The 144179-nt window shown below is 38.4% G+C and overlaps 1 protein-coding gene across 1 annotated transcript; it reads right to left on the bottom strand.

Annotated features, from left to right (window-relative positions):
- Positions 1-28199: 28199 nt before the first annotated feature.
- LOC150079807 (uncharacterized) lies at positions 28200-112592 on the bottom strand. Its single transcript, XM_090383735.1, has 3 exons — positions 112222-112592; positions 46782-46982; positions 28200-29794 (listed from the first exon to the last, which is right to left on the bottom strand). The coding sequence occupies exons 1-3, from the start codon at positions 112271-112273 to the stop codon at positions 28668-28670; spliced, it is 1380 nt and encodes a 459-aa protein (XP_090239861.1). The 5' UTR covers positions 112274-112592; the 3' UTR covers positions 28200-28667.
- Positions 112593-144179: the final 31587 nt, after the last annotated feature.

The raw sequence follows: 144179 nt of genomic DNA, 5'->3' as shown, positions 1-144179 counted from the left end.
CCAGTGCCTCCATTAATTTTCCTGGAACAGAAGTCAAGCTCACAGGTCTATAATTACTTGTGTCAGCCTTTGATCCTCCTTTGTGAATTGGAGTCACATTTGCACATTTCCAGTCTATGGGTACCTCCCCTGAGTCCAAGGAAGCTCTCATAATTATGGCTAAGGGTTTGCTTACTTCCTTTGCTGCCTCCTTTAATATAACTGGATAGATCCCATCCACCCCGGGTGCCTTTCTTGTGTTTATCTTCAACAGTTTCTCCTCCACTTTACTCCCAGTTATTTCAAGATTCTGTAACTTACTGCTAGAGTTGAATACGCCTCTGGCATTCCCCTCGCTGAATAACTCCTCATGTGTGAATGTCGATGCAAAATATTCATTTAGTTTGTTAGCCACCTGAGCAGGATCATCAACACTTGACCCATCAATATCAAGTGGACCAATCTGATTCATCCCTTTCCTTCTAGAGTTTACATAAGTAAAGAACTCTTTGCTGTTTTTCTTTGCATCCCTTGCCAAGGATTTCTCGTAATCTGCCTTCGCCTGCCTAACCTCCTTTGTAACTTGGTTGCATATCAACTTGTATCTATCATAGGCTTCTGTGTCATGTGTTAATTTGTAAGTATCCCATGCATTTTTCTTCTCTGCCATATGCCTCATTAGTTCATCTGACATCCATTTTGGCCTAAACCTTGAACAATATTTCTTAGTTGGTATGTAAAGCCTAGTAGCTTCCAAGATAAGTTCTTTGAATGCTTCCCATTTTGAATTTGCTGTTGGTAACATCATCAGTTGGTCCCACTGTATAGAATTTAAATACTGTCTCAGTCCATCGTAGTCGCCTTTACGGAAGCAATAACCCTTCCCTTTACCCCTAATGGTAGTTACCTCTTTGAGTAAATCCCACTTCAGCACACTGTGATCACTGCCACATAGTGGTTCATTTATCTGCAGATTCTTAATGCATGAAGAATCACTGCTGATAATCAAATCAAGAGTATTACTCCCTCTAGTTGCCTCCCGAACATGCTGATGTAGAAAACAATCATCCAATAAATCCACAAAAGCCCTGCTAGTGTGTGAGTATCCAGCCCCCAAATTCCAGTCAATATCTGGGAAATTAAAATCTCCCATTATAAGACACTCTGATTTACTGGCCCACTCTATTTCCCTGTACAGTTCCTTATTATACTCATCAGAGTCATTAGGCCTATAGCACACTCCTACTCTCAATTTTGATCTCCCAATGTTTATGTCACACCAAACTGACTCCACACTGCACTGTCCAGCGATGTCGACTGGCTTCACTTCCTTGGTTTTTATGTGTTTCTTAACTAATAGCATAACACCTCCCCCCTTCCTATCCTGTCTATCCTTTCTGTAGACGTTGTACTCCCCAAATTGCAGTTCCGCATCCCTTATATCTGTGTGACACCACGTCTCTGATATCCCAACAATATCTGCCTTCGATGTTTTGAGCAATACCTCAAATTCATCAAATTTATTTACTAAACTCCTAGCATTGGTGTACACGCAAGTATACCTGCACCTGTTTCTATTCTTAGCTACCCTAACACAACCCAAGTGTTTTCTTGTACCACAATGGCTCCCAGCAGTCTCTGAAATACCATGCATCTTGTTTTTCAGGCTTCTGTTCATTCTAATAGAAGCAGTGCAAGAATCTCTTTCACCTCTGCCAGTGGCTACTGTCAATCTATTGGTCTTTGTCTCCCCCCAAGCTAGCAGTTTTCCGACCCACCTAACACTGCCTCGATAGCATCAGCAAATATTCTTGCGCCCTTTCTATTTAAGTGTATCCCATCCCTGTAGAAGCAATCTCTCCTGTTAACAAGTACAGTCCAGGCTGAAAAAAATTCTACCCCTTGAGCCTTGCACAATCTTTCCAGGGCCGAATTGATTGACAAGGCTCTCATCATATACTCCCTCCTATCGTGTCTGGGCAGAATTGCAGACACTTTCAAATTCAACCCTAATTCTCGGCTTTTGTTCAACAGTGACCTGTACTTGTTAAGTAATTCTGCCGGTCTCCTATCCAGCTGACCATTGAATTTTTTCAAGTTGTCAGCCTTAACCATCCATTGAGACAACTTATTCCAGTAATTAACAATTCACTGGCTAAAAGAAAACTTCCTTCAATCCTAAACCTCTCCCACATAATTGAATTATGATTGATCCCCAGTTCTTTATAACAGTGAAAATTTCACCCTCATTCATTTTACTTTCCCCTCTCAGACCTTTTACATCTCAATTAGGTCTCTTTTAAAGTGCCTAGTTACCATGCTCCATAGCCCACATATTTGAAGTCTTCCTGATATGGGTGCTCTTTTGCTGATCTCACCAGACATGTTGCCAATCTTTGGACCCTAAAAAACTTGATGTCTTATTTTAGGTGTGGTCTCCGTACCTGACACAGTGTTCCAAGTGTGGTCTCACAGTTGCCTCTATTGCCTTATATAATGGGATTGTGACCTCCATATCTGCACAAACAAATGCTTGATAAATCATTGATGTGACACAATGGGCCTTCATTATCACCTGTCTATACTGATCAGAGAACTTGTTTGGCTGTATCATAATACCCAAATCCCTTTCTTCCTCTACTGTTTTTAAATCAACCCCACCAAGTGTATAAGTTATTCTGGTGTTGCTGTTTTCCATTTGCTGTTCCCCTTGCATTTTGCTGCTTTATGAGGGGACACTACTAAACTGAGAGTTTATCCATTGATTAATAAAATAAATACTTTGAAATAAATACTAAAATTTAAATTTAAAAAATAAAATACAATTTAAAGAAAATAACTAGCTTATGACTTCTGTTGAAAGATAAGAATCCCCGTTGTTTGAAAGTATGTGATCTATGGGTTATAGTGGGATTACAAGAGATTCTTACAATATTGCTGGAATATTGTAAGGATCTCTTGTGGAAGGTTTCTTGACCAGTTGAGTCTTCTTGCTGCAAAGATTATAATTTTGGAAAAAGGATCTCTGCTGGTTGAGACTTGCTGAGTACTGTTGAAGCTACAGGAGTGGCTTGGAGTTGGGGAGGGGGGGATCTTAATTTTGTCTGAATTTTTTGGGGTCTTGACTTTTGTTAATATTGAGGTTTCTGAGGATCTGGTCCTGAAACTTGCTGTAGTATTTTTGGTCAAAATACCGGGGGTTCCTTGTTGTTGATTGTTGGAAATTTGTTTAAGTGATCTGATGTTTGCATAGTATGTTGCCTCATTATTCTCTCTGGCTGCTTTTGTAGTAGTGCTGCTGATTGCTGGGTTGAATGATCTGATCATGTCATTAGTGGATTTCTTTCTTGTGGATGTCCAAAGAATGGACACTCATTCTTTTTTGTCAGGTTTCAGATAAAGTTCAGTTCTTCCTGCTTAACAGAATCCTTATTGCATACTTAAGTATATTGATTCCCCTTTGTGAATTGGGGATATATTTTCAAACTTCCACAGGGACCTCCCCTGAATCCAAAGATGTTCTCATAAGTATGGCTAAGGGTTTGCTTATTACCTCCTTTGCTGTCTTCCTTAATATAATTAGATAGATCCCACCCACCCTAGGCACCTTTTTTATGTATAAGTTCAACAATTTCTCCTCCACTTTCCTTTCAATTATCACAAAATCATTTAGCTCCTTATTATATTATTATTATTATTATTATTATTATTATTATTATTAGCCGTATGGTGCAAGGAAGCCTAAGGCTTATGCTGCACCAGGCAAAAAAAAAAAAATTCTGAATTACCCTGAGAGAGAGAGAGAGAGGGAGAGAAAAGTAGAAGAGATTCACCAAGAAAGAGAAGAATGGTGATATCCAGCTCAGGACCGTGGGTGTGCCAAGCCCCTGGGGGTAATTTAAGTTTTATAAACTTCTAGCATCCCCTTCTTTAAAGAATTTGATATGTGTGAGTGTAGATGCAAAATACATATTCATCCTGTCAGCAACCTGAGCATGATCATCAACAGTTAAATCATGGACATCAAGTGCACTAATGTGATTAAACCCCTCTTTCTACTGTTAATATAAGTAAAGAAGTCTTTTCTGCTTTGGCTTGCCTAACCTCCTTTATGACTTGATTGCAGCCTAGTTTATATCTACCATAGGTTTCTGTATCATCTGATAACTTATATGCATCCATGCATTTTTCTTCTCTGCTACATGTTTCAGTAGTTCATCTGACATTTACAGCTTAGTTCATCCATTTAGGTCTAAGCCTCGAACAGTATTTCTTAGTTGGTACTTAAGTATTTCTTAGTTTTTTCCTTGACTAATCTTGTTGCTCTTCTGTGCATCCATTCCAATAGATTGACATCCTTAAAATTATGCTTCTGGACTATTCAGTATTTAAGACATGTCCTAAACATTGCTTCACGCAATGAGATAATCACTTCCTTGTCTGTGATGGAAAAATTCCTGTATATCACTGACAGAACCCCATGAACTGTCCTTGCTGCCTGTCTGCATTGCTCAGAAAAATTCATGTCTTAAAATTACCCCTGGGTCCCTTTCATTCTTCACCACTTTTAGTATAATATCACCCAATTACTGTGTTATTCTGGGATTACTTTGCCCATATGCCATACCTTGCATTTATCAAGATTAAATCTCAACTGCTACTTCTCTATTGTTATAAGTCTTGTTACAATAATATGCCTTTGTTAAATACCCTGCCCACCTTTGTATTATCTGCAAACTTAGACAATGAGCTCGATATGCTCTTATCAATATCGTTCATAAATATTAAACATAGTAAGGGGGGCTCAGTACTGAACTGTGAGGGATGCTACTAATAACATTAGTCCACAGAGAGCAGTGCCCATTTATAATCATTCCCTGTCTTCTTCTGCTCGACCATCCCCATATCCATAGTAGCAATTTGCACCTAATTCCACACTGCTGCAATTTGTACAGCAGTCTTTCATATGAATCAGTGTCAAAAGTATTAATGAAATTATGTATATGATGTCAAAATTATTTTTTGCATCCAGGTTTGCTTACCTATTTTGCTGCTAATTTTAATATATTTGGATAGATTCTATCAGCCCCAGGTGCCTGGTTTACTTTTAGCTTCAACAATTACTCTTCCACTTTATTCTAATTTACCACAAAGTCATTTAGCTTCCAGTTAGAATTTGATATATGTTTAGCATTCCCATTCCTAAAAACTTCTTCACACTTAAATGTAAATTAAATTATTTATTTCATTTGTCAGCAACCTGAACTGGATTGCCAATAGTTATGCCAATCATAGAATGCAAAGAAAAGCAGCAAAGAATTCTTTGCATTTCTTAGCCAAAGACCTGTAGATAAGCATAGAATATATGTGGTGCAAGATGATTAGTGATAAAGGAAAGTTTAGAGTGGGAGTGTACTACAGACCATATGATAGCAACAAGTATGAGCAGAGTAAATTCAGCTCAACTGGGCATATAAATTTTGTGTGCCTTGTTATAGTACATTTCAACATGTAACTCTCATTGGGAATTGTAAACAGGTAAATCAACCTGTGAGATAAGTTTTTGAATCAACTTGACTTATTTGCGTCCACATGTCTGGGAGAGTATTAGAGGTATGCAAATATCCTTGATCTAGGTAAATACCACAAGTATGATGGTGCAAGTGAGTGACTATAAGTGGACAATGATAAATGAGTTTTTGGAAGCCAGGGTAAGGGTAATCATTTTAATTTTAAAAAAAGGTGATTATTGTAAATCAAGGAGCTTTTTGATGTCTAACAACAGAAGGAAGGAAAGCACAGGTAAAGCACAAGTTATGGGAAATGTTCATGGTATCCATTGCAGAAGCCACAAGATTATTTCCATTGGAAAGTACCACACAATATGGATGCCAAAATAGATATAAAAGATTTAATGGACTTGGTATAGCACAGAAGGAGACAGTAATAGAAAGAGAGATTAATGGGAGATATTTGTATAAGTTGATTCATAACAAATCCCAAATAGGGTTAAGTAGGCATTATGAGAAGCCACTAGCTGAGGTAGCTGAGAATGAAGATGAAGAGTGTAATTGTTATTCAAATACAAATAGTTACTTTCAATATTCCCAGAGTCGAAGCTCAGTTTGGTTTGTCTATTTTGCTCAATGAAAATCTCAAGCTTCTTGAAGAAAAAACAAACAAACATGCAGTACTTTCCTGAGATTGATTAATCTGGCTCTTTTCTGCACAGTTTGAGAGGAGAGTGACTTACTCATTGTGCCACCTGCAAGGGCCACTAATTTTCAAAGTTGAAAGTTCCTTTTGGGTTAGGAAATGAAGCTGAGCATGGGCTTAGTTTAGTATAGGATAAAACTGTTGCATGGGAAAGAGGGTAAAGTTCCAGGCACCGATGATATTTACCTGGTCAGACTGAAGAAGGTAATATTTGATTGGACAGGTGCTCTTGTCTTGCATTGTGTCTTGCTCATCCACAAAAAGAGAAGCCAAGGATCAGATATAACAGGATTGTCAGTTTGTCCTCAAAGAAGAGAAACATCGTGGAGTCCATGGTCAAGGGTACATCAGTATTATTTTGAAAGGACCAATATACTAAATGAATTATAGCACAGCTCTGTAAAGGAGAAATTTTGTTTGACCAGTTGGATAAATTACTGTAGTATTTATCAAACTGGTCAAAATTACTATGGTATTTGATAAATTGCATACTCGTATAAAGAAATTCTAGTATTATACATGCACTTAGACTAATAAAGCAGTCAAGTCAGGCTTGAGCACGAAAATGATTTGAATAGGCTATATGGATGGTTCGAAAAACAGCAGTTAAATTTTAATGCTCTAAATGTAAGTTTCTATATTTCGGAAATAACAAAACTAGAAGAACTCACACAGTGGAGAACTGAAAGGTGTAAACGAGGACAAAGATTTCAGTATTATGACTGTTAGTATTATACACTGCTTGACAAAATTAACAGAAAAAATTGTTTTTCATGAATATTTTATTGTGAACAGTGTCTCTAAAGGCAAATATTTGATATATTAGGCATCCTGGCATGCAGATTCTGAGTATCCAATAGAAATCAATCTGTCATCTTACAGAGCCGCTCATTATTTATGCCTATAAAAACACAGGTTGCAACTATATCACTTCATTCCCATTTTTTGGCTTGCTCAGTGGGACAGCCACATCTCCAATACACAGGATGACAAGTCATCGTCGTTTAGATGATTCTTTGAGATGGAGGTTTGTTGGATGACTTGAAGCTGGGCAGTCGCAGGTGGAGGTGGCATGTTGGCTTAATGTGTCACGCAGTGTCGTCTCAGCACTATGGAAGCAGTTTCAGGAGACAGGAACCGTTACAAGAAGAGCTGACCAAGGTTGCATGAGGGCTATATCAACCAGAACAGTTCCTTCTGGTTGACGTAGCCCATACTTGACATAGAACAGTGTCAACCAGAACGGTGCTATCTAGCTCTAACAACAAGATGCAACCCTATGACGTCCTGTCATCAACTGTCTCTTGAGGTTGCTGCGGTCACAGGCAAAAACATTTCCAACCAGACATTGTTAAAAAGACTCAATTAAATCACCAAGTGAGCTAACTCGTAAAACTCACTTGGTGACCTAAGGTCAATTGCATGCTAATAGCCAAGGAGTTGGCTGTTGCCATGCAATGCCTAAGGGTGTCCCACACGTTTGATTGTGATTTAATTTTGGTGATTGTGCTGGCCACGACAGTCACTGAATATCTTCAGTTTCAAAATATTCCTCTACTACTTGAGTTCTACGTGTAGTTGTGTTGTCTTTCATGAAAATAAAATATGGGTCAACCACACTCCTAAAAAGTCGCACATGGGGTTCGAGGATCTGTTCTCAGTACCTCTATGCAGTTATGGTACTCCTATCAAAAACGAGAAGAGGGATGCGGCCATTGATCATTATTCTGCCCAACAGGAAAACACCGCCTTCACTGTGTTGTTTTCTCTGATGTTGGAGGGTTGCTATTACATTCCTCATAGTCTCCAGATGAAATGATGTCTAGACTGTTTGTAAGCTAAAATGGGAGTTATCAAAAAAATCAGAACTGTACTCCCATTTGTCAGGGTTCCAAGTCACATGTCCATGGCATGTTTCGACATACTCTGCGGTGGTGGGGTTACCGGGATATAAATCACTGTTATATCGCAGGTGGAGGTAGCATGTTGGCTTAATGTGTCATGCAGTGTTGTCTCAGCACTATGGAAGCAGCTTCAGGAGACAGGAACCAATACAAGAAGAGCTGACCAAGGTTGCATGAGGGCTATGTCAACCAGAACAGACTGCTATCTGGCTCTAACAGCAAGACGCAACCCTATGACATCCTGTCATCAACTGTCTCTTGAGGTTGCTGCAGTCACAGATGAAAACATTTCCAGCCAGACACTGTTAAATAGACTCAATTAAATTACCAAGTGAGCTAACTCATTCTAAAACTCACTTGGTGACTTAAGGTCAATTGCACGCTAACATCCAAGGAGTTGGCTGTTGCCATGCAATGCTCTAGACTTCATTTCATCTGGAGACTATGAGGAATGTAATAGCAGCCCTCCAACATCAGAGAAAAGGACACAGCAAAGGCAGTGTTCTCCTGTTGGGCGGAATAATGATCAACGGCCACATCCCTCTTCTCGTTTTTGATAGGAGTACCACAACTGCATAGAGGTACTGAGAACAGATCCTCGAACCCCATGTGCGAAGTGCTAGGCAAATTCTACCAAAAAAGGTCACAATACGGAAGTCGATACATGCTCAAAAATATGGTCATATGATATCAGTACAGTGCATGAACTCCTGCAATGACTAAACAGGCCTGACAGCAGTGAACCATGCTTGATATAAGGATGTCTATAAAATTCTGTAGCAACAAAACCCATTCTTCCACCAGCGGAGACCTTAGTTCACCAAGTGAGCTAACTGCGTGGACTCTACACAAGGAAACCAAAAGGCAGCTATGGATCAGATATAACAGTGACTTATATCCAGTTAACCCTACTACCACAGAGCTTGTCGAAACATGCCATGAACATGTGACTTAGAACTCTGACAAATGGGAGTACAGTTCTGTTTTTCTGATAAGGCCCATTTTAGCCTACAAACATTCTAGACATCATTTCATCTGGAGACTATGAGGAATGTAATAGCAACCCTCAACATTAGAGAAAAGGACACAGTGAAGGCAGTGTACTCCTGTTGGGCGGAATAATGATCAACAGCCGCATCCCTCTTCTCGTTTTTGATATGAGTACCATAACTGCATAGAGGTACTGGGAACAGATCCTCGAACCCCATGTGGGACTTTTTAGGGGTGTGGTTGACCCAGATTTTATTTTCATGAAAGACAACAACTACATGTGGAACTCAAATAGTAGAGGAATATTTTGAAAGTGAAGATATTCAGTGACTGTCGTGGCCAGCACAGTCACCAAACTTAAATCACAATCAAACATGTGGGACACCCTTGGGCATTACATGGCAACAGCCAACTCCTTGTCTGTTAGCATGCACTTGACCTTGGGTCACCAAGTGAGTTTCAGAATGAGTTAGCTCACTTGGTGAGCTAAGGTCTGTGCTGGTGGAAAAATGGGATTTGTTGCTACAGAATTTTATTTTATATCAAGCATGGTTCACTGCTGTCAGGCCTGTTTAGTCATTGGAGGGGATCAAGCACTGTACTGTTATCATATGACCATATTTTTGAGCATGTATCGACTTCCGTATTGTGACCTTTTTGGTAATTTTTATACAACCCTTATAAAAGTTTCTTATACCTTTCCTAAGTTTCTTGCTGTCTCCTCATTTCATTGTTATTCTGTGGTACACCACCATACCAAATTTTGTTCTTCATCATTGCAAGCTGCACCAGTTACACCCCGTTTTCTACGTGTTCTGTTAATCTTGTCGAGCAGTGTATTTCAATCAAACATGGAAAATTTTCATGTAGTGTGAACAGGTGACTAAAGGGAGAATGGGTATAGTTATCTGTGATTTACCATATATTTCTACCTAGGGAGAGAGGATTCCATTACATTAGGCATAAACACCTTACACTTGCTTAAGTTTTTCCAGATCGGTTTTAGAATGTTGAAAATCTCTGAAATCCATCTTATCCTGCCAAATCCTATCTGTTGAAATTTGCTAAACTTCTTCAAGGAAGAAGAGGTGAGAGGGACAGTGAAATGAATGGTAATATGCCCCATTCAATGGTAATAACATTCAGTGGCTGACTGGGTTTAAAAATATTGGTTGTGAGGAGACAAAGGGCCCTCCCCCAAAACTATTATATTTTCAAGCTACTAAAAGATCATTAACATATTGTCTAATGTTATTGCAAGGGTCCCCACTTGCCATCGGGCAAGCTGATACCCTGTCCAGTTCGCCATTGATAACATTAAATGGGACTGAAACTAGCAGGTATAAATTCAGAATAAGGAAGTTTGTCTTATAGGAAGTTTCTGCTTTTGCCAGCAAGTTGTTAATTATTGGAATAAGTTTCTTCCATACCAGGCTTAATTATTGGAATAAGTTTCTTCCATGCATTTGAGTCCAATGGCTTGTACCAGACATAGAAAACATAAACACGATTTATGTTTTCTGTGTCTGGATAATTAGTTATTCATTGCTCTCGCGGTAGCACAATGAATGTAATCGTCCTCCCCACATTGGGCAGAAAAGGCCTGAATTTGAACTCATCAATGGTGCTAGGAATTTTTATGTTCTGTTTCATAACGTGGCTGAGTGAATCGGTCTCAGGAAAGGGTGGCATTGTTTTTTATTTTTATTTTTCCCCCTGAAATTTGGGTTTTTCGTCCAGCAAGCTAACAAATCGGTTACAAAATACACTCAATACAGACTATATATCGATGCTTTATAGCAAGGGTGGCCAACTTAATTTGTGATGCGATCTACTTTTTTTTCTTCAAAATGTGCCGCGATCTACCATCTCAAGAATTTCATTGCACAAGGTTAAAAAAATTAATCGACACATATTGAAAAATGTTTATAAATTTTAAAATTAAATACAATTCAGAATTCTTATTTTAAATTCACACGTATTTAAAATTTTAATTTATGCGAAGTTTGTGTCTTCATGTTATCCGCCAAGCTTTCAAAATCGGGGATATACCGTGACTAGGTCAACCGTAAAAAATCTTCTGTATGCAAGTCCGTAAGAGTGGAGCGATTCTTCGTCTTTGTTTGTTTCAAAAACCAAAAAGGCCAATTCACATAGATATGTGGACCAAAACAGGAATTTAAAAGTTCACTGCATTTTTTTACATTTGGGTACTTTTCTCGGCAAACATATTTCCAAAAGTCTTCTTATGATCCGGCTTTTAGGAAGATATCGTTTAGCAATGTAATATAATTTCATTTTCAAGTAATATTTTCTCCATTTGAAAAATCTCAGCGATTTTTTTGCAATTTGTTTCGTATCTAAGTCGACATTAAATGGATAAGAAATATATTGACAATGTCTTCAATTGTTTTAAAATCACTGAATCTGGTTTCAAAATCATCCACAACTTTCTCAATTTCGGAAACATATTTCTCACTATTAAATTCAAAAACAGGATATTTTTGCAAATGATCTTGCATATTTGCAAGATCATTTGGCATTAGGCCAGGAAGCACACTCGTACCTTAGTTTTGTTCTTCCACTCTTTATATCACATTATACTGTCTTATGCAGAGTCGGGGGGGGGGGAACCCCTGTGCTGTCAGACAAAAAATTACTATATTGCCTTAATATTAAACTGAAGGTGGATCCAACTTCCTGCTTGGAGCCGGGCGGGGGGGGGGGACGGCACAGAAAATTATTCTGTCTACAGGTAATGCAGAAGCATAACGCAGAAATATGCTTTTTGAATAGTCTTGGGGAGGGAGGTAATTATCCCAATTACTACCTACCTCTGGACTGCCCTCGCGACCTGTTATACAAAATGCTTCCTTCATAATAATAACTTATAATTCCATTACGCGGAAGGAAAAATATATACGCCGTTTATCAGATAAGACATTAAGAAGAAACAGAAATATTCAGAAAGGTGTAAAAGCAGTAGTCATCTGTAAATTTATATGGTGCCACGTCAAATTTTCTTTTATGCTTTATTATTTATGGAAGGCAAGGCTCAGTAAGCTTACTTCCCTATTTTCATGCCGTCTTGAATGCGAGGATATGCAGAATATAAATCAGTCTACAAAAAAATAAAAATAAATTGTCTTGTTTACGACATAGGAAATTAGCAAATTTGGTCTCCCATTCCATTTTTAGTTTTATTTTGTATTTAGAATGGACATTGCAATCCTGAGATCAGATTCTTTTGACTGAATTACTAACCTATTTTGGCGCCCTCTTGTTCTTTTTATTACTATTGTAAAGCTGTGGTGTACCTTAGCAGATTGAAAGAAGAGACCGATATTATAACGTTCCCTGTCTTACAAAATTATAAATGAAGGTGAGTTTCAAGCTGTTTTTTATTTGTTTAATAAATAAATAAATAAATACATTTATTTATATATTGCTTATGCTGCTATGCATATCATTTTAACATTCTTTTTCAACGCGTCTGCTTTTTATGAAAATATGAAGTACGTATTTAAATAAACAAGCAACAATCTAATACAGTATTTAGAAAAAAAATAATAATTTTCTAGAAAAAAAAATCTGTAACGTTTATTTTATTATTCTTTGTTCTTTCTAATAACTTATTACAAATTTCATGGTAGTTATACTTTCAAATATCAACTACTATAAAACTAGAAATTTCTAATTGTAGCAATTGAACTTTGAATTACCAGACTTCCATAGTTTACGGTGCCTGTTTTCCGACCAGTTTCTCTTAAATATTTCGTGGCCCATGTAAATTAATAAGGGGCGTACTTTTTCCTATATATTTTTTTATTTTTTAATAAAATCAGGCGCTTATGTGAGCATACTGAAAGGCGATTCTTGCGATCTTAGTTTAAATTAAATCATTTTACGAGGTTTTAGAATGTAATCTTAAATTGGCTTTTTTATTGGGTTATTTAATACTTAGAAGACTGATAAAGTAGATATCATTTTTATTATATTAAATAAAAATACAATACCTAAACTAAAATTTTTGTTTTTATTTTTTAAATGCCAACTATATACACTGCCCTACCAAAAGTCTTCTGATACCCCTCCGATCGCAAGGGTATCATATACAAATATACACATATTTTAGTCTATTAAGGTGATCACTCCTGAACTCGGAATTCATTACAAACGTGCATGTCAAACATTGAGCTCAAAGAAGCGGTTAACAGTTTTAGATGGCTAATACGTGGAGAAAATTCCCATGCTTGCTATGTTCAACACGTCGTGGGAGACTACCAGAATTTATTAGAAAGGCATCCAATAGTCATTGAAGTAGCCATTATGGCCAGAAGCCAACCAACGCACCATTTCTCTGAACAGATGTTTCCTTCTTAACTCCAAATGTCCTATGATTTCGTTTAGAATAGAGTATTTTGTATGCGCAGAGAGAGAAACTGTTTTTTTTTTTTTTTTTTTTCTATTTTATTTTATTTTATTTTATTAAAGAATGTGAAGTGAAGGTTAAAATCCGTGAAAATTCGAGCATTCCTGTAAAATCATAACTTACGTAGTCATTCAAATCATACTAGTCAGTGCCGAATTTATGTAGTCAGGGGTTCTGGTGGCGACATTTTTAAAGGCTCAAAAAGAAGGTCGAGGGAGCTTTAGAATAATAATAATTGCCTCGTTCCTACGTTACCGAATCCTTGCGGCCCTGGAGCAATTGTGGCGCCCCACTTCGGTATATGTGGTCTTAATACTAGTCTGCGTTTATGCGAAGAGTTTATTAACTTCGAGTATAAAGATATAATGGTTTTTGGTAACTTTTGGACACAAAGAAACGTAAATTAATTTTGAACTGTACATGTACATAATTTTGAACTGTACATAACAAAGCAACTAACGTTTTGGGTTATGTAGCATGTTGAGACAATGCCCAAACGATATTTGAAACTAGGAATTTTCGTCGTACAAATCGAACTCGATTTGTACGACGAATTTCATATATCGAGAGACAAGTACTTCATTAGTACTATTATTAGTAATATTAGTACTTCATTAGTACTAATATTCCATTAGTGGTAGATATGGGTAGATTTTCTTTTTGTTCAAAGAAAGAGGCTTGTATTTTGGTTTTCGCATTATTGGCAATAAAGCACCGTTTCTCAACTGAGGTCAAGGCCTGTGAGATTAGTGTGAAGATTTTTCCTTAATTTTGATTTTAAATGAGCGGTCTTTGTGGGTTACACTATAATGAATTTACATTAATCTCCTATATCAGTTATATTAATAATTAATGTAAGTTCAACTAGTAAACTTGAACGCGTATTTTAAGAATCGGTTGAAAATATTTTTTATATTTTATCGATGCTTTGTTTTCTAAGAATACATATGCATTTCCCTGTCAAAAGTATATTCTCTCCCAACGGTGCGAACGAATATGTGAGTAGTAGCAGAGAGGACGCGGGGGATGGGAAAAGTGTGTAGATACTAGTAAAAAAATCGAAGAACAGGGAACGCGGAGCCCTGGGGAAAAATGTGAAAGGAAATCGAAACGTTGGAGCCCAAGGCCAGATGCTCACAGGAGTATCCATAAGGAGCATCATGACTTGGGTTTTCAAGGCAAATCTGCTGCTCATAAGCTCCATCTAACACCATACTCCAAACGTTTGCAATGAAGCCTGACCTAACTGTCTCTCAGACCATGGAACAGGAGAAATAGATCTTATGGAGCGACGAATGGTCGCGCTGCACCGTCTTAATGTCATACGGTTGAATGTGGGTGTGGAGAATGCCCGTAGAGCGTCATCTACTGCAGTGTTATTGTGTCCAAAATGAAGTTTTGAGGGGGTGAAGGCATCTTCTGGTAGCCTGGACGAGGACCACTGGTTGTATAGCTAAAAACCATTAATGCTGACACGTACACTAATTCCTTCGACAATTCCGTGTTTTCTACACTCCGGCAATTCTGTAAACATGTAGTGTGTCTTAGATAGAGAAGTTTTTGAACGCTAGTTTCACTCTGCCAGTTCTATGGAAATGAAGTGGTAAAGCGTCATATTAGGTCCAACCGAAAACTAACTGAACTGCTCATGTATAATGCTTTGTCCATAAATTTCGTGTGTTCTCTAGTTGATCTGCCTGCTTTACTGGACAAAAAACCCGAGATTCTGGGGGAGGGAAGACGACCTTACCCTCGTGCCTGAGACGGACCAACTCAGCCACTGAGTAAAAAAAAAAATAAATAAATAAATAATAAAGTTCCTCCCTTAATTGATGGGATTAGAACCCTTTTCTGCTTGGTTTGTGAGGACGGGAATTATAAACACTGCTACCCACGCGGACTAGTTCTGTGGAAATGGGCCCTGCATGTGTTCCAGCACACTGTGAGATCCATCCCATATAGCGAGCAATGCGAAACCTCTTTTAAAGAAAATGCAGTTCGCCGCCGACTCAGAGTCAAGCTCAGAATCCGATCCGACACCTTTGGGATGACTGGAACGCCAGATTAGCAGCCAATTGGCGATTGCACTTAAGGACGAACTGAAACAAATTTTTGCTGCCTGCCACAAGGGAGTGTTAAAAAGTGCTTCACGACGGATTGATGCTGCCATTAAGTCCAAAGATGGATCTAAACCTTATTAATTTGTTCATTAAAACTCGTGTTTTTCCAAACGTGAGGTGTCCGAATACTTTTGTAGAGCAGTATATACACTTTCCAGTCAAAACATAATCATCTACCTAATCGTGGGTATATCCTCCTTTCGTCGCCACACAGCGAGGCATAGACTCTATAAGGCAAGGCTTCTGAAGGTATGTTGTACCATGTCTCCAGGATTGCGTCCTGGAGACATGGTCAGTGGTGTAGGATCCAAATGCTGGATCTATTGATCCAATCCGCGTAATCCTAGAGATGTTCTGTGGATTCATATTCGGCAGCCAAGGTAGCACTTGGAAGTCACTTTCATATTCGGCGAACGATACTGGCAATGAGGCAGGCGCATTATCCTGCTGGAACACACCTGTGCCATCCGGGAAGACAGTCACCACGAAGGGCTCGATCTGATTAATCATAATGGATAGGTAGTTTTTAGCATTAAGAAAGCTTTTAGCATTAAGGAGTATGAGGGCGCTAAGAGATTCCTAGGAAACCATTCCCCATACGAAAACTGCCGCCACCTGCCCGTTTATGTTGGACTACCATATAGAGTGATTCCTCTCCGCAGTTCGTCGCCGTACGTACCCTCCATCTACTGCCCACACGGCATCGCAGGAAACGTGATTAATCGGAAAAGGCAACTTTTTTTTCAGTTGTTAATGGTCCGGTGATGCCGTTCAGATGCAAATTTTACGCGTTGTAGGCGATGGGTGGCTGTAAGCAAGTGATCTGGCGCCTACTTTTCAGATCTGTACGGTGGAGGATCTGTATGGTCTTGGAAACACCACTGGTCGTCCTCTGGTTAAAATCTATGGTCAGCCATTCCATTGTATTCTGTCTGTCGGTTCGCATAAAGCAGGACAGTCTATGTTCACCAAGACCATCAATGAGGTGTGGGCACCTGCCATTGTCCTGACAACTGCTGCTTTGTCCTCCACTATCCTTCCACTCTTGGAACACCTTAACTACAGCTCGAATAACCCACAAGATTCACAGTTTCCGTAATACTGCCACGACAATAACCCCTTTTTCGAAGTCCATCAGATCACGTCCCTTGCCAGTATCGATCAAGTACTTCGTATGTACCTCATGACACAAACCTGTAGTATCATATCTACCTGTTCTCTCCACGACACGTGTGCCACCAGGCGGGGAGCAACGGTCGATTGCTAAAACATGGGGGTTGACATAACATTTTGACTTTTATGTCATCATTATTAAACTCTTGTACTACTCTCTCTCTGGCTTAATTATACCCATACAAAAGGCTTATTGCCAATGTTGGATTAAGATTGACGGGGAGATTATTGGAGATTAAGCCTTTCGAGTCCCAGACTAGCAGAAGTATTACTACGAATTAATATCCTTATTTCCTCTTTAAATAAAATTCCCTCTTTTCAGTTTTAGTCGTACAATCATATTGCACCACCAGTTAAAGCTAATTGGATTTTTGAAGTCAGAAAATTGTATTTTCATCCAAAACTAGGCAGCGTGATTTTCTTTTATTCCCCGCAAATATTTGGAGAATCAAAATGTGTAGATAGTAATAGATGGAGATGGAATGTTTTATTATTCATTAAACTGTGGTAATTATATCAGCACTGATAAAAGTGCCCAAATCCGAGCGCTGATTAGTGGAAGGTGGGCTAGCTAATCAGGACTGTAGATTTGACACAAAATGGTGCGTTTAGTGGGTTATGTTAGTACGTTAAGGTTCCTAAACTTCCCCCTGTCGCTAAGTTTTAAGTTCCCACGTGCGCTACAAACAAGCCCAATTACGAGCCTAATAATTTCTTCCGTCCAGTGTCTCTAATAAAATTAATAACGAAGAAAGCTGCGTGTTAAAGATAATACCAGGGAAGGATGTGAATAATCTCAGTGGGTTTCCTTTTCCTCTTGAACTGCAGTTACTGGTGGTTTCAGCACTTCCCTCACAAAACACGCACTCCCTGTAAAAAGCATTTCCCCCTTACTGCCATCCTTCGCTGATGAAGCAGTTCCGTTGTGTAGATAACTGAACTGTTTCCCATCATGGAAGCTACTGTGTTAATAGTATATCAAGTAGTAATTTGTCGCGGTTAAAGCATCACTAAAATTAACTACTTTTGGATAATTACTCACTTCCATCTCATCTCTGTTCAGTACTTTTTGTGTATAAAATTAAAGTTATGCTCATTTTCTTTACTGCATATTTATTGTACGTTTTCAGGCGCACTATATATGCGTAAAACGCCTATTATCTTCGCCTATTTTCCGTCCTTCTGCATGTAATAACTCAATTCCTAGTCAATGGATTTTCATAAAATTTTATATTTGGCTTTTAGAAAAATTTGGCGAGCTTTCCCATTTCGTTAAAATAATGCAATAGAAATCGAGCAATTTTTATTTATTTATTTTGTTTTCATGCTTATCATACATAGGCTATTTATTTACACTGACCTCCATTAATATCCGGACATCCCTCTGATATTTGGTCACATCCTACCCAAACACCATGTGTTGGACACAACTATAAACATGCTCGTAGGGCTTCTAGGGGTTAGTAGTACGATTGTGAATGCAAGGTACCTCGATCGACGGAGTTACCAGACTTCCAGAGGGCGTGAAATGTTAATACAGTGCAACATAAGCAATCCGGTTGTAAGTGACATTTCAATGACTTTGAGGATCTCTAATTCGACAATTGGTGAATTTTTCTATAAATGGAAGTGGACTGGTGCTGAAACCATCACGAACAGACACGTCAGCAATATTTCTTTACCATAGTCATGCAACAATCCACAAGTTAGTGACAAATGGGCCTGGAGTACTGGGGTCCACGTTACTCATGCGTCATGAGTAACGTGCCACACTTTGCTTGTAATGTATTCAAATTTGTCAGTTGATAAAGGGACACGTGTTCCGAAAGCTACTGAATTTGTACTTATATTTTATTTTATACTGGGTATACTGTAAATATCTATTTGAAAATTATTAATCCACAAGTTCTAATTACCCCGACTAATGCTAGATGTCGTCTAGCTTGTCGTAAGATCCGTCATTCTTGGACCATAGACCAATGAAAAACTGTGCTTTGGAGTAACGAGTCATAGTACAAGGTCTACCAATCTGACGGTCGTACTTGAGTGTGGCAGATCCCCGGAGACAGCTACCTGCCGGACTGTATCGTCCCAACAATGAAGTCTGGCAGAGGCAGCGTGATGGTTTGGCATGGAACCATTGGTTGTTTTTGACAAAATTATGAATGCTGAGGTCTAGCTGACATCCTAGACAATATAATGCATTACTTACGTTGTGGCAGCATGTCTGGGAAGGCCTATATCTATATATCGGCAAGACAACGCTACATATGCTGCTCGCGTTGTGATGGACTGTTTGAGGACACGAGCGTCGAAAATTGGACTGGCCAGCCCAGAGCCCTAACCTTGATCCTATAGAGAACCTCTGAGATATGATTGGATCGTCGGGTGCTTGTGAGGAGAGGTAATTCCAGTGCTAAACTGGTCGTTGCTTTGAAGGTCAAATGGTGGAAAATATTGGAGAACATTTGCAAAAATTGATGGAGAATTTTTCACGGAGACTATAGGCTGTCATAAAGGATAAAGTTTTGGCACACGTTATTAGTTTTCCTGTAAATAAAGGTTATTTATAGCTATGCAGGTGTGTGGATATTAATCGTAGCTGAAGTACTGGATATTATGTTTGACGCTGTGCGCTAATTGGAGGAATGAAGATGCTTTTTTAATAAAAGTTATGAATTATTACTCTTTGGTAACGCACCTGAAATGTAATGTACTATGTATATTAACTAACTTGTGTTTTTTTCTTCGATGACCCTTACCTTTTGCAGCTTTTATCATATTGATAAGATTCACGAAACACTTGAGTCTGCTGACCTTCAAAGTTTCGATGTTCACTTTTATTGTCAAGACTTATTTGCTGAGAGGTAATCATAGCCATAACATGTCTGTAAACTACGTGCCTCCTATGGTTGATTTTCTTATTTGTTGGATATAAAATCTAAGTTTCCAGAGACTGGAAACATTGCAATCCTCACCCAAGACTGACTAACTCAGCTACGCTGTGAAAAATTACAATAAAAATTCCTCTTGTTTCGCGAGGATTGAATTCATGTATCGGGCCAACTAAGCTGACACGATGGACTCTTAATCCGCGATACATTCACGATGATCGCTGAATATTTTAATATTTAAAAAAGTAAAATGTAATGCGCTGGTATTCTGTCGCTGTGTGTCACTCTACTCTACTTACAAGTACCAAATATATATTCACACAGTGGCAACTGACCATCAGTCTTCAACTCAAAAAAAAAAAAAAATCTATATTTGTATTTTTTTTTTTTTTTTTAGATTAGATTTTACATTAGTTATAATTTCAAAAATATCAGAATACTATGTAAAGCTTGCCTTGTGAATAAATTTCTTGCATATTGATAAATAATCGCGATTATGATATTTGGTCTTCTAATCATGAATATTATGATTAGAAAAACAAAATGAAAATTCTGTTATATACACTGTGGGGCAAAAAGTAATGCGGTTGAATGTGGATAAGGAAAATATTTTCTTACTCCTCACTCACAAATGGAAAGACTTTGAAATCCCGCCTGCTGTGATGCCATGTAGTTCTGCTGTCACATTCTTCTGAATGTCGAACGCTATCAAACCGGCGGTCTTGCAATCTCCATTCCAACTTAGGAAACAGAAAAAAGTTTGGAGCTTAATTCCGTTTAAGAAACCGAGTTCACCATCAGCTGTTTGAACAAAATCTTTGCAAGCATCCAATCGTCTGAGTTTTTCCTCATCAAGTAGTACGGAACAAACTGCGCAAATTTTTCTTTTTCGGAAGTCTTGTAATTATGGACTTTATAGATTCCTTATTCACATTTAACTTACTTTCTAGCACTCTGAGTGTTAATCGGCGTAGTTTGCTAGTAAATTGCACATTTTATCCCCCAATTTGAGGCTGCCGATCGTTTTTGGCTGTCCACTTCGAGGCTTATCTATTGCATCCACTCTGCCGTTTTTAAAATGCCTCAACCATCAGAATATCAATGGGACTTTCCCCAGTTTGATTTTGATCCGTTGTTCCATTCTTCGGTTTCTGACAGTTACGTTAGACACGATGCACAAAGAACGTCCTTACAAAAATGCAACTTAAGGCCAGATTAGTTTGGGTTAGCGGGACTGCCAAGGTCACTTTAGCGCTCTCTCCCAGAGCGATATACACCATCCGGCAACAATATTGAAGTAGGCATTCAGATGTGGTATTCGGTATCAGAGGACGAAATCATGACGCGAAAACACTTCCCCACACCATCACACTTCTGCCAGCAGCCTGAGTGTTGACACCTAGGACGATGAATTGATTGATTCACTTGAGTCGTCGGTAACTCACGTAGTGAGATAAATAAATATTGAGGAATCAGTCTGTGTAATGCTGACGTAATAATGTCTCTGATGGATCGGGTTATTCTTCCTTGGATTATGGAGTAAAGTGGCCACTAAGTGCACATGCGTATAGGAAAAGTTCTTTTACTATTGCTGAATTGGGTTAGGTTGCTTAGCGTAAGCACTGAGAAAACTAAGGTCAGGAGGCGTCAGTGTCGCATTTCCGTAAATGGCGTGTAGTCTTTGGTGGGGAGGCCTGTTTTGTGCATCGAAAACCGCCGAGTTTCCAGGGGAGACAAAAAACCATCGCCCGATATCGAATAACTGGACTACAGTGGGAAAACTCCATAAAAGTTTATCCCGTTTAGAAGGGAAGTATTTTTGAACTTCAGCTGGCCCATGGGAATCGAACCGAGATCTTTCAGTTCGTTATGAGAGCAGCGACTCTATTGTACTATCTGCAAAGGCACGGGTATAAATAGTGCTGACTGTTCATCTGAAAATGTGCTATTCGCATTTTCAAAAAACTCTGTAAAATCTGGGGAACCTCAGTAACCCCAGAGTAACGTATCAACTCTGTGGTACTACACTGACAGTGGTAGAGAATAAAAAGGACCTGGGGATAATTGTGCAGGCAGATATGAAGTTTTCTGAGCATTGCAGTCGGTCTGCAAGAGTAGCTCATGGTGTCTTGTCAATGATATACAGGAAATTTTCTAGCAGGGATAAGGAGGTGATTATCCCCTTGTATAAGACAATGGTCAGGCCACACCTTGAGTACTGTATACAGGTCTGAAGGCCTCATTTTAAGAAGGATGTAGAGCTGTTGGAACGAGTACAGAAAAGGGCAACAAGATTAGTGAATGGAACAAAGGATTGCTTTTACGAAGAAAGGCTTAAATTTTGCAAATTACAGTGTCTGGAGACTAGGCGCCTGCGAGGTGATCTGATTGAGGTGTATAAAGTCTTGAATGGTTTGGGCATGCTGAATGCTGATGGGATTCTTCCTCTTGTTCAGAATAATCATTTGAGAGGGCATAAATTCAAATTAAGGAAAGACAGATGTAGGATAGATGTGCGGAAGTTTGCCTTTAGCCAGCGGGTAGTTGATTGGGGGAACAGATTTTCATCTTTTGTTGTGGAAGTTGATAAAAGTTCAACCCTAAATAAATTTAAGGCTGAGCTGGACAGGTGTTTGGAACGAATGGAGGGGTGAAATCGGAGCTTTTTTTTTGGCCGATGCTGCATAAGCTTGCTTTCTTGCATCGTGTGCCTCTGCTAATGCTAACCTCAATTACAAGTCCTGTTGCTACCACTAGCTTTGATGGACCAGCGACATTACCATTACCACGTTTATTACGCACAAAATGAAATGGGGGGAGAGAAGCTTTTGAACAGTCGTACGTGTGAAATTGATTCATCTTCAAACTTAACTACCTGCTAGTGTAATGAATCAGTCCGTTACCATAGCAACGCTAATCACGTCGAGTGTCTTCTAATACCATCGCGTTGACCATTCGGCTATCAGGCCTTGACTTCAGTTTCCTCTAAGTTTAAATCATTTGATTTCTGGATCTCCTTAAATGTAAATATTTACAAAAATATTTTTTGTCTCTTAACGTTGTAGAATTTCTTAAAGGAGCGCCCATTTTCTAGTGGAAGATAAACAGTAAAATGTTTTTACTGATTTTGTTAAACTCCTGGTAATGGTAACGTCATGGTAATTATTGTGTGCCTTGTTGTATCCCCTTTCCTACGTGTAAAATAATAAAAAAATGTATACCATCTTTGCAGCAGTTAAACAGTTGCAGTAAAATTCCAGATTATGGGTACACCTCTGGAGGAAATGGCTTCGTTTGCTTGAATCCGTTCCGAATTACTGGCGTAAACTAACATAACCTTTTTTCACTAACCAAAAATGCAAGTATCAAAAAAATCCACACTTCTTTTGCTTGAATCCGTCCCGAATTTGGCCATGCCCGCAACGCGGTGACAAGGTATATCCATAATCTGGAGTTCAGCCATAAATGCTCCGAAAAATATGGGTTTAAACTGCGTTTTGAAAACGTCTTTCCTTGTCTTTTGTGTGCCCCCCCCCCCACAAATAGACACACGGAAAAACACTATCAGTCGACATACAGAAAGATATCACACATTCCTGTGGAGGGCGTTGAATCGATAAGTGGTGGCCGTGGGGTTGTCGGGATACGCCTACTGATATTATCTCTGAGGTGCCCTGACACACATTTCAGATTTTCAGTTTTCTTAGAGCATTTGGCGAATAAAACGAAAGCGAATATTTTAACAAGCAGAAAGAAAGCCTTGAGGGATGCTAGTAAATCTGACAGTGATGACGTGTGAATTATTGATGCCCAAGACTCACCTTGACTCTAGTTCCGTACCCTTTGATTTAATTAGTTCCGAAGGTCGCAGAGCAGTGATAAGCACGTCTAACCCTGGCCTCTCTCTTTCGTTCGCTCTTTCTTCTATAGCAACACATTCTGGTATCCGGTAGAAACAAGGGCTGCAGTGCAACGAACTGATAAGAGATCCCAGTTCGTTTGGCCTAAACATACGCCTATTGGTGGAAACGAAGGCCCCTCTTCTACTGACTTAACTAAAAGCAACTTGTTTCTTTGTAATGTATTTATTTATGCGAATTATAATCTTTTGTCAAACTCTAATCCCATCAACATTGAAATATATTCAATTCACTGTTCTGTTGGTAAAAGAACGAGAGCTCATAAAAATCCATATTAAAATAAATTATTAAAGTTAATAATAAAATTCATTTAAAATTTTTATGAATACGAAAGTACTGTACACACTTATCATATCACACATAACTAGAAAGAAAAACTTTGAAAGTTCTCTACACTGCCCGTTACATTTCAGGCACGCTTGATTTTTTTTTTTCTTAAATTAATTTTTATTTCCCATTTTCTATGATAAATAGAAGTGAAAAGTAAATATAGTTATCTCCTTATCTTTAAATACTAGGACTATAACTTTATAGAACACTAGAACTACAGGTTTACGTTATCTAAACTTAGGTGTTCAGTGTAATTACAACCGTACAATATTTATTATTCTTCTCCCATATAGTTTTAAGTTCCTCTTTCTCTCTCTCTCTCTACGTACACACAGGGTGTGGCAATAAATCTCCCAGCGATTTATTGTTACATTGGGGTCATGTTCGATGAGTTTGAAAATAAACGGAAGTGGTATGTTGTAGTTCGAACTTTCTCCAATAGATGGTGGCACAGAGATTGTCCAGTAGGCTGAGAGGTTGCAAATACTGTATTGTTATACCATTTCATTAGTAGCACGTTCCTTGTCACTACTTTTCAATGGAGCAACGAATGAATATTCAATTTTGCTTTAAACTCGAAAAATCTTCAACAGAATGTATGAAATGCTAAAAGCTGCTTATGATGATGAAACTTTAAGTCGTACCAGTCTATTTGAATGGTATAAACAGTTCAAAGACCGACTGAGGATGTTTGAGATGTCCCAACTGCGTTTGACCCTCAGAATGATGGCTGATGAGTTAGATATGAATAAGGAGACGAGTCGTCAAATTCTGCATGTAGATTTAGGGAAAGGAAGGTCTGTACAATATTTGTGCTGCACAGCCTCACGGATGAGCAGGAGCAACGAAGAGTGTCATCATGCGAAGACTTCATCTAGACTTGTCAAGACAATCCTTATTTCCTGTACTGGAAATGAGTGTTGCGTGTTTCAGTAACCCAGAAACGAAGCGTCAGAATGCAATGGACTTCAAAACCATCACCAAGGCCCAAAAAGTTTTGTTTACAGAAATCCATGATTAAGACGATGCTGATTATGTTTTTGACAAACAGGCGTGATTCACGAGGAATTTGTATCTGAAGTGGAGGGAGTCAGTGCTGCGTTCTACGTGCAGGTGCTTCAAAGACTATAGAAACACATTTCACGGGTGAGGCTGCAATTTCGAGAGAAAGGCAGCTGGTTCTTGTTGCACAATAATGCCCCCGTCCATTGCGCACTTGTTGTGAAGACATTTCTGACACACTGCAGTCAACCATTCACCCTACTCTCCCGATTTAACACCAGTGAACTCCTTCCTCTTCTCCCATATAGTGTTAAGTTCCTCTTTCTCTCTCTCTCTCTCTCTCTCTACGTAGGAGAGAGAGAGAGAGAGAGAGAGAGAGAGAGAGAGAGAGAGAGAGAGGAGTCAACGAAGGTGTCTCTCTACGTTGGACACCTTCGTTGACTCCTTTCAAAAGCTTAAAACGGTGCAATAAATGCATTCAATCAGGTGGTGATGTACTTTGAATAAAAATAAAACCATTTTTGAGCTAATATAGTTAGGGAAGGTTGCTACGTGGTTGGTTTCCATTAAGGTTATTATTATATTAATACCACTCTTGGTATAATTTCACATGGTATAAGAGTGGTATTAATATAATAACCTTTTGAGTTCCTTTAATTTGTGTTCTTTTTATTGCACTAGTCCTCCCGGACTTTATAGCCACACCTCGTTTGTTCTTTGCTGAGTGAACTAATGGCGACAGCAAAACGCCCGGCTTATACTTTATTTATTCAATTGATTGCTAATTTCTCTGATTTCTTCTAATTTCAACTGATTTCTCTGTCAGTGGAGCATCTTTTAGACTATATATCAACTATCCTTTTCAAACGTTGCATAAATTTGTTTTTCACGTTTCTAGCTTAATCACTTTGGGTACCAGCTTTCAACCGGAAAGCTGGTAGAAATTTTTTTTATCCATTTTTCTATCAGCTTTGTTCGTTCTTATTTTTTCAGTTCTGCATACATCCGCCCCCAGTGTTGACGTATGTAAGCTACCCTACCATACGTTGCATAATGCAATATATAATATTTTATAACGTTTTCTGATATGACCTTAATGACCATAATTGGACATTTCTGTATTTCTGCTTGTACTAACGGATTTTTTTTTGCTTAATGTTATTTATTTTTTTCACAATATTCAGACTTTAAATACAAAATATTGTATAGTTTTGCTAACTTAACGTTTAGTTTTTCATCTTTGCGGATCTTACAAATTTCTAAAAAAACAAATTTCTACCTGTCATATTCATCAGCTATGACAATGTCCAGATTATGTGTTAAGCGCCAAAGCAACCATGCCTATGAGGCGTTAGTATATTGTGTTTCTAAATTGCATGTGTACTGTGGTCGATTTGCCCGTTTCCTGGACGAGTTCCCTGGAGATAGGCCATGTGAAAAAAAAAGGTCACAAAAATTCGTCGTGTCATTGACAGGACTCGAACTTTGGCCTTTTCTACCCGGTGTGGGGAGGACGATGGCATCCACTGTGATACTCGCTAGGGTCCCATCGATGACGTGAGGAATTTTTATGGGCCTTAACGTGGCTGAGTTAGGAAAAGGTAGCATGGTTTTTCGTCCAAAACACAGAAATCGACCATAGAACATACGCAATTTAAGGACAGTATACACGGAGCAATATGGCCTTAGTCACTGATGCTCCTAAAATCCTACAACAACAACACGTTAGGAGAGCTACGACAATGTTTTATATCAATAAGAGTCCTTGCATCTCTAATCAGTATATACTTTAAATTTTTCTGTTACATTTCAATTTTCGAATTTCACAATGCATTGAAATTTTATTCATTCTTATAAATCCAAAAAAATCTGCACAAATGGTATTTTCACTCAAATCAAACCCAACGCAACTAAACCTGAAAATCCACGGAACTCCCATCACCCCAGTCATCAAGCAGAAAGATCTCGGCGTTGTATTCGACCCTAAACTCAGTTTCTAACACCATGTTGCAGACATTCACAACAAGGTCTGCAGATCAAGATGGCTTGCCAAACAACACCTCCTTCATGTCACAGAGCCTGAGTACACACTCCAATACATATACCGGTTTCTGCAGCCAGTCATCACCTACGGTTCAGAAATCGGCGTCGGCAACGAAACCCACGCTAAAAACTATTGCATCTGATGAGTACTGGCTTCTTCGGTGGGTCCTCTTCAAGCATAATCTGCCACCACTCACACATACTTCAGATATCACCCAACTTCTAAATTACAGAAAAGTCTCCAAACGCGGATATTCGCCCTCCGCTTGCTTGTGTCAATTAAAATGATAGCGGGTGAAGTCAATACGCCAAATTTTTGGCAGATGTGTAATTGGATGATCCCCCCGAAACCCTTAAGAGCCACCCCCTCTCTGCAGTCTGTGGCGTGGAGGCTCAGGATAGGGGATAGATTCCTGCCCATGGAGATGCTCTACGACGTCCAGGAGATAGATGTAGACTTCAAAAAGTTTATAGAGAAAAATCGTACAGAAGACGCAACATCAGGGACCAGCTCTCGTCTTCAACCGAGTGACTGCTATCGTCTCTTCATCGCTTTTCATGTTCTTTCATTCCCCATGTTAATATTAAATTTTTTATGTAAAATATATAATTATACGTTTTATGTCCTAATATATGTTTTATGTAATTTTTCTTGTATTAGTTATTTCATGTTAAATCCCTAGCAGTGTCGCTGTTGTGGGTATTATTGCATCAGGCAATCATGTATCCAATCACTGCCTGCAATAAAGATATTAATTATGCAAATACTCAGGAATAAATCGCGACGCTGCATTTATTTGTAGATAGAAATACTTTAATTTACAAATTAATATTTTAGCAAACGAGTGCGCAACTATAGAAACAAACATTGCCTCATTTTTAGACTCGCTATCCATGGATTTAGAATCCTAATGCGCCCTCAAGAGCTCAAATCAGTAGCATTCCGAACTCCGGTCCGAGCACGCCATTTCACTTCTTCGATGATTCAGTAATTAAAAAATTGTCCTGCAATCTAAGTTAATGTGTACAGCCATTTTTCATTTTAAAATCACTAAGAGTAAACAGAATTTTCTCTTTATTCACCAGTCCAATCTACGAAGCAATACATATACACTTACAACAATGAACATTTATAATGATTTAATGTTTCAGAGTGATTTACATATCTGTTTTAAGTCTGCATCATCTCATCCATTTATTGAACAGATGCTTTTGAAGAAACGTCAAGGAGTGACAGACTGAAATAAAATTTACAACGAAATGGTGACTGAAAACAAAGAAATATCACGAAATCTTAAAACGATTTGACTTAAACATAAAAAATGAAAAAGGCACTGGGTGACAATGTTTTATAGTGGATTCATAGTTTTATCCACTGATGCCTAACAAGCATCTGTTTCTATGGCAATCATGCAAGCGTCACGATGGCAGTTATAACTGAAGCACAGTTCCTCGATTTCTCTACCAGAAACGCGAAATGTTCTTGTTGCCATTGCAGGTAACGATAAGTCCAATGATTGGCTTGATACATATGAAGGGGGAGGAAGAAGGGAGAGAAAGCGCTGAACGCTATGTCGCATTATTGTCTTAGTCCATGTCACAAAAACACTTGATAAGACGTCAAGCGCTTCTTCCATTTCTTGCTTAAAAAGTCCACCGCAGTTCTAGCTGCTTGACTTTTCAATACACCTTGGCACTTCTCCGATCCAAGCCTGCTGTCGACAGAAAAGGGCATTCGCGTGTGGATCGTCGAACACAAACCCACGTAGACATCGGTACTTTACCTGCAAGTAATTGTTGTGAGGATAGCTTTTGTTTTTCCGCGTCTCGTAACGGTAAACAAATGCATGAGGGAGTTGAGGAGCTATCATAGGTACCTTATGCCCATATAGAGATTGAAAACAGGAGACGTCGAACTCGTGAGTGAAGTATATGGAAGAATTCCGACTGTCCTGACGATGACTCAAAAGAGATGTCCTGTTTTTGATCTCGGTTGGTCGACGGCGCAGTTCTGCAAGTTCGTATTCTTGACGTACGTATGGCCTATAAGGTTGCTGAGAGCCAACTCTAGACCGTCTGGATATCATCTGGGGTCCTGCATTTTGCCATTTCTTAGGCGGTTTTTCCTTCCTTCGCTTTTTTTTCCCATCGTGGCGGTAATGATGACGATTGCGAGGCAAATTAGCGGCTGTGGTTCTGGTGGACGGCTTAGCATGGCCAAATGTGATGATGGATCCATCCGATGAGCCCAAACTGACGGACACAGGGTTCTGGATTGAGTTGTCGTCACTGTCCACGGAATTAGACACGGTATGGGGATTAGGACGCCTTCTTTCTTTCTTCGGGCGTCGTTTTTTCTTTTCTAAGTGTATTGGAGTTGATGGGACGTTAGAAACGCGAGTTTTAACTTCTTGTAACTGCCTGTGTCTTAGTTCAGCAATGTCCACTTCTTCTTTTACTAGGTTTATAGGAGTTGCTGGGTGGGTAGATATCCTGTTGAATGGCTGGGGGGCTATAGTGAGCACCGTACTATCGCTATGCACAGAAGGGCGCCACAGACCATTGATAACGGGTAATCGACGGGGACCGTCACCATATGGACTTAGTGTTGTGGTGTCAGATGCTTCTCTCCGGTCGGCATCCCAGTCGAAAAGCACTCTGTTAGATTTGACATCCACGTTGTGGTGTGGTAATTGACGAGCATTGTGATGTGCTGGAACAGATGCAGTATGGCGCCCTCTTTCTGTTGAATATGAAGTATATGAAGTTGTGGAACGGAACTCTTGATAACCTGCAAAAGCATTGAAACAAATTAGCTGATAAGATAGAAACTTCATATTTTTGAAATAAATACTTATAAATGACTTTAGAAATATCAGTTAACGGCTTAAATTCGTACTGAAACATTCATTCATGCAACTCTTTAAATGTGCGTAATATTAGTTTTTAATATTACTCATTCACGGTATGCCTTTTGTTCAACATATTAAATTTATTATTAGCTACAGCTCGCAAATATACAACAGTATATTTGATAGCTGTAATCTGCGAAGACTGTTCATTAAAATGAAGAGTAAGCCAGCATTGTACACTCTACAGGGTGTTTCAATTAAAAGGCGCCAGGGTCTATCTCCCTTAATTTTAGGTTTAAGCTATTTGTCATCTGGAGACTTTTTTTTTTTTTGCCATTTTGGACTGAAATTTTAGAATTTGAAGTAAAATTGCATCATATATTGCCATTTAGATTTTATAATTTTTAAATTTAATTTTTATCCGCTCTGCTGTTTTTTTTTCTTAATGGGAAAGTTGTTTCCCGTCCTCGCTTCAATTGAAAATTTAATCGGTGCTTCTGAAATGAACGCAAATTGATTTTAGTCGAAGAAAATACAAACACAAAGAACAGTAAATGTGATATTTCTCTATCTAAAACATCTCCGTAGAACAGCTAACTGAACGAGGGTAGTTTGTGTCGCATTTCCTCATGCTTACACCCATTGTAGTATTATTGCTATAGCTTTTTATTATTTTTTTAATTATTGTTATTAAAACTAAAGGCGGCACCCAGAACATAAGTTCAAATCCGCCGAACAACTCTCAACTGAGTATCTTACATCTTTCATAAAATAAATAAATACAACATTGTAAAAATATAAAATATATAAATTAATTAAAAAAAAAAAACAACAACAACGCATAAAATGTACACTAGCAACCCATCCATAACATCAAAAACAGACTTAAACTCTAAGTATTGTCCAGGTCTTCTTGGTGAAACGAATCTTATTGTCCAATTTTATCTTCAGACTTGATTGATTTGGGGCAGAACTGGGTTCGCCCCTAGAATAAGCCTCTTCCTTCGAGGAAATCCAGCTTTTCTCTGGATTCATTATACATAGCACAGTCGAAGAGTATGTGCGACCAGTTCTCCTTTGCTCCACAGAAACAAAGCTTTGACTCTGAAAGTCTAAATTGAAACAATTTCTCATTGAGGGCACCATGTCCTGTGACATGGTGACCTTCAACATGGTTGGAGAGTAAACCATTTCGTAACGGATTTTACCATTGCAAAGGTAACATCTGGTATGAAGTTTTTCGTGACTAGTCCCTTGTTGGTTGTGTCCCATCGCGTCGGCCATATATAAACTAGCTCATTATAGCAGCGCAGCTTCTCTCTTTTCACGTCCGTGTCTAAATTAAGTCGGATGCCTAGAATTGCTGCAGGAATCCTCCTCCGTATTCTGTAGCATAGTCCCCTATAAACTACAAAGAGGTCCAGTGGAAGAACCCCTGCAATGACTTGTGTTGCTGCTATGGAGACAGTTTTGCAGATCCGATGGGTGGTCAGGAGAAGTCCCCGTTGGACAGAGTTCAGCTTCTCTTTAATTTTACACTTAATCGCCAGGCGAAACCACGCCCCTGCAGCGAACGTGACTATGGGGAGGAACACCGCCTTGAAGTAAAGAGTATTGTGCGCTTGGAGAGCCCCCATCACTCCTGGAGATCCCGACTATTGAGGCTGAGAAGTTTCTTACTTTTATGTTGAGATTCTGAAGGTGAGGGAGGAAAGTAAGTCTATGGTCAATGATGACCCCTAGGACTCGGGGTTGGGTCACAAGAGGTAACTGCATGCCTTGGATTTTAACTTGGGGAGGCCTACGAAGGTCGAGTTTGGCTCCAAAGATCATCATATTGGTTTTTGTTGGGTTGATTCGCAGCTTATTGGTTTGAGTCCAGTCGGCAAGGTCGTCAAGAACGTGGTTTGCAGTGGTCTCAAGGGCTCGCCGAGAGGGGCCCGAGAAGATGATGGTGAGATCGTCTGCGAATGCAATGATCTTGGTACTGTCGAAGCTGCGGCGAAGCCAGTCCTGAAGAACCAGGTTCCAGATTAGGGGTCCCAATACGGAGCCCTGTGGGCATCCTCTGTAAATTGGTCGTGTTAGTTGCCTATGTCTTGCTTGTACTGTAACGGTTCTGTCAGTGAAGTAGGTCCTGATTAACCAGTAGAGTTGTGGTGGGCAATCAGCACAGCGCAGCCTCTCAAGAGTGCTCTCCCACCATACCCCGTCAAAGGCCCCCTCAAAGTCTATAAAGACAGCCAGTTCGTACTTGGCCTTGGAGGTTTCCAGATGGAGTATTATTTCTGAGAGTGCATCCTCACAGCAGCGACCTTGTGTGAATCCATATTGCGAAGGAGAGATAAGTCCTTTGTCTTGAAATATGCTTACAGTTTTTATCGCTATGAGTCGTTCCAGAATTTTACCAAGGTTGGGTAAGAGAGCAATGGGGCGGAGTGCCCGAGATTCTGTTGGTGGTTTGTTAGGCTTCGGAATGAGTCGGAGAAGAGCAACTTTCCAGGGCTCAGGGAAGAGAGATTCTCTAAGGCAGTGGTTAAAAAGGAGAAGTAGGTGCTCTGGTTTCAGTTTGAACACCCTTTGTATGAATGCATACTCAATAAGATCAATGCCAGGGCATTTATTCAGGTTGATTCTGTTCACTGCTGTCTCCAGTTCTTGAGATGTAAAAGGTTCATCAGGTGAGGTTGATGTGTAGAATGAATTTCTTCTGATATCTGCGTGTTCAGGTTGGTCTTCCTTTGGATCGTCTGTGGGGAAAAGTTCATCAATTGTGGCACTGATCGAATCGTGCCAGGTTATGGTTTCCTGTTCGCGAAGCTGTACCGAGCCAAAGACATCTGGGGTGTATGTCTTCCCCCTGGATATTTTATAAAGGAGTTCCCATTAGAATTTCGTGAGTCCTTGAAGAAGTCCATCCAGGTTTTTCCTGTTGGCAACCGCTTTGGTAAAGGTAGATAGCATGCAGTTGTTCAACTAGATAGCATTTTTAGCGAGGTAGATAGCATGCAGTTGTTCAACGTCTTGGGGCGGCCAATTTCTGTGACGCTGGTACTCCTTACGCGCTTGTGTGCCTCTTTCCTTAGTACAGTTAGCTCGGTGCTCCACCAGGCACAAGTTTGAGATTTTATGGTCTTTTTCTTCGCCGAGCGATATGCAGCTAATTGGAGTGAGGAATGGTACAGGTCCGTCAGGTCAGCTGCAATCTTATCGGATAGCGAGGGTAGGTCTGGAAAATCTCTGTATGGAAGAGTCAAAGGCTGCCCAGTCAACGTCCTTAGTCGAGAACCTGACAAACCCAGTTGGGGGCAATATGAGGTGCTCGGTTAGGTGCGTACATGCTGATGTGGAAACGTATCACTGTATGATCGCTTAGGGTCCAATCCGGAATGATGGTCCATCTGTAAATCAGGTTTCTTAGGTCATTGGTGGTGGCTGTGGTGTCGATGTTGGATTTCCCTGTAGCGCTGCAGTAGGTGGTGTATTGACTTTGTTTGTTGTGAATGGTTAGGTTCCGAATGGAGATCAGATCCTCAAGCAGAAGACCTCTGGAGTCCGGAACTGGCGGCTGCCAGAGGGTGGATTTGGCATTTACATCTGAGGTGGTGATAACCGCATTGGACCCTAAGGAGTCTAGTGCGAGATCTAGGTAGTTGAGTGATGCCTCAATGTCATGGGATGGCGGGCAGTATAAAGAGATGAGATAAAATAAAAGTGAGGGATATGTTACCTGAATACAGGTTGCATACTTCGTGCATAGGCCATGGATCACTAGAATGTCCAGCTCTTTATTCATTACTCTAATACAGGTTTTTGGGCCATCCAGGGTGGATTGCATGACTCGATGGTGAATAGAGAAGCCCATAATCTTTGAAGTGTTTCCCGTCTGAGGTCTTGAAACATACGGTTCCTGTATAGAGATGATGTCTGTGGAGTTTTCCTCTGTTGTACGTCTAATTTCATCTGCCACTGCCCTAGACCGATGTCCATTGATCTGCATGGCCATTAACTGACTAGTAGAGGTATAGCGATGCCTGCAGGACACAAGGGAAGTTGAAGGGCCGGAGGTTCTATTTGTGGGATTAGGAAACTGGAAGGAGGCTTTTTGACGTTCATTCATCAGCAGTCCTTGTTTATTCATCAGCAGTCTTGCCTGGTCTAAAGCTCGTTGACATTCCGGACATGCACTGTCCCTCACAGAATGACTGTTCCCTTTTCCTCCTTTTGCAGTTAGTGCAACTAGGTGCCTCATCCTTATTGGGGCATTCAGCATGAACATGGCCACTGCGAGCGCAGTATCCACAGGTGGGAAATTTGTGGAAGCAATACTGGGCAGTGTGTCCAAACCCTAGGCAGAGGAAGCACTTGGTCATCACTGTGAATGGTTTGAACCGGTGTGCGCTGCACCCCAGATAGATCCGTTCCAAAGACATGACTGTCTTGAAGGGATTTGGGGTGAGTGTGATTACCTGATGCCAACCAAAGACGGAGTTGGCTTTAGTGGTAAATCTAATGGTAATTTGCTTTTTAACTTCTTCAAAAGAGAATCCTTGTCCCATGAGATTCTTGTGGAATAGATCATCCAGGAAGTCCTCGTTAGTAGTATTTTTTTGGATATCGTATTGTTACTCCTGCATTTTGGAGAGTTGGGGCAATTGATATTGATTCCAGATCGTCCTTGGAGGCCGTTTCAAGTAAAACTCCCTTATTGCGGATTGATCTTAATGACTTGACTAACCGTCTTGAAATCACTTTTAAGTGTATTTTGCACTGATTCCTTGACATCTCCACTGGTCTTGAGATCGGACTCATCCGTTGCTCTCAATAAAAGGATGTTCTGTTCCTTCTGGAGGTTAGGCTCAGCTGGCAGGGACCGGGAAGAGGATGAGGTGGTAGGAAGGGGAGGACCATCCCCACTGAGGACATTGGCATATGATCTAGGAACAGATGTATAAGGTCTCTCAGCTTGCTGATACTCTGCTCTGGAGGTGTCTAGTGCAGCAGGTGGGTATTTGGAGATGGTGTCCAAGACCTTTTCTGGGATGCTAGTACGAGATTTGAGCTCCTCATTGGTGGTCTTCAGCCTTTCATTATCAATGAGGAGAGCAGTGATAATTGTGTCCAGATTGTCCCACAACTCCTGGATGTAATTTGCAGCGGATCTGGTGAATCTTTTGGACTCCTGGTTCAGGAATGCAGCGAGGCTCTTATGGTAAATGGTGACAGCTTGATGTGGTGAGGCTGCATTTGAGACATCAGGTACAGAAGATGAATCAGGAATGGCCAGTCTTCTTTGAGGCTGGAAGGCACGCTTAAACTGTCTTGTCCAGGGCTGATAGTAAGTTTGGAGCAGTGGGTGCAGCAGTTGAGACAGAAGGGGTAGTTAGAACCAATGGGGTAGGAGTAGGAACATCTGCTGATGGAGCAGACCCAGGTATGAACACTTGGCCAAAGAGGCAAGTCTGGTTTTGGCTGAAGGTGAGGTTACATCAGAAGAGCAACTGGGAGCAGATGGGGTTGAGCCTAGTTGTTTAGAAGATGGGAGCTGCAAAGTTGGATTGAGAGGTGTAGAAGCTGGGGTAGGAAGAGCTGGAGGAGCCATTACAAGAGACAATAGGATGGATGCTGCCGCTGGAGTGGAGATGCTGAAGTCAAGTTTAGCTGGAACAGAAAGATTTGCTATAGCTTTTAGCCAATTTGCAAACGTACTGATAACAATTGTCCGCACTGCACCAATAAATCAACCCCCAATAAATTCAGTTACTCTGAGAACTCGCCACTTTAGCCATTCATACACATTCAAAAAAGACAGTGTTGATTTTTGTAATTTGGTTCTCAATTTTTTCAACTGCATATACACTGAACAATAGTAATAGCATTCGCCATATAGTGCACGGAAGGCACAGGCTTTTGCTGCACTGGCAAAAAAAAACAAAAAAAAACAACCAAGTAGATAAGACAATACAAGTTATATGCTTCCCTCCTCACACAGGTAACTATCCAGTTGATCTTTGAATTTATTCAAACTGTTAGCCTCAACTACGCTACCTGAGAGGGCAACTTGTTCCAACAAGCAACGTCTCGCTGGCTAAAAGAAAACGTCCTACAATCTTATCTAAACCTCAACCCCTGTAATTTGAATTTATGGTCCCTAGTTCTGGAATTCTTTATTACAGTGAAAATTTCACCTTCATTAATTTTACTAATACCTCTCAGAGCATTAGAAACCTTAATCAAATCATCTCTGAGGTGCCTGGTTGCCAAGGTCTGTAGCCCACATAATCGGAGTCTTTCCATGTACGGTCGTCCTTTTGCCGATTTCACCATTTGAATTGCCCGTCTTTGGACTCTTTCAAGTAGCTCAATGTGTTTTTGACGTGAATACGTCTTTAAATTCGGTCCGGTGTAGGGAGGGGGGGGTCTCTACGAAAACTGTAGCGACCAAAAAAATGGCAAGATTTGTCGTGCTCATATCTCGTAAACTATAAATAATAATCTAATGATTTAAATTTTTTGGATAGAGGGTTTATGTCCGTATCTAAAATGGTTGGTAGTGGAGGGTGCAGCGGTGAGGGGGGGGGAGGGGTATCGCTTGCGCGTGAACACTGAAAATGGCGACGCCGCGCGGCGTTTGGGCAGTGTAACTTTGGATTGCGAAGAGATAGGACGTTGAAATTGGTGTCGATTTGTAGAGAATAACAGGATCTACAATATTATTTAGCAATAATAACCGATAAAATAAAATTTGTAAAGTTATAAGCCGATAAGTGTGCTGAGTTGAAGAAAATTTTCATAATGTCGAAAAAATTGCAATGGAAATATGAACAGAAATGTAAGAAACGTATATCATTGGAAAGAAAAATTCAAAATTTCAACTTGAAGTACATTTCCACATCGCCCACTACTCTGGGCAACACTTGTATAGCTTTAACCTTGGTAAGAAACATCGATGTAAATAATACTATGCCATATGTATCTTACTTCTCCTATCATCGGCCCTTGATAAATAAAATTATACTTCACTTATAACCACCAAAACTTTATTCATTTATATCTTACCCTTCCTCTAATAACACAAAGACGGATTCACGCCTTAAACGACTGCGGTTGTGTCCCGGTACACAACCCACCCCAATTTTTATTTTTTTTTCCAGACGAGGGCTCTACACTTGAACACACTGTTCCAAATGTGATCTTACAATTGCTTTATACATTTGGATTATGACCTCCCTATCTCTACAGGTTAATGCGTGATAAATCATCGATAAGACACTATGGGCTTTCCTGACGACCTGTTACACTGCTCAGAAAACTTAATATCCGCCCGTCTTGTAACTCCCAGATCCCTTTCCTCCTCCACCGTTTTTAATTCAATCCCACCAGGTATATAGTTTATTTGGAGGTTGCTGTTCCCCGAATGTCAGATCTTGCATTTAACAGCATTAAAACATAGCTGCCACCTCTTTGACCATCTTTAAAGTCCGTTCAAGTCATCATGAAGGAGAGCTGCTTGGAAATGATTTTGGTACGATTCTACCAATCTTTACTCCGTCTGCAAATTTTGACATTACGCCTTTTATCCCTTCGTCGATATCATTTATGAAAATGAGAACCAATCCTTGAGGGACCCCACTGCTGACGTTACACCACTCTGAAGAATTAATCACAACCTTCTGCTTTCTGCGCTGCAGCCACCCAGCAATCCATCTTAGAATCTTACCAGTAATCCCAACCTGTTAAAGCTTATACAGTAACCTCTAATGAGGGACTGAGTCATAGGCTTCGCTAAAATCCAAATAAATAAACTATGTCGAAATTGTTCATCATTGCTACATCAGCTCACGAGTAACTGTGTCAATACAGCTAAGTTAGTTAAACACGATTTTCCCTTAACAAAACTATATTGGGTGTCCTTCAGAATGCCATATCTAATGTTCCTGGATTGCACTCTTAATCATTGCCTCTAAGATTTTTCATACCACTGAAGTCAAGCTAATCGGTCTGTAGTTAACAACTTCACTCTTAGAACGGTCTTTATGTTTTGGTGATACGCGTTGGCACTTCCCCATTCCAAAGGAATCTCCCCTGAGTCCAAAGATGCCCGAATAATTAACCTCAATGTTCAATACACTCCCTGGCGGTCTCTCTCAAAACTACCTGGTATATGCCATCAACTCCGGGAGCCTTGTCTTTATGCTCAAAAGTTTCTAATAAACATTCATCTGTAATTATGAAATCACTAATTTCATATGGCTGAGCCTCACTCGCACAGCCTCTTTTCAGCATGAAGGGTCATTCGTCAGTAAAGACCGATGCAAAGTACCAATTCAGTTCATCTGCAACATCAGCTGGGTTATCTAAGACTTTCCCACACCCAGTGCACAACGGTCCGATCTGATTAGCTTACTTAGTTGTATTCACATACATGAAAAATTCCTTGTCCCCATTGTTTGCTCTCTTAGCCATGCTTTCTCACACGCAGATACTGTGATTTTCATCGAATCCTTGCTGCAAATCACGATTCCACAGTGCATATAATCGTCTACGCGGCTGTCACTCAACATAAGCATATAGAAACCAATTAAATCGTCACTATCCATACTGTGATGGTGCGGGCCTCAGTATCTGATGCCCATGTACCGTACACCCTCCTCGGTGCGACCAACTTGTTACAATTGTTACAACTTGATGTATGATGAAGTTAACGGTGAAAATCTAAAACACCTGTGTAAGTCTGGAATCCATCCATAAAACATTCAACTATACAAATAAAATTACGGTGACAACAAGCCTCTTCTACAAAAACGTTATTGTGTGAACAGGATACAAACCTGGAACCACTTCCAGATGATAGAGAATATCTTCAAGTTTTTATTCACCAACCTAAAAGTGTGCATGCTGCAGCAGATGGCAACGTAATCGCAAAACTGTAATCATGGCGGAATTTACCAATATCGAGAAGACAACTTTTGTACATTGAGTTGTCGCAAAGTGTACAGACCTTTGGAGAAGCTACTGTCACAGGCATGTTTCTGGACATGTTACTAAGTTTCCTTATGCGCCAACTGCAAGGATGACAATGATGGACATTTGATTTTCCAACAAAACGGTGCTCCCCCACATCACCGCAAAGAAGTTCATGCATACTTGAACGCAATGTTTCCTGGAAAGTGTATTGGATGAAGTGGTCATTTTGTAGCCCCAACGATCCCTTGATCTGCCTCTTTTAGATTTTACTTTCTGGGAATTCGTGAAAGACCAGGTGTATGTTCCACCTATGCCCAAAACGATTATGGAACTTAAACAATGCATTTATAAAGTAATCGGCCGCGTTGACAGGTTATGTTGTGCCTAAGGTTGGAGGAATTGGATTATACGTGTGTTATCTGCATAGTAACTAAAGATGACACACTGAACACCTCTAATTAAAACTTGAAGGCATCCTCTATCACCTGGACGGAATTTCAGGTTTATGCCATGTATCCTGTTCACATAATAACGTTTTAAGTTTGTAAAGTGGTTAGTGTATTTTTTTTTTTTTTTTTTTTTAACAGAAACGTATAATTTCTAAATAAGATTTCTAAACATGAAACTGGACAGAAAGAAGTATAAAAGTCATTAATAGTTTAAATACCTTGAATATAAGACTTCCTGGGAGAGTCATAAACAGAAATAATAAATTCCCTACAGCAAAAGGAATAATTAACAACATATCTCTGAAAATAAAGTAACATAGACTTAGTTTAATAGCTGAACCAGTGAAACGTGTTTAACCAATATATTCTATTCGAGTTAGCGCCTGCAATGAAACTCAGACATAAGACTGCAGAATATGCAAATTAGATTCAACACAACATAACAGATATTATTGCTGCTAAATGGCGGCACGATAAAACCCTGGGATAGTTTATAATTATAGATAATTAGAGGTTAAAAAGCAGCAAAAAACAAAAGCAACGCGAGACAAGACTAAAGTCAGACTAATGAAACTTAAAAATAGGTCCATTAGTTTAGTTGTATCCTTGAAAGTAGAATACCCAGTTGCGTGCAAGCACTTATCACGTTGAATTCACGAAAAAAAATTATTGAAAATTTTTAATTGTTTCAGTAATTATCAACAGCCACTTTTAGATTCAAAACAGAAACCAGTTTCCAATTAATTATCTATTTGGTTTCGTGACATTTTCAAAGGACCAATGGAGGAAGAAACTTCACCTCCATGTTACTGCAAATCCTCACTATGAACTCCAGTAAAAACTACTTCTATCACAGCTAAGGATTTAATTTAGATACAACAATAACCAAAAATAACTTGAATGGAATCATCAAACTATTTGGTCTGATTTGCAGGGAGAAGCCATCTTTGAAATGGTTGGAAAATCACCGAAGATGCAACTTTATATCCAATATTTCTCTTTTTGTCACAGTACATTTTAAGTTATAGAAGAGTGTAAATTAAAAAAAAAAAAAAAAAAAAACACTTTATATCATAAGTGTTGTTGACTGAACAAAGATTAAAAACTGTGTTGCTATGGGAATGAATCTCATTGAAAACTGATAGTATCTGGCAGAAGTCGGGATTGTGATGGTTATTTTCAAGCTACTCAAGGATCGCTATCAATGTGAAATGATTCTGTTAACAAAAATCTATCGATGATAGACGTCTTCCTATTTCGAAAATGCGAAGTAAGGTTACTTCGCAAGGTTTCTGGTGCAGAAATGCACCAGAAATCTATCCAATGAGTAAAATTTTCGTGCTTATTTGGTAGCCCAAGGCCAACAGCTTTATTGTAAATGTTTTATTTCAGCCGATATACAAGCGCAACAATGGATCTTTGCGGGGAGAGCCCCCGATTAGACTTCGTGATGTGCACGACCCGGTTCATACGCTACCCTAGGAAGACTGCCAGCCCTGGATCAGGAAGGGTACCGGTCAACTCATTACGGTCATCATATTGTTCTTCCACAGTGTAAATGGTAAAATGTCTAGGTTCGAATCTCGTCACAACAGAAGAAATTTTAGCGGACCTTTTACACATCGTGGCCGAATTAATCGGTCTAGGGAGAGAACTCTCCCTCTCTCTGCCTCTAATTACACCGCATGGCATACTGTGACGAGTATTATGGGAACGGTGCATTAAATAAAATAAAAAAAAAAAAGAAAGGGAAGGAAAAAAAAAATGAATGAAAAAGCCTAGTGAATTTGTCAGGTTTATCAAGCAGATTTTATTAATCGGTGTCTCAAGGCACATGGTTTTTTTTTTTTTTTTTTTCATTTTTTAACTAACCCTCAGTTCCTTTGGATTTTTATCCACCGAACAGGTTGGACAACCTTGTTTGAAATTACAGTTACTATACAACAGCGCATAATCCTGTCCTCCTAAGTCATCGAAGATATTGTATGAGAATAAATTTCATAAAAACAATAAGATATTATTACAAAGTCTTCATGGCCTTGTTTTAACTTCGTAATTTCTCAACCAAGTAATTACTATTGAGAAATATATATAAAAAAAAAAAACGACACGAGTGTTAGAAGAATATTTAATTACATGGGCTACCAAAGTCTCGTTTTTTTTTTTTTTTTTGCTGTCAAAACTAGAACGCATCCATCTTCAATAACTACAGTCACTTTAAGATGATAAAAAGCAATTATCGACTGCATGTCTCAGTCATTAAATCCACATCAACAGTAGTACACAGGAGTTCTCGGAAATATTTGACAAGTGCTAGTTTCCCGATGTTCAAAAACTTGACAACGTGCTCGATAATTATCTGTGGCACTCACTGAAAGAACACGAAAGAGAAGGAAAAAAGACCTCTGAGGTTATTGAAATGAAATCTTAAACGGAGAGAGGTTCTCCCATAGTTTCAAATTTACATAATTTGGTACGGTTAAAGAAACAAACGGTTACAAGAAATTACTTCCTTCCCAAGCAAAAATGCAACAGGTCAGACAGCTGCAGGGGAACATCAAATAGTAGAGGTATTACTAAAACCTACGCAGTTCTTATTTGTGCTCCTGAAGTCGAAGAGTTCAGCAACAGTCTGCACGTGATAAAGGAATAGACTTCAGGATTTTCATCGGCCTAACCTTTTCTGTTGGTAGTGACCTTCAGAATATCGTGTTCGTCTTAATGAGATAGATGCAGTGAAACTGCTTCGTTGTTTATTCCAGTTACTAACTGCCCGCTGATTAAAATTGGGGAAAGAGAAAACAACCCTGCCTTTCCCCTGCACAAGCTAGAAGAAACATCAGGTGATAGTATGTGCAGTGCAATCAAGTGAAGCCTTAGCAACTTTTTATCAGAAAACAAAAAAAAATTTGAATGGTTATGAATATTGCGAAAGAGTACTTTGTCTTTAACTGCATCAACCGCCCTCGCGGTAGCACAGTTGATATAAACACCGTCCTCCCCACACTGGGTGGAAAGGACACGAGTTCGATTCTTGTCATGGCGCGAGGGATTTTCTTGGGCATTTTTCCCAAAGTGGTTGAGTTAGTTGGTCTCAGGCGAGAGTAGCATAGTTTCTCTCCCGGAAACTCGGTCCAGCAAACAGACAAATCGACCACGGATAACATGCATTTACAAACATAATATACATGGCGCAATATGGTCTAAGTCTCTGATGTGTGCCTAAAACCCCACAAATAACAACCGCGTCAAACACCTTTGCATAAAACGATTGAACTCTAATGCGCAGTACAAAATAAAATCGATTTAAATTCTTACAACCCAAAGAAAAGGTTATTCCAATTCTCATCATATTCTCTTCATGTGTGTGTGTGCTACCGTTTGCTTCTATTTCAGTCATTTCTGTCTTTATCCAAATATGGCGAGAAATTTGGATAAAGTCTGGATAACCACACATAAAAAAAAAAAATAAAAAAAAACCTCACCTGCACATCGATGATACGAGGATTTGTGCGCGGGTGTATCAAAATTCGCCGAGAAATCAAGTCTCCATGTCAACATTATGTTCCGAACATATTTTCATGCTTGAGTTCTCAAAATGGCTGTAGCTAGTGTTCTCACGTTTCAGAAGAATCAGTATTTATATCCTTTAACGCTGATTGTGGAATATAAAAACCTGAGTTTCTGCGTTTGAGGTTGCGAAAGAAACTACAAAAATAGTAAACTGTACTGCTAATAAAAAGTGGGACATAAGGATAGTTGTTGTAGGGTTTTGGGCGCATCGGCAGGGTTATTGCGCCGTATATAATGTCTGTAAATTGCATGTGTTATGTGGTCGATTTGCTTGTTTACTGGACGAAAAAATCCGAGTTTCTGGAGGACAAAACCATGCTGCCCTCGCCTGACTGACTCAGCCACGTTGTGAAAACGACCCATAAAAATTCCTCGCGCCATCGACGGGATTCGAACTAAGGTCTTTTTCACTCGGTGTGGGGTGGTGATTATACCAACTGTGCTACCCACGAGGGGGGGTGACATAAGTGAAAGTTGTATCAGAGAGCGCGCGCGTCCAGATAACAGAACAGAAGGCAGTTCACGTGTATACATGACATTATCGACTGTCTGGATACATCCTTCTAAAAATGAAAACAATGCGAGACTTTTTTTTTTTTAATTGCCTCCAAACAAAATGAGATTTATTTTAATTCAAGTAGCGTATAAGTTGGATAAATCTGGCATCCATGGTAATCATGCCTATGAAAATATACAGACATAACCGTTCCACGTATTGGCTAATTATGATTAGGATTTTTCTGAATGATAGGTGAATAATTTAGACGACCTACTTTCTTTGATATTTTTCCACCAAATAATTTTTTTAAAACTATTTAGTGATTTAACTATTTAGATAATTTAACAATTTATGTTGCTGACTTGAAGGCACATGCATTAGCCGATTGTTCAATTTGCAGAACTGAAGCCTTTCTTGATAGGATCATCCTTTCGTTTGTTGAGGCTTTAAAAATTTCTAATAGGATCCAATCTGAAACGGATGGCTAATTCTAATTATTTGTTATGTATATTTAATTAATGCTAGCCCTCGATAATGTCTGAAACAATGTATGTTATCAGTAATTCGTTATTTCTTTTATTTAGAATGTTGACCCATTCTAAATAAATATCCATTTTGCGTAGGTCTTTTAGGCATACTATTCATTATTAAGTTGCATTAAATTTTACAGCAAACAACATACTTTTAGCTTTGTGTATTAATGAAGTTCATATTCATTACATTAATTTTCATAGCTTTCGTATCTCTGAAGCTTTTGCTTTAAATAAATTTAGTATTAGTATATGATGCAAAAAAGAAAGCTTATAATGCATCAGCCAAAAAAAAAAAAAAAAAAAAAACACAGAACATCTTTCCTGCACCCATCCTTCCTCAATTTGAATTTATGCTCCCACTTGAGTGTAGTCTGAGCAAGGACAAGAATGCCATCAGCACTGAGGTTGTTAATCCATTCAAAGCCTTAAACACCTCAATCAGATCACTTCGCAGGTCTCTAGTCTCCAGACGATGCAATTTTCAGAACTGGACTCTTTCTTGATTGACCACACTTTCGTTCCCTTCACCAATCTGGTTCGCCAACCCTTCTCTGCACCCCTTCCAGCAAATCTACATTCTTATTAAAGTGAAACCTCCAGACCTATATGCAGTACACAAGATGCGGCCTAACCATTCCTTTATACAATGGGATAATCACCTCCTTATCTTTGTTATCAAAGTTTTTGTATATCATTGATTGATATATCATTATGTATATACTGTATATATATCATCATTATTATTATTATTATTATTTTCCATAATTCTCAGTGTAGTACCACACAGCTGTACGTTAATTTGGAATTACTGCTACCCATATGCAGTATTACCCATATGCTTTGCATTTGTCAATGTTAAACTTCAACTGCCATTTCTCAGCCCATTTATCTAATTTTTCTAGATCTTGTTGCAATAGCGTACCTTGGTTACTGTCATTAACCACACAACCTTCGTATCTGAAAACTTAGATTTTAAGCCTGATATGCCTTCTATATTTATTAATGAAATTGACGGGCCCAGAACAGAACCGTTGCGCACTCCACTAATAATATACTCATAATATCCAATCAGATCGATCAGACAAGATTGCGGCTTAACAAATCCATGCTGTCACTCCAGCATAATTGCACTCCTGTCTAGATGGTCCTGAATTACTTCTGTAACCAGTGATTCAATTATTTTTTCTGGAACAGAAGTTAAGCTAACAAGTCTGAAATTACTCATTTCATTAACGCCCATCAGAACTTCGAGTTCACGCCTAATTTCCTCATACTCTTTGCAGCGAACACACAAATTTATTTAAATTTTAATTTCCAATGGTGAAGATTATTCTGCTTGGTGGTGAGATGGAGGATCCTGATCCCAAGCCTTAGGGCTAATCCAATCCTTCAGGCCATTCCAAACCGGTTAAAGTTATCTGATCGGTTCCTACATGTGCAAATGCTGCAAGACATACACTCCTTGGACGGCGACCTCTACAAATTCGCAGTCGATAAGAAATATAGGCAGAAAGTACTCGGTCGATTTCCTTCCCAGGATCACGTCAGAGGACATTAGAAGCTGCTCCCGAGGACCTATCTATCCATCATTGTCATGGATCCATCACTCCAGTGTTCAAATCTTTCTGGAGTCATAATGCTTTTTTTTCCCTGTTTTTTTTTTTTTTTTTCATCTTTGTTTATTATGTTGTGTAATTTGTTTTATGTAAACCCCTGGCTTGTAGCCGTGAAGGGAGTTGTATACAGCAATTGTCTTCTGTAAATAAGAGTTCTTCTTCTATAATAATAATTACGATCTGTTAAAATAATTATAACCTTAGTGAATTCATGAATATTAATTTCATGTATGCAGACACGTTATCCTTATTGTTTTTAGAAATTAAATCGATGTCATGGCACTTTTAGTGGGTGTTCTGTAAAAAAAAAAAAAAAATATATATATATATATATATATATATATATATATATATATATATATATATATATATATATTGTAGTGCAAGTTTTTAATTTTTTTTTAAAGTACACTTTAATAGTTTAAAAAAAACTTAAAACTAATTTTTTCCTTTTTAATTCTTTCGCACTGGATACGAAATTCTTGGTTTTACCGATTGCTATGTATGTTAATATGTGTGGACTGCAGTTCTTTAACAACGCAGATATTAGCTTTTATTTGTCAGATTTTATGTACAAAGCAGTACAGAAGTACGTGATCCTGTACACAGAGCATCACTACAATAGAGCACCATTTCTTAATCGGCGGTCTACGAACGTCTTTTTATTTTTTATTAAAGGATGCAAGCTCGTTTAACCTCCGAATATAAATGCAGCTACATGTGCTCGTGCGCCCCGAGTAGCATTCCATGCAGTTTCTTGGTAGCAACTTGAAGAACTCAAAACACTGTGCTCCACCCATTTTGGACAAATTTATATCTAGCTTATTTACACAGGAATTTAACTATTCGGAGTTCGGGACGGAAGAGAGGAGTGGATTCCAGCAGAGATAATGCTCTTGCAATAAATGAACGTGGAATTTATGTGTCTCTCTCTCTTTATAGACCTACATGAATTCGCCTTTGCTGAGGATAAAAAGGAAGGCATTTGCCCCTCTCTGGAATTTAACAAAATAAAATCTAAAATACATTTATAACGCTGTATAATTTTATATTTATTGAAATGAATGATTTATTTTAAGTAAAACTTTACTTTTTACTTTAAGTTAAACAATAAAATTATTGTTTAACTTAAAGTAAACTTGTGAAATTATATTTCTAACACACAAGAAACAAAATTATATAGTGTATTTACTAATAAAATGGAAACTGATATGCAAATTGTTCATTAAGCGAATTTGGAATGCATTATTCACACATTGCTGACAAGTTACCGAAACAAAAATTCATACCATTCACCGGAACGCATTCAGGGGATGGATCGGTCCATTGATTCTTAATACAGTGAGACACAGCTTTTCCTTTCATTATATATCCTGGATGACATCGAAAATGAACAAGCTCACCATCACGAAAGATGAAACTGAGACCATTCTCTGGCGCTCGTGGAGCAGGACAATTTAAGTTGTTCCAATTTGCCGTTGCTGCTGCACCTGCAAGTGAGATTAAGAGTATTACAAAATCATCCTCGAACAAATGTTTTCATTAAATTATGATCACGTTTTCATTTATGTACAGTTAAGAATACACGATTTGTTCATCTTTTAACTAATATACCAAACTATGAAACAAAATTCAAAATCAAAATGAGCAGTAAAATATTTCACAATAAATTGCTAGTTGAATTATTAAGTAAAGTCTGCCAAGGAGAAAACATATTCGAGAATATTAGAGTTTTTTTTTTTAAAATCAACTTATAGGATCAATATTAAGCACTGCATTATACAATCATTGACCAAAAATATTAGAAACCTTTCCCAATTGGCGTCAACAGATAATTAAACGATATTCCTGAGACTTCTTAATCGACTTGGTCATGAGAAAAAGAGGTGATATTTCCCATTTTCAAGAATGGTGCTGTTGTAGGAACACGTTTAGCAGGAGCCACATTTGAGAAAACAAAGGAAATTAGTGGTATGTCGAAAGCAACCATCTCAAAAGTATACAATGAGTGGAAGACAAAAGAAGAATGCAGCTCTAAAAGGAAGAAATGCAAGTCGGTACTTCAAGAACGAGACCTTAGGAATTTAAACCGAATTATGAGTCGGAATAGAATATCCAGTGTGCAGTAAATGACAATTTAGAAAAAGAAACGTCCAAACATCCATTTCCAATGAACTATGCGGTGGGAATTAAAGAATCTGGGATTTTAAAGTAAGTCTTGTGCCTTATTTCTGTAAAAAATCGAAAGATTCGACTGGAGTGGTGCTGCCAACCACAAGACAGGACCGTGGTACAGTGGAAAAGGTTCATGTGGTCTGACGAGTCTAGATTTACACTTTTTTACACTGGTAAGGTGAAAGTGTGGCGTTTACCTCATGAAGCCATGCATTCAGACTGTCTCGTGGCCACTATTCAAGCGGTTGGAGGTGGCATATGGTATGGGGTATGTTCTGTTGGAACGGACTAGGTCCGCTCATACCGTTAGGTCGTGTTACCTCCAATGAATATCTTTCTGTCATATTTATTTTTACCTGGATTGCGATGGATTCTTCCAAGACGAGAAGGCAACTATCCACCGGACAAAAATTGCATGTGAATAGTTCAAGGAACATTCCCAAGACTTCCAACGTCTACCCTAGCCGCCTAATTCTCCAGACATGAATCAAATTGAGAATGTCTTTGTAAAAGGCAGTTTGGCTTCACAGTTCTCTACCGGCTACGATACAGCAGCCAACAAATATCCTGATGGAAGGATGGTAAAATCTGTAATTAGACTCCCTCAGGCACTTAATGGAATCAATACAACGACGTGTACGGGCTGTAAATCGAACAAAAGGTGGCCCTACTACAAATTAAGTAAAGGTTCCTAATTTTTTGCCAGTGAGCGTAGAGCGTAGTAGCAAAATCCTACTTCTCTGCAGCTAGGTCAAAATTTTATCAGTTTTGAGATTATTAGGCATTAATATAAAATAACAATATCAGCGAAAAATTCGTGTTTAAATTCGCAAATGTGCTAGGTACTTTGAGGTTCGTGACTTTAATTAATTAATAAATGTATGAGGGATTTCTCAATGAAAAATCGCTCATTTATAATTTGTACGAAAGGAAACGTAGACAGCGGCATTTTCTTTGATGCTGATATTATTTTATCCCGTACAGGGTTGCTGTTGCAGAATTTCCCCATTAAAGTGAAGCCATTTTCCGGTGCTTTTAAAATTTTAATGCAAGTCGCCATAAAATAGTAATCAGGGTATCTAATTACTCTTTTATGGTGATAACTGCGCAGCTGTCGCAAACAACACTAAAAAAAGGGGAGAAATAATTTATAGAAAAATATAAAAATACTACGATAATACAATAAATAGATAAATAGGTATAATACACCGGGAAATCATTAAAAAGAAATGGATTATCAATAGTTCACTGAGTTGCGGAATACATTAAGTACTGATAAGTTCATAATGGGCTATAAAACTGAAATAACTGCGAACTTTGTAACTGTAAGAACTTAAGACCACAGCGCATTTAGTGAAGTATTTAATTAGAATTTTAGAATTTAATTAGAATTTAAAATTTATTAACTCGAACACAACAGCAAAGGCAGGGATTTGCTCCAAGGCTTCGGAACCCTCTTATCCATTCTTTTTTGTAAATAATGAGAAATCATTATGCTATCTGGAAGTGTTTTAAAAAAAAACATCATTATGCTGTACATATTGATTAGAGAGAGAGAATCTGTATTACAGAGTGCAGTGAGAGGCCACCTTTATTAGGTACAACTACTGGCTCTTTCAATAATAGCATCACGTGTTCGTGCCAAACAATATAAAGCAGGTGGGCAGATATGTAAGGATGCTACAGATTGCAATTCAATGCGAAAATGGGCAAGACGAAAGATTTAAGTTACGTTGAACGTGGCATGGTAGTCGATGCCGGTATTATGGTTTTGTTAAGGGGAAGTCTTGCCTGACCAATTTGATTGGATACTATGATGCAGTCACAAAAGAACTGGATGCAGGGAATAACTTTGATATTATATACTTGGATCTTATAAAGGCTTTTGATGCTGTTGCACATGGAAGACTGCTGCACAAATTGGAGCAGTGTGGCATTGGAGGCAAATTGCTGCTATGGATAAAGGGGTGGTTGAGGGGGAGAAGACAGAGAGTGGTAATCAATGGACACTGCTCATCGTGGACTAATGTTATTAGTGGAGTCCCTCAGGGTTCAGTATTGGGTCCTTTATTGTTTTCTGTATTTATAAATGATATTGATGATGGTATATCAAGCTTAATGTCCAAGTTTCCAGACGATACGAAGGTTGGCAGGGTTGTCAAGGACACTACTGACACTATGCTGCTGCAACAGGATCTGGAAAGGTTGAGCAGATGGGCTGAGAGGTGGCAAATTAAGTTTAACATTGACAAATGTAAAGTACTACATATGGGAAACAGCAACCCAGAGCAACGTATCAACTCTGTGGTACTACACTGACAGTGGTAGAGAATGAAAGGGACCTGGGGGTGGTTGTGCAGGCAGATATGAAGTTCTCTGAGCAGTGCAGACGGGCTGCAAGAGTAGCTCATGGTGTATTGTCAATGATGTATAGGAATTTTTCTAGCAGGGATAAGGAGGTGATTATTCCCTTGTATAAGGCAATGGTCAGGCCACACCTAGAGTACTGTATACAGGCCTGGAGGCCTCATTTCAAGAAGGATGTAGAGCTGCTGGAACGAGTACAGAGAAGGGCAACAAGATTAGTGAATGGAACAAAGGGGTGCTCTTACGAAGAAAGGCTTAAGTTTTGCGAATTACAGTGTCTGGAGACTAGGCATCAACGAGGTGATCTGATAGAGGTGTACAAAGCCTTGAATGGTTTGAGCATGCTCAATGCTGATGGGATTCTTCCTCTTGCTCAGAATAATCACCTGAGAGGGCATAAATTCAAATTGAGGAAAGACAGATGTGCGGAAATTTGCCTTTAGCCAGCGGGTGGTTGGTAGGTGGAACAGACTTCCATCCCTTGTCGTGGAAGTTGATAGCCTAAATAAGTTTAAGGCTCAGCTGGACAGATATTTCGAACGAACAGAGGGGTGAAGTGGAAGTGGTTATTTTTTATTTATTTATTTTACTTTATTTTTTTTTTTGGCTGATGCTGCATAAGCTTGCTTTCTTGCATCAAATGCCTCTACTAATGCTAATGAGTACCTTAGAAACTGCAACTCTGCTGGAGCTTTCACGTACGGCTGTGTTTCGGGTGTATCAAGATTGGTTAGATAACCAAATAACATCCAGCTAATGGTGATCGTATAGTTGGTTGGAAACACCAGGTTTATACAAGAGGCTAACGGAATGACATGGCCAACGTATGTCCATTCCAAACACCTAGCCAACAACGATTCCTGTAGTCGGAAACAGGTCATTTATGTGAAAGGCCAACAGAAGCTGACAAATCCTGCGCAGAGTAATAGAAAGGTTACAGTCAGATTGTGCGATCTGAGATGCAAATTGCAAAACGCACAACCTGTGGTACCCATGAGGGTAGTAGGTCAGCGTTAAAAGGCAGGATGAAACTTCCATGGTGTTATCGATATTTTATTATATATTATTATTAGTTGATAAGTCAACATTTTATTATTATTATTATATTGATTATTATTATTATTTATTTTATTTATTTATTTTTGTTTTGTTTTGCGACTAAGGCCATGATGTCTGTAGAGTATTGTTTATAAATTGAGTGTATTCCATGGTTGGGTTGCTTGTTTTTCTGGATAAAAATCCAGAGTTTCCCGGTTCGAGGACCTTGTAACTTTCACTTGGCCACCTAATCTTCACTAGACCAACTAACTCTGCTAAGACATGAGGGGAAAAAAAGAGAATCTTCCTCTCATCTCGATACGACTTCAACCTAAACCGTTTCTACGCCGTATGGAAGGATAGTGATCACAACTACTGTGCTATCTGTGAACGGTTTTAGACGATTTCGTAAATTCGTAAAGTACCTATTACCTTTGCCATATCCATCCGTCCTTACAATAGCTGGTGTCCACCGATGGAAGAAGCAGACACCGACGATCTCGTAACCGAGACGAGTTTGCAGCCGCTTGTGGTTCCCAAGACAGAAAGAGAGAAATCTCTGCAGACCGGTTGTAAAAAAAATGGAAGAGATATTTATACATACAATTAACACTTCTACTCTTCCGTGTCATACATTGTTGCACTAGTGCGTGTGGTTTCTTAGTTCCCCCTGTTTCTTCAGTCATGTCTATGAAGTTAGAATGTCCCTATATGCGGATTTTCGTATACTTGCAATATGAGTAACTTTTATGTAAACTGTAATCACATTAAGCTGTTTTGAGGGAGGACTGTTGCTTAGTATATCGTTTTAACTTGAGTAATGACCTTCAAACCTTTTTGGACAGATTTTCAAGGAACGATGTCGAGACTGTGTAGTGAAGCGGTTCTCAACCTTTTGAGTCCAACAAATTTCCCCCCTCCCATTTAATTAAGTATTATTTCTAATGCTACTTTCATGGAAATTAAAATAACTTCGCCTGTATAAAACTAGTTGAAAAAACTACTGTATATGCAAATTTAAGAGTAACTTATAATGTGAACACGAATTTCTAAGATTTTTCTGTCGAAATAAAACATTCATAGAATATTAAATAACTCTAAGAGTTATTTAATATTCTATTTAACCTATTTTAGGAAATTCAAGGAAATTGTAGATTTGATCAATATGTTTATACCAACTACAGAAGTTGATAGTGAAGTGAATATACTGATATGTATTTATAATATAAAATTAAATAAATTTTATATTACGTGTAATAAAATTGCATTTATTTTGGATATGCAATTCTAATGTGAGGCATCAGCTTGACACGACTCAACTATTTTGCTATGTCTGCGCTCCCATCCCCCCATTGGTGTGGCAAACCAAACTTTTCCGTTGGAACCCACAGGTGTAGTGGATGGGTAAGCACTTAACCATCCGTAACGCTTTAACCAGTGTCGTGTGCAGACGGCAATGGGGTGTTGCATTTTCATTCAACAAAAGCATCCCACCACTTGTTTCTTGGACATGCCTATAGAATCATACACGACTTACAGTTGCTGATGCATTTCTGTGGGCTTAAATTATTTTGGTTCAGTTACTTAATGTCAATATAAGTGTGCAGCGTCCTGTAAGAAGAAAAACGTTAAACACACGTACTTTATTCATAGACTGTTTCATTATTGGGGCACAGTTTCTACCCCCCCCTCCCAAAAGTCCTACTTTTCAAATAGCCCTCATTAAACTTTACTACCATAGAAAATTGCTCACGTATTGCATCTGAACGACGCTGCTCATATTTTAAATAAAATCTATTCAGATACGCTATAGCAGAACGTACGCTAAAGTAAATCTGGAAGAAATGAACGACAGTTCCATACCACATTAGCAAGATACGACAATTATTATTATTATTTTTTTAATTATCATATTATGGTTCCCCGAGAACAACCCCCATTCATCCATGTGTATTATGCCCATAAATTGGGTGTGTTCCGAGGTTGATTTGCCTGTTTTTCTGGACGAAAAATCTGAGTTTCCGGGAGAAAAAAAATCTCGCTATCCTCTCTTGAGACCGACTAACTCAGCCATGGAGTAAAAAAAAAGCCCATTGACGGAATTATAACCACTGTGCTACCGCGAGGACAACGTTCAACACTACGATGCTTCATTCATTTCGCATAACCAGATAACAGTACTTTAAATTCAAAAATGCTTCTATTATTTTATTATTATTATTATTTTTTGAACTTTAATGTCCTTCCTTACGTAATATGATCATGAAATACTTATCTACATTTTCATGTAACCTTGTTGGCTGCGTCGAAGGCAAATGAAAGGTCTACAAATTTATATTTCCTTTCGTATTATTATAAAAGTGTTTTTCTTCTAAAGCTCCTCATATTTGCTCCCAAAATTTGCCTCATAAATCTGGAACCCACATCAAGTAGTTCTTATCAACCAATTAGAGAGGACACAAAAATGATTTATCAAGCACCTCACAAATCGTGGACCAAGAAGAAACCGTAGAAAATATTATATCCGACTTTTTAAATATTTAAAGCTTAAACCAATAGAGTAAAGAAGAAATATTCAAGATATGAAGCTGCTCCATAAATTAAGTTACAGGTCACATCAGCCAAACAGACAACGTTCTACATTGAAAAGATGAATCTTGATGCAGCTAGAAACAGTTGATCGATAAGCAACGAGTATGAATATGTTAAAATGAAGCACAGAAAAATATATATTTTACTGTGGGTTGCAGAAGATTACAGAAAATCACCAAGTGTTCAGATATTTGCGTGAATTTTGCGAAATAAATTCACGTCCAAGGAGTAGAATTATGACGATTACTCTATAAATTCGGAGAACATACCTGTGATAATTTTTTAATGGAATTTTAAGATTTGGTGTGATCATAGCATTGTCGCTGTTATGCGTTTTACATCAGGCATCCATGTAAATATTCACTGATTGCAATAAAAATATTATTCTATATGGAGAAAAATCCGGGCTGTAGGGAGGATGTTTAAGCATCTCCTAATAATATCTATCTGCGTAGCGTGTAAGAAACATTATCTGCAGTACTTTTGGCATGTTTGCTTGACAAAGTTTGATTGACTGCTTCTTCACGCGCACTCCACATAATCTGATTTATACATTATGTTGCATATATCGGCATTTCTATCACATTCACAGTTGATAGGATTGGCATCCTCCCCACTGCAAGTGGAAAAGCGCTGAGTCCGAATTCCGTCAATGATGGAAAGAATTTTTATGGGTCTTTTTCACAACGTGGCTGAGTTAGTCGGTCTCAGGTGAGCGTAGCATGGTTTTTTCTCCCAGAAACTCGGGTTTTTCGTACAGCAAACAGAAAATCAACATCAGAACACACGCAATTTACAGACAATATACACGGAGCAATATGGCCTTAATCGCCGATGCTCCTAAAACCCTGCATTTCTATCACGAATATACAGATGTTAAAGGGACAGGAAAGAAACTGGCTGGAACCACACCACACAGATAGGTTTATTTGGACAACCAAAGTACATTTCGCAACAGATAATTGTAATCTATTCAGTAGGAATATAATTTTGAGATAAAAAATAATTATCGATTAGATATGATTGGCAACTTTATCATGAAAGAAAGAATATTATCGGATCGAACAGCGTCAGCCAATATGATATCTCATTTACTCAGAATTGAGATAGTTTTATCGTTTTCTGAGAGATCGAATAATATGGTAGTAAATGCATTGAGCCTATCTAAAATATCCACTGAGGTTCTTCCAGACTTGAATCTTAATTCAAATCAAGTGTCCAGTCAGAAATTTCGTCATTCACAGCTTTTTTTTATTTATTTGTTCTGTTTTTCATGATTTTTTTGTTTTGTTTTTAATTTAATATAAAAGATTTTTTGTGCGTAAATTTCTTTTATTATAAAGATATAATCCAAACCATTTTTAGTTTTTACCAGTTTATAAACGTCCAGATAGCTTTCTGTTTGAAATGTAATTTTATCAGCCCGCTTTTTAGATTGTAACTAGATGCAAAGGGTCTTTAAAACATTAAACCATATGGAAAAAAAGTATGATCTCTAAATTTAATGAGTAAGAAGAGATCATATATCAAGGTTAAATTCAATGCATAACTTCGGAGGTCGATCTTTTCCAAATATGCTTGAAAAAGATTGATCTTTTTTTCAGTTATGAATAGCTATTTATCACATGCTTTCAGCAAAGCATGTGATAAATCTTTTGTAAGATAACGCTTCTAGGATGTACTGTAGTTCACTTACACATTCTCATTGAATCTGATCTCTGGAAAGTTTTGAAATTTAAGGATGATCAAAATTAACTGGGGAATATAATTCATAGTCAAAGTTCCCAGTTAAATATATCCGAGTATCGAGTTAAAAAAGCATAATATGAAATATAAGCTTTAATCACAAGTTACTGGACTTGTAGTTAAAACTAGACTTTAATTTCATCAATTCCTTTATTTTAAAGAAGTACCAGTCTTGGAGACGGAATAAATAAAGATTTCCATGAGATATCCAATTATAAGTTGAGGTGGTTATTGAAACTGGAGCAGATGATGTAGACGCATGCTCAATCGATTTAAATTCTTTTTTTCAATGCTGCGATTGAGGAAGGCAGTTCCAGTTGGATTGCAGGCCGCCAAAGGCTCTCGACATTAAGAAACCACCTCTGTGACCTTCACTACAGAATGGAATTCCTTTAACAGTTTTGTTTTCACGTGTTGAAGGGCATTTAAGTGACATTTCACTCCATGACAAACTGAATAATTCAATCTGTTACTCTGATTGCGCGGATAATTACGTTATTTAGTATACTGCCGACAGCAGTCCTTTGGCATTTGACATAATAAATTTGTAAATGAGGCCTTTTATAGCTTTATAAGCCTTTCAAAAAAAAAAAAAAAAAAAAATCTAAAATTGGGTTTAGGCCAGTACGTTCAACTCACAGCCTAACGTTTAAACTTAATGTTTCCGTTTGAAATGTCGCTCATGTGGCATTTGCTTTTTTTAATTATTAAAAAAAAAAACACTTTGTACTGGCTTCATCTATGTCACCTTCTGATCTGTTGTCGTGTAGGCATAATTCCATGCCGGTGTAATAAATTTGATTGGTGTCATGGAATTATTTAATTAGTAGGTGTGTTGCTGCTGCTTTCTTAACGTGATGAGTTTTATAAAAGGTTTCGAATCATTAGGTCAAACTGTAAACAAAGAACTGTAAGTTTAATAGTCATAAAATGTAGATATATTCAGAACACATTTTTTGTAAGATAGCGCTTCTAGGATGTCTGTAGTTCACTTACACATTCTCATTGAATCTGATCTTTCGAAACGAAAAAAGTATGTTCAGAAGACGCTTAAGTTGAACTAGACTGCACAACAGCAATCTGTTTTTCATATAAAGAGGGTATTAATGAAAGGTTGGGCGCCGTTTAAATTAAATTACATTTATTGTATTTAGACGGTACCATTCAACCTTTGGCATCCTCCCGTCTGTAGTATTATTCAATGAAAAGTCATCATTTAGATCAGTCACTAAGGCAACACAATGAGCCATCATCTGGATTCAACCACCAGGTTAGCACAACGAGCCACCATCTGGATCAGTAAAGGCAGCACAATGTTCCTGGGATGATTTCGATGCGATTGGAGATTCACATCAAAACAATGAGAAAACTCATTTATATGGACTTCTCTGTTTATACGGATGTCCTCACCGAGACTCTGCTTCCGAGTTACAGTCCTGTTTTCCAATCAACGAAAGAAAATATTATTTCAATCAAAAACAAATGTTAATGTGTGCACATTGCCTTCATGCACTTCTTAACACGTTTTGTAGCAAACTGTCTGACAGGTCTGTCAGACAGTCTATGACAAAATGTGTCTGTCCTCTTTAACAAAAATCTGGTACTATCACTTGGTGTTTCACGGATTCGCTGAATCCCTCTTTAACTTGCTTACGAACTTCAAAATTAGGATTTGGAGCGGAATAAATTAGTAACTTCAAATAATTCCGTAAATAAAAATCATATGGACTGGGTTTCGGCGAATAGATCGGCCACACAGTAGGTCCTCCACAGTTATCCATTTACTAGGATAGTTAGCACTGTCGTGCTGTCCACCTGAAATGAGCGGGAATTCCATCGTACCTAAACATGTGCGTCTTCTACTTGCAAGGAAATCATTTTCCCCAAAAGTGATGCAAATTCTGTGTTTTTACGCAGATTTGCGGACAAAACGAAAAGAATCTACCACACAAAATTTCAACAATGCTCGCCCAGACATTAATACAGAATTGGTGCTGGTGTCTTAATATTATGATACCGTGAGGATTTTCTTCGGTCTACAGCAGATGGGTGTTAAGGAAATTAGGCACACCATCTCCCATTAAATTAGCTTCAAAGAAGTAAAAAAAAAAAAAAACACTGCTTCCAGCCCACATAATCACACATAAAATGCCTCTCATGCAGCAAAATCTGTCATCTATCAGATGAAGACCGTGCCAGTGATGGAGGTACAAATTATTTCTTTCTTAATCTGCAAGTTAATCACGTGGGATGCACCTTCTGTTGCTGCAATCCTTTGGCACTATCACCAGGCGCCTCCGTAGCCAGGTGGGAAGGAGCAGCAGTGCGTAGCACACCCTTCTTGATTAGACCGGGGTTCGAGCCCGTCACCACCAAATACGGAGGATGTGGAAAGGTCAGGGAATGACCACCGCATATTCCGGAACAATATGGCCTTAGTTGCTAATGCTCCTAAAAACCAAATAACAGGCACTATCACCAGGATGTGTTCTATCCAGTGAAGTACCATGCCATGGTGAAGGTGCTGCATTTGAACCAGGATCCTAACTTCAGGTGAGTTCAAAATGAACAGAGAATAATGAGGCAGTTACATTGAAAAAATAACAAATTACGTTACACTGAGATCCAAGCTTATGAATACGCCAGTGGTTCTATGCCATCTTCCACTTTCTTTCAAAGTAGCTATTCTTGCAGATTTTGGTCTTCCGTAGTTTGCCGTGCTGTTTTCTTTTTCCCTTACGTGGTGATCCACTCTTTGAAATATTTTAGCATTGGGCAGACGACGATATGGAAACATTTCCGTGTAGAGGTGGACAACTGCTGGACAGTTACCCTCCGCAAGCTCTCTGTTGCAGTGGTCTCCAAAGTGGGGTGCGCGAGATGATCCATGGGATGATTTGGCGAGCAATGCAATCCTTCCATTTGGATCAACGTACCTATGTGAGGTGACTTTCTCTGCAATGACTATTATTAAAACCACGTTTAGAAATAAACTTAAGTTGGAACCAGATCTTCTGGTAGCTGTGTCCCAAAATAAGAAACCAAGATACACAGCAGTAATGAAAAATATTCAAGCACATTGTTCCCACTAAAAATTGCTGTTGATTCGATTTATACCACTTTGTACTTTAATTTCAATTTCGTTTTGTATTTTTGCATCGAATTAGATTGTGATCTTTTCAAATTATATGTGATTCTAGATATAATGCATACAATGTAAATTATTTATAAATAAAACAAATAGTATTATATTACATTTACACTTGTTACATTAATGATTTCATATCATTTTGTGCTTGAACTTCAATTTAATTTTGTTTTGTATTTTTTTATTTGTGATCTTTTAAAATTATATGTGATTTTAGATATGCCTTCCATGTAAATGATTTATAAATAATAATTAAAAAAATATTAAACTTACATATTTAATTTTTATTCCGGGGTGCGCGCTAGTCCTTTTAAGTAAAATAAGGGTGCGCGACCAAAAATGTTTGGAGCCCACTACTCGGTTGTATAAATTAAGGTTTCCATTTGTACAATATTTAGGATTTTTACAGGCAGTGACTCGAAAACTTAAACGTATTTCGACATAATCTCAAACTACAGAACTGCACATTCATGGCCCCCATCCCTATTCACTAACGACCGAAACATGACCAAAACATCTACAACAAACAGATTTGCAAGATAATGAGTGTAGTCAATTTACAAAATACGGAGTTGAAACTCGGGAACAGAGCCTTTGTGGACATCCTTTTATATGGACTTTTGTCATTGTTTTTATGCGAACAACCAATCATGTAAGCAGTGTCCAATCTTTTATTATCACTCTGTTCATGATACATTGCTCCGCGGGTCCATTACGACCTTGGTACCCTGGAGCACCTGTACTCCATTAAATCCAACCTTTCCTTAGCAATATTTGCTTTCACACATATGCACTATCCTACCAAGCATTATGAGCCTGCCAACTCCACGTCAGTGAATTGTTAGAATGGCTTCCGGAACAGCGATTCCGGTAGCGATATTCCGGAACATCGTTATCAGTATTCTGGAAGTACACGACTATAGGTAATTTATCAAGGTCGGCTTCTTTGATGGCCTCGGGATATTTCTTCAATTAACCGTCAATTGTCCTGCAAGTTTCCTCTTTGCGAATGTTATCGAACATTATCCTGTAGAGATAGGGAGTTCATAATCCCACTGTATAAGACAATTATACGACCACATTTAGAATACTGTGTTCAAGTATGAAGACCTCATCTGAAAAAAGACATGAGTTTTTTGAAAGGGTACAAAGACGGGCAACTTGCATGGCTCATCGGAAAAAGGGAGACCGTACGAGGAAGGATTCCGATTATGTAGGCTACAGAGCTTGGCAACCAGGCACATTCTAAGGTGACCTGAGAGGGATTATTAAAATTAATGAAGGTGGAATTTTTACTGTTATAAAGAAGAAAACTTCCCACAATCTAAACTAGATTGTAGGAAGTTTTCTTTTAGCCAGCGAGCAATTGAATGTTGGAATATGTGGCCTTCGCAGGTAGTTAAGGCTGACAGTTTGAATAAATTCAAAGGTCAACTGGATATTTACCTGTGTGAGGAAGGAAGAATATAATTTGTATTTTCTTGTGGCTTCCTTGCGCTATATGGTGAGTACTATTACTATGTGGTGATCCCAGGACGAAAATGAATTCAGCCGCTTCTCAGTTATGACATGGGCCGTATTTACTGTTGCATACGCGTTCAGGTTCACTTCTGGGACCATAGAACGGAGTTATATATTTCTGGAATATATTATGCTCTATCGCAATCGAGGCTGTAGTTAGCAGATCTTAGGCAAAAGAAGTAACGCAAAACTTTCAGCGTTGTTTTCATTCCGATTTTCTTTCACTGCACATATTTATGTAACCGATTGATTAAAATACAGTTATTGAGTAATACATTAAAAGTTACAACATTTATTTCTTCACGTGCTTTATACTGTGCGGCTGGTGAGATCCAGATGCGTTCTTTCTCTCCGAAAGCTAATAACGCCATTTCAGATCGCTTTTGTTAAGCTTGTGTTTAGTACCACACATCTTTAGTTGGTTACATGTTTTTGGTCCGAAACAAAGGAAGTTGCGTACTGTTGCATTTATCATCACCTTATAAGGGATATAGAAGAGCGTAGCATTGGATGATTACAAGGTTCTAGGGTGGGGGGGTGTCGAATTATTTTTGGTACCTACACAGTGTGTCGGCATCAAAAAAGTTTAGAAAGCACTGGGGCTTCCCACGTGGGTTATTGCTAGTGTTTTTCAGCCTGCATAATGTACAAATCGGCCCTTCAACACACACTTCTCCAGACAAATCCATGATAAGCGACAAGGTCCTTAAAATAATAATTTGAATTTGCGCGCGCGCGCACACACACACACACACACACAATTAAAATCAGTTGGCCTGGAAATTCACTACAACAAATCAAACGAAATGATATTTATGAAAAAAAAAATAAATAAAAACAGAATGATATAACCATGAAAATCAACACCGCTGAAATTCAAAAAGCCAAATCCCACAGAGAACTTGGCCTCATCTGGGATGAGAACCTTATATTTCTCCAGCACTTCAAACGAAACAAAAATTAAAATCAAACTATAATACAGTTTATAGTTTCATACAGATAATATGATAAAATTTAGAATGTCATACAAAATGCAAAGTGAAGTACAATATATTACAAAATGAACATCCTGGATTGATACAACGTACAATTTCGAATATCATACAAAATGCAGAGAGCGTTGAGTACGCTGTTCCGGGGCAAGCACCCACCAACTACAGAACGAAGTTACCTCTCATCCTATGCTTGCTCTGTTATCTTTCGTTTTATTTTCTTTTCCGTTCTCCATTACCCGTCATGAGGAACAAACCATACAAGTCTGTTTGAAACCATTTACAACTTATATATTTCTTACATCTGGTAAAATTTTTCTTGTTATTTCTCCTTTATTCGAAGCCTCCCATCGATTTTGACAAATCTCTAGCAACTTATTCCACACTCTTCTTTTCTTCCTCTTCATGTCTTCTTCTAGATTTAATTCTATTTCCAGCAGCCTATGGTTTCCGTCGTTGCAAATAATAGCCCTGTAGGCCAGTGTAAACGAAAGCTGTTTTCAGCTTTCGTTTACTCCTTTCCTTCATTACTTCCGCTAACCGGTGAACCGTAACTTGTTATCGGCGCAAAGATACATTCATATAAAATATTTACTGCTTTCCCCTTAATACCCCATTGCTTCCTGGTTATGCGAGATATTATTCCTAAAAATTTTAATTTTATTACTTTAACTGTAGCATTACGCCCCACTAAATCCGGCCTTGATTGATGTTCGTTTTTAGAAGGGTTCCGAAATGTGTAATGCATCTATTGTCTTCGCCATGTCCATCGACTGCATGTAAAAACTACTTCTAGTGGACGGATTTCCAAAAATTTTATATTTGAAGCTTTCAGAAATATTCGTCAAGCCAACCCCCAATTTCATGAAAATCTAACAAACAGATTAATTGGAAGAGATTTTAGGAAGAGACTGTTAATGTACGAGGGGGTGATCATTATTTAAGTCCCGGACCAGTGCAAGATTTATCTTAATTGTTATCTGAATCTTCTGTGGATTTCTCCTTCTCGAAATACTCTCTCTTGAACTCTACATGCTTTCGCCACCATCGTACCCACACATTAAATGCTTCTTGCAAGCCATTTTTCGAAAGACTGCGAAGTGTTTCTGTTGTGACTCTGTGGGCATCGTTGTGTCGGACGTAAAACGCTTGCCTTTTAGAACTTTCTTCAGACGTGGAAACAGGAAGAAATCACACTGGGTTAAGTCCGGTGAATAAGATGTGGCAGAACCTCGGCACTATGGCAGTGCTCACTGCCTGCACAATATTAGTCTTATGGGGCCTGGCATTGTCTTGATGGAGAAACCACTTCACACTTTCCAATGCATAAATGTATTGAAAAGTTAAAGAGATAAATGAAGAATGCACAATAATGAATCACATATCGCTGTTCAATCTGTATGTCCGACATGATACTTGCTTCAAAACGATCGTCAGTGACACAACACTAGCTCGACAAGTACTGGCATGCGCACACAGAGTCTGCTCAGTAGCGATCAGGGAGAGCGCCTCTAGCGGCAGTTATGGAAAGTTCGCGCGGTAAACATATCTTGCACCAGTCCGCGAATTAAATGATCACTCCTCTTAAATTAGTGCACAATGAGAACAAATAGAAATCCGGTTTTTTATTTTTAAATAATATCTCTTGTTATCTATTCGAACCCAGGCCTCTTTCAAGCAGGGATCGTAACCACTGTGCAACCCGCGATGGATGCACACAAAAGCTTCTGCAAACATAATACGCGTAACTCTGCATTTGCTCCTCTTTTGGCGCGTTATATTGTCCTATTTGGCGGTGAAAATAATCTTCGTATCGTTGTGTAATTTTTTATTCGAGAGACCTTGTTTAGTTTAGAATATGCAAACACAAGATAATGTTATAGCACTAATTTTTTTTTTTTAATTTTTTAAATTTATATTTGCAGTAACTGAAATGATTAAGATAAATGGAGACAGACAAAGTTTACTGCCCATAAAGTGGCCCGAGCTAGTGATTATTAGATCCGTGAAAATGCTTTACCTTGAAGCTAATTGACAATAAAAATGCATCAACTAGACGTCTGGGACTTAAACCATTAACGCAAACATAACTACAGGAAAATCTTATCTTCTCTTTCACTAATTAAGAAAGATGGTATTTTAATTGAGTTAATGTTGTTTTAAACTGGACAGTTATTTTCAAAATGTGTTCCCTGACGCAAGATCTAACATTAAGTTTTTATGGCAGTGGAACATGAGATTTCCTAAACGCATCAATGCGCTCAAGAGTCTGAAGACCTTGGATTGGCCATATGAATTTACTTCAAAGGAAACCAATGCTATTACGATATATACACAGAGAAAAACTTGGTAAGAATACAAAAATATTATTAAATTTTATATATTTAGTAAAGTATGTAATATTTGCAAAATAATATGGATTTTAAATAAGCAGTTTATTTCTAGTACATCGAAAAGTGTCCTAGATTATTAAAAGATTATTTCACTGTTTTAATGGTGTTAAGTGTAACACACTAATTAATAAATAAAATAAACTTTAATGGAATTAATGAGGTTAGTGATGCAAATAAAGTAACTTATTAATGTTATAAACACTTATCTGCTATTCTGACATAGTGTAATTAAAACTACGTAATGGACACAGTTCAATAAATTATGGCAATTACTCTAGATACTTTTTTTTGACCACGAAGTCATTTGTTCTGCATAAAAAGAAAATTATTGCGTTTTTCATATACTGTACGTACAATTTGCCATTAACGTACAAAAAAATAATAAATAAATAAATAAATAAATAATAAAATAATTATTATACTATTATCAAAGTAGGCCAGCGGAACACAAAATTTGACAATTTTTTTAAATAAGGTTTTGTTAGAGATGAGAAAAGAGAGCAAGGAGGAGTGCATTTATAAATTTGCAGGGCCCAAGATAAAATATCCAATACAATGGCCCTTAGACAAAATATCCGCACACGCTCACCTACAGATGGGAGCGAGGAGATTTTCAAATAATGATTGTTCGAAACAATAATTTGAGGCTATTTTTTTTTTTTTTTTTAATTTAAAAAATGATATAGTCGCCGTTTAAAAATATATTTCGAGATTGATCTAAAAACAGTTATGCAGTATTTTATTATTACTAATGAACGTTCAGTGTAGATACACAATATTTTGTTCATAGTGAACTCGAAAGTAGTTGAAATGGAATCGATTTAATTGTATCTCATATTGTGACTACCTTCACGAGTTGCCATAATATTGAACTACCTCGAATAAGCAACGTTTCACTAATAGAGAAGATTATTGTTACTTATTCTCGGCGGATACCACCACCCAGACGACGCCGTTTCAAGGCTTGTTGGTCTATCATTGGTGGGCGGGTAGGTACCCCGGTATTGCAATCGTGACAATCCAGTTGCGAATTATTTCCACATTGTGAGAGATGCCTAATGGTGTGCATAAGCATATACTTAAGTAAATATGTGCGTAAAGCATAGGACTACGAATCACCATTAGGCATTTCTCATTTTGTAGAAATACTTCGCAACTGGATTGTCTTGATTGCAACACCAGGGTACTTATTCGCCCACCGATGATAGGCCAACAAGCCTTGAAACGGTGCTGTCTGGATGGTGGTATCCACCGAGCATAAGTAACAATAGTCTTCCTCTATTAGTGAAGCGTTACTTATTAGAGGTAGTGCAATACTATGGCAACTCATTGTGAAGGTAGTCACAACATCAGATACAATTAAATCGACGTCATTTTAATTACTTTTGAGTTCACTACGAATAAAATATTGTGTATCTACACTGAACATTCATTAGTGAATTTCTAATTCGTAGAATTAGAAATTCACTAATGAATGAAATTCCAGGCTGTCCGGATGTAGACTTCTCTTTGTACGTAGCCTGTCTGATTTTAAAAGTAATGGTATTCAGTGTAGTTATGAGTTGCTAAATGCACGATAGATGGCAGCACCAAATATTACGTCAATATTAATAACGGACAACACAATTGAATTTTTTACTGTTTGAATGACGTGTTTTGTCGAGGCAACTATGATTTCAGCATTCGAAGATAGGTAGTGTGGGTTCCATTGAAAAGCTCCGACTCCTTATGCGCTTTACAATGAATGGTGTTTGTAGACTGCAACAAGACTCTTCCTCCTCCCCTCACCCCCGTCAAACCTTTAGTAAAGAAACTAAGATTAGAGAAAAAGTTTCTTTGTCGTGGCCATTTTACTTTTTGAAACTGTAACAAGCATTCCCTAACCTTATTATGCATCCCACTGAATTCAACACATGAGCAGGATCGATCATCCGATAACGAACCGCCAGCACAACGTACACAATGTAATACTGTTGCAGGCACGCAGTTGCCCTTATAGATGGGAAAGGTCGGCAACACCCTGTTTATCTCCCGCATCAAGTAAGAGAAACAACCAAAGTGTACCTTGATACTTTTACATTTTTTTCTCTTTGCATCTCTAAGATGCTACTATATTCTAGTGGTATGTAGATGAACAGAACCGTAGGCGGAGATAGCTCCGAGCTCGTTTTATCAAGCTGAACAGGTCCGGTTGCTCTTTGTCACTGCATGTCGTCGGCCTGACCTCTCGAGGCCGCGTCCTCGTCTAGTGAGCAGGGTCCTTAAGAAGAAATTATATAAATAAACTGAGGAATATTGCAGAGCCAGACATAGCCGTGATTTGAAGCTTAATACGGGTTAATTTTCTCCGCGGGCTACCAAGAGTGATGAGAATAACTGAAGACCATCTGTCTGTTCGCTCTCTCTTTCTTTATCGGTGTTGGCAAAGAGAAAGCTGATACACTGAATAAACATCTTACCTTCTGCGTGCAAAATAAGTGAAAATTAACAGCGTACGTTAAAGGTTCTTTGACTGAGGCGCTATCACTTACACTTTGTAAATTCTTTCCCCCCATAAATCCCGTTGAAAATAAAGAATTGTTTTTATATTTAAATTGGATTCCTAAAAATACAAAGACCTCCTCCTTTATATTCGCAAATTCAGATAAAACATGTCTATAAGTTATGGTAGCCCAAACCCAGTTGTTAAAGTGCGAGGGTGTACACATATTCACACATTTGGCTGCATTACAGATGAAGAATCTTTATTGCAATACATAGATGATGATTTGCAATAGTCTGGGGGGGAACTACGCGTTACCGCATAACGGCCAGGGGTTAACAATTTACTATAAAGACAAGGTTGCTTGAATACATCAACAGCATAAAATAAAACAATACGTAAATTATATATAAAGTACCAGAAAAATAAATTAACTGAGTGTATAGAAAAAGAAATGAACAGATATTTGATGGAGATGATTGAAAAGGAAGCTTACATGGCCATTTCAAGATTACAGCTCATACAACGTCCTTACAATACATATCTGTTAATTAATGAGAATGACTTATCTCGCATCATTTCCTCCTCAAGTTTACAAAATAATGATGATGCCACGAAGATGAAACTCTTCAAAGTCGTAAATTACAGCAATTAAAAATATTGAAACTTTGTGGCAAGTTATTTGTATTCATATAATTGTATGACAATTGTATGCTGGCATAAATCTGACACATATCAGGAACTGGACGTGGAAGCTTGGATGAACCATATCAGTAGATTCCACAACACACATCAGGAGTCACAAGTCATGGAGTTTGACTGGGTTCCGTTGGTTGACTATGGGCTAGAGTCTGTTACTATCACTAAGGAAGCGCTAATACAGAGTATTAACTCCCACTAGGACAGTTGGTATCGATCGGATCGCACACTTCATGGTAAAGTGCCATAGCCCATTTCTAATTGAACCACTCCAAGCAATTTATAATTCTATCCTTATTTCCTTGAGGAGTGTTAGCAATACTGAGAGTATGTGTAGTTCCATCCACTGATGTCATCCTAAAACAGAAGGTGGCTTAAGGGCCGAAGCCAGTGTAAATTTGTCGTAGAATATCGGATAGATAGAGTGACACCATTCTAACCCACCTCGAAAGAAAAAAATTCCGCACTCAAAAAAATTGCTAAAAAGAGTACAGAAAATTTTACTCACTGTACTTTGTACATACATAGACTGAGGAGAAATTCTGTCGAGTTCTGCAGACGGATATCTGCTTGCAAATTGATCTAGCAAATTGATACAGCTATTCGGAACAAACGTCCATGTATGATATCCAGAGGTGCATGTCCACAGCGCGGAGCTGATAAAAAGAGATTCGATTTAAAATATTAGTATTAAAATGGCCAAATGATGCGAGGAATCAGAATCACTCACACTTTATTTAAAAGTGACTATCCAATTCCATCTTGACTGTACTAAACTTGCCGACTCGGCCACCTGGCAGGTAATTTATTCTGATGATCTGCAACACGCTATTTGAAGATAAATTTCATGAGATCCAATCTTTTGTCGCTCACTAAGATTTCATATTTGTACCCCCCCCCCACCGGGTTCTCATTTCTCCTACCAGTAAAAATATACCTCCTTCGTTCATTTTAAACGTATAAGACCCTCTTCAGGGTCTTATACATTCCTCAAGGAGGCCATTCCTCAAGGGATAACCATTAGTCCTCTACCAATCTACATGGAGCTGCCGTAGCCAAGTGGTCAAACGCGAGAGTATATTTGTATGCGCATTTAAGTTTACCTTGTTTCAAGCCCACATGACTGCTAAATAGGTTGATGTTCTTGCATTCTATCTTGTCTTGTGAACTCCTCTGGCCCTGTTTGGCCGTCCCGCAATTTAAATAGAAAATTTACTCGTTTCCTGTTTCCAGATGCTAGATCTTACATGTAGAAGCGTTTAAACCTTAGGTGCCATATTTTCAGACCAATTTATGAAAGTTCCTCTTTCAACTCATAAAATGTCGCATGTTGTAGTGCTAACTCAGGTGATCAATTGCAAGTGTAAAACACTGATGAAGCCCTCGCAAGTAGTAGGGCAGAGGATATTCACACAGTGAGGAAATGCTTGGGTTCGATTCCTGTCGCCGACCGAAGTCGAAAAATAATTCGCGGAGGAACTTTTATAAGCTATTTTTACACTGTATCCTAGTTAGTCGGATCAGGTTGCATGGTCTTTCCTGATTTTTAATTCAGCAAACAGACAAACCGACCAGAGAATATCAGTGGCACACGGACAAAATCATTTCGTGTTACACTATGGGTCCACTATAATATAGATTAAGTGTAAAGAGTTCAATGATCTCTCACCGCCTTTTAGCACTATCTAAGTCAAAAAATCAGTGGAGCTGTTATCCAGGATACATGTGGAAAACAGCTCCAGCGATGTGCGTGTGTGTGTGTGTGTGTGTGTGTGTGTATGTCCAGCATTCAATTCTTTGTTTAAGTCTATATTCTCTGAAGCTGGAACAGGCTATCTAACTGTCATCAGACGTGCGCAGGAATCGTAGTGTGGATCTCAGGCCTTACTGATAAAAGACCAGGCTGCTATGGTAGAAAATTTCATCCCCTCCCCGGTTTGTGAATCATCGAAAGTCATGTCTATTCTGTAAAATAGTAGTATTCAGTTATAAATCTTTACTCACACTGTCAGAACTGATGTTCCACAGGCTGTTCTTTGTGATGCTCCTCTCCACACTCCTTTGAACTCTGGCTTGGCAGTGTCTGGCGCCTTAACCACTCGGCCACCCTGGCTCCCCATACTCCCTTTATCCATTTTTATTTTATCCATTTTATTATTTTTGCTTGAAAGGGAAGCACTGCCAGTTCATAATTTAATTTCTTAGAAATGATCATACGCTAAGCATGTGATCATTCCTGTTTATAGAAGCTAATCCAGAATTCTTCAATCTTTCGCCGCTTTTCAAGTTTATTGTTATTGTTGTGGTGAATAATGCTGTTGAAGCCTGCATTATTCTGATGGTGCTGATGGCTTGAGAGTTGAGCTAGGAAGAGCCTTTCTCCCATATAAAAAAAAAAATAATCTCCCCATTCATAATACTAGTGCATAATACCTAGCTTTAATAGTTTTCCCATAAAAGGTCAGCATCCAATGTTGGTTCAACCCTAACTTCACTAATCTAATTGGATGTGAATGAAGAAACACCATTCTGCATGAAGTAACAAATATGTTTATTCGACTATGGCCATATAGATTTACGAAAGTGGCGACTGTGCTAGTCAAACCAAGAAACCATTCCTTCTCTTGCCAATATTTTTCAAACTAACTTTCAGTAAAAAAACGTTATCGTCCAGAAAAGCGCAAATTCTTCAACGTCATCTGCATACAACCACACAAAGTGCAAGAAATTTTGTATTTAGGGTCCCTTTTACAGCATGGAGATCATTCAGCAAATCTTTCTAGCAGGATGGAGACCATGTTGCTTTCCACCAGTTTGGAAAGGTCCATGTTCGAATAATCATATCAGTAACCTGAGGCATTTAACTCAACCTTATTTAGCCAGTTTCCAACAAAAGTACATTTACCAGAAAAAAATAAGCCTCAGAACACACACACAACTTAAGGACATGACACACTGACGAATCGTGGGTCGAGTTCCCTTGGCAATAATTAAAAGCGTCCATAAAGATTCCTGTCTTCAGCAAGAGACCTGAGGTATTGAATTGAAAGACAGCACAGGAATAAATCAAATGTTCCCCACAGATATCACTAATCAAAACTACGTTTAATTCGTACTAAAGAGAACTATAACCTAACATAAATAATAATAATTACTGTAAGTGCAGAAATATCAACTATTCACGTTGAAATGATTGCATGACTACTTATTCGGGGTTTATCTCGAATTCCACATGCATGGAGTCTCACTGAAGACTAAATTTGGACTCAGCAAAAATTACAGAACTGCAGCGATAGCGAGCCCAAGAGATATGGCCTCTTCTCTGCCCTCACTTATACCGAGGATTTAATGGAATATAAAATGGTGAATAAACCAATCGCTTTGAGTAATCTACCTCTAGGGTCGATGCCACACATAGCACTTCCATAAATGCACTGAGATCAAATCGGAGGTGTCACGCCCAGATTTCGTTCAGCTTATGATGCTAGAAAACGTGTATGACTGTGGCTGTAGTGTTTGTCTTTTTTGTTCTTCTGCTCTGCAGCTTCTTCTTTACTATGTCAAAATAAAGTGAATATCCGAAGTTCTATGCTTGTAAACAAAATTTATAGACAGTGATATCTCCGCAACATTTAATTTTATAATGGCAAATTTTAATCAGTTATATATCATTATGCATTGTTGTCAAGAGAAGAATAAATTTTGGATGGATAGCATTCAGGAAATATAGTCACATACTGAAGAGCAATATCCCAGTTTATCTGAAATGTAAAATAATGAATCAATGTATACTCCCCACCATGACTTATGGAAGTGAAACTTGGGCACTCACCAAAAGAATGGAAGAGAAGCTGAGAACTACACAGCGAAGAATGGAACGAATTATATTGGGAATCAGACTGTTAGATAAGAAGAGAAACACATGGATTAGGCAGCAAACTCAAGTAAAGGACATTCTTATCAAAACTAAAGAACTAAAATGGTCTTGCGCAGGACACATAGCTCGAAGACATGATGACAGATGGACTAAGAAAATAACAGAATGGTACCCAAGAGGAGCTAGAAGAAAACCTGGAAGACAAAGGCGGAGATGGATAGATGAAATTCATGAGTTTTTGGGTAATAAATGGATGGCCAGTGCTCAAAACAGAAGGAACTGGAAAGTTGCTGGAGAGGCCTTCATCCTGCAGTGGATTGAAAATGGCTGATGATGATGACGATGATGATGCATTGTTGTTTGTATCAAATTTGTTATCTTGCTTTAAATAATTCTCAGGAAATTGTAGGTATTACGTGGAGTGGACAGTTGCAGTTTCACTGTCTGCAAAGTGAAAAGCAACGAAGCTGTTATTTAAAATGACATGGTTGTCATAAATAAAGAATCCATATTAATAACGGTTTAAATTCTTTCCCAAAATTTCGTGGTAAAAGCCAAGGAGATACCACTGTTTATAAATCAAAATAAAATTTTGGAAATCATACATGCAATAGGTAAAAGATATATAAGATATTCGTAAGCTTCGTTCATCATCAGTTCTGAAGTACTCTGAGACGCTAATAGCATGATTACAGACAAAGGAATTTAGCATAATCGTGACGTTAAGACTTCTTATTATGCAAGTATGTATCGGGTGTCATTCACCTAATACAAATGACTGTTTGAATGTCCTAATCTGATTACTGATAATATCTTTAGAAATAGCCGCAGCACAAATGACGCCTTGGGTATGAAGAGATGCTGATGCGCATACATTAATTTTGCCCTTTTGAACCTCAACAATACCTTTGTTTCCTCTCTTGCATATTCAGTTGCTGTGGCTTAGATTCCAATCAAGTTACGAAACCCACTTCGCACTTTGTGCTGTTTCTACTGTTATAAAAAGATACGACAAAAAAAAAGAAGAAGCTTAAAGCTCTCCTTGTTAATGTCTTAGGTTAGATGTGCTAAACAGGATCTATTTGGAAACATCAAGCCAAGGATCAAACTAATATTCTACCTAAATGTGAAACTCGTGGGCTGCGTACCATTACAGGTTGCTGCTTTTCATATTATTTTCCCTATTTATTTTATTTTTATAGAATAAATAAATTACGAATAATTTATAGAAGTAAGCCTACCCTCGCGATAGCACAATGGTTAAAATCACCATCCTTCCACAACGTGTGGAAAAAGCTACAGTTCAAATTCCATCAGTGACGCAAATGTTATTTTATTTTAACACCGTAACCGAGTTAGACGGGCGCAAGCCGAACAGCATGATTTTTTTCTCATCGGGGTATCGTAATATCTTGAATTTTCCTGTTTTTTTTTCCCGCCGAGTCGATCACCAACATTCTATTGGAGTGTTTGACTCAAACTCACACATCACCCTTAGCATAAAACGAAATATGGGCTCTGCAAACAAACAAAAATAGGGGGGATAAGTCGTATGTCACCAATATACAATATTGGAAAAATCATATAAAAAGATCAAGGATAACAAGAATAATCCATATAAATTATTTACAATTTACACATTATGCAATAACATAAAAATAATGTCACTCAAACAAGATACCAATGCAACAAACTCAATCTTGAATTTAAATAATATGTAGTAGAGTACCATCAATACCACAATATCCTACTAGCTTGCTGGCTCTCTTGGGGATCAAGGTTGAATAAACTGATTTAATCATAATGTTAATTAATAATAATTGACTGATGATTACCACTATAATTAGTCTATAATAAGTGGTTTTAAATAAATCATAGTCTCTTTGATGCGTGTAGGGCTTTTGAACTAACATCAATGAAAAAGCCCTGGGAATAATTGTGCAGTCAGATATCAGGTTCTCTGAGCAATGCAGACAGCTACCAGGACAGCTCATGGGTTTTTGTCAATGATATACAGGAACTTTTCTGGCCAGAATAAGGAGATGATTATCCCATTGTACAAGGCAATGGTTAGGACGTATCTTGAGTATTGCATACAGGTCTGGAGGTCTCATTTTAGGAAGAATGTAGATCTGCTGGAACGGGCAGAGGACAACGAGACTGGTGAAGGGAACGCAACTGTGGTCTTACCAAGAATGACTTCAATTCCCCAAATTACAGCGTCTGGAGACTGATCACCTAAGAGGTGATCTGATTGAAGTGTTTAAGGCTTTCAATAGATTGAGTGAACTCAATGCCGATGGTTCTTCCTCTTACTCAGACTACACACATGAGGGGGCACAAATTCAAATTGAGGAAGGATGGTTGCAGGATAGATGTACGGAGCCTTCAGTCAGCAAGTGGTTGATTGTTGGAACAAACTTCGATCTGTTGTTGTGGGAGTGGATAGTTTGAATAAATTTAAGGAAGAAGTAGACAAATTATTGGAGAGGATGGACATGTGCCATGGGAAGGTTTTTTTTATATGCCACTAATACTACTACTACTAATAATAATAATAATACACAACAAGCACATTGGAGCTGTAAATATCATCTAGAACTGCTTTTGTCAGTAATAAAAACTGATGGTTACGTCTATCAATTTACAATGTTTTCAAGTTGAATCTTTTGCACAATTATTTGTAAATGAAGTCAGTAATAGTAATAATACACAATATGAATTAGCCAATATACAACATGAAACATCAATTTGTCGTTGCTAGTATTATGAATGTTATATACAGTGGTTGAAATGGCATACAAAGCAGGCCTAGGTTTGCAAAAATCGGGATTACAGTTGTGTCTTTCACTAAGGAAACTCATTTAAGTCCTACAGTTAATTAGCGTTGGGAGTATTCTACTGTTTATTTGTTGTTGTTCTGCTCGGGAAAGGACCCTTCCGCATGCCGATGGTTAATTCATATTGTGCAATACAGCGGCTTAATTTTCCTGCTACACTCGGGAAAAAAAAAAAAAAAAAACACGCGCAGCATTGAATACGAAATACTTTTTTCCTCTTCATTATTACACTTATGTATTCTATCTTTATTATTTATCTTTTGAATAAATTTTAAACAGGCTTCTTAAAAGCATCAATTTTTCGCTACTGGTATTATGAGCTAATAAATATGTAGTATACAAAACAGAGTAATGGATAATTTCGAAGTGAAAAACTATAATGAATTCAGGGCAAATGTCGCATTTGAACAAGCCACTGTACTTGTTCTCAGCACGCCTTCACGACGTTTGTCTGTTGTCTATGACGCATGCTGAGTGCTTTTTAACTACCCCACGGGTATCGGTTTCGGCAGTGCCTCAGTTTTTTAAATAAAAATTTTAAACGGATGATTACCGATTAGTTTCACTCAAGAGGTTTAAGTTGCCGTTAGGGTTTGATAATTTTATAATTAATAAAAATTACCAAGTCATATTGGCTGTACACAGAAAAATAGCAACAACAACAACAAAAAAATGACAGTAACGGCAATCTAGCTACACATCCAGAGGGCGGAAAAAGATTAACGAGTTGGTACACAAGGTTCCAGACCTAGCCACTTGATCAGCTGTATCCTGATGGCTACCGACAGTTCTGGGAGATTGTTACCCTAAGATATATGGCACTCAGACCACCTTCTACTTGATCCTACGTGTGATTACAGTAAACGGTTGGACCCTCTCAAGCCACAATCGCTCCCTAGACATTTACGAATCCCATTAAGGACCAGTTTTCGTGCCTTTGTTGAGGTCTTGTCTCTTCAGCCTGACAGCTGTGAGCTTGTTTTTTTAAAAATTAAATAGTGGGAGAACAGAGAGTCAGAAGCAACTGAATCGCTAGACAGAACAGAGATATATACAGATGTATTTCTAAATTTGAACATGGGATTTGCTGATAAAGGGAAGAGGGCTAATCGCCCCTTGTCTGCCACCTTCACCCAATCCATCATGATTATAATCTTACAGTCATCTACTTCATTTTGAATGTTACAGTTCATATCTAAATCACGATATCAAACTTCTAGAAACCGCAGACTACTGTTTTTTTGCGTAAAAGAATGTCACGAAGAGGTAATCGGCCCCGTCATCTTATTCTCGCCACATGATTGAATATCCTGCCATCTTATAATGTATTTAAGAAGTGAATGTTCTCGAAAACAATGAACATCCTAATGATCAACATTAAGGATTAGAACAAGATTTCTCTAAATTAATAGATTAACAGAGGAGCAAATTTTTCTCTGTTAATCTATTAATTTATTTAGTTATTAGTTGGAGTTTCTCGAGTTCCAACATTATCCGCGAATCCAAATTGTTACAGTTTGTTGAATGAGACAAAATAAAGCATGGGGTGGTAAAAATAAAGTTGCGTTTTTTTTAAATGCAAAATAAGCCTTCTTCCTTGCATCATTAGTTACGTGTACTAAAAATAAAGGTGAAAACTATTTTAAAACTGGCGTGGGATAAACATGTACCTAATTTTTATTTTTCAAAATGTGGAACCAAGGGTGAGTGAAATAGCAAGAGGAGAGGGATAATACATAAGTAATCTCTAATAGCCAGCAGTGGACGAGTGTCTGATAGATGTTCTTTCCTGGAAGTATTTCTTCATAAAGACGTAAAATTATTGCTAAAACTATTTTTCTTAATTTGTCTTGAAATATGCTAAGAGAAATTAAGCGATAGATATTTCTTTTAATGTCAAACAGAATTTAAATCACAAAATGAAATACAGATTCATTAACAAAATTTAAGAGCGACAGATAATACAAACTAGTTAGTTAATATACAGTGAGCTACATTTCAGGCGCGCTAGCAAATAGTAATAATAGGGCACAAAAGGTGATATTTGTTGTACACGTTGGCGCTAATGATATTAAGAGTAGGAGACCGGCGGAATTACTTAACAAGTAGAGGTCACTGTTGGAAAAAAGCCGTGAGTGAGTTAGGGTTGAATTTGAAATTGTCTGCAATACTGCCCAGACACGATAGGAGGGAGTATATAATGAGAGCCTTGTCGTTCAATTCGGCCCTGAAGAGATTGTGCAAGGCTCAAGAGGTAGAATTTTTCTCAGCCTGGTCTGTGCTTGTTGACAGGAGAGACTGCTTCTACAGGGATGGGATACACTTAAATAGAAAGGGTGCAAGAATATTTGTTGATGCTATCGTGGCAGTGTTAGGTGGGTCGGAAAACTGCTAGCTTGGGGGTCACGGACTAATAGATTAACAGTAGCCGCTGGCAGAGGTGAAAGTGATTCTTGAACTGCTTCTGAAAGTGATTCTTGCACTAGCAAGGCTTTTGTGGATTTATTGGATGATTGTTTTCTACATCAGCATGTTCGGGAGGCAACTAGAGGGAGTAATACTATTGATCTGATTATCAGTAGTGATTCTTCATGCATTAAGAATCTGCAGATAAAGGAACCACTAGGTGGCAGTGATCACAGTGTGCTGAAGTGGGATTTACTCAAAGAGGTAACTACCATCATGGGTAAAGGGAAGAGTTTTTGCTTTCGTAAAGGTGACTACGGTGGTCTGAAACAGTATTTAAATTCTATACGGTGGGACCAACTGATGATGTTACCAACAGCAAATTCAAAATGGGAAGCATTCAAAGAATTAATCTTGGAAGCTACTAGACTTTTCATAGCAACTAAGAAATATTGTTCAAGGTTTAGGCCTAAATGGATGTCAGATGAACTAATGAGACATGTGCAGAGAAGAAAAATGCATGGTATACATATAAATTAACACGTGACACAGAAGCCTATGATAGATACAAGCTGGTCTGTAACCAAGTCACAAAGGAGGTTAGGCAGGCAAAGGCAGATTACGAGAAATCTTTGACAGCAAAGAAAAACAGCAAAGAGTTCTTTACTTATGTAAACTCTAGAACAGACCTGGGCAAACGTTTTGGCTGAAGGGCCACATTAGGAATTCGAAAAGAAGGCGGGCCACACATAAAATACTATTTTTAGATATATATTATTTGTTATCATGAAGAAGAAATATAACATAAAAAAAATTATTCTCTAACAACCAAGAATTTCATGAGATGAATGGAACTGTTTTACATCTTAAAATTTTTTTAATTTCGGGTGTTAATTTTGTAGTTGAGATTCTTAAAACTGCTTGTAAATGTTCATCGGTGATGCTTGATCGTAAAGAATTTTTATTTAGATTCATGATGGAAAATGTTTGTTCACATATGTAGGTTGATCCAAAAATAACCAACATTTTTCGGGCAAAATCTTTGTAAGTTCGTCGAATTTGTCTGAATTAAGAGTATTGTAAAATTTACAGATTTCCTCACGACGGTGCAGTTCCCTTAAATCGGTATCACACAGCAGATCTATAATCTGAAGTTGTGGTTCACTCGGTGCACTATCAATTTCTATTGAAAATGGGTCGCGCACTATTGCCAAACTTGTCTCAGTTTTTCGGAAGTCGCCAAATCTTCGTGAAAAGTCGTCATTCAAAGCGTTGATAATTTTCACAATATTTTTCAAATTTGCTTTCTGGAATCTTCAGCAACTTCATGGTTGGAAAGTGGTCTATCTTGTTAATCAATAAATGTCGAAGGAACAACTGGAGTTTTAATTGAAATCCATTCAAACTTTTTACCATATCATGGGCGTATAAATTTTTCGCTTGTAACACGGTGTTGAAAGTATTTAAATGTGTCACGATATTCAGGGTAAACGCAAAATCACAAATACAGTTATTATCAGTTAATTCGGGAAAGTCCATAGTATTTTTCAGTTTTAAAAATAGAATGATGTCATCCCATACTCGCCGAAGAACTTTTCCTAAGCTAAGCCATCGAATTTGGCTTTGATAAGGAATATCTCGGATTCAATATCTTGAAGAAAATTAACGAATTGTCTGTGTTTCAGGCCCCTCGATCGTCTTAAATTTACTAGTTTAATAATACAAGATGTGACATGTTCAACTTTTAACACATTTTTACATAATACTTGTTGTTGATGTATAATACAATGAATTGTAATTAAATTATAATAATCAGGATAATTTTCACAAATTTTATCCTGAATTTTCTCTAACGCTCCAACATTTTTACCTGTCAAACTTGCTGCTCCGTCAGTTGTTACGCTTACCATTTTGTTCCATTGTAAATTATATCTTGGTAAGCATTTTTCTACTCTGTTACTGTTAAACATTTTTCAAATTATACCGTTATAAAAGCGCCCGTTGGCTCGCTCCGGTTCGCGCACAATTTCAAATTCTATCTCAATTTGAACAATACAGAGATGATAAAACAATTTACGAGTCGACAAATTCTATAATGTATTACATATACAAATTTATTTTTCAAAAAGGCGTCGCAAAAGGCATAAAATAATTAAACTTTTTTCGAAAATACGATTAAAGCTCGCGGGCCATAGTTTTCCCGGGCCTGCAGTCTAGAAGGAAGGGGATGAATCAGATTGGTCCACTTCATATCGATGGCTCAACTGTTGATGATCCTGCTCAGGTAGCTAACATACTAAATGAGTATTTTGCATCTACATTCACACATGAGGTGTTATTCAGGGAGGGGAATGCCAGAGGTTAATTAAACTCTGGCAGCGAGCTAGATGATTTTGTAATAACTAAGAACAAAGTGGAGGAAACATAAGAAAGGCACCTAGGGTGGATGGGATCTATCCGGTTATATTAAAGGAGGCAGCAAAGGAAGTAAGCATACCCTTAGCCATAATTATGAGAGCTTCCTTGGACTCAGGGGAGGCACCAATGGACTGGAGATGTGCAAATGTGACACAATTCACGAAGGATGATTAAAGGGCGACACAAGTAATTACAGACCTGTTAGTTTAACTTCTGTTCCAGGAAAATTAATGGAGGCACTGGTTAAAGAAGCACTGCAGGATCATCTAGACAAGACATCAGTTATAGCTCGGACACAGCATGGGCTTGTTAAGGGGAAGTCTTGTCTGACCAATCTGATTGGATACTATGATGTGGTCAAAAAGGAACTGGATGCAAAGAATAATTTTGATATCATATATTTGGATCTTAGAAAGGCTTTTGATACTGTTGCACATGGAAGACTGCTGCACAAATTGGAGCACTGTGGCACTGGAGGCAGATTGCTGCTATGGATAACGGGATGGTTGAGTGAGAGAAGACAGAGAGGAGAGTGGTAATCAATGGACACTGCTGTTCGTGGACTAATGTTATTATTGGAGTTCCCCAGGGTTCGGTGTTGAGTCCATTGTTATATTCTGTATTTATTAATGATACTGATGATGGTATATCAGGCTTAATGTCCAAGTTAGCAGACGATACGAAGGTCAGCAGGGTTGTTAATGACACTAATGACAGTACGCTGCTGCAACAGGATCTAGAAAAGTTGAGCAGTGGCCTGAGAGGTGGTAACTGAAGTTTAACATTGACAAATATAAAGTACTGCATATGGGAATCAGTAACCCTAGAGTAACGTATCAACTGTGTGGTACTACACTGACAGTGGTAGAGAGTGAAAAGGACCTGGGGGTAATGGTGCAGGCAGATGTGAAGTTTTCTGTGTAGTGCAAACGGTCTGCAAGAGTAGCTCATGCTGTCTTGTCAATAATATACAGGAATTTTTCTAGCAGGGATAAGGAGGTGATTATCCCCTTGTATAAGGCAATGGTCAGGCCACACCTTGAATACTGTATACAGGTCTGGAGGCCTCATTTTAAGAAGTATGTAGAGCTGTTGGAATGAGTACAGAGAAGGGCAACATGATTAGTGAATGGAACAAAGGGTTGCTCTTACGAAGAAAAGCTTAAATTGTGCAAATTACAGTGTTTGGAGACTAGCCACCGGCGAGGTGATCTGATTGAGGTGTATAAAGCCTTGAATGGTTTAAGCATACTCAATGCTGATGGAATTTTTCCTCTTACTCAGAATAATCGGATGAGAGGGCATAAATTCAATTTGAGGAAAGACAGTTGTAGGATAGATGTGCGAAAGTTTGTCTTTATCCAGCGGGTGGTTGATTTCTGGAACAAACTTCCATCTGTCGTTGTAGATGTTGATAGCTTAAACAGATTCAAGGCAGAACTAGACAAACATTTGAAGCGAGTGGATGTATGAAATGAGAAGGGTTTTTTTCCCCCCTGACTGATGCTAAATAAGCTTGCTTTATTGCATCATGTGTCTGTACTAATGCTAATGTCGCGTTAGGAATAATTTCCTCTGTCGTTGCAAATCTATGACCTTTTAAGGAAGCTTTCAGTTAAGAAAGAAAAAAAAAAAAAAAAAATTCATGATTTATAGAAAAGAGGGGGAAGGGGGAAAACGAGCAAAACGTATGCGCGAATCGAAAACAATTCGTTCCTACGCAAATGCCATATTGTTCCATTCATTCCACCAATCAACGCACGCGGCAATATTCCAGTACTCCAAGCTCACAGTATACGGGGATCACGTCAATTCATTGTAAGACAGTTCGGTGTACGAGACAATTTCAGCCGACAACTCGGTGAATTCTTTGGGAGAATTTGGTGTACGGCAAAGCAAGACAGAAAATGCAAACGTTTAACAATAACATGCCATGCTGTAAATGGTGAATTTAGTGATCATGATACCGTTCTTGTTGTTGTAGTAGGGTTTTAGGAGCATCAGCGATTAAGGCTATATTGCTCCGTGTATATTGTGTGTGTGTTCTGAGGTCGATTTTCAGTTTGCTTTGCAAAAACCGAGTATCCGGGAGAAAAACCATGCTTTTCTCGCATGAGACCGACTAAGGGCAGTTCTATGAGCGAAGTGGGAAATTACCGGCTGGTTAGTCTAACTTCAGTAGTAGCGAAAATCATGGAGAAAATGATCAAGGGTGGAATTCAGGATCATTTAGGTAGAAATGAAAATCTGAAGCATACTCAGCATGGTTTTGTAAAGGGAAAATCATGTTTAAATAATCTGGTTAGCTATTTTGACAGGGTTACTCAAGAGTTGGATTTAGGGAATAATTTTGACATTGTTTATTTGAATTTCAGTAAAGCACTTGACTCAGTCCCACATGAGCAGTTACTTTATAAGCTGGAACAGGTTGGAATCACAGGGAAAATCCTTAGATGGATAGCAGGATGGCTTCAAGGCAGGAGACAGAAGGTTGTGATAAATGGTTATTCCTCCGGTGGGGTTGATGTAAGAAGTGGGGTTTCAAAAGGATCAGTTTTAGGACCACTGTTATTTTTGATTTTCATAAATGACGTCGATGAAGGGATAGAGGGCGTGACGTCTAAATTTGCAGATGATGTAAAGATTGTTAGAGTAGTTAATGATCACCGCGAAGCAGAGCTTCTTCAGAGTGACTTAAATAGACTTTGGGGATGGTCAAGAAAATGGCAGCCATGCTTTAATCCAGAAAAAATGTAAAGTATTACACCTGGGGAACAGTATCCCCAAAATAACTTATACACTTAGTGGAGTTGAACTAAAGCCAGTAGTGGAGGAAAAGGACTTGGGGACTTGGGTGTTAGGATATGGTCAGACGTGAAGTTTTCCGAGCATTGTAAACAGGTTGCAAGGAAGACCCATGGTGTCCTATCGATGATGTATCGAACAATTGCTAGTAGAGATAAGTACGTCATAATCCCATATCACAGTATTCCAAGTGTGGTCCCAAGGTTAGACCACACTTGGAATACTGTGTTCAAGCATGGGGACCGCACCTAAAGAAAGACATTGTGCTTCTTGAAAGTGTCCAAAGACTGGTAACTAGCCTGGTGAGATTGGCAAAAGGGCGTCCATACGAGGAAAGGCTTCGAATATGTGGGTTGCAAAGCTTGGAAACTGGGCACTTAGAGGAGACTTGATTGAAGTGTTTAAGGCTCTGAGAGGCATAAGTAAAATGAATTAGGACGAAATTTTCATGGTTATAAATGATTCTAGAACTAGGGGCCGTAATTTCAAGTTACGGGGGGAGATGTTTAGACTGGATTGCAGGAAGTGTTATTTTAGCCAACGAGTTATAAATTACTGGAATAAGTTACCTACATGGGTGGTAGAGGCTGACAGTTTGGGGAAATTCAAAGGTCAGCTGAATTACCTACGGGAGTGGGGAAACGCATAGGTTGTCTATCTCCTTTTCTCTTATTATTTAATTTTTAAAAAATTTTTCTTCTTATTATTTTTTAATTTTATTTATTTATTTTATTATTAATTTTTTGGTTGGTGCAGGATAAGCCATAGGCTGCCTTGCACCATGTGGTCATTGCTAATACCAACTCAGTCACGTATGAAAAAGGCCCATAAAATTTCCTCCCGTCATTGACGGGACTCCAACTCAAGTCTTTTCCACCCGGTGTGGGGAGGATGATGATCCTGCCCAAGAGGGCATACCGTTCTTGATATTTTATATTTTTAATGGAGCGTACTACCCACCTTCGTTTTTTAATGCACATTCTTTTTTAGGAGATCCAATTAAAAAAAAAGTGCCACGAAAAGGATAAACATTGGGATACAAGAGAATCTTGTTCGCGCTTTACTTTCACTTTTGCAAGTTGTATTTTTTTGGATATACACATGGGAAGGAGTTTTTCCAGAGAACAAAAGTAGAGATCATTAATGGATGCTGGCTGGGTAATGCGCATCTTCTAACGTTGCGGTTTGCAATCTGCGCTATAGTTTTTATTGAAATAAGCCAATAATAGGCTAGCAAATCCTTTTATATAAAATAAATAGATAAAAATGTTATTTTCTTTTTTCTAAATTTCTGCATAAGTCCTTTCTAAGTCGCCAAAATTTCTCTTGCTTCCTAAACCTTTTACTTTTGATTTTAATCGCTGATCTCTGTGTGATACACCGAATTGTCGCACATACACCAAATTGTGTACTAACTGAGTTGTCGTAGCCACCAATTTTTTTTCACTAAATTGTCACATTCAGTGAAATATCATTCACGAAATTGTCTCCTACACCGAGCTGTCATGCACTGAACTGTCCTACAACGATTTGTCTTGCAAAGAATTGATGTGGACCCCATTATACGGTATAATAGATAGCATATTTAATATGTATGGAAAAAAAAAAATAATACTTGCCGGATTTCTCTTGGTCCGATTTTGATTAAATTTCAGAAGGTTTGACAACTCGCTCTAAAAGAACCAAATACATATAATATTTCATGAAAATGCATCCACTAAGAGTCGAGTTATTACATGCGGACGGACAAAGAAATAACAATTATCAGATTTTTATTGGTCTAATTTTAATGAAATTTGGGATGTTTGACAAATCTTTCTAAAAGAACCAAATGTAAAATTTTCTGAAAATCCATCCATTAGGAATCCATCTGTCCATCCACGGGGATGGACTTTGTGAAGACAATAGGCTGTTTACGCATGTATTTTAAGATGCCTAAAAAGATAAAATTAATAGCAATAAAAACAAAAAGATATATATGAACAGTTTTATTTTATCTGCAAGCATTATTGTAAAGTGTTTTTTTAATCTCTAAAACTTCTTAAAAGATGTACAACGGTAAATTCAAAATATACACATTCAGATTTGACATCAAATTTATAATCGATGTGTATTTTTTTTTTAAATCTGCTTATCGCCTTCCAGTAGCCAACTAGTTCACCTCCATATGATTAATTTGCGCATGGATTGAATTTTGTATCACATCTGTAAAACCCATTACACCTCCACGTTTAACAGTTGTTATTATTATTTTTTTTTATTATTTTTTAATGGTGGTTGACATTTGGTCTGTTTGATGTCGTTAAACAAATTCAAGGAGAACTCAATCCAAACCTATCATTTAACATTGCAGACCTGGGTGGAGAGTGTCAGAAATCTGACTCGTTCCCAGCTTTGGCTTTTCAAAAGATATATATTAGGTGGCACCTAACTAAGCGAAAACATAAAAAGATATACGATAACAATAAAGTGTTCTTTCACACCGGAAATGCCACCCCAATCTCGAAAAGCCCTAATTTTATTACCTTCTTGAATATAAAGCTCGACAATGAAAAAAACAACAACCCCTTTTTGTGTTCTTTTATTGATGGGCACATATTTGGCAGGGAACGGCAAGTTCACGTGCCGCTCCTCCCTCTCTCACCCTCACAAAGGTAAAAGACCCACAGATCCGCCTCTGTGTTATGCGTTGGGGTCGATCTTTATCTGTTTGCGTGGGTTTCTAGGAGTTCAGTGGCGTTCTATCCTGAAACCGAATATGGCAGCGTCACTTTTTACATCTAACTCCCTGATGTCCATCAGGCTGGTCGACGTTCAGAAAATAAATCATAGACTCGAGCCGTTGCAAGGCCAGCTGCTAGGACTATGACTACAGAAGGTCATTAATGCCAAACCAAGGCTAATGTGCTGAAAATGTGGAGACATCTGTCTCGGCCACGCCTCGAGAACAGCATTCCGCACAACCCACCTTACGGTAATAGCTTCCATCTCCCAGCGCATGCGTAGATTAAGTTAAGAAAAATCTCTCTGCTTCATTACTGAAAACGTTTCCGGTTACCTTTCGACACCAGATAACTGCAGACTTGTGTTACAGGTAAGCAAGAAGCAGCACAGGGTTCCGCTCTCCCAGTACCGTTTGAAGGACATCTTATAATAGTCCTGAGATTAATTTGGTTGAAAGGGAGACCCACAAAGAAAATTCATTCAGATATTAAGGAAAATAGTGTGGTGAGGGAATGAATGTTTAAGTTTTATTTCACCCGGATATTTCATATGATTATACAATTGGGTTGGTATGACTAAAATCAAGGTACACTTGATTATAGATTAAGATTTAGGAAATCATGACCATATATGATTTAATATACCTTAGCGTATATATGAAGAAAGGATGAACCTACCAAGAAACACCACGGCCAGTAGGACCTGAAAGGGTAATAGAGGGCAATTTCTTCAAATCACGTAATGGAATTCTGCCTGGATGAAAAATAGAACTTCGGTTTGCATTTACACAAGAATCCCAATTCTAACACCTCATATATTTGCTTGAAGAGCCAAAAGGATGGAGAAAATCTTCCAATGCGCTCATAGATTATCATCGTTACAAACTGCTCCAGAATGAACTAATCAGCGCTTTCCAAAAAGATAAGTATATTTCACCTGGAAATTCTATATTCATTTATTTATTTATTCATAGTGCGGTTCCACCACCCAGACAGCTGTTTCAACACTGTTGGCATCTTTTCAGTAGGTGGGCAGGCGCCCATCAGTACAAACCTGACAGCCCAGTGACAATATAAATCGTAATATGAGCGCAGCCAAAAGGTGTATCTTAAACAGAATAAAGAGCTCAAGGCTGGGTGGTGGCACCACACTATGAATAAATAACAGTGCATTCTGGAACGATGATACCACAATTATGAGAGCCTCTACTTTGGGAGATTTTCCTTTTTTCTAATTCAAAAGGGAATGTCTTATACAGTATATTGAGTTAAGTGCTGTTATTAACTTTTTATTCAGGTATTTAAAGATGCACTTTATAAAGTCACTATTAAGGCCAAGTTAAGAAACGCAATATTCACCAGATCGGATTATTTGATTATATTCACAATTTTAAGAAGGTTAACATTTTTCCGCTTTATCGTAAAGGCAAAATGAAATTTGATGCTTTACAAGTAGCCACTAGTGAAGAGTCTCAGATGGCATGAAGTGGCACTATATGAGATGGGATATATTACTACAAACCTACTTAAAATAGTTAAAAAATTCCATGTAGGTGTGCTTAGGTCTGAAAGTAAAAGTTGATTGTTTCGACCATGAAGATTCCTACACGTTGTAGTCCAACTCGTGAGAGAATTTCAAGGTAAAAACCTGAAATTTCCATTAAAGGGAACAAAATAAATGAAATATTTGCAGTATATAAATCAATGTAAAAAGAGCTCATTTTAAGAATGGCTAGAACACTCTAATGTAGACTTTCCATCCAAAACATAACTCTAATTGCTTATCAAGTTAACTGCTTCGAGAAAGCAGCAGCTTATTCTCATAAAATAAAGTATAAAATCATTTCATATAACATACTCGTAAATTGCGCAGATACAGGCCTTACCTGTCCTTGTGTCTATTGTGACAGTCTGGTGGTTTCAACACTTACCATTCATATGGGTTCAAATCCCGTCGTGACTGGAGGAATTCTTAGAGGTCTCGTAAATCGTGAATGCAATTAATCGATCTCAAACAAATGGAGTAGGATTGTACATTGGGTTATTCCGAGTTTACCTCTGTACAACGTACAGGTCGTTCTGTGAATACACTCTTGTACAGACATGGTACACAGTACAGATCACAGTTAGTATCATATGAATTGGAGCAGTATGGCCAATTAATAAATATGTCACTCTTCCCCCAAAAGCAGTCAGTTGCTCATGAGAAACAGAAGATTTTGTAAGAGAAATAGTAAGAATATAAATATTCTGAGAGAAGGCTATCAAATACCTCTGTAAGAAACATTTATTTCTTGTAAATTCATGCCCATACTATAGTGAGATCTGTGTGTGGTGTATGCTTATTAAAAGCTAAAATTTTATGGATAGTTTCTAAAGCCAGTTACAGGGATTCGATATAAATTGCGTAAATACTTTTTTTTTTTTTAATTTTTTGTCTGTCGGCAGAAGAAACATGGTAAAAAGAGAAAAAAAAAACATGAATAATCATTGTCATTTCTTTGTAGAGAGCAATCGGTATGTTTGCTAAAAAAAAAACAAGAGATCCCGGAAGTAAAAATGAAACCGTTAACTTTTTTTTTTTTACGTCTAAAATCGATTAAACACGTCTAAACACGTATTGAATTCTCTCACGTCCTTAATGCATAACAGTAAGTTGTGGTTAGAAAACGAATATCGCAGAAAATTTGTAGAAATCCAATGCATAACGAAATTGGCTGCGGAATACGTGAAACGTGTTGTCCTTTTAATAATAGAACACGATTTTCCTTATCGTTTAAGGTCAGATATTAAAACATATCCTTTCATCACTTGTCGTATTTCTTCGGGGAACGACAACCACAAGGAATTAACCCAGTTCACTGCAATATCTCTGTAGTACTACAGTTTCAAAACAGAAGGTCTTTGTTAAAAGAGGCGACCTCTAAACAAGTCCGCCCGATCCACTATGCATTCATTCTACACGTGATAACTGCGGGAGAGACCTAGACCAGGTCCTGACCTCTCCACCTGTCGTGACACAGTCCCCTTTAACTGTTCTCGTATAATGCGACGACACTTTGCTCTTTGCTGCATCCCTTGTCCAAAGGCGACCTATTTCCTAGCACACGGGCGTAACCTAGTAACATACCAAGCGACTATTATGAATGCCGTTCTTAAGAAAGCAGGATGCAAAGGCAGTATTTTACCTCCTGGCCTGAAAGCGGGCCGTGATCAACAACTCCCAGTTAGAGCATCGTGACTCAATCACGGCAAGCAAAGTTTCTTATCTGAGACCAACGCCGCAGCTACTATTAAGAAAGTGGGATTAACACCTAAGAAGCGAGAAAGCTGGTATGTCCGTGCAAAGCCAGTTTTCTTTATTCTTTTTAATTATCTCCATTCACGCACCTGGAGGGGCTTTTACCTGAGGGAAGGTAATTTCTATTGTTACAGCTGTAACGGCACAAGAAAGCCATTATATGTTGCCAAATTATAAACTGTTTTTGATGAATAAATGTGTTGTTTGGATAATCAGCATGGCATTCATTTTATTATGAAGCGAAAGGAGGAGATGGTTTACTGGATCACACGAAAGTTGAAAACAGCGCCATGAACAGAATCGAACAGGGCAGAATCCCCATTAACCTTTTGTGTGGTTCAAGAAACTGCCAATTATGGTGTTTACTTTAAAAGTCTTAGTTCCGTCACGGCATCTGTTGAGAATAAGAATAATCCATTAAGGCTAATTACAGTAATGAACTGTAGTTTTTTTTTGTTGTTGTTGTAAAACATGAGTATCTAAATCATTAATAACAAAAGACCTTCATAACGGAAGGGGGGGTTTAATATGAATTTATATTTACTTCCCTGTTCCACTGGAACTGAAACAATCTAAAACAGAAATAGGAAAACGTTCAAAACAGCGTTCAAAACAGCGATTTAATCAACTTAGAGGGGACAAAAATAAGAGAATACAGCAAAAAAGAGTGCACAGCAAGTAACACCGAGAAACATGGGTTTGGCAACTTTGATGATTCAGAAATGCCCTTGAAATGTTTCTGTCACGTCTGGTTTTGAGAAATACTTCCTTCTGGGAAACTGGAAAATTTGTAATTTACTTCATTTTGTATGAAGTTTTATTAATTAGCCTATTTACCAAAAAAAAAAAAAAGTAGCGAGACTTATGAAACAGGATAGCCTCCACTCAAATTATGCGAACACCCATTTAGAACACGTGTGTTTGCAGTTCAATCCAAGCCAAATTTACAACACATGTAAGAGTCTCCTAGAGATATCCTGAAAAGGAAGTTTGTATTTCAATCAGCAGTATTAAAACAAGATGGCAGCCCCACAAATTATTAGACTTGTATTTAGTCCAATCCAATCTGAGGGAGGATTACAAGAGTATCTTGATTGAGTATTTTCACTCAGATTCTCCTTTTGAAAGAACAATTAGAACCTTTCCGTTGTGCAAGGCAGAAAGAAGGAGCCATCATGTCTCGTAAAAAACAAAATTCTCTTTTATACTCTGTAAGGTTAGGATCATAAGAGTTTACAGCTTCGTTCTAATGGTTTTATTGAAGCTGAAAACCAGCGAAACAGTTAAAAATGGGGCGTGCACTTTCTGTGGTACTTATGAGTTCGATGACGCGCGCACCAGTATCCCCGTACGTTTCACCAAGACGAATGCCAGCCCTTGAACTTATAATTTCCTACTCTTTTTTTCAAAACTTGATGTGGCAGAACTGTGGTGGCAAGTTGCTACTCTTCAGTAGAACTCCATTATTCAGTTTCGTAAATGAGCAATAATCCTGAGAGCTTCTGGTATTCGTATGGATAGTTCAAAGTGATGAATCAAAAGAGAAATCTTAGCATTTCTCAGACTTCTTCTTCAGTAACAAAATCCGTGCTCCGTAGTGAAAGTTTTTTTTTTATGCTTCAGCGGCCACCAACGTACAAAGCATGATTAAAAAAATATTGAGAGTAATTTTACTACACAAAATTACATACATTTTAACATATTAGATATTTATCTTGAACATATTTTGTTGTCTCTGCAGATCCAAAAAATTTCTGATAACGAGCATCAAATTAGAACTTTTTGCAAAATACCTATTTCTATAAGGAATCTGCTGCATCCAGATTCACTATTTAGGTGTCATAAGTGATGCAAAGATGGAAGAACCAGTATAGAACATGACCCTATTCCAGAACGTCCATCATCAATAACTGATGTGACTATTGGCTCAGCATTCGCTATCGTCCTTGAAGAGGCCTTGGGTATTAGTAATGGCAGCGTACAAAGCATTCTAAAAGAACATTTAGGAATGACACGTGTCTGTTCACGTTGGGTCTCTACAGACTTCTTACCCTAAACAAAGATACATTAGAGATGATATCTCTGTTTACCTCAGAAACACCCACTAACGTCGGAAACATTTTTTCTTAAATTAAGCAGAATGACCACTGTAGACGAGTCCCGAACATCCATTACGATCCTGCATTAAAAAAAAAAAAAAAAGAAAAAGAAAATCTAAGTATACAGTGGAAAGATATCATATCTTCACTTCAAAAGAGGGGATGGTCCATGAAGTCTGTTGGCAAGAAAACTTCAACGACTATGATCATCACTTTTTTTTTCGATATGAAAGATATTATTTACACCCTTACAGGGAAACGCCGTTGTGCAATATTAAAGTGAAATTCTAGAGAAACCGGAAAAAAAACAAAAAAAAACAGAAAGTAGACCAGAAATGACCTAATTTCTGATCCTCTAAAATGTCCGGATGGTAATTGTATCATGGCAATGTACGAGGGAGATTTGAAAAGTTTGTGGCCTGAGTATGAAAAAGTAGCGATACAGTGTTAAAAAATTCTCTACTTAATGTTCAACACTTCAACAAGTAACCCATCAAGTTTCAGTAAATTTTTTTTTTTTTTTTTTAATTACAGTTCCTGAAGACAACAAAGGTGTGTTAATCAGGAAGGATAGACATAATCAGTCACCGTGCAGCCATCCAATATTTGGCAAAAAAGAGACTAACGCAAAAGGCAATTCACGAGGTGGAGGATGTCCCTTCCTATTCTATGGTTAAGAGTGGGTAGCAGAATTTAAAGAGGGAGGGAGAGTCTGGGAAATGATTCACGCTCTAGAAGACCTGCAACGTCCGTCACTCCAGACGTTTTTCTTGACAACTGTTGTTGTTGTATGGTTTTAGACGCAGCAGCAACTTAGGCAGTATTGCGCCAAATTTCCGGGAAAAAAACTATGCTACCCTCGCCTGAGACAGACTAACTCAGCCACGTTGTGAAAGAAGCCCATAAATATTCTCGCGTCATTGACGAGATTCGAACTCTAGTCTCCTTCCCATTCGGTGTGGGGAGGACAGTGATTATACCAACTGTGCTACCCACGAGGGCTTGTTGACAGCAGATCAAAAACACACAAGAATTGTCAAGTGAACATTTGCATCGTTTTCAAGCAGATCTAGAAAATTTCCTTCCATGGTCTGTGACGATGGATGAAACGTGGGTCCATAACTTTCGATCAGAGAAAAAGAAACAGTCCAAACAGTGGAAATACAGCTGTTCTCTATAAAGACAGCCAAATCGATTCCTTCTGCTGGCATGGTGATGGCATATACCTTCAGAAAAGCCAGACAAGCATAAGAGCATATTACGCAGACCTTGTGGGGCGTTCTCGTGAAAATATCAAAGATAGACCCCAACGAAAACTCATAATTCTTGTTCCACCAGGACAACGCATCTACTCACAAGTCTGTCATGGCTGTACTGCATGAGTGTAGCTTTCGAATCTTGGACCATTCCCATAGTTATTAAATGTAGCATGGTTGGACTTTCACCTATTTCCTAATTTGAAAACATACCAGGCTGGCGTCCATTTCCCCATCGACATTGACGTCAATGCTGCAATAGATGCATATCTGGAGGCTGAAGCGAAAACTTTTTTCGCAGCTGGAGACAACGTATTGTAGCATTAGTGGCAAAAGTGTATGGACTCCAAAGGAGACTATGTTGAAAAGTAATCTGTTACCAGACTTCTCATATTGAACCTTGCATACTTAGACCACGAACTTTTAAAGCGCCCATCAAGAGAAAGACAGCCTCAATTGTCGAGGAAATACTGTATGAGTTAAGCATAAAAACAGTTGCCCACGTTCCGTATAACTTGATCTTATATCCCTTGAGATTTTTCTGTTTGAGGAGCTGAAGAATGAACTGAACGGTCGCCATTTTCTATCGGGCGCTAAGTTAATATATGTCACTTAGGATATCTTAAACTGCCCCTCAAACAACAGCTTCTCTGGTACGCTCCTATTTAGAAAATTGCTAGAGTGTTGGGATAAGCGTATTGAACTAGATTGACATTTTTCTCAATCTTTTTTTGATCACCTGTCGAAGTTACAGAAGATATAAAACAATATTCTTGTTTATTACCGGCATAACCACTAGGTCAGTAGAGTTTACAATTAATTATTTTGAAAATGAATGCAACCGTTAACAGTACGTATTTAGCAGTCATGCAGGCTTGAACCATGTTCCACTCAAAAGAATGTGAATTACTGCACTCTCGGCTCCTGACTACTTCGGCTAAGTCTCCGGCCCTAGTACTGTAATATCTATTGTTTCACATAGTACGGATAAAATAAAGTATGAAAAAACTCAGAATTTCAAGTAAAACTGAATGGCTCATTTGAGGTTAAGTTTATTTAAGTCGTGAGCGGAACATGAATGCAATCAAAAAGAAAAATTAATCTTCGTGTGACAAAGGACTTCTCAGTGTTTTGGATTCGAAATTAGGAACCAAGACAAAAATTAGGATTTTTTTTGAGTAAAATATAATACCACAATTTGAGTGAAACACTGGAACAATTATCACGGTTTTGGTGGCTTGAAAATTGTACCACTATTTCATTATATGCAATTGGACCATATACGCAGACCACATATTATGTTATAACATATCATTAAAAATGAATTTTTGCATTCTCATTTAGATAATCCCCCCCCTCCGGAAATTGTTGTTCTAGGGGCATCAGCAACTTACACTATATTGCTCTGTATATAATATGTCTGCAAATCTCGTGTATTCTATGGTCGATTTGCTCTTATCTGGACGAAAATCCCACTTTTTCCGGGAGGGAAAACCATGCTACCCTCGCCTAATACCGATTAACTCAGCCATGTTGCAAAAAAAAAGCCTACAAAAATTCCTCGTCATTGATGTGATTCACCCTCATGTCTTTTCCACCCGGTGTGGGGAGTAAGGCCATTATACCGACTGTGCTAACCACGAGGGCTTTCCAGAAATCTTGGAGACTGACCAATGAACGAGGGGAAAAGGTTGCAACAAGATATCCCAATAATAGACAAACATCATTAATTTTAAAAAAGAAACATTAATTGCCGAGAAACAAATGTAAAAAAAAATAAATAAATAAAATAATAATCAAATAAAAATAAATTAATATAATTGGGATCATGCTCGGCAAGGCGATTCTGACCAAGGTACCTTAATACAAAATAAAATAAAATCATACAATAATCAAAAAGGCAAAGCAACACTCACCCTCAGCAATGCAAACACAACTTCTCACCCAAAGGAGACGCACTCTCACACTACCACAGCATTACTGCCACTTTCATAATAAGAGTGGAATTAAATAGGAGAGGGAACTCACAAGCAACATCATCGCTTGTGAACTCCAAAAAGGGTCATATTTCAGTCTTAGACCGCTATTTAACCAAATATCAACGGATGTCCCCATACAATCCGAATGGGGAAAATAAAACGAATTAAACTTAAAATCACAAAGTATGCCATGACTAGTGCTCTCTAGAGGTTAAATAAGCACGTAACAAAGAAAATGTAAATTTGGATGTTAATCCTGCCAATCTATATGTTTAAACCTATTTAATTCAATGTTAATTTGCAAATATAAAAATGAATATTGAACTAAATCATAATAAACATAAATAAATTAATTATAATCAATGATAGAATAAGCTAAAACAATGAAGAAACTAAAACGTGGTCATCAGCATTCAAGACAAAGAGGAAAGAATGGGATAAAAGAAATATAAATTAAAGAAGAGAGCACTTACGACAACTCTTTGGTTTTTTAATTATGCTTTAACTTATTCTCTCATTTGATTATAAGTAATATATTTATATTAATTCTATTTATTACCATTGAATTCAGTGTTACTATATAATGTGCATATAGTTATAGTGTACACCTGGAGCTGCGTTAAGTCGGCATGCAAAGTTACATTTGCATGCCGACAGATGGCAGTGGCCATGGTATTTTTTTTTTTTTTTTTTTTTTATGAAAACCCCAAACACGAGAGGTATTAGAAGCTATAGTACTTAGTACCGTGCTTGGGTTGGAGGTTGAGAAGACGAAAGAAGATATTTGTTGACATTGGACTTGAACTTGTGTAGACTGTAATTTTCAGGAAATACGTACGAAGGAAGGTTGTTCCAGAAAACGGCAGTTGAATGAATAAACGAGGAAGATGAAAAGTTGGTTCTGTGAGTTTGAAGTTGGACAGTAAATGAATGCTGGCTGGTGGCGGCACGCGTTCGGACTGTTTTGAAAGAGAGAGCGGGAATTATAGAAGCCAATTCAGAAGAGCAGTGCCCATGGAAGTATCTGTAGAAAAGGCATGCAGCAGAAACAGTACGTCTATGAGACATCAAGTGGAGAGACTCTGTTAGAAAGGAGTCGTTAATTAACCTAACTGCCCTCTTCTGAATGGAATCTAGAAGCCTGAGAGAGGTTTTGGGAGCACTGCCCCAGATGTGGGAACAATATTCCATGGTAGGGCGGATTTGCAATTTGTACAGAGTGAACAGCTGTTTGATAGAAAAGTAACGCCGAGAGCGAAAAAGAAAACCGAGTTTTTTAGAAGCAGAGGAAGCAACAGTTTTAATGTGCTTGTGCCAAGAGAGATTAGGAGTCAGGGTAATCCCCAAAAGAGATATATCAACTTGCCTAGAAATTGGAGTGTCACCAAAGATAAGCATAGGAGCAGAAGAATCATTTTAGGGAGATATAAGACAAGCTGAGTTTTAGAAGGATTGAAATCAACTAAGTTGTCTTTACCCCACTGGGGAATTACCTGGAGATCGGCAATTAAGGAATTGGTAGCGGATATTCGAGAAGTTGAAGCTGGTTGAGCAGGGCAAGGTTTTCTCAAACTGGAAAGTGGAATGCAAGGTGCTATCATCGGCAAAACTATGAATAGGATTTGAAGTCAATAGAAGGTCATTAATATACAAGAGGAAAAGAGTGGGGGAAAGAACTGAATCTTGGGGGACACAGGCATTAGTGGAGAAGTTAGAAGATAGAGAGCCATCTACCATCACCCTCGGTGAGCGAACAGAGAGAAAACTGGATAACCAATTACAAAAAACAATTGGCAAACCATAAGATGGAAGCTTGTTTAGAAGACCTTTATGCCAAACACGATCGAAAGCCTTTGAGATGTCAAGAGCAACTTGACATCTCAAAGGCTTTCGGAGCAATATGGCCTTAGTTGCTAATGCTCCTAAAAAACCAAATAACACCAACAGAGATGACAATGACAGGAGAGGTGTATTTTGGGAGTGGCTCTCGTCAGTGCCAGCAGAGAATTTAGTGATCTTTCAGACTATTTCAAAGACGAAGCGCGCGATTCTATTTGAATAAAACTACTAACAAGCACAATTACTGGTACTGGGGAAATGAGAACTTCCACGTGATGGAAGATACAAATTCTCAAAACAATACACAAATTACAGGGTAGGAAACCCTTCATATTTTACATATGATCAAACTTTTATTCATGATTTTGCTAATGGAGGACTCGTGTCTAATAAACATTTTGTATGACCCTAGAGGAGGAATGAGGATGCATCCGTCATTTTTTACCTTGAAATTTGATTACATATGCTTCTTTTTTTTTGTTTTTTACACATGTTCCAAAACTTTGATACAATCAGGTTTTTGATGTAGAGTGTAATTCTTTATCAGTAAACGGGTTTGACACATTTCGCAATTTCAAAGGCTGTTGCAAAACTTAAAACAGGCACGTTGTTCTTTAAGTTTAGCCATTTTGAACTGAAATATAAGGCTTATATGCACCCACTGTGATAATGTATTAAGAAACGACTGAATGTAAGCAGCATATTGGGACTGCATATCTGCATAAATAAACGAGTTAGTTAATGTACGCAGAGCGTTACTTTTCAGGGAACAGTAATTCGTGATTTATAACAAAAAAAGAAAAAAAAAAAGAGAGAGAGAAAAAGAAAAAAGGTAACGATATTTATGCGCGAACCGAGAGAATTTCGTTTCTGCCCATCTACCACATTGCCCATTCATTCTTCCGCCAAGCGCATAGCAACAACCCTGGTGGATACATAGTTGATATTACTGCCGTCCTTCCCACATCTGGTGAAAAAGACACGAGTTAAATGCAGGCAATGACACGAGATTTTACGGCTCTTTTTCACAACGTTTGTCTGAGTCAGTCAGACTCAAGGTTAGGGCACCATTGTTTTTTTATCCCGGAAACTCTGGTTTTTCGTTTAGCAAACCGACCACAGAACACACTCAAGTTACAGACTTAAGTTGGTGGTGCGCCAAAAATCTTACAACAATAACAGGCATAATATCCAGTGCTTCAGCTATAATATTGGGATAGACTATGGGATAAGTATGAAGAAATAAATGATAATTGCGGGATTTCTATGGGTCCGATTTAAATGAAATTTGGCTTGGCTTGACAAATCTTTTTAAAAGGCTAAGTATGAAACTTCATGAAAATCCGTCCACTGGAAGTCGAATTGTTACATGCGGATGTACGATGGTGAAAACGATAGGCACACAACTCTGCACGGTTCTTGAATAAAAAGCTGTCTCAGAACTCTTTGCCAGACCATATACGATGCTTTTTTAATCATAAGAAGCTGTCTATTTACTCAAATTATAAACTCACCTAATAGTAATACTTCGTACTACACTGGTGGGCAAAACTTAAGGACCAACACTATTTCTAAAGGTTACAACCACAAAATCTTTACTTAAGGTACTCTTTACTGATGAGAGTAGATTCAGTCTCAGCAGCGATTCTGGACGTCAGCTAATCTAGCGAGAGGTTGGCACACGGTATCATCCAGCAAACATCACCGAAAGGGATCAATATGGCGGTCGAGGTGTTCTCTTCTGGGGAGGCGTTATCTTGGATGGACGTACACAACTCCAGATACTGGAGGGCGGTACTGTAACCGGTGCACGCTACTGTACCAAGGTAATCATTCCCATGTGCGTCTGTTCCGAGGTGCCATTGGCCTCGAGTTCGTGTTTATGGATGATAACGCCACACCCCATTGTTGATATGCTTTTGGAAAGTGAGGACATTGTTCGTATGGATTGGCCTGCCCGTTCCGGCGATCTAAATCCCATCGAACACATATGGGACGCTCTGGGGAGACGCCTAGCGGCACGTCCACAATCATCAGAAAATGTTCACCAGCTGAAGGTCACGCTGACAGAGGAATGGACGATGTTACCGCAAGAACTTATCAACATTGTTCTAAGTGTGGGTAAGCGGTGCAAAGCCTGCATCGACATTAGGGATGGCCATATCTCCTACTGAGGACCACCTCTTCCCTTTGTTCCATCTTTGGCAGTGATGCATCTGTATCATGGCAGCCAGTGCTATGTTGCCATTTTTGAATAAAATCCCTCTGTATCGTTTTGTTTCTGTTGTTGTGTCGGTGTTGTTTCCTTCATCATTTCTGTACCTTACGAGTTTCCTTTGGTATTCTTTTCCCATATCCAGGCCACTCCTATGAGAAGCTACAGGTGAAAACCTGACTGTTCCTTAAGTTTGCACACCAGTGTAGTAAATGATGCAAGAAAGCAAGCTTATACAATATCAGACGAAAAAAAAAAAAAAAAAACACTTACCACACCACGTATCCATCCCTTCCAATAGTTTGCCTAAAATTTATTCAAAACTATCCACTTGTTTTGAATAAATTCAAGCAAATGGACAGCTTTGAATAAATTCAAGCTACCTACTTTCAGAACAGAGTAGAAGTTTGTTCCAAAAATCAAATTGCTGAAAACAAACTTCGGTACATCTATCCTGGAACCATCCTTCTTCCAGTTGAATTTCTTGTCTCTCTTTTTATGCGTACAGTCTGAGCAAGAGGAAGGATGCCATCAGTATTGAACTTGCTAAATCCATTCAAAGCCTTAAACACCTCAACTGACCACCTCGCAGGTGCCTAGTCGCCAGACGCTGCAATTCTAGGTAAGACCACCACCTTTCATTCCCTTCACCAATTTCGTTTCCCTTCTCTTCTCTGCACCCGTTCCAGAAGATCTACATCCTTCCTAAAGCGAGACCTCCAGACCTGTATGCAGTACTCAAGATGCGGCCTAACGATTGTCTTGTACAATGGGATAATCACCTTCTTATCCCGACTAGCAAAGTTCCTGTTTACATCATTGACAAACCCCATGAGCTGTCGTGACAGCCTGTCTGTACTGTCAGAGAACTTGATATCTGACTGCAGAATTACCAAGGTCTTTTTCATTTTCCACTACTCTGAGTGTAGTACCACATAGTTGATAGGGTAATCTGGAACTACTGCTACCGGTATGTAGTACATTGCTTTTATCAATGTTAAACTTCAACTGCCCATCTTTCTCAGCCCATCTGCCTGATTTTTCTAGATCTTGTCGCAGTAGCATACCTTGATTACTGTCATTAACCACCCTGCAACCTTTGCATTAAAAACATATTTATGTAGGCATTCAATAAACGACTGGTCTAGAGTAGTTAAAAAGATCTCTTTTGTCTTCTTGTCCTTTCAAATTATAAAGCTGTTGTCACGAATATGCTTCGTCCATTTGCACTACAAATAAACAGTAGTGCCCCTGTCTAAGAGAAGTGCTGGCGTTAATTGAAGATCTGTTTTCTTACTTGCTTAACAATGTCTTTTGATCACCTCGTTCAAGGTTAACAATAATTAGTATTCACATTCTCTAACTTATATTAAGCACAGATGACTTCGATTTTTAATTTGTATTTCAATCAGCAGTATTAAAACAAGATGGCAGCCCTACAAATTATTAGACTTGTATTTAGTTCAACCCAAATTTAAATTCCATCGGAGGTTTATGGACTAATGACTAATTCTTCAGAAGGTTGAGTAGGGAAAATATTGTGAGCAGATCAAATGAAGTAGTTGACCATTCTTCCTACTGAGAATAGTAATATGAGCAAGTACGGGAGGGGTGGACAAAATAGTGGAAATACCTGACACGAAAGTAGTAGTTTTTGCAATAGGTGTATGACGTATTTATATGCAGTGATAATTTTATTTATTTATTTATTATTATTTTTGTTGTTTCTTTCAGGTAGCAAGGAAGCTGTGAAGGAAAACGAAAGCTGATGTTTATTTAGAAGTGATATAAAAAGGTACATAAAGAAAATGACCGACCTGTCTGAATTCCAAAGAGGTCAAATTGTTGATGCACGTTTAGCAGGAGCATCGGTGACTAAAACTGATTTGTTTAATGGTATAATGGCTGAAAGAGACGGCCGGACATTGGAAAGGATTGTAACCCGAAAAAATAAAAAGTACTGCCTCAAAAATAACTGCAGAACTTAACGCGAGTCTCAGCAATCCAGTTTCTAGCAAATAGTTCGGCGAGAACTTCATAAAGCTAAAATTTATGGCAGAGACGCTATTGCCAAGCCACATGTTATTGATGATAATGCTAGAAAGATGATACAATTGTGTAAGGAGCAGAAAAACTGAACAAGTTGATTGGAAATGTCATTTTTCAGATGAATCATCATTCACACCTTTTCCAAAATCCGGGAGAGTTTACGTTTGGAGAATGCTAAAGGAAGTGCATCAGCCTGACTGTGTTGTGCCAACCGTAAAACATAGAGAAGGATCAACGATGGTTTGGACAGCAATAACCTTAGTATTCTTTAGGTCCTATTCTAACTCTGAAGGCGAATTACCCACAGATTACCTTGATATTCTGAGTGACCAGGTTCATCCCATGGTGTAAATATTATTTCCCACAAACGATGCCATGTATCAAGGTGATAATGCACCAATATAGCCAGATGTGTCCAATCTTGGTCTAAGGAGCATGAAACTGAGGCTAAGCATCTCCCATGGCGGGCACAATCGCCAAACTTAAACATTATTTAGCCATTGTGGGCATATTTGGAAAGCAGAGTGAGAAGCAGATTTCCTCCACCTTAATCACTCTAAGAGCTTGAAATGTTCCTCCATGAAGAATGGTCCAATATTCCCCTTAAGACAGTTCAAGATTTATTTGTTTCTATTCCACATAGAATACAAGCTGTTTTAAAAGCGAAGTGTGGCCCAACATCATATTAGTGCATAACTGTAACTCTTTTCACAGATGTTTTCATTTTGTCCATACCCTGTAGCTTTCAATATTAAGTAGTATTAGTGCAAGCTTTCAATAGTATTGAAAGCTTGCACTAATTCATTGAACTAAGTCATTGAACTAATCATCTCTAGTAGAAATTGCTGCTGCCAGAGCGGCTAGTTCCAAATCAGCAGCCAGCTGAAGATTTACTACGGTTTTGAATGGCTAATAATTTTGTATGAGATGGAACCAGATTCTTTCTCTCAAAATCTTTCTGTTCGAAGATCTTGAGAAGCGGCAAAGCATAATTTGTGTCTCAGTGAAATGAAACTAAGTTTAGTATTCTACTTCGCTTTGACGACTAATAGATGACTCAGCCATAAGCGACATCCTACAAATGTGAGGTTACCGCCTTTTGTAGGACTGACATAAATCGTAAGTTAAATTTACAAGAGAACGCGCCTTTGTTATTACAGTAGAGAAAATCGTACGTGGGCTAGCAAGAGCCAGACAACCCCTGAACAAGCGACAGTATATCAAAAATGACCGATGACTGGTTGGCAAATCTAACGACAACTTGATGTTGACATAGTGTTTGCCGTATGTTAGGCCATCTGAACTCTCCGAAGTCGTCGTGTAAGAATGCTATAAAAAGCAAAATATACGACTTTGTACTGGTTTTTCCAGTAATGTAGAAGTAGGCGGTTACAATGGAAAGTTCAAAATATTAAATTCATTTCACATTCTTGAATATCTCAAAAAAAATCGACGAACATGCCACTGGTATCAAACATGGAAATGAATGTACATCAAACAATTAATCATGTGGCACTCTCTATTTGAATGATAGTATTTCTTCCATGAGATAAAAATTTTATCAACCAAGTTTCTTTTAATCGCAAAGCATCACCCTGAGCCATAGCTGTGACTAAAACGTAAAATGACAAGCGATCCATCATGCAGGACGTCAAAGCTACAAACGCTAAATTCATCTTTGTGTGTATGTGTTGGGGGGGGGGGGTTGTTTACAATAAGCACAAAGGCAGCCGACGCTGCCACGAGACATCAGTACATGTCTCTAAACTGCGTGTATTATGTAGTCAGTTTGCCCGGTTGTCTTAAGTAAACACAAAAACACATGCAATTCTCGTTCGAGATCAACCAATTTTGCTATGGTGTATAAATATCCATAACAGTTCCTCTGGATCCAGACGGGAAAGAAACCTAAGATTTTGCCACACGGTGTGAAGGAGTAGTTCATAGCCACTGCAGTAGCTGCATGGGCATCTGCTCGCGTGTGTTTAAAATAATCTGGTCCAGAGACGTCTTTCTTCATGGGCCTACCCGGCCAGTGCCTGACAAGGCTGTCTGATAGTAGGACTCCCAAAAGTAGATATTGTAAAGCCCCTAGATAGACTAGCGATCGTGCAAAGAAGTATTTGTTTTGAAGAGCCACTTAACCGGAAAATATGTATTTCATTCTGTTTTTCAATGATCATAATAAGAAATTAAGGTTTGTCCAACTCCTTGGTCCCTCTGTGAACAAGATATGCTCCTGAATGATCAGATCTTTTATGGATACCCTATGTATAGATATACACTCAGTGATTACTGAATTATGACCACCTACCTAATACCATGTTGGACCACTGTTCGCATGGATAACAGCAGCTGTTCGCTTAGACACTGACTATATTAGATGTCTGAAGACGTCCGTAGGGATCTGCAACCATGCTGCCTTTCCACAGAGCCGGAATAGATTACGGTTGTATGTCCATTCGCCTTACTTCCCGTTCCAAAACATCCCACAGACGTTCAATTGGATTGAGGTCAGTCAAGTTGGTTGATATCTTCACTGTGTTCCTCGAACCACTCGTGCACAGTGCGAGCCCGATGACACGGCAAATTACAGTCTTGGAAGACCCCGTTTCTGTCCGAGAAAAAAATGCAACTACATGGCAGGGTGCACATGATCTCCTAAGAGCTGCCGGTAGACTTCACCGTCTGCGCGCTTTAGCACAGTGGTATCGTCACCGTCCTCCATACACCGAGTGGAAAAGGCCCGGGTTCGAATTCCGTCGATGATGCGAGGAACTTTAATGGGATTTTTTTTCTCTCCATGGCTGAGTTAGTCAGTCTCAGGCGTAGATAGACAGGTTCCCTCCCCCCCCCAGAAACTGAGAGGTTTCGTCTAGAAAAACAGGTAAATCGACCAAAGAACACACGCAATTTACAGACACAGTACACATGGGTATATGTAAGAAATTACCGGGTGACCCTAATATAATAGTTTGGTTTTTGGTGCCTGTGTGTAATCGTGTATCGGGGCGGCTAGACCTAAGCCTATCTCCACCTTAGTTCTCTGTGATGGTGTAGAACATCTGCATAAGGGGCCTGAAAAAGTGTGTTTGGGTATTAGTGTAATTGGGTCTCAGTTTTTGAACCGTATGTATAGATCTTACAGGCCTGTGAATTAGAAGCAGAGTGAGTTTCATGTAACTGTGCGATATTGAAGGGAGATGAGGTGTTCTTTCCCCGCTGCTGGAAATAGTCATCGTAAATTGCAGGAATATTTGTCCATGGTGGATCAGGTGGTGTCATGTCTTGATATATATTGCCGATTTCTATGTTCCACGTTTGAGTCAGTTCTTTTAAGTCTAAGTGCAGCTGGTATTTTTTTTTTTTCATTTGGTTTACTGTTGTAAAATGACTCCCATTCGGTATTGTACAGACATCTCCAACTAGGGTGAGAGGGAGAACTGCGGAAGAGGCGCCTCCGTAGCCAGGTGGGCAGGAGCAGCAGTGCATAGCACATGCTTCTTGATTAGACCGGGGTTCCAGCCCGTGACCACCAAATACGGGGGATGCGAAAAGGTCAGGGAATGACCACCGCATATCCCCAGAGCAATATGGCCTTAGTTGCTAATGCTCCTAAAAACCAAATAACAAACAGAACTGCGGATTTTTGCGGCATACGTCAAAAGCAATGTTTTCCTCTGTAGATGTAAGGGAGGTTCGTGGACTTCAATGTAAAGGCTCTGAACTGGGGAGGTTCTGAAAGCCCCTAGAGAAACTCTCAAAGCACTGTGCTGGATGGTATTTAATCGCTCTAAAGTACTCTTCCTCGCAGAGTCATTCACGCAAGAACCGTAGTCCAAACGGGACCTGATAAGAGCTCTATAAAGATGGATAAGGGTATGTCGATTAGCGCCCCATGACATGGATGACACACAATTGGTTGTACGCATCAGGTATACTAATTCTTGCCAGAAAAACATTAATGTTCCATATTAAGCAACCAACGCTGCCTGCCTGGATAGTGGACACCATGCACGATGGATTCGTGGACTTCTATTCCTTGACACACACACACACACACACACACACACACACACACACACACACACACACGTCCGTTGGCATGTTACACTAGGTATTTGGACTCTTCCGACCAGCACACTAGTTTCTAGTCCTCCAATATCCAGCCAGTGTGTTGTTAACACCCCAGCATTCACCGTCGACGATGATCAGTGGTGAGCAGAGGGGGGAGGGGGGGCTCTTGGATCGTCTGAAATGAAACCCCCATACGTCTGAGTGTGCGGTGCATCGCCATTTGGGATATTGTTCTTGGATTCCCATATTGTATTGCGATGTCGACTGTTGCACAGTGACTCGCCGTTGTGCCCGTACAACACGCTGCACCTTTCGATTAACACGAACATGCACCTTGGGTAATCTTTTGCAGTTCTGTCGGCGGGAGATAGTTTGACCCATTCGATGCCATTATTTTTTTTGTACACCTTAACCACAGTAGACTGAGCCGTGAGCAACCTACAAGACATGCTGTTTCCGATACAGAAGCAGCCGACGCACGAGCTCCCACAACCATGCCGTTTTGAAACTCTCGTGATATCTTTACTACGCCCCATAACTGCTCAGACGCAAATTACCACTGCTCTAGCCTAGGAAGCCGTTTGGCATTTTATACTGCGAGCTATGCGGCATAGTCCATTACCAATGGGGTGGTCAAAATTCAGTGATCACTGAGTGTAAGTTTTAATGTCTATTATTATAATTATTAGAAATAATAATAATTCGTTGGAAATTTAAAAAAAAATGGATACAAGTAGAGTGTTCTTTACGAATGAAATTACAAATATTAATTACAAAAGAGAGGGCCTCCAAAGATTTCGAGTGCCGCAGGAATAAAGACAGCCCTCATCTGACTACCAGTCAACTTTTGCGTGGTCATCTTTTTGGTGTCACTTCCTACAATTTTTGATGGGTTGAGATCAGAACTGTCAGCAGGAAATTTTAAACGAAGCATTAAAAAGTGTTTGAAATAATAATAGAACCAGAATAAAATTTTGCATAATACTGGTAGAAAATGATGGCATGTCGAAACGCGCAGTTCAATCACCTGATGGAAGTAATCCATAAGAGGGGTCGGATGAAGTGAATGATTACTTCGGCAACGATGTATAGGAGTACCATTTACGGACCATTCTCAGCACTGGAGACACTTAAGGAAGCATCCTCGTCCGGATGCCATTCAAGCTAGCGCTGGCTCCTACTCAGTATTCTTTTGGTAGAGATGTACTCTCCTAAATTCTCAGTCCAGCGTTTCCTAAAGTGTGGTCCGAGGCCGGTACTGGTCCTGAGAAAAAAAAAATGGTCCTTAGAGAAAAATACAAATAATCGTGTTATCCTGTTATTATATTACCAGGGACGCGGCAAGTCACGACATAAAACGAGTTTCTCCTCTGGTTTTCGTCAAAAACAAGTATATAGTAGACCGAATATTCGAAGATAAAACTGTCTTCTTTTGCTACTGACATAAATTTGCTGTGTGATGTTAAACAACATTATCCTTCACATTAATTTTCTTCTTAGTTATTCAAAAGCTATAAAGTGCGCAAATTATAAATGATTTATTGTCATAAGTTTAAATGAAGATTAAGAATGAGTGAAAAATTTATTATATTACGAAATCAAAGAAAGAAAAGAAACACATGCGTAAGTATTATTGCAAATGATCAAATTAAAATTAAAGACTTACCACGTGAACATATTGCTGAAGTTACATCAAGATTTTTGTTCGCTAGGAACCATTACTAATGGACTCATTCGAGTGGTCAGGACGAGGGTGCATAAGTACACGTGCTTCGATCGGCTTAGTCAAATTGCCATGATTGTTAAATACGGTGCTGTACCTTGTATTTTTTCCCTCTCTCTCTCTCTCTCGTCCAACTCCACGGTCAGTGGAGTTCAAGAGAACCCTTTATTTTCCTACCCTTTATTTTTCGCTCAGCTTTAATGTAGGTGTTTTTTTCTAACAAAATTTGACTAGGATTCGCTGATATTAACACAAAGGTACAAAAAATTGTAGACTACTGTATATACAGTACTGGGATTGAATATTTTTTTTTATAGTTAAGTTGAGTATCCATCGTTTTAATCCATTAAAAGCAAATATTTGATTTTGAGTGATGGCATGTGTCAATTCAGAGGCTCCAGGATGATTAGAAAAACCTTGACATTCATTGCATGGTGTAACATCAGTTTCTTCTATGTACAGATCCCTGATTTAAATTATCAAAAATACAGAATATAAGACTGTAGCGAAACCGATTTGTAAGTTGGATTCTATTTTCAAATTTCAACCTTTCCATAGATCGGCTGATTCTTTTGATAATGAACTGTTACATCAGTTTCTTCTAATCATCCTGGAGCCTCTGAATTGTCACATTATGCTATCACTCAAAATCATGTATTTTCTTCTGATGATGTAAAAATGGTGGATATTCAACTTCACCTATACAAAATTATTTGAACCCATTAAAATGTAAATTATGACGCTTTCGCTGGAATCGTCCAGTTAGACCCTCCGACTTTACTGATTATTATATTGGAAACTCTCTAATTGCAATTACTGATACATTCAAGGACTTAGGTGTCCTATTTCGATCTGACATTCATCCTTCTTCCCATGTTGATCATATCATATCTCAAACTTCCAAACTTCTTGGATTAATTAAGCGTTCTTCCTCGAATTGCAAGAGTGACAAAGTTATAATTCATCTCTAGAAGCAGCTTATACTTCCCATTTTTGATTATTATGATATTATTTGGTCTCCATAACAGGAATATCTTTCTCAGAGACTTGAGAGAATTCAAATTAAATTCATTAAATTCTTATGCAATCGAAATCGCCGTCGAAGTTATGGAGCTCTTTGTGGTCGCTTCAGAATCGTTCGGGTTCACACCAGACGACAATTCCATGGGTCTCTTTTTGTCTACAGTATCATAAACTCTATTATCGATTCTCCATCTCTTCTTGAACAGATACCTTTCAGTATATCCCGCTTGAATTCTCGTTATAAAACTAATTTCTCACTGCCTGTCCCACTTGCTTGGAAGTCCTCTGTTCCGTTTCCTTCAGGTATTAGATAATCCCAATATTGATTTTACACTTAAACCGTTTATGTAAAAGAAAGTGCTCTTTATTCCAGGACAACCACAAAACAGACTACGAGAATATTAACGTGTTTTGTGATATCATGTGGATTTAAACATGTGGCACCACTCTGCTAAAGCTTGAGTAGTCTTCAATATCTGGTTGTAGAAGATCGTTTTCTAACAGTCAAGATTCACTTTCAACTGATAGATTTTTTCATGAAAAAAATGGGATATAAACCTTCATATAACAGATCAGAAAACGTTTACCATGGGACAGCCATGGAACATAAGCGTCTTTCTCACTTCTCCAAATGTTAGCACTTTATTCGCTAGCCCATTCAAATGAAACGTGTACTCATCGCTCAAGATGAAACCTTCTTTAATGCGCATCTACGTCAAAATGCTTAAACAAAAACTGACGTTTCTCAGTTCCACTCTCCTCTATTTCAATTCTCCATCTTCTTGATGAATAATTTCATATACTGATTTTCTAGGACGTAGACCCAAAACTATCCTCACAGTTTCATCACTTGCTCGTACACAAAATACTTCGATAGTTAAGACTAGCAATTAGTAGTCTTAACTGTCAAATAATAACAGCGGCTTAAATATCTCCTAGGGGTTGAACATTGGTTCCTCCGTTGGCTCAGCCGCTCCATACGAAAGCCCTTTATTATTTCAAAAATGCATCCTCTACACTTTTACATTTTACAGGTTCGACTCCCCGAAAGATTCAACTCATAAAGACTAATATCCTCCACTAGCGAAGCGCATAACGCATAGGATGGAGGTTTTCCATGGTGGAAACCCTCACTCCGCTCTGCATAGATTCCTATGAAGTAGAAAATCTCTCACCTTCCTAGTTGCAACCCGTTTGAAGTCCTTTCAGTAGCTGTTCCCATACAACTTGCTCTTTCAATCAACTTCCGGTCGATTTTGAAAAAAATGTGTGGAGAAACCTACCAGAAAACTCTATCACGCCCACCTCATGTTCAGCAAGCATGATGTGAATTTGGACACCAGTCATGGAGTCTACGTAAAAATGGTGTGATTCAACTCCGCAAGGGTGATGCTCAAGAACCTGCCCATAGGTATTGTTGATATGCATCCTCATATATGTTTTTAAATAACCTTTCGTTTTAAAGTTATGGAGAGCTCGTTCTCTCAATTTGCTTTTTTTTTTTTTCTTTTTTACATAATCAAACCACTCATTCTGCGATCTGGGGGAGAAGTGTGCACATCTACTTGATCTAAGGCAATTATTTTGCATGAAACAATGGGACTACGCTTAAGATTCACTATTGAACGGGTCAGTGCCTTTGCACCATATTTTGTTGGTAGTGAACTGTCCAAGTTGATAATTGGCATCGTTTTAATTGTATTTCATATTGTGAATCAACCTTCACAACGAATTGCCGGGGTATTGCACTGCTTTGAATAAGTAACGCTTTACCAGTGGAGAAAACTACTGTTACTTATTTTCAGATGGGCAGCACTACCCAGACGGCACCGTTTCGAAGCTTGTGGCTTACTCATCGGTAGGTGGACAGGTACTGTTTGTTTATTATTTGGTTTTTAGGAGCATTAGGAACCAAGGCCATATTGCTCCGGGGATATGCGGTGGTCATTCCCTGACCTTTCCGCATCCTCCGTATTTGGTAGTCACGGGCTCGAGCCCCCGTCTAATCAAGAAGCGTGTGCTACGCACTGCTGCTCCTGTGGGCAGGTACCCTGTTGTTGCAATAATGACAACCCAGTTATGAAGTATAAGTCCACAATATGAGAGATGCCTGATGGTGTGTAATAGTAGAAACTAAGGCAATTATTTTGCATGAACTAATGAGACTACACTTAAGATTCACTATTGAACGGGTCAATGCCTTTTCACCATGTTTTGTTCGTAGTGAACTACGAACAAAACATGGAGAAAAAAAACTAAGGCTATATTTTCTATTTTTTGCTACCCTCGCCTGAGACCGACTAACTCAGTTACGTTGTGAAAAAGGCCCGTAAAAATTCCTCAAGAAACCGATGGAACTCGAACTCAGGTCTTTTCCACCGGTGTGGGGAGGAGGGCGGAAAGCGATAACAACAACCTCACGATGGACATGATTATGGATATTCGTATGGTGAGAGCATCGTTACACACAGTAACAGCGTACAGCCATGTATCGAGGCAGAGCGTGCGAGGTTTTCAAGCAGTGGCTGCTATGTGATAATGCCGGCAACAGGAATAGTAAGTTTGGCTTGAAGAAGATACCTGAAGAGAGGGACTGCAGATATGTGGTCCGACATGTATGCAAATATTGACGACAATATTTCAGACAATCACGAAATCTTCAACATCGGTCGGCAGGAACCATTTATACAGTACAGCATGCAGGAAACTCAGTACAATGGACCTACGCATCCATACAGTAATTCCATCGTGTGTACGTGTAAATGGACCAGGCAAATCACAGGTTACATCGCTGAGCACTGAGAAACATGGGGTGTGGCCACACTAATAGATGAATCCTGAATCCTGCCCTTTGTGCAAGCCGGTGGTGGCGATGTTGACGTTGGAGTGGGGTATTTTCGTGGTATGGCATGGGTTTTCTCTCTCTCTCTCTTTATTCTGGAGTACCTCGTCACCTAGCCGTACATATATTCGAACATTCTTGTGGTTTAGATTCATCCGATAATGCTGACATCGTGCCGGACAGCAACAGACTTTCCTTAGGCAATGCAACACATGGAGTTGGCACGATATGTTTCAGCGTTGCAGAACTGAATTTATTTGCAAAAGGCACTAAAATTATTGTAAAGATATTGCTATGAATTTCGTATACAGCTGAAGGCCTTTTTGAGCCTTGGTTCTTTAATAAAATTTCATAATTATGTATGCGTGTACTTCTTTACTACTTTAATTAAACACACCCTTAGAACAGTGCTCCCAGGAGACCGCTTGGGTCGACTGCAGTTTAAGTATGCCCGTTTTCGAATTCTACAGAAATGGTATGTAGAGCACTCCAACGATATTCAGCATCTGCCATGGCCTGCACAGTAGTCGGAAACAAATTCCATCGAGAATCTGTGGGATCATCTGGAACGATGCATCCGAATGGGGCCCTCGGTCTGATGGATCTAAAGGTCATAACAGTAATGGAATATGATCGCCAGGAACACCATGCATACCTAGTCCAATCCATACTAGCAGTATTGCCACTGTCATCGCCAACAAAGATGGACCTATGTACTACTAATATCGTCTTAATATTTTAGTAGGGTGGTGTATATAAAGAGGAGAGTTTGTCTGTCTCTGCATTCGGACCTCCAAAGGAGCCAATTTTTCATGGCTTCACCTCCAACCAGGGTAAAGTTATGCATGTGAAATATAGAAATTTCTGGTGTAGTTCAGTTAGTAGCATATAGTTGGGATCCGTGACGGTTTGTTGGGGGAAGGGAGTCTGCAAATTTCTAAAGTATATTTTTTACTGAAAATATTCCAGCAATTAAAAACGTGATTCATATGAAATCCAATCTAAGCTGTTTAAAACATTTAATTGAAAAGAATTAAATGTTAACCAATTTAAAGATTGAAAAAAAAAAAGAAGAAATATATCGAAATACTTAGTTTGATCCGTAACAATGAGAAAATAATAACAGGCTTATTCATGTTTTCTGAAAACTTGAAGCTAACTCCTTGCCTCCTGTTGAGAAGAAATACTTCTTCGCGATAGGAGCAACTCTCCTCCGGTGGTCATGCGCACGCATTAGCATGAGAAAAGACTTGTTTATCCAGACTTCTGCATGCGTCCAAATACCGTTCTGAGAATGGCACTTAGGAGAATTTTCTCTAAACATTTTCAAAAGTTACAGTACTTGGGTGCTTATTCTAGAATGTTCTAATATTATTATTATTATTTTTAGTAATGTGAAGAGTTATAGCTCAAGGGCTTTTAGTTTTCAAGCTTACAATAACAATTATTTATAGGAACTTCTTTGAGGATAACTTACCTCTTTATTTTGCTTGTATTTAAATTTCCATGTGGCGAAGTTTAAAATTAAAAGAAGACAAGTTAAACAAGTTAGTTAATGTACGCAGTATGTCACATGTCAGGTGTTAACAAATAGTAATAATTCTTGATTTATAACGAAAAAGAAACGACTTATGCGCAAACTGCGCATCCACCCACATTGTTCATTCTGTTCTCCAACCAGCGCACGGCAGCAGATATAATTTCCGGATTTCTATCGGTCCGATTTTAATCAAATTTGGGAAGGCTCGACAAATGGAGCCTTCTCAAAGTTTTGGGAAGGTTCGAGTTCCAAAATTAATTCTAAAAGAGCGAAATATACACTTTTATGAAAATGCATCTATTAGGAGCAGAGTTATTACATGCGGACGGACGGACATGGTGAAGACAAAAGGCGCATTATTAGGCGTGTTAGCATGTATGCATAATACGCCTACTGTCTTCCTCATGTCCGTCAGCCTATTCGAATGTAATAACTCAACTCTCACTGTATGGATTTTCATGAAATTTTATATTTGGACTTTTAGAAAGGTTTCCCACGCTACCTCATATTTCATTAAAATCAGACAATTATTATTTCTCTGTCCGTCCGCATGTAATAACTCGACTCCTAGTGGAATGATTTTCATGAAATTTTATATTTCGTTCTTTTAAAAATTCGCCAACCCTTCGCAATTTTTATTAAAATCGGACCAATAGAAATCCTGCAATTGGTATTTATTATTTTTTTTTTCATGCATATTAAACACAAGAATATTTTCTTTTCAGAGAATTTTACCTTTGTAAATATATATGCCGATAGAAATCGGGCAATTATGTCTGCTACTGTGCGCTGGTTGGAGAACAGAATGAACAATGTAGCGGATGCGCAGAAACGCAATGTTCTCGGTTCGCGCACAAAAACAGTTAATTGAAGCTAGAACAAGCGAATATTGTGCATATTTTTTTGGTTTTAGCTTGTATTAAACAATTAATGAGTACTAAGTATTATTTTGATTACGAAAATAATAAAATATTAATTTTTTATTATTATAAAATGAGTATTTTTATTACTATAAAAATTAGTTATTATAAATGTGATATAAATATAAATGAGAATTATTTCCTTCTTTAAGAAGTGATTTTCATTTTTTTGCATAATAAATAAAGATTAAATGTTTTCCTAAAAAGGCAAATGGGTTCTATATTAATTTAATCCTAAGACTACTGACCCCAAACAGCGGGGTCACAGTACCATTCTTGTTAGTAGACGGCCGGCCCAATTAGACTGAAGTAAGAAACTAGTACCGATATTGAATCTTAATAAAGGGAAAATATTATAAGAAGCGTATTAGAAACAACAGCAAAAAAGAAAAAAAAAAAAAGGTTATAGAGATGCACTATTATGATGCCAGTTGCTATTTTGGAATCTTAAAATAAAATCACTTTCAGCACTGACCTATCAAGCTGTTAGTGTGGTGTTATCATTTGCTGATTAAACTATCGACAGTTGGAGAAAGAGCAGAGGCATGCATGGAACTATATAAACATCCTACTTTGAAGTATCTTATGGGAAGAAAGGAGAAAAATATTACGCTTTTGAAACATCAATCTCTCATCCTCGACATATATAACATACGGATTACATCAGTGACATAACTGCTTTGCTGTGACATAAACAAATACAAATTACATCACAGGCGTCCTAGAATGTAACCATAAAAGGCAAATTCGAGAATTTCCATTTCGAAAGAATAAATCGCCCCCTCCCCCCTAGTGAAATTTCAAACATTAATATATACATGCTTGGAAATTTAAAAATAAATAAATAAAAAGCAGCACGAAAGCTTGAACAATGCTTTAATAAGATTCTCACCGCTGCTCAAATGTAAGTTGGAGATATCTGATAGACTACAAATTATATTAATTTTTATCGTTATAAACACTCTACCCCCCTCGCCCTTATTAGCAATATACCAGCCAATTTAAAGCACAATTTCTTATTTTTCAGTTGAAAAATCTAAGGACGTTTTCCTATATTGAATAAAATAAATAGAATGCAGAAAAAAGTCAGATTTCAAATAAAAACGGTGGGCCTTGTGTTTTAACTGAAAAAAAAAAAAAAAAAAAAAAAAAAAAAGGGTAACGAAGATTTTTTTTTAAATAAAATATTTTAAAAAAGGGGGTTGGGCTAAAATAAGTGTCGAGGCGTCTGTAGTGTCTATAAATTGAAAGTTTTTAGGAGAAGAAAACTATCCAACCCTCATCTGAGATCCTAGATAGAAAAAAAAATTTCTAAAACTAAAAGGCAAGCTGATAAAAATATGATAGTACTGGAAGTATATATAAAAATTGTATAAATGTAAAAGTTAACGAAATATGAAGGATAATTTGAACATGACAGATTTGGTGTGCTGCGAGATTATGACTTATATTTTAGTGTTCCACCACGTGAAAAAGGTGGAACAGCATAAAGAGAATACTGTTAGCAAGGAGTTCATTTAAAATTTATGTTCAATGTAATGGAATTCATCTTGGAAACAAACCAAAAGATTTTTGAAGCGTAAACAATAACAATGGCTTCATTGAATCGTTTGCTCCATCCACAAAAATGGACAATTTACTCACCGCTAATGACTGCCAGCAGGATGACTGTCCGGCAAAACACGCAACGCTTCATCTTTCTATCTTCTGCCCACTGATTTTCAGATGTATCGGAAATTCTGAAACACAGGAGGAGGAAGTTCACGACCGACTCGCCGTTACTATAGCGACAGTAAATTCCCAGTCTCTTGCCGCTGCCAACAAAGAGTCGTTTCTACGTACGAGCTAGCATTGCCTCCATTGATTTCAGAAGTCTACGGAAGTGGCCACGTGACTTAACATGCATTAAGGTGGTCGTCCCCGCAAGCACGCGGAGCGCCGAATGTCATTCGCGAAATGCTTACTTGACAGCTGCTAACGTTGCTGAATCACTAGCAAGTTCTGGCATGAACCGCCGAATATATAGCGTTCCAACATACCGTAAGTAGCCCTCGTGCGGACTTAGGGGAAACTTCCCAAACGTACCTGATTGGTTGATGGATTTCAGCGCTCTCAATGACTGGAATGAAGCAAAGTGTGGTCGCTACTGCAAAAAACTGCTGTACTTATGAGGATGCTCATGTCTCTGTCGTATTTCAAGGTCAGTTCTCGGGGAGAGGAAAGCAGAGGATGGACAAAGGAGTACTATAGGCGGTTACGCTTCTAGAGATGTTTGAAATAATGGCTGTGAATTATTTATTCATAATATAGACCGATATCATTTTTATTTTTTATTCAGAATGTGTAATAAAGTGTGATGTTTAAGATTCAATCAGTTGGTGCACTTCAACTGGTGAAGGGAACTCGGAAATTTTTTTCAATGTGTAATTCCTTTTGTAACTTCTTTTGATATTGTGTGCATATGTTTCAAAATCATTCAATACAAAAGAACACTACAAAAATCATTTTGGTAAAATTAAATGTTATTTATATGTGAACAGTTGTGACCAGGTTTACAAGAGGATCATGGCGACCAGACAATTACGAATATCATCAAACTAAATGGGATGTAGACGGGACACTTCCGAAAAAGGAAACAAAAAAGATGTCAAAAAAGAATATGTTTGGCGCCACTGTGACTTGCTGTGGGAAGCACTGCTGCTAAACGGGAAGGTTAGAAATCAGGAAGTTACCACACTGTTTTTGGACAGGGGATTGATCGATGTGACGTCAATACCTCGACAACAACAATATGAGTTATTGCAGTGAATTACTCTGATTTTTTTGCCATGACTGGGAAAAATATACAAAAGTGAGTGCGGAAGACTTGCTCGCACCGCAAACAGTTTTATCCGGGCATCGAAACGGAAAACTAGCTTTGTAGAGAAAGTTGCAAAGACGGTAGGCAGGCCACGAAGACAGCAGTTGTGTTCAGTTACTTGATTGACTGGTATGTTAACCTATTCTCGATCACGTGGGGAAGGGGGAATAGTTGATGGTGTCTCCTGCAGAAGGTAATGACTGGATATTATACAAAGTGGGTCTCCAATCACGCCACTGTTAACGGAAAAACAGTGAAACAGCAATAAAGATCATATTGCCAATATTGGACATCAATCTTTAATTGGAATATCTAGAAAATTTTATCAAATTATCAGTAAATTTTAGAGTATTTCTAAAACATGCTTGTTTTAAACGTAAGATTAAATAGACCTACATTATGTCCAAGAAGAATAAATGCCCTTTCACGTTGGAAGTTTGTGACCTCGGAAATAAGGTGCAAGGTTCGTTTGTAAGGTAGCTTCTCACAGGAGTATTCAAAGCACTGAATTTAGTATTGGCTGTAATTTTACAAAACAGAATAGATGGAAAAAAAGTAAAGTAAAACCGACTGTACGAATATAGAGTATGAAGTAAGTTTACTTCAGCATCCAGATTTCCAGTGAATTTTTAATTTAAGCTGGAAAATAAGTGTTTAAACTGGATATTGCATATTCTGTTATTCTTGGATTTCAGATTTAGGGTACTCTGCCTACCATCGGCAATAAGTTGCTTGGTTGCTGTTAGAAACACGACGTAAACAAGTGTAAGATCGCAGAGGTGATCTGCTTGAAGTGGGGAAAGGGGAGGGATCTATGAGCATGTCTAACCGGCGCCAACACGCTTCATGTGGCGGCTCCAGTACAGATGAAGACTAGCTACCTGTGGGTTGGTGCCTCGGGACTACCCGTTTCTGTTCAACCATCTGATCAAACCTTGTGTTGTGTATTTACTACCTGACGGTCAATGAACCGACATAAGTAGCAAAAGATTACGAGCACAGTTATGGTTGCAGGAAAACAGAAAAATATAGAGAGTAATTTACTAGAACAGGATAAGACTGGGCACTGTTGAGCATTCACAAGTGTGGGTAACTTAGGTCATCCTTGTTAAACAAGTATGTAATCATTAACAACAGGATCCTTCCCAACAGCATAAGAGAAATGGCTTTGATATGTATGCGTCAGATAACCGAAATTTCAAATTCATAGAGAACGTTCCTCACGAAAAACTGAATGATATTGATGACATACTTGAAAAACACAAACTTAAAAGCATAATAAGCAAGCTTTTTTAAGATTTTACATTTAACACAATGAATATCAGTTCAAATCGCCTTAATGTTTTTGATATTATCAGCAGTCAACTCTGAATGCATATGCACACCGAACAGGGGCAGCTTTTAGACGGGATTATCAACGGGAACGTGTGTTATTGCTGTCACTTGTCAAATTCGTCAAAACACAGCGTTGCGGGTGGGCTGCTACCACTGACCGATATGCCATTCTAACAATACCAAATTCAGGGCTTAGATTAGGCAGACAGTTAAGAGTCCATTTAAAGACACACCTGACTATTAGGAGGGAAAATGCTTATAGGAGATATTTAATTAACACTGAATCATGATACGGGGAAGGGAACGTATTTCTGAAGTTTTACTCTATATATTTATGGCAATTAGGGAAAGAACTTAATTGGAATCTAGGTTAGCTACATTTAAGTAATGGAACTCCCCCCCCAATTACACAAAATGGTGACATTTCAAGACATCCGTATAATGCACTAGCACCAGTGTTAACTGTACATGAAGGCTGATGTGATTTCCTGAACTTAAGACAGTCCTGAGTGATAAATGGTGTGGTATTTCCACTAAGGTTTGTCATAAATTGACAGAAATACACCACACAGGATTCCTGTTACAATTCTGTTCCATTTAAAGTCACCTTGCATTGATTGCTACAGCAACCAATGTAATGCATTCTTGTCTGTTTTTTTTTTTTTTTTTTTCTTCTTTTAGAAAAGCGGAAATGACTTTCAAAGTTTAGAATATTTTGTAAGATTGCAGAGGGCGTAGATTATTTCATTTAAGAACAAATGAAATAATGTGAAAATGTTCTCAATCTGTTACAAAATTGTACGTCACGACACCTATTCCTAATCAAAGGAGAGAAAGGAAAAATTGGCTTTATTCCATATATGGTAATGAAATATCTACTGATAAAACAAATGGGGATAACGTATCTGAAAAAATAATTAGAAAAAATTAAAAATTGCATTCCAAAGAAAACAATTTTTTCGACTCTCTTTATTAAAGGAGAGTAAAAACCGAAACTAGGCGAGGGAAAGGAAAAAACATCCTTTCAACCAATGAAATGACGCTTTCAAAGGAGCAGCCTATTGCAACGGAGATGCACCAGCTACCGAAAGTACTGCTACAATTATGCATTAAGTTGTAAAAACATCCAGGGTTCCAAAAAACTTCTTTCTAGGGTATGCAGTTGTATATCTGTGTTAAGTACTTATTGTAGCCTAGTATGTGCAACAAAAGATGAGGGATGTTCCACTTATACGGCTGTTTTCCTATTAGAATGATTAGAAAGGCGTAGGAAGTTGACCCAAGTACACCAAGACACGTATACGTGCTAGAGGAGGAAGTACTGTTCTTGATATTCCACTTACGTCACAGTGTGTATTAATAATGTGCGTGTGTAAATCCAAAGGAAGAAAAAAAAAAATGAAAAAAACAAGTAAAAATAAATAAATAAATAAATAATAAATATAATTAGAGTTATGCAAGGCTTGTGATAAACAACTAACGGGACTGCTGATAGAGTGATGGTAAATCGAGGAAGTGAAGTCTCTTGCCAGCTGGCATTCTGTTTACTAGAGTACATTGAATCCTTGATGAGATGCTTTTTTGTCAGCACTGCACCATGCGGCCGTTTCCTTACGGTTCTAGATATAATCAATAACTTCCCCCCCCCCCCCTTTACTATGTGGGTAGAGAGAAGAACGCTTTTTACGTCATCGAAGACGTTCCATTCACGTCATTCTAACGTAGATTGGAACTGGATATGTACAGAAGCCTTAAACAGAAATTTTCAACTGAATCCGGTTCCACTCGAAAAGAGGAGTCTAACATTACTTTATATCTGTGCTGATTTTTTTCCCCTAGGTTTAATGATCGATGCTCATCTACGTCAAAGATTCCTGACCTACGGTTCACGTGCCGGATATGATCCTCGTAAGTTTATCAACCCATGACTAAAGCGGAGTTATTTAAAATGGGTGTGATACCGTCTTGAACGTTTGCCCTGTTCCCAGGGTCCAACGAGGAATTTTTGGTTTGCGGTACAACCCCACCTACGTCCCTTTCCCGCCTCGTCGAAAGAATATCAGTAAAGAGTGTAAATACTTAATATCATTCGTCTTACTTAAATTAATCAGATTTTCTGTAGTCTAAATGGGATACCTCTTAATGTAATTGCCATCCCTATAACGCGACTATGTTATAAGAACGTTTGTGTTTTGAAAGTTTTTAAAATAATTACTGAATTTTTTAAAATTAATTGGTACAATATGCGTTTCACAAGTATGCGTTGTTCATATTCCAAACATAAAAAAAAAAAAAAAAAAAAGCGGCTTCAGGCAAAAAAAAAAAAAAATCCCTGGTAGTGCCTGCTGAACTCTAGCAAAAGTTACTTTTATTTATTTACATAATTCTCAGATTATAAATAAATATATACACAGGCATTCAGACCCTCAACTTTTAAGGGTGAGTGCCCATAAATACAAAAGGCACTCAGATCATCAAGTTTGGCGAGAAAGCTTATATTAAAAAATATATAAAATTATGATAAATGAAACAGTAAAAAGTAATTTTTTTATACACATATGGGTTAAGTGTATAATCAATGTGTTAGTCGACTTGCTAGTCATCTATTCCATTTCCTGAGGGAAACGGAATAGATGACTAGCAAGTTGAGTACGTACAGGCAGTGAGATAAGTTTTGTGAAACATCCTGGCCTCTAAACAGAAGCGAATCCTAAACAGATAAGCTAGTAAGGCTATTCCCTCCTTCCCCAAGATCTCAAAAATAATTAATTAAAATTCGATTTATAGATTTTTGATAAACTGAGCAATCATCATATACTGACGAAATAAAAGAACAGTAACGCTAGTTTAAGTACAGTATGGTACAATTCCAAAAGTTACCACAACGTCAATTTGATTTGTCAATACATTGATAGGTGTCTCACTCCTATACCTTTATATGCATCTGAAATCTGGTCCTCAGCACCTGCCTCTCTGCATAACAGATTCCTGACGATGGAATACTAGATTCTGATGTGGTTGAACCTTCTGGGAGGGAACCCGTTCCATCTCGAAATCTATTCTTCTAGTCAGGCATGACCCCCTGGAAACTCACTGTTCTCAAAAAAAAAATCTGTCCACATTCTCTAAGCTGCTAGCCCGTCAGATTGATGCCCCATCGATAGAGGATATTATCTCACTCCCAAAAGCAAGCAATAGAAACCACCAGAGCGGTAAACGTCCATTTAGGATGAAGCTCACTACCCTGGACTCCTTAAAAGTAATGTTCCCGTGTAACATGATCCAACGCTTCAACACCTTCTCCATAGATCCAAATAAGTTTGGAAAAAATAGAATATACAGAAGCCAAATTATGGACGAAATCTGGACCAAATCACCAGAACTACTATAAAATCTGAACTTTATTTATATCAGAAATGTAAATAATTTAATGTAAAAATATATTGTAAAAGCTAAACAAATTGTAATGACAATTACAAAATGAAATGAAATGTAGGTCAAGACGTATATATAATTACAATGTGAATTTAATATCAATTTTATTTTAAAGTTAATCGTTACTGCTATTAAGCAAATATAATTTTCTAAACAATGTCATTATTTTAAATATCGAAAATTTGTATAAAATTTTTTGTATGCTGTTTATAAAATATATACTGTATATTTGTACACCCTCCTAGCCCACTGGCTGTTCAAGGGGTGAACCTAAGGTGAATAAATAGCTTTGATAGTTTACCTGGTTAATAACAACTGCTTAAGTACATCCGCCAATGTGTGGTAGTCGATTACAATTTTCCTTTTCTAAATAAAAATGATTAATAACATTACTGATGTCAATATTTCTTGCAAGGTGGCTTTCTATTGATAACATTGATATGTGACGATCTTCGTTTACCATATTGGCCTCCTGCTGTTTTGTATTCTGCATTCTGTTTCAGCAACAGGTACTGGTGATGTGCAGAATACCCTGGGCGCTATACAAAATTTCCCTAAAACTCATTGTAATTTTTTCTTTTAAATTTCATTCAGAAGTCGGTGATGGCAGTTTAGCGTCCTTTTCGAATTTGTAACGAAATCTTCCTCAGATGAAGTATTTCAGCAACAAACTTTGCAGTCAAATCAACGGGATATTTTTTAACGAGGAGCTGGAACTTTTCAAGCTCATCCGGGAATTTCTTTAAAGAAACAAAGCCAGGGCTGAAGATGTTGCTTATGTCGTTGGCTATTGAGAACTTGTGTTCCACTTTACTTATGCATAAAGTAGTCCAAGGTAGACTAAAATACATTAATTCTAAACAGCGATTCACTTTCTGATTAAGATTGGCAGTATTATTACGTTCAATTCTTCAGAGGCAGCTTCATTCCAAAGTCGTTTTCTCTTTTATTATTTTTTCTGGTAACTGTTTGACTTTCAATGGTTTCAGCATAAATACGTACGTCTGACAAAACAGTAGAATTCTCTCTCTCTTTTAACTGGCTTAACCGAGTAATGTTGATCTTAAGCTGATGAGAACAGATTCAGCTTCTAGAGCTATACCTCTACACTGTATAATTTTATTTAAAAATTTTAATTCATTAATTTTATTCAAAATCCTTGACTTCTGCAATCATTTAATCGAATCATTTGAAAACCGAACCGCAACATTAGCATATCAGCAATTTCTTTGCGAGAATTTTTTGGGGAAGTCTGTGAACTCCAGAAACCTTTCATGAATTTTATATTTATAGGTATTTTGATTCTGCACAACATATATCAATATTAAAACATGCTACTCGGTTCTCAGTGTTGGGAGTGAACGGACCCCCCATTTTTGATTTGGGGTCATATCCATTAGGGGGGGGGGGACCAGGTGCAAATTACCCCGCTGCATCCCACTCCTAAGGACTGGCCCTGCTGCTGAATGCGAGTTGCATCAGGAGTTGACTCTGTTACAACAGAGTAATAATAAATGGCCGTTCTTCAAAGAACAGTCTTCCTCTTCATTCTCTCAGTATATAACGCAATGAACTCAGCTTGACTTTCACATCTCCAGTAGAATTAGTAAGACATACTTCATCTCTGTTTTAAGTTTTTGGCCTTCTCTAGATTCTTCATGTAGACTACAAGTAGAATTACTTATACTGCTCAATTAAATCTGCTTGTTTTCACTATCATTGCCTTCGGGATGGGATGGGATTTGGGATGGTATGAGATAAAGGATGAAACAAATTATTCGGTAATACTGACTGCTTAAAAAAAAAAAAAAAAAACTTTGTTATGTCTTATTGTTTCATTATTCAGTCCTCCTTTTGTTCCTTACTCTTTTGGTTACTTGATTTATGTTCGTAGGTTGCATTCCCAGACATTTTCAACACCCACTGAACTAAAAGCTGAGCAATAAAGATTTAAATCATAATAAATACACTACTACATTATAATAAGCCGAATGTAAAAAAAAAAAAAACTAGTAATAAATAACATTTACTGCCACATTTCAGTACATTGACTGAGCAAATTCAATCACAAAATGACAGAGTTCTGAAAGCAAGATGGTCACGAACATGGCAGTAATAGTACTGTCAAACTTTGTGGCTACGCCTCATAAAAACTGTATATATTGCAAATACTGTGCATCTCCTTGTTATGAGCAGAAGGAAAACAGACAGCGTTTATACAGGAACAGAATATAGACACTACGCCCCTTCGCTCTGCTATACTCTATATACATCTTGTGTTTACTTCTAACCACTTTTCTTCTTTTTTTTATCAATAAATCATTAACAAACGGCGCATACCCCGATATTTTAAAAACAGGATTTATTATTCCAAATATAAAAAAGGTGTTAAGCATGACGTACAAAATTACAGATCAGTCACGCTCCTTAATTCCGCAGCATGAATACTTGACTTCTTTCTTTCTTTCTTTTTAGCTGAGTATTATCATGCTAGAAACGTGGATTCTGCCTCAGGGATTCCGTAATTTATAACCGTATCGACTACTGGTAACAAATTGCTATGAAAGATGATGCAGGCAACCAAGTCGATACTCTATACACAAATCTTTTAACAGAATTCGACTCGTCGCTACCGGATCTGTCACTTACAAAATTATTTTTTTAAGTGTATCCTAGATCACTTGCTCTCTAGCCCATGCGGTTAGCACAGTGGTTACGATCGCTGTCTGTCAATATGCGGAAATGGCTTGTGTTCGAATACAGTACTGTCAATACAGAAGGAATTTCTGTGCGCTTTTTTCACACCATGGTCGAGTTAGTAGTCCCAGGGGAGCGATGTACGGCTTGCTCCCCTGGGAACCAACCATTTTTTAATACACGAAATTTACACACATTATATACGGACGCTTCATACATATGAAGCTACCCCTGCTCTTCATACCTATGCCAAAATATGCAGTACTGTGCAATAATCATCAGATTCCTCTCCGCCTTATTCACCTTACACATTGAAGTTTTCCAGATTTTTTGTTTGAGGCTACTGGCTTATTTGTTCTTAATGTATGTACAGATCAATCTTAGCATATAATTCACCATAAGCCATCTTAATGCAAGTATCGATTTATCTCTCAAAAACCTCCCTTTTCGAATAAAGCTTTAAATTTGCTTGGAAATTTTGCGAGTTTTAACATAAGTCGATGGTTACAGTTTTAGCGCTTTGGGTACTTTACTGATCCCGGAACCTAGCCAGTAACTCAAAAGCAGTGAAATTCTCTTTAATCTTCTCTTTACTCGATGGAAGAATTAATAGTTACAAGGAATATTTTGGCGTTAGCACAATTCTCGTTAGTAAACTGAATAAAAGAGGCCGTGTACTAAAACATAAGTACGTGCCTTGAGTGACCGGAGTTCAAGCCCGTGACTGCTGAATACGGTGCTGTTTCTTGTAATCTGTCTATCCTGTGAACTCTTCTGACCGTTTGGTCGTCCCGGAGTATAAACAGAAAATTTATTTATTTATTTACCCAAGAGATAAAAGTGCATGTTTGGCGGGCAGAGTAAAAGAATAATACGCCCACCTCAAACCTTTCAAATCTCCCAAGTGAACCGGATATACTGTCTGTAAATTGCATGCGTTCTGTGGTCTATTTTCTGTTTGCTGGACGATAAACTGAGTTTCCGGGAGAAAGAAGCCATGTTATTCTCGACTGAGTCAGCCACATTGTGCCCATAAAAATTCTTCATGTCATTGACGGGACTCGCACTACGTCTTTTCCACCCAGAGTGGGACGGAAGGCGATTCTATCAACTGTGTTACCCACGAGGGCTTTTTTGACGTTAAAAACGTTTTTACTGGCGTTATTTGGAAAAAAGCGTTACGTTACCTAGAAATCGTCACGAAACCCGATGCACATGCATTGTACTTGTTGCGTGCAGTGACACAAGTGCAGTGACGCAACAAGTTGCAGTGACACAACAAATACAATTAAGCAGTGACGCGATACGTTATACCGTTATAGCAGCATAATTATTAATACGCGAGTGACTGTGCCAAAATCTACAGTCCAACGTTCGAAGGAATATCGTGAAAGAAGGAAAGGGAAGTTGGATAGAAATGTGAATCCAGATGATATTCAACAAGAGTGTTTCGTTATGCCTGGGAGTTCTCAAACTGCACTAAAAAAAAACTCGAGCTGAAATAATGAAGGAATATCGTGAACGGAAGAAAAAGAATTAGAAATTCAAACTATTCCGAATCATAATGAAATTCAACCACAGAGTTCTTCTCTGCCTGATGCTTATCAGGAATCTAAAACTCCAGCAGAACGAATGAAGGAATATCGTGCATGAAAAAAGGCGAAATTAGAAATGGCTAATAATGAGAGTCCTAATTACATCCCTATAGTGTCTACACTAGCTGACAGTGAATTTGAAAAACTAGTGTACAAAAACCCATTTGAATTTAATTGTAATGTTTGTGATCGTTTATGGTTTCAATTAGATTTGAAGTCATTTCCAACTTCATATGAAATACTTCAAAATGAATTTCATTTACAAGAAGTGAGTACTTTCATTACGTGTAATACATATTATACTTCATTAAAAGAGGGATGGATACCAACTATGGCCACGTCAAATGGATTTATATATCCAGCATAGCCTACTTATTTGCCTCCACTGGATGTTGTAACTGAGCGTTTGATATCACCACGATTACCCTTTATGCAAATTCGTCGTTTACGTTATGAACACAGACAATATGGGATCATTGGACAAGTAATAAATGTACCAGTTAACGTAAATGAGATGGTTCATCAATTACCTAGAGAATTAGATGACGATTATGCCATTAATGTACATATAAAACGAAGACTCATACATAAATAATCATATCTACAAGGATGTGTGCAGAAGAAAATAGTGAAAATATGGTTACGGTATTTGATAAATTCACCTTTCTATAAATTCTATGGCATAAAAGTGAGTGACGATTTCTTGGGGACAAATGACGATAGCGAACAGGAACATTCAGATGAAATTGTGGAACCTGTCAACAATGATGATATGAACTATTAATAATTCAATAACAAACATTATTATGGCCTGAATATTTATGTATAGCACCGGGTCAGAAATAATCTACAAGTTTCATATTTGATATACACGCAGAAGAACTTTCTTTTCCAACTATAAATTTGGGACATGCACGAAAATTTAAAAATGGATTGAAAATTACTCCCTTTATGATGGCATCGAGTGAAATTCGTAGATCTGATCGTCGTGGAGTAACTCCCCAACATTTGCTATATATGGCAATGAAAATTATGCGAATGCGTACCACAGAAAATTTGCAAATTGCATTTAAATCAGTAGGAATAACAGCTAACATTACTCGTTCTATATTGGAATCGAAAGAATTTATAAACAAGTCATTAGAGTCTAACTTGCCATTTCTAAAATCAATTCCCAATTCAGCATATTATTGGAGTCAACGTAAACGCCATGATGAATCATTGCCATGATTCATCAATTATGAAAGCATACAATGTTCGTGACGTTGAGTGCTTGTGAACCAACATGGCCCGTACTACTATTGTTGTTATACAAATCCAGATATAAATGAGAAATTACAACTAATGAAGTTATGGATCTACCTTACATGGAAAGAGCTACATTAATAAATGAAGATCCCGTAACGTGTGCTTTAATAAAATTGTTGAGAGTATACTAAAAATTTTAAAATCGAAAACCTATAGTCCTTTTGGGAAATATTATGTTTTGAATTTCTTTAAACGCATTAAATTTCAACATCGAGGAAGTCCACATGCCCATATATTATTATGGATGAACAATGCACCCTCTGCACCATTAGAAGAAAAAGAAGGTGGGATGGAAGAAGCAATCCAAATGATAGATGCATTATGTTCTATAGATAAAACTTCAGATTATTCAAATTTACAGCAACATTTTACCTGTTTTAAAAATAATAACGCAAACTGAAGTACCTTTTTGGCCAATGTCGCAAACTCGTTCGTATATTGATACTGATGGCCACAGATGACAATCGAAGATTATCGCAAAAAATACCATAAAATGCATGACTCATTAAAATTGGATAATCATGTTAATTTAGAAGAATTCCTTAAATCAAATCAATCAGTAAAAGAATATCTAAATATTTTGAGGGCTGGTATCAAACGACCACGTGTATTTCTTAAACGCAAGATAGAAGAGAAATTTATGAATAATTATAATCCTTGGATTTTAGGAGTGCTCGAGTCTAATTCGGATTTACAATTTATCATAGAAGAATATTCATGTGCAGCATATGTAGTTGAATATGTGAATAAAACTAACAGAGGAACAAGCAAACTGCAAAAGGAAAATTATAGAGCTACAAGAAGAATATATTGATATGGATATAACTGATCTAACACGAGCATTAAGTGTAGATGTATTGAATTCTGTGGAGATGAGTTCACAAGAGGCAGCTTGGTATTTATTACGATACCCAATGTCCGTGTCTTCAAGAGCAAGGTATACCCTTCGCGAGGTATACCCTTCGCGAGGTATACCCTTCACAGGGTATACCTCGCGGTTTGTAAGGAAACCCCTGCTGCCGCTGGACAATAAACACTATACACAACCTACAATAAACACTATACAGCACCCTACTCGCAGAAGCAGCTCCTGGAATAAGGCAAGTCTAGAAAACTGAATAAATAATAATCAGATATCTGGCAACTTTATGACGATATATTTATACACATATCTCGCATATCTCGAATGTATAATTGATATTCCAATCAATGAAATTCAATGCAATGTAAACGTTGGTTTTTTCATCATGATACCAGAGACGCGCATCTATCATTTCCACTACGAATGAAATGCCAAAGTCCCTTTCGTAAACACTTCACTAGGAGCACATAACCCGTCCATTTACATTCTTGTATTGTGTCATGTAGCAAATCCTTTGTTTGAACAAACCTGATTCTAGTGTACATTCCATTTATTAGGCCTTTCTGTTGAAACAAACAATTTGTTTCTGCCAGACACACGTGTTTGTAGGCCACCCTTTCCTGTTGGTACATTATTACTGTGTCAGGAGCGGTTCCTTTTTCGCTCTCTTAATAAAACAGGGTGGACAGAAGTACACTTTAAATGACTTGGAGGTGTAACGCTAGAAGGACTGGGTTCTTACAACATCTTATTAGTTTTCCTTCAGCCTCATCTATTATTCTCAGTCACCATGTTGCTCTTGAGGGATTCCTCATAAATCAAGCCATTCATTTTCTCTGTCCCATTAACGAGAAGCACTAGGCTAGTACATAAGACTAAATGCTCACTCGAAAAATCATATTGGACGAAGACTAACAAAGGACCAGACACACTACGTAATACCCAATTGATAGGATGGACATGCGGTTCTGCAAAGCAATATTTATTCCAGCCATCGTAAAGATATATATATATATATATATATATATTTTTTTTTTTTTTTTTTTAAAACAAAACAACTGAAATACCAAAAATCGCACAAACCACCATAGTTCTGTTCCTAATTGGTGAATTATCCATAATATTAAATTCTGTTCAGAGTTAATAAAATCAGCAGCTTAGAATTTTTTTTAATTTTCGGTTGCAGTATGCTCCCGACAGTATAGCTGAATGTTAAATACAACCCTGTCTTCAACATTCAGCTATATAGACTGTTGAATACAGGGTTGTGTATCGACAATAACAGAACACAATTAAGATATTTAAAGAGATCAAAGGGTCTTTTTATGCCCATTAAAATACAATTTTTATCCATTTTGACTCTACTAAACCCCCAAGTTAGACACACACTAATTTGTGGTGAGCTTCAATCTCCTCAGGCGCCTCTGTAGCCAGGTGGGCAGGAGCAGCAGTGCGTAGCACACGCTTCTTGATTAGACTGGGGTTCGAGCTCGTGACCACCAAATACGGAGGATGCGGAAAGGTCAGGGAATGACCACCGCATATGCCCCGAGCAATATGGCCTTAGTTGCTAATGCTCCTAAAAACCAAACAACAAACAAACAAACTTTCTTCGTGGTGTCAACTGCACGTAACTCGCCATACTGACACAAGAAAGGAATGACTGCAACTCTTGCAGAGCGTGCTTATATGTCTAAAAGTAACAGCTGATGCAATATTACGTCATCACCTACGCGTGTCTACCAAATAATAACAATATAAAATAATTCAATCTCCTTACCGTCCCATCAAAGACGAGAGAGGCTTTTACACACTGTTGTGAAGTTACTCGGTCTAGGGCCAGATTAGTATGGCCATCCCCCCCCCTAAAACTTGGGTTTTTCATCCAGCAAGCAGGGAAACCGACTAAAGAACATGTTATTACAGATATGCGGGTATATGAGCACGATATACTTCGGCATAATAACGGTGTGTGAACTCGGCGAACCCCTGACATGAAACTGTTTCTTTTTTGTTACTTCCTCATTATCTTACCAAAAGTCGTGGGACAATATAATTATGAACAAAACGTGCATTTATTCCAAGAAATTAATAGTGCGTTGATTCATCTTTGGCCGTAATGAAGCTCCAGTGCGTCGTGGAAGGCTTCGTACTAATTTATGGAAAAAGCTGGTGGTATTATATTCCATTCCTTCACTAAACAATTCGTGCGCTTCACTGACGAAGACGGCCATCTTTCCTTACCCTAATTCTGCGTTTCAGCTCATTCCAAAATTTTTAAATTAAGATGAGGTCGGCTTTGTGCTGGCTACTTCAATGTTCCCATGCTATTCTCTTCATATTAGGCGTTCACAATTCTCGCATTGTGACATGTTTTCGTGTTGAATAATAACGGCCAATTCCATAAAATTTCCACAATGAAGAGCACACAGAATTGCTCAGAACATCTACGTAGTATTCATGGTTCCATGCATGAGGTATGAGGTATGTTCGTGTCAGATGGCACGTGAGATTTCTCCCATCTCCGCATGTGTTTCGCTGTATCGAGGACAGTACACTGTCAAGCCAGAGACTTGAAAGTGTGTGGGCCATGTCTGTGCAGTGTGATATGTTGTGCCCATTGTTTGTCCGGCTTATTGGACGCCAGGCCCCTGGTGGGGCCCGACGTTGCCCATACCTCGCCACGTGGAGCTAGCCGGGTGTATCCAGTATCACAAGAAATTGCTCTGGCAGGTCCTGCCACCTAGTTTCCTGGGATTTCAGTGGCTAGGCCCTAAAGTAAAAAAAAAAAAAAAATTACACATTTGACATTAATGCTTAATGGGATTGCTGTTAGGAAATCGCTGATTAGGGCTGAACGCTAAAGAGTTGTGTTAAAGGCCTAATAGGTCGGGCAAAATTTTGATGTCATTAAATTTAGGCTTGTGAGGCTATACGCTTGATGAAAGATAATACTGTTAGATGTCTTAGAGATTTACATGAAACCGGTAGAATTTATACATTGATTAGAATTTGGCGGCATTGTTAAGGGGTGTACTCGGTCGGTTTAGTGCGAGGGGGGAGAATGAATACTGGGGGGGAAGCAGATAGAAGAATAGGGGCGATAGAGTAGGCAGCCCCAAGAGGTCAGTGGAGACCAGCCCCACCAGGCGAAGTATGGGGGGTAGGCAGGGATGGGGTTTTAAAGGGTTAGAGTACCCAGTTCAGATCGCCAATGGCGTGTTGCCAGCAAAGCCGCAGAATGTCTTCGTCAGTGTCATGTCCAAGCAGTGTCGAATCCGGTATGAAGGTCAAGCTGCCCATCCCGCTCTGGGGGTGGGATATGTTAGTTGGCAGTGGGGAACCCACCAGAAAAAGGGGTGGGAGAGACACACATTTACTTCATTCATAATCTGCATTCTCACTCTACTTGCATTCTTTTTTTTTTTTTTTTATAATACTTTTTTATTTTATAATTTTTTTCCAAGTTTTATATATATATATATATATATATTTTTTTTTTTTCACTCAACTCATTCATCTTTTTCTCACACACCAGGAGGGGATGCAGTGATGTGTAGTGTAAATTTAAATACCAATTAAAACTAGGGTTAGTGTGTACTTAACTGCAGCATTTATGGTTTGTGTTCTTTTTCTCACACGCTTACACTTTTATTCATTCTTCTAGCTCTCATCTCATTTATTCGACTCTTACTTTCTGCACTGCACTCTCTGGGCACCTCAACTTACTGTTATTCTTCAGTTGTGGTGCAGGCCTAGCCGCAAGTTTTTTTTTTTTTTTTTTTTTTGCAGGCCAGGGGAGAACGCAGTGATAGTGTTTATGTGTTAGTAAATGTTTGTTAGCACAGTATATATAAAGTAATGTAAGTTATTTTTAACTTGGTATTCTATCGGCCAATTACATTTGCTCTTCCACTCATTCCCATTCACACTCTCTTTCCCTCATGGTAGATCACTCTTTCTTTCACCAAAACTGCCATTTATTCCCTTTTACCACAATTCCTAGTTCACTCAGTGCCCAGCCTATTCATTCTATCTTTCATTCTCATTCTTCTTTCATTCTACATTGCATCCCTTTGCTACTAGCTTAGTGATATTTTTCAGCGAATCTGCTTCCCTGGCTGCCTGTACAGCTCTCTCTCTCTCTCTCTCTCTCTCTCTCTCTCTCTCTCTCTCTCTCCCTTACATGGGGAGGGAGATTTACAGGCAGATGATGTACATTATTTTGTATTTCTGTATATGATGATGTTCATTTTTTTCAGGTTTATGGACAAAAATTACGTAAAAAGCCAGGACGCCACGTAAATGTGTTAACAGCGTTTTTTGTTATTAGATCGTAGATATAGCTTAGCTTAATTTTCAGCACTCACCTCATTTGTTCTTCCACTTCCTCATCTGCTCTTCCTCATTTGCATTTCCATCAGAAAATTAAGCTAAGCTATATCTACGATCTAGTCATTACATCACAGCACATAAAGACTCCTTAAAATATCATCAGTCAATTTTTGTTATGTATGTGGTGATGTGACGTTTTCCACTCAGAAACACCAATTGACTCCACTTGTGAAGACAGCCAGCCTACTACCATTATTTTGGCTGTAAGGTAGGGGATGAAGACAAACCCTGGGAACTTCATATTTGCTGTAACACATGTGCTGTAAATCTCCGTGGATGGTTGAATAACAAAGGACGTTCAATGCCTTTTGCCATCCCAGTGATTTGGAGGGAGCCTTTAAATCATGTAAATGACTGTTATTTCTGCATGGTGCCTCCTCTTCAGCATGGCATGTCAAAAAAAAAAAAAAAAAGAAGTGGACTGTGGAATACCCCAATATCCCGTCAACTATCCGACAAGGGGATGATCTGCCTGTACCTCACCCTCCAGAAGAGTACACTTTGGAGTCTAATGAAGATGGGGACAGTGTGAAGAATGATGGTCAACCTGGGCCTTCAACATCACAGGATCCTGATTTTGTGCGAGAACCTGAGTCGCCCAGTGAGTCACACAGAATCACTCAAGGTGAACTAAGCGATCTAATTCAAGACCTAGATCTATCAAAAGATAAAGCAGAGCTTCTGGGATCAAGGTTCCAACAGTGGAATCTTCTGCAACCAAATGTCAAGGTGTCCGTGTACAGGAGCAGGCAGAATGCTTTGACTCAATATTTTAAAAGTGAAAACAACCTTGTTGCCTGCTGTGATGTCAATGTTTTGATGACAGCTTTGAATGTGAAGCACAACCCACAGGACTGGAGGCTATTCATAGACTCAACAAAGTTAAGTTTAAAAGCTGCTTTTCTCCACAATGGCAACGCTCTTCCTTCAATTCCTCTAGGCCATTCTGTCCACATGAAGGAACATGGTCTTTGATGAATATTTAAATGAAGAAATGCCTGGTGTCACAAAGATAGCTTATGCTGACGATCTGGTAGTGATGGTTCAGGGAAATTCCAGATCTTCCATAGAAAGCAAAGCAGAAGAAGCTTTGAGAACATTAGAAATATGGACAAGGAAACATAAATTGCAGGTCTCAAAGGAAAAGACGGTTCAGATGTTGCTCAAGGGAAGACTAAGCATGAATAGAGCTCCTACTGTACGGCTGATGGGGAGTGCCGTTCGATATGCACAAGTAACAAAATATTTAGGCTTAATGATTGAAGAACGTTTGTTCTTTACAGAACACGTTAAGTATTTAAAAGTTAAAATTAAAACCTTATATGCCAAGCTCCGGAGGGTGATTAGAAGAGATTGGGGTATAAAAGGTAGAGGCCTCAATCTGTTATATGATTGTTTATTTTCACCTATAATGTGTTATGCTGCCGGGGCTTGGGTTCATAGGATTGGGAATAAGGTTATTCAAAAACACCTAGTACAAGCACAAAGATTTGCATTACTAGGGATTACTCGGGCATGTCGGACGGTGTTCACAGAAGCCTTGCAGGTAATATCAGGTAGGTTGCCAGTCCAGTATGTAGTATTAATAGCTGGAGTTGGATATCTTACTAAGCGAAACATCAGGAAGACAATAGTAAGAATAAGAACTTGTCCAGAACCAGGAAAAATTTATACAAGAGCAGATGTTAAAAATGAAAAGAACAGAGTTTTAGAAGAAGTTAAAATTAGATGGCAAATGGAATGGGAAACATCTGAAAAAGGACGACAGACCTTTATGTTTTTGCCGAGAATTAATATAATTGATGTTAAAAGAAAGTTGTGGCAAGTTTGGTCTTTGTTCTACGTTTTTGTTAACTGGACATGGATTGGCATTGAGACTCTTTCAGCTTGGACTTAAAGAAAATGGGTTGTGTAAATGTGGAGAGCTTGAAACATCTGAGCATGTTATGCTTGACTGCAATTATTATGTTGACTTGAGAATGGAATTGGAACTATCAATTGGCTATCTGGAGAAAGAGAGACTCCATGTTATGTTCACTGATAAAAGGTTATTTACTTATTTTAATAAGTACGTTTCGGAAGTCTTTAAAAGAAGATTTAGATTGCTGGGTAGTAGTGGCACGCCTCCAAGTGGCAGGGATGTCAACTCATCCAATTAGGATCAATGGATAGAAAATCAAAGTTGATTCTCCTTGCATGAGGCTAAGTGGCCAGATAGGAATTGTTTATTGTTCGGTTATTATTTATTTATTTATTAACAAAATTGAATTCTAAAAGTTAGGAAAAATCCCATTCTCTGACATTACCGCGGATAGGCTACGGCCTCGGTAGCGGATTCGGCGAATGGAGGTTAAAATGTAATGTCCACATGAAGGAGAAGTTTTCGAGAAAAGACGGCAGCTGTTATCTACAGTTTCATCTTTAGGATCATCTGGGATCGGGATGACTACCTCATAATTGTTCTCATGGTCTTGAAATGGGACCTCAATTAGGGCCTAATTTTATACTGATTGTAACCTCATTTGTCTTAATTTTGTATATAATGTATAACTAAACAAAAAAAAAGTGTTTTTCTCCCCATCTGGAGTGGGCCCCCAGAGGGATCTGGCCCACCTTTTGGCTATATCAGGTGGGTCAGCGTCTCGAATTGGAACAGTACAAGCACTATTGGAACTGGTCCACCTTCCCGTGGTGTGGACGAGTACCCAGAATCATCTTTCCAGGTGATTGATGCTTCTGGGTAGCGAAGCGGCCAGAACAGAACAACAGAACACACACATAATACACACTACACACAAACCTACGTCACACACATCTGGCTCATTTGTAGCGATACTGTTCGTCACAGAGATACGATGCTGAGTTGAACTGACGTTCTAGGAGCAGCCCTTTACATATACACATGTCCACATGAAGGGGTCTGCGCGGGTCGCACAGTGGTATCGTTACCGTCCTCCCCACACCGGGTGGAAAAGGCTCGGGTTCGAATCCCGTCGATGACGCGAGGAACTTTAATGGGCTTTTCCCCCCCAGAAACTGGGGTTTTTCGTCCATCAAAACAGGCAAATCGACCAGAGAACACACGCAATTGACAGACCCAAAACACATGGGTAGATGTAATCAATTACGGGTGACCCTAATAAATAATTTTTATTATTTATATTTTTTTTTGTCCACATGAAGGGCGGAGATTGCGGAATCCCCTGGTGCCGTCAGACAATTAACACCGTCCTCATGAAGGAGACATATGAGAATATGAAATTAATTCATTCTGGAAGCAATGAAGTACAAAGACCACCAATGGCAGATCTGTGGAGACCTGAAAGTGATTGCAATACTGCTGGGCATGCAGTTGGGATACACGAAGCATTGCTGTTTCTTGTGTGAGTGGGATAGTCGGGCTAGATCCTCACACTACAAGAGAAAAGTCTGGCCTCGAAGGGAAAATCTGCACCCCGGGGAAAAAAATGTCCAGCATAATCCTCTGGTTGATCGAAGCAAAATTCTTCTGCCCCTTTACACGTCAAACTGGGACTCTTGAAGAACTTTGTTAAGGGGATGAACCAGGATGGAGAAGCTTTCAAGTACCTGAGAGAGGACAATTTCTACTGTTGAGTGATGCTAAGGTTAAGGAAGGAAGGAATCTTTCTCGGTCCGCAAATTCGTGAACTTTTAAAGGATGAAAACTTTGAGCGAGTCCTCCAGGGTAATGAGAACGCAGCTTGGGAAGCCTTTAAAAGTGTTGTGCATGACTTCCTGGGAAACCGAAGAGCTGGAAACTATGTTGAGACTGTGAACAACCTTCTAGTAAAGTATCATCAGTTAGGCTGCAACATGTCACTGAAAATCCACTTTCTCGACTTCATCTGGACTTCTTCCCTGACAATTGTGGTGCAGTGAGTGACAAGCACGGTGAGCGATTCCCCCAAGGCATTTCAGCAATGGAAAGAAGATATCAGGATAGGTGGAACGCTTCTGTGATTGCTGACTACTGTTGGACAGTAACAAGAGATGCCCTGGAAGTGGAATACAAGCGACAAGCGAAAAAAGGCGCTGTCGTGAATAGGCCACATTTTGAGAAACTACTTTCAGTTCCTGTGCAGTTTTATTGTGTTCTTGTTTTTTTTTTTTTTTTTTTACGTTTTAATTAAAAACAACTGTGATTTATGTTGTATCAAGAAAATGTAATATGAGATTGTTTTATTACTTTTCACTTCGACTACTACTGAAATTATTATATTCTTAGACAATAGCGAAAGTACTGTATCTCAAAAACTAGGGCTAATAAAAAAATTCTGAAGTCATATTCGTTTTTCTCGACCCAAAATTAGTAAATTTTGCCTCTTTTAAGAAGGGAAACAAATTCAAAGAATTTTTTTGTTGAATAGTGATTAGTGAATCTAGTAATTGTACAAGAGAAACGTGCCAAGACTAGCACGAGACCCCTTCCTCCGAACTCACAGCTATGACAACACACTCGGATAGTAAGCATTTTCGAGGCACTCTACATCAAAACACGTTCCATCAGACTGAAAGAACTTCAGCATGATTCTCTAGAGGATAGATTTCCAATGATCCACAGATCCAGATCCTTAGTCCAGATTCTTCAGCCTTACACTATGCCAACAAACATGCATTTATTTTTATTATGAAAGGCTAGTAGGTTGCAGCTCTCCACGTGTCGTGGAAACAGTTACAGGTTTCTCTGTGGTCACCGCAGCTCCAAACTCAGATTCTATATGGTCTGCTGACAAAAGGAGGTAACCAGCTCTCCGAAGGCGTCAGTTATTGACAATCAGTATTTTACCCGTCTTTAGTCGTTACCTGAGCTCAGTTTCACCTAATGACTTCCATTTCTTCAGCAAGTTTCCAGTGTCGACGAGCTTCCGAATGTTTAATTCGTGAAGACATCTTCTCCATACACAATCTTTGTAATCAGGAGGGAAAACAGAGGTTTTTGGACCAAAACAGGCGAAAGAGAGGCGTTTTTCCTTTTAAAGTAGTTTTTTTTTCAACCCACACTGCACTAGAAATGAAATTACACTTGAAAAATAGAGCCGTAGGATTGTTTACGAGTATAGTATGCTTTCAAATATTGGCTTATCTAGGATTTTGCTATTTGAAGATTTATGTTTGGATATTCTATTAGACATGAACTGATTTTAATTGCTTCAAAAAAAGATAAGAAAGATACTGTTGCAGACTTTGTCCTATTCAGAAATATTGAATCAAAGTTTTGTTCATAACATTGGCCCTATTGTCTTGACTTGGCTGCCAGGAGCATTTCAAAAACTTCATCATAAAGAGAAGATCTGAACCCAGTTTTTGTTTTTCTAACCTCGATTAATATTCTCTCATACTGAGCATTGCTATGCGGAATTGTTAAAAATTCCTAGCATTACTGGTAATAATCTGTTATATCGAAAGTTTCCTTGTGTACTTGTCAGCTCCCCAGTCAAGGACCACTCTACATAAACATTTTTTCTTTTTTCATAGTAGCGCATGGTACGTTCTCACTGAAACTGACGGAACTGATGCTGCAAAACATCTGTTGCATCATACATATTATTATTATTATTATTATTAATATCAATTTATTTCCGAAGAAATGTCCTTTTACAGCTGTGCAGCTAGAGGACATGAGTTATATCTTTATCGATACCACGAAATAGTGGAAACTGGTCTACAAAAAATTTCAAATTTGAAAATGATGCGCACTATCAGTTGAAATTTGTGCTACCTCATCGCAACTTATGCACCATGTAGTCACAAGCAGGCATAAAAGTACTTCCCCGGTGAGCAAAACTTTTGTTTTAGACTCTCCACAACCTTAGCAATAGAAATGCCTAAGACTATGTCAGAAACATTCTTCCGATAGTTATCAATTTCCAAAATGGAAAGTTTATTTGAAAACTGTTAGTAAAATAAATTTGTACGTAACATATTTCACCATATATAGGAGTAATGATCTCATTACATGGATGTGAGACAAGTAGGATTGAAGAGCTATGTTTGGATTTTCAAACATTTGTATAACATTTAAAAGAAACAAGAAAGTTGTTTAGTTCAGTATTTCTGAATAATTTGCCTGCATGATCAGCACAACTCAGACGAACATTATGTTCCATGCAAAAGATACAAATAAACATTCGACAGGTATGATATCACCAAAATCATGAAATTCAAGATCCATTTTTGTATTTCTTCCTGTGCCATACACACTGTTATTATACTTATTTGTTTGCAAATGTCTGATTACATCGCGTTTACTGCAATATTGAAAAACCATGCATGTATACATACGATACACTTGGCAGACGTATAACTTTTTTCAGATTTCACAATACTGTACATGGAAAATCTTGCGCATGCGTCTTCTGAAATTTTATTTCGTATGTTGGTCAGACAAGGATCAGTTGCTACTTATCTGATCAACCCTGAACCCTATCCTATCCAATTCTTCCTGAAGAAGCGCTACTGGCTATTATCCACTCTCCAATCGTTACTTCTGAAAATTTGACATCGCGCCCTGTATTCTCATCATCAATGTCAATAAATATCAGAACCAGAAATAGACCCAACACTGGTCTGCGAGGATCCCCACTTCTGATCCTAGCTCATTCTGAAAAGTAATAATTAATTACAATTTTTTAGCTCTTGCCATGCCATAATCATCCAAAAATCCTGCCAATATTCTTGGTATGTTTCACATTAGCAATTTGTCGCGTGGAACTAAGTCAAATGCTTTGCTAAAGTGCATATAAGCAATATCAGTTATTTCTTGCATCTAACTCAGGAGTGAAAATGTTATAATAGTTTATCAGGTTAGCTAAACAAGATTTTCCCTTTAAAAAAACCATGCTGAGTTCCATTGAGAATATAATTTATATATATATTATATATCTTAATTATTGCCTCCGTGATTTTTCTTACCGCTGAAGTGAGACTGGCCAGTTTGCAGTTTCCCATTTAGTTCTTACAACCATATTTATGGACTGTCGATATACTGTCAATGACTCCTGAATCCAAGGAAGCCTACGCAATTAACCATAATGGTCCGTCCGCATTCAGTCAAAATAACTTGGTATATGCCATCTATTACACGGGCCTTAGCTTGCAGCTCAAAATTTTCTCTACTAAACAATTCTCTGCAATCTCAATATCGCTGATTTAACGGTTCTCGGGACTGCGAGTTTCTACTCTCCATGGAGGAGCGAGAAGAAACTGTGCTAGCAAGCCTGAGCAATGTTAAATACCCATTCATCTCAACCACCAGGTGACTTTTGAATGGCTTTACGCATCACTGAAGGTCAAATCTGACAGTGATTTCTCACAGTAAGCTTTTGCCAGCTTAACCCTTCCTAGGAGACTTATTGCAAATCAACTTATACCAACTGTTATGTTCTTCAGAGTTTTTCATCACTCTATAACTGTCCTGTGATATTTTTTCTTAAAGTAGTAGGTTTTTTATTTATCCACTTCAGTGTCATCCTGGAACTATATTTTCTTAATGGTGGATATGCATATATGGTTTCTGTGACTTTTGATCAGCCATGAGGCATCTTATACTGTCGTAAATTCCGTTTCTGAAATTGAAATCCTTGCCCTTACCATTAAATATAAGGACTCCAGTCCAGCTACCTAAATCCACAATTGGTCCCTGCCTTTAAAAACTGAGAACACACTCGTAATCCACCTTAGCACCCCATAACCACTCCTTGATAAGAGTTCATGTACCGACAATCTTATGATACTATCTGTAGCGCAGGTCAAGTTCACAATAGCCTCAAAACATGCAATTTACAGACAATATCATTGGAGCAATATGGCTTTAATGCCGATGTTCACACACACACACACACACACACACACACACACACACACACACACACACACACACACTTAGAACAATTAATTGTCAGCTCGCACTAATATTCTTTAGCTGCAACTAGGCAGTATCGACAGTGAACAGATAGAAACTCATATAATTTAATGCAATTTTACTTTAAAAAAAATGGCGCATTATAGACTTAGTTGCTAATGCGCCAATAAAACCCAAGAACCAACCAACCAACTTAAAAACCGTTTTAAAGGCTTTTACAGGAAATTTCAGAGGATCATAACACTTCATCCAAATGGTCTGGTTGTTTATAGAAGGTTGCCACTATGATAAATTCAAGAAAGACAAGAAACTCTCTTAAGAAGAATCGGCAACCAAAAAGGAGAAATGAAAGGACTTAAGTAGTTAATTCCAACAGAAGAGTTGTGGCCAATATGTGGGAGTATTGTGTTCAGAGAAATACCAAAAATGCTGCCGAGAACAGCACAGTTATTAGTGAAACGTGAAAAAGAACTCATATCTCAACACACCGTGACTGATGTCCATGAACAAGAAATGCTTCCACAATGATCCTCCCACTTCCGTGATTCACCGTCACGCCGTCTACTAACGTTAGCGTACTGCAGAAGTCTGACGTCAGTAGTTTGGTATACATTTCCGCATTCCATTAACATATTAACACACACACACACACACACACACACATGCACACGAAAATAAGGAGAAACAATGAGAAAGAGAGTCTTAGAAAAACACAGATATAGGGAATAATGAAGTTCTATGCTAATACGATACCATTACAGATTATTCATTTACGTTCAATCATATTCAACCTTCCTGATATTCCCGATCAATTTAATTGGAAGAGTATTGTAGAAAATTGGTAATTATTCCAGAATTTAATAATTCTAAAGACAGTCTTATTCTTCTTTTTTTCTCATGAAAGTTTATTAAATTTGCTGTTTGTTTTCCACAAGAATTTATAAGGGAGGCTCGACTGCTTGATTGTTTATGAATTTTTGGTGAATCGACTGTTTGATCATAATAATCGAGATAAACACAGAAAGAGAGAGAGAATCACAGTCATAGAAATACTGTAGCCAATAATGAGAAAATATGTGTGCGAAACCAATTAGCCACCGTGTTAGAAACATCCGACGTAGTTAAAGGGATGCTTTATTATTACCATGGACTGCCACGCACGCGAGGGGGTAAAATCTCACACTCCAGGACTACTAATTCCAATGTACCAGAAAGTAACATTCGCGTCGAAAGGAGACTCGGGAAAAAGAGTTCTACTTCCTAATTAGTGCGTGCTAATAAGTCCATAAATCAACTGGCGACATTACCTCTACGAGATATCTTAATGATTTGTGTAACTTAAGACACAAATTCAGACACAGCTAGTTTCTTTAAAACGCTTATCAGCAGTCATATCTAAGATCGCCACCCATCTCATTGCCGTATCCTTTAGCAACGCAGTAGGACATACAGTAACAAGCCATTAGATGAGATCACACAGGAGTTTCACGTTGACCTTACGCAAACACTGGCAGTTTGTAGCGATTAATTCTGAAAACTGATACCTGAGCTAAGGGTGGTGTCTGGCGACCACATGGAAACTAATTACAAGACGGAGGATAGCTAGCAAAGATTACAGTCAACTTACTAACCAAGGAAGTTACGGACAATTGGAGGAAGACGCAATAAGGGCAACAGCTTGAAAAAAAAGTAGCAGAGAAAAGTAGTTATCTAGCCTGTTTCTAACGAAATTTCGAATTAAGCTATTAATTATCCTGGATGAATTCCCTCACGTTAAGCATAAATCTGTGATGAATGTAGACAGTAATATTTTATGCAGTCAAAAATTTTAAAGGATTTGAAAAGTGGTTTTTTTTTTTCTCTTTAATTTGAGGGATATAAGAAGTGATGCGGAATTAGCTAATAAGAAATGATGCCGGATGGGTGGTTGTTGTTGTAGGATTTTTTAGGAGCATCGGCGACTAAAACCATATTGCTCCGTGTATATTGGCTGTAAATCGCGTGTTCTGAGGTCGATTTTCTGAACGAAAAACCCGATTTTCGGGGAGCAGAAACCATACTACCTTCGCCCTAACTCAGCCACGTTGTGAAAAAGGCCCATAGAAATTTCTCACGTTATCTACGTACTCCAACTCAGATCTTTACCACCCCGTGTGGGGAGGACGGCGATTCTACCAACTCTACTACACACGAGGGCCCGGATGGGTGGTGGCAGTGAACTAAGAACAAGCAACTATATATAGGGTTAATCAAAATATTTTCGCAGAGGTTCTGCAGAGTGTTTTTGCAGAGGTTCTGCACAAAATCAACTTTATCAGGTGGAGATAGACGAAAGTCTAGGTGCCACCTTAGAAATAATAATAATAATAATAATAATAAAAATAATAAAAATATTTTCGACACTTGGACAGTTTATTTGAAAGTTTATTTTTACATATTTTTCTGTAAAAAAAGCTATCAAATTAAAGCATACATATCAAAGTTTTTAACGGTTATCCTATAGCCCTTCAATATGGGCCCACGTGTGGCGACCACATGGAAACTAATTACAAGACGGAGGATAGCTAGCAAAGATTACAGTCAACTTACTAACCAAGGAAGTTACGGACAATTGGAGGAAGACGCAATAAGGGCAACAGCCCTGCATACGTCAATGCGGTAATCAAATTCATGCCACACGTTCTTCAGGGATGGGGGCACAAACACCAAATCTTTCACAAAACCCCATAGATAAAAATCGAAGGGAGTGAAGTCCGGTGATCTCGGTGGCCAATGAAGAAAAACGGTTTGTCATCACGAGAAGCACAGCCAATCCAGAAACGGGGATAGCTGTCATTCAGAAACTTTCGCACCTCCCTATGGAAATATGGCAGAATCCCATCCTGCTGCAAAATGAAGTTGTTTCCGTCTTGTGCCAGCTGCGGTAGCAACCACTGGATCAGCTTTCAAGATAGGAAATGCCATTCACAGTTTCTTCGGCGAAAAAGAAGGGCCCATATATCTTTTTCATGGACACTGCACAGAAAATATTTACTTTTGGACTATCCCGGTCATGTTTCACAGTTTTATGCGGATTCTCACTTCCCCAGATATATGATGTTGTGTCAATTCACTTTACCACTGAGATGGACCGTGGCTTCATCGGTAAACATCATCCTGTCAGTGAAATTTTCAACAGTATCACACAGTTCTTGGATGTTACAAAATTAGGCGTACCTAGAAACTCTGTCATGTAGTTTTAGGGCTTGTAACAAATGAATTTTGTAAGGAAGCAAGGAGAGTCGCCTTCTGAGAATATGCCAAACACTTTTCTGTGGAATCCCAAGATGATTACCCAGTCTTGGATGGTGAGCATGAATCCTTTGGTCTCTGGGAAGAGCTTCCCGCTCGCGAGCCACGAGTCGGAAGCCATCTTATTTTGTAGTCTTGATGCAGGTCATTATCGTGTTTGCCATGGAGTGCTTTCTTCGCCCATTTTTCTGTTTTTGTTTCTATGGCCTTTTTAACGCGCCTAAGAAAATTCCAAATGCACTTGCATTATATTATAGCTCGACTAGTGGAAACAAGCGTTGAACTACATTACACAACCAGTGCCCAGTACTTTGAAAATTCCAGGAATTCTATTGCCCAAATATCCTTACAATTACGAATATCTTATTACTACCTCTCATACCAGTAGAGAAACCAATCACGAAGCTGTCCTATTGCGTTATGAATAGAGAATATGGATAAAAAAAATTGTCATATTAAGGTTATCTGAGAACAACCTAATCCACTAATTTGTGTTAAGTCCCTAAATTGCATGTGCTATAAAGCAGTCGATTTGTCCGTTTTGCTGGACGAAAAATCCATGTTTTCGGAGGGGGTGGGGGAATCTTGTTATCCAAGCCTGAGACCGACTAACTCAGCCACGGAGTGAAAAAAAAAAAAAAAAAAAAAAAAAAAAAAATCAATAAAAGTGCCACGCGTCAACCGGGACCTTTTCCACCCGGTGTGGAGAAGACGATGATTATAACGACTGAGCTATCCGCGAAGAACTAACTCATCCGTCCATGTGTAATATGTCCACAAATTGCAAGTGTTCTCTAGTCGATTGTCCTGTTTTGTTGGACGAAAAACCCGTGTTTTTCCCAGGGGGAGCAGCTTGCTATCCTCGCCTGAAACCGAATAACTCAGTTACGAAGTGAAAAAACCCCATAAAAGTTCCTTACGCCATTGACAGGATACGAATCCGGACCTTTTTCCACCCGGTATGGAGAGGACGGTGAGTATAATCACTGTGTTAGAGCGTGGACAGCACTATAGGGATAGAGAATGAATCAGCAAACCGGTATTTCACTACGTGTTGGAATCACTGTGAATTAATTCTCAACAACAATGGAATGTTTATTGACGGCTGAGCTTATGACAGTTGATTTGATACGAATAACTTATTTTTAAGGGCCGGCCGTTGGTTATTACGGCTGACTCATAATTGATTACCAACATGGTTTTCTGTGTGAGACACTTTTCTCACACAGAAAACTGAATTCACTTCGCCAGCTACACAGTTCTTTAGGAGACAAAGTTATATACTACAATAAACTATATAATATCGGTGTGAATACACCATAGTTTACCCATAAATTTAACTACATAAGTAGTGTAACGGCATAGCTTGATTTTATTTCATATTGTGGCTACTTTTTGTATTGTAAATACACCATAGTTTACCTGTGGTAAACTATGGTGTATTTACTCCATAAGTATTTACACCGATATTATATAGTTAATTTAAACCCATAACATAATGCCTTGTGCATTTAGTCTTCAAAACAACAATAAACTCCATTGCAGGTCTATATCACTCATTAACTTCCAAAAATTATAACGCATAGTTTTGTATGAAGCTATACAAACATTTTGCCCATCTGAAGACGTCTTCCCAGAATCGCATATACAGACGAAGAATATACCTGACCGTCAGCCGATACCATCACATTCATCCACTGCGGCCCAATAAGTTATATGCTCAGACAATCTCTTAGGAAGTGATCATATCTTAAAATAGTCTTCAGCCAACATTTTTATATTGTACAAGAACCCGCATAATACTGATCCTCTGATCCGAGCCTGACTGGAGAGTACCCCTAACCCTGATTAATTCGGGCACATATTAGTGTTCTCCTGTAAAGGAGGCCACACTTTGGCTCTCCTATGGTTCTTACTTCATAATCGCACAGTTAAGCTGCGTACGGATAATAGCCAGTAATTTAAAACGATTTCGGGTGGAGTTCTGCAAGGCGCTGTATTCGGATCTCTTGTTCACAGCCATCACTGCACTACTAGTTACACGAGGCACTTTGGATATCTTTACGTATGCCGATTACTTAAGAAATTCTCAGAACACACAGAATACACGAAAACCTACACCAACATATTTCTGGCCCTTTTGCAGTTGACTCTGTTCTTCGCAGAGACGCGAGGAGGAGTTGAACAGACGTTCCAGGTGCGGCCCTATACATATACACATGTTCACATTAAGAAATTCTCACACCAATCAAAGCCAATCAACACTTCCAACAAGTTATGCAAGTACTCAATACTTCCCTGTCATCAGTAACTGCCTACCTCAAGAACTTTGGCCTGCGCATTAATCCACAAAAGCCAGAAACCATGATCTTCTCACTAAAACAGCACCCAACAATCATCAAGCCTGTCTTGAAAGGAACCTTCATTCCAATTGTTCACAGCCACACCGACCTAGGGGTTGTGTTTAATCCAAAACTTCGTTTGGATTAAACACATTCTTTCATTTATCATGTAGGCATGCTGCTCACAAGCTGTCCGACTTACGTGGCTGTGTAAACGGCCAGTTGAAGCATGTAACTGATAGATCCATCATGGTTAGGTACATTCAAACATTGCCTATTCCCACTATTGTATGCAGCCGAAATATGGGCATCGGCAGCCACCTCCATCATCATACCAGTGTATGCCTCTGAGTAGCGGCTCCTCAAATAGGCTTTTCACAGGCTCAGGTTACCGCTCCAGCTCCGGACCATAAAAAAAAAAAGTAAAGTGCAGCCATTATCAACCCACTGCAGGATGGAAGCCTCCTCAACAATTCATGTTGAGGGAAATGGACCATAATCTGCCACGCTGGTCCAGTGCGGGTTGGCAGATCGACCGTATTCAGCAGTCAGGGGCTTGAACCCCGGTCTACTCAAAGAGCGTGTGCTACTGCACTCCCGCTCCTGCCCACTCGGCTACGGGACCATATCCATGGCTAACACTATCAGTATTCCAAGGCTTATTAAAGAGAGGCGACTCCTTTCCCCTCCTTCTGGGACAGCTGTGCCTGGAGGATCCCAATTTCATCTCCGGTCAACTCCGCAGCTGTTCTATGTTCACGCTCGTCTTTACCTGTTCGACCGATTTCTCTCACAGCAGATGCGTGAAAGCATCGAAAGAATTTCGAGTTGAAGAAGTTTGCCCAGAATCGCGTATCTGTCGGCCGAGACCACCACAGTCTTTCACTGCGACCCAATAAGTTATATACTCAGACGATCTCTCAGGAAGTAACCATAGCTTCAAGCAGTCTGGTACAGGGACCCCCCACGTCGGGTGGAAAAGGCCCGGGTTCGAATTCTGTCGATGATGCGAGAAACTTTAATGGGCTGTTTTCACTCCGTGGTTGAGTTAGTCGGTTTCAAGCGTAGATAGCAAGATTTTTTCCCTCAGAAATTGGGGTTTTTTCGTCCAGCAAAACAGGCAAATCTACAGAGAACACATTCAATTTACAGACACAAATGCAGGTTTATGTTACGGGTGAACTTAATATAACAATTTGAATTTGGTCCAGGGACCCGCATAATACTGGTCCTCGGATCCGAGCCTAACTGGAGAGTTCCTCTAATCCTGATAAACTCAGGCACATCTTAGTGTTTTCTCCTGTAAATATCCGGACCCGCCTACTTTGACAGTTGAACTGTAACCTTTATTTTTTATTCATTAATTTATATTGTATTTTTGCTTCTAATTTAATTTATGCAGCATATATCTCTTTCTTTTTATTCGTAGTTATAGGATTTTCCTGTTTTATTGTTAACTTCTGGCCAAAGTGTCGTGATAGGCTGTTGCAACAAGCAATTATATATTTTTTTATATTTATTTTTTGTACATACAATTTTTTGTATTTATATTTTTTTATGCGTTACAATAAAGATACTTTTATTTATTACTTTCAAATAC

The sequence above is a fragment of the Mastigoproctus giganteus genome, chromosome 10 (genome assembly GCF_048544385.1).
Source record: "Mastigoproctus giganteus isolate SK-2022 chromosome 10, ASM4854438v1, whole genome shotgun sequence".
Taxonomy (NCBI): domain Eukaryota; kingdom Metazoa; phylum Arthropoda; class Arachnida; order Uropygi; family Thelyphonidae; genus Mastigoproctus; species Mastigoproctus giganteus.
Note: the sequence above shows the minus strand (reverse complement) of the source record. Positions and strands in the feature narration are given on the sequence as shown.

Bases quoted from the DNA above. Each gene is read 5' to 3' on its own strand.
- LOC150079807 (XM_090383735.1), bottom strand. From the start codon at position 112,273: ATGAAGCGTTGCGTGTTTTGCCGGACAGTCATCCTGCTGGCAGTCATT. The intron at 46,983-112,221 runs GTGAGTAAATTG...TCTCACTTGCAG, and splicing joins CCTGCTGGCAGTCATTAGCG to GTGCAGCAGCAACGGCAAAT. The intron at 29,795-46,781 runs GTATGAATTTTT...ATGCTTTTGCAG, and splicing joins TGAATGCGTTCCGGTGAATG to GTTATCAAGAGTTCCGTTCC.